General features: G+C 54.7%; 1 protein-coding gene and 3 long non-coding RNA genes across 5 annotated transcripts; 2 read left to right on the forward strand and 2 right to left on the reverse strand.

Moving 5' to 3' along the window:
• Positions 1–20,659: 20,659 nt before the first annotated feature.
• Positions 20,660–27,379, reverse strand: LOC140003280 (uncharacterized). Its single transcript, XR_011811636.1, has 3 exons — positions 26,710–27,379; positions 22,689–25,915; positions 20,660–22,272 (listed from the first exon to the last, which is right to left on the reverse strand). It is a non-coding gene; the product is annotated as an uncharacterized lncRNA (long non-coding RNA).
• A 153-nt stretch (positions 27,380–27,532) lies between these two features.
• MID2 (midline 2) lies at positions 27,533–84,881 on the forward strand. 2 transcript variants are annotated; one of them, XM_027465027.3, is made up of 10 exons: positions 27,533–27,679; positions 39,427–40,148; positions 68,186–68,281; positions 70,723–70,830; positions 75,438–75,586; positions 76,008–76,135; positions 76,658–76,801; positions 78,938–79,099; positions 83,522–83,729; positions 84,262–84,881. In XM_027465027.3, the coding sequence occupies exons 2-10, from the start codon at positions 39,483–39,485 to the stop codon at positions 84,662–84,664; spliced, it is 2,064 nt and encodes a 687-aa protein (XP_027320828.1). In that variant the 5' UTR covers positions 27,533–27,679; positions 39,427–39,482; the 3' UTR covers positions 84,665–84,881. The 2 variants fall into 2 exon arrangements, with proteins under 2 accessions (XP_027320828.1, XP_027320829.1); XM_027465028.3 differs by lacking the exon at positions 27,533–27,679 and adding an exon at positions 35,983–36,145.
• A 5,135-nt stretch (positions 84,882–90,016) lies between these two features.
• On the forward strand, positions 90,017–97,239 carry LOC106017443 (uncharacterized). Its single transcript, XR_011811635.1, has 2 exons — positions 90,017–94,093; positions 94,979–97,239. It is a non-coding gene; the product is annotated as an uncharacterized lncRNA (long non-coding RNA).
• A 12,106-nt stretch (positions 97,240–109,345) lies between these two features.
• Positions 109,346–110,894, reverse strand: LOC119717809 (uncharacterized). The gene is made up of 2 exons (XR_005268115.2): positions 110,389–110,894; positions 109,346–110,278 (listed from the first exon to the last, which is right to left on the reverse strand). It is a non-coding gene; the product is annotated as an uncharacterized lncRNA (long non-coding RNA).
• Between the last annotated feature and the right edge of the window lie 2,803 nt (positions 110,895–113,697).

The raw sequence follows: 113,697 nt of genomic DNA on the forward strand, positions 1-113,697 counted from the left end.
GCAAAACGGCTTCCGTGCCTTTGCGCGGGGGGACAGCAATGCGCCTTGGCCCCATGCCGGGCGTTTCGCACCCCCCTGTCCCCCTGTGGGGACTTCCCCAGATTGATGAACGCCCCTGAAACGCTGATGGAGAAGCAGGGATACAGAGTGTCACTAGCACGATGCTAATTATATTTTTTCCCTTGCAAAAATAAGCTGGGGCCGTGCTGCGGGGAGGGGGGGGGGCATGGAGAGGGTTCACAAGGCAGGAAAAAAGAAAAAAAAAAAAGGAAAAAAGTGGCATAAATTGTTTATGAATGAGATAAAATACTGGGTGGATACAGGCTTTATATAATTAAGATAAATTAGCCATTATGTAACTCACTCTTAACGACACCCATTGGGTCCGTCTGATGCGTGCAGCCGGGATGGGACCGCAGAGGCAGCGCAGAGGGGTGTAGGAAGGTGGGGAGCAACGGGGAGCTCACCCGTGGAGCAGGCTGGAGCTTCAGGAGCCATCAAGCGAGGCTGGATGCTTTTCCATCAAAGCCTCCTTATTCAGATTCGAGCTCCTCGTCCTTCTCCAGAAAATAGTGTGTCAGGGAAAAACACGGGCGCTCTCCTGGGAGGAATGTTAGGAGCGATGGCTTCAGCATCTGTGCCATACAGGGGGAGCCTGGCGGTGGTTTGGGCTTTGCCTGGAGCCCCCAGGCAGACTTCGAGGGGATTTCTGCCCCCAGCCCACAGCCCTTTGCTGGGTTTTGTCTCAGGGGCAAATCCCAGGGGGCAGAAGGAGCCTCCTGTGAGCTGGGGGAGCCGCCAGCTCTGAGAGCTGAGAGAGGGTGGCCAGGGGACAGCAGCTCGTGCCTTCCCATTACGCAGTGGCACACGCAGCCACGGCTGGGGACGTGGTGCCAGCTTCCAGCCCCGTGCCTCCGCCCCATCCCCTCCGGCTCAGCTGCAGCTCCTGCTTACAGCATAACTTTCAGACTTTTAATTAAATCTCCATGAAACAGCCATTCGAGATGCTTAATTTAAAGTGAGAGCTAATTAATTTTATGGGCCTTGGCCGCGTCTGCTTTATTTCTGAATTGATGCCCGGGATGGGATGGTCGGGAGCACAGCGTGCAGGGCGCCCGCCGGCTCCCAGAAGCTGCCCAGGCAGTTGTGGTGTCTGCACGCTGCCAGTCATCATCTGTGGGGCTGGGGGTCCCACCCCAAGGCTCGCTCCCACCCCTCTGTCGAGATGCTCAGCAGGGTGCGGGGACAGGGGTGATGCCGGATTGGGCTCCTGGTGCTGCTCCCACACCGGCTGGACCCACGGCCACCAGAAGCAGGAGCTGCTCCACCACGCTGTCCCCATTCCTCAGTTGTTTTTCCCCAAATTGACCTTTTCCCCCCACTTTGGAGCAGAATTAGGGCCAAAGCTTTGGTTTCCAGGGGTGGCACGAGACACCCATCCTCCAGCTGGGCTCCCCAAAGCTTGGCTGTGCCTCTCCAGCAGCAGCTGCCCAGCCCTGGGGTGATGCTGGTCCCACCTCAGGAGGACCACGGGGGGATGGAGCCGAGCCTGGTGGCCAGGGCTGGCCCTTGGTGGCGAGGAGCAACCCGAGGTGGGTTTGCTTTCAGGAGCCTGGTAGACCTGCAGGCTCCTGCTTTGCTGCTGACTGCAAAGGGCTCGGTATTAAACCGTGATTGAAAACATGAATCACCTCTCTAATTAAACAGAGCTGCTCCGTGCCAGGAAATCTCTCTCTTTGTCAGGATATTTGTTTTTAAAGGGGCATAAATCTCAGGCAAAGCTAAAGATTGGCTCCTGGACCCTTTATCGCAGCGCGGCGGTGATTTATCCTGTGCGCCCTGGCACCAGAAAGGGAATAAAATTAATAATAAATATATATTTATAAGCCGCAGTAAGTCTGAAAGTGCCCAAACACCCGCAAGAGCAGCTTTGTCGCTCTGTAAGCTGGGCGTGCTCCGGCTGAAAGAAAATCGTGCTGAGGTCCGGCAGGAGGAGGGGGACCGAGGCGCTGGGGGTGGCTGGCAGCGAGGTTTCCTTCATGGGGCCAGACCTTTCCTGCACCTCGTTTTTCCTCTGCATCACCAGGGAGGGCTGGGACTCGCACCATCCTCTTTGGTTTTTGTGCTCACGGAGCCTCGCTGGTATTTACAGAGATTTCCCGGAGATTTCACCTTGCATCCACCGGCGTTGGGTCAACATTGACAGAGCCTGGGAGAGAGCAGCGAGAATCCCCCGGCAAACAGCGCCGTGATTTCACCCGCCCTGAGCAGCCGCAAGCTTCCCAGCCCCACGAGGAAGGACCGTGGAGCAGATGGGGGCAGCAGGCACCAGGTCTGTGCAGGGCTCTTCCTCAAAGGTCTCCCCCACCAACTCTGGTTTAAAACCCAGCAGAGTGGCTGATTTTAAGCGAGGGATGCTGGAGCACCTCGCTCCCTCTTGGGAGCTTACCTGAGCTTCAATCCGCAGCCAGTGCTGCTGAGCTGCCAAAATACAGCCCTGCCAAGTGTCTCCTCCTGCTTTGAACAAGGGGTTTTCAAAGAAGATGGACTTCAAAACCTACTTGAGAAGTGAAAAGCGGCAGGCTGGAAAGGCTGGCAGAGGATGAGAATGTTGCTCGGAAGGTTTTTTAGGTGAACAAATGCTCTGGATTACTCTGGTTGTGTTTTCAAAGCAGCTTCTGCTCTGGTTGACTGTAACAGCCCTGGAGGTCTCTGTCCCTGCCCAGACTCCCCAGATGGTGGGAATCACTGAAGAAATCTTCAGCAGACATTTCTGATGGTTTTAACAGATGTTTGCTGTCTGGGATACCCAGTGCTGCGGTCCCCAAACCAGCTTTGGCGATGCTGGACCTGTGTGCCACCAGCTGGAGCCCCGTGTCCCCCCTGCTGAAACCAGGCAGCATCCTTCCTCCTGCACAGCATGGCACAGCACGGCACAGCACGGCACAGCACGGCTCTGCTGGAGGCTGAGCACCCCTCTTTTGGGTGCCCTTGCTCTCCAGACGGCGTGGAGGTGCCTGGACACCTGGCATTGACACTGGGCAGGACATCGCCGTGCCCTTCCCTCGGTGGCACACACCGGGGAGCACCTCGCTTACCCCGCTGGGATCTCAGCACCCTTCTGGGCAGGGTGAGAAGTCCTGCAGCAGGGCGTGTGGGTTTGAAATGCACGGGTGACTTTTTCCTGCGTGGACATACCTCTGTGGGGTCTGGCTCCAGAGGTGTCACACCTCAACCTGTCTCGGAGGTTAAAGAAGCAGGTCCTGGAGCTGGTGCTGGCCTGGTTCCTGATGGAGAGATGAGGATGTGAAGCTGAGCAGGAGCTCCTGGGTGCCCCGTTCCTGCCGTGCCACCGTGCTTGTGGTGCCCTGACTCCCCAAAGCAAGGGTGCCCAGCCGGGAAGGACGGATGGAAACGCGCACTGTGGTCCCCGCTGCCTCCTGGGGCTGCATGGCGCTGGGCTTTCCCTGCCCCAAACTCAGCCACCCCTTCCCACCTCTGCTCTCATTCATCTGGCACCACGTGAAGATGTTTTTGCAGGCCTGGATGGGGTTTGCACCAGCCAAAGCAGGGGCTGAGTGCTGAGGGTCCCCGCACTGAGTTTTGGGGCAGGAATCAGCGTGGAGCAAACCCACAGCCACGTTGTTGGGTGAGAGCAGAGACCCTGCACCCTGCCAGGAGGGGCAGATCGCAATTCTTGTCGCCCTCCCTCTTGCAAAATAGCATGGATTTGGACAAAATGGGCTGGGGAAAGGGTATGGATGGCTGGAACCCCCCCCTCCTTGGCTGCAGCCCTCTGCATCCACCTCTCCGAGCATCCCCTGGCAGCCAGAGCCAGCTCGTGACTCCTCGCAGGGCGGGGGAACCGAAGAAGTGCTGCAACTTTCAGATTAATTGCGAGTTCAATGACTGCGTGCATGAATATTTAATTACGCACATCTTTCATGAATATGCACGCTATGCAAATGGCAGAGGGAAGAAGCGGTGAGATGGGGCGTAGGCGTGGAGGCAGGGGGAGGACAGGCAGCGGGAGGCAGAGCTGGAACCGGCAGCCCAGATCCTTGGGGACCCGCTTGGCCCTGCAGTCTGGCACACTGGGACCACGGCTGGAAGGAGCTGTGGGCTGCTGGGGAGAAGCTGGAGCTGGCACGATGTATGTCTGGGGTCCTGCGTGCGCATCGGTGCAACCTGCAGGCACACGTCCCTGCCGTGGGCTTGCGCCGTGCACCGTGGGCATGTTCCTTTGTGCCAGGTGAGGAGACATCCCGGGCTTTCCTCTCACCCCAGAATATATTTCCCAGCACCAGCTTCAGGCCACGGCCTCTCAAAGCGCTCCAGCAGTGCCCCAGGGCACCAAGAACCAGCAGAAGCCCTCGGAGCCCAGCTCCCCAGCACCTGCCAGTTCAAGGTCTTGCTGCACGAGGTCCTTCCACACCCAGCCGTGTCCCAAACGGACCCAAAAGCCCCAAAGCACCAGCCCAGCTCAAACAACTCCCCCTGACAAAGCAGCAAATGGCCAAGACACCCTCCGGATTGGCCTTAGGACCTGGACTTCTGTGCTTTCTGGGTGAGGAGGCCAGGATGGTATCGGCGAGGCCATGGCTGGAGGACAGCACTGCACGCCTCGTCCAGCAAACTGGGGCCACGGTGCGAGGGCTGGCAGGGCGAGCCTTATCCCTAATTGCTGCTGGGATCGTTATCGTGATGAGTTTCGGTGGGGCCTGGCTGCCAGAGGCGCTCACTGGGGCGCTGCGTATCTGTGCGCATTCTTCTCATGACTCGTAATTACAGCATGAAACAGTTTCTTGTTTGTTTGTTTGTTTGTTTGAATTTTATTTCGGCATTAGGGAAAAGCCGTTGTGATGTGGGGGTAAGGCTGCTGCTCTCCTTCATGTGCCCCCCCCGCTGTGCCTCCATCCACCCCAAGCACCCGCAGCCCCCTGGCCATCAGCCGGTCCCCCCAGTTCCAACACCGCTCGGTTTGGGTGGATTTCCTCTCTTTGATGCCATTTCTTTCATTATTTTGTGACAACTCATCTCGTTTTTACATATATTTGGGATATTCTGAAGGGGGATATTTGGGATATTCTATGGGATGTCTGTGCACTTGATCTGTTGGCGTGCAGCCTCTGCAGCAGGGCAGCTAATTGCACCGCGGGGCCTGCTGCAGAGCACTGACACCTCCCAAAATGGGACCAACACCAGAGCAGAACATCTTTTCCTGCAGGTTTTAGACACGTTTGTTCAGGGATCATCATTTGTGCCCAGGAACACAAGCGTTACCTCTGCATCTCTCTGCCTGTCTCTCCTGACAGGGCGGCTGTCAGATCTGTGCAGGGTAGCTGACGTCTCCGGCTGTCATTTTCCACCTTAAATTTGCAGTTTCCTCTAATCCTAGCTAACTTCTCCGGATCGGCCCCATCATTATTACAGCCCGGGACTTTCCCCCAGAGGCGGTCTGATTTCCCTTGGTTATTTACTCTGCTGTCACCGTTTCCCTCCAGGCTTTCCGGAGGCGCACCGAGCCTGGACGCATCCATCCCAAATGAGGCCCTGAGCCCAGCTACGCCCACCAGCTCCCACTTGGGGCCATGTCAGCTCCTTCCAGTTTCCACTTCCCTGAAAAAGCTTTTTCCTTTTTATTTCTCATCCAGCCAAAGCCTGGAATCCTCGTGGAGGAGCCCCATGGTGTTACATTTCTGCTTTAAAGCCGCCTGTATGGATTCCTCTCCCCTCCCTTGGACATTGGTGAGACCAAGCCTGGGCAGCGGGCCCAGTTTGGGGCTCCCCAGTCCCAGAAAGCCCAAATTCTGTCCCCAGCCCTTGCCCACAGCTCTTTGCAAAGGGGCACAGCCTTGGTGCTTGCTCTCTGCAGAGCCCAGCCACCGCCCGGAGCCGTAAAATTAACGCAGCCGCCGCACGTTTGGATGTTGGAAGTGGGCAGCCATCCGTTCCCGGAGAAATGAGCAGCCTCCTGCAGCACGAGATAGCATTGACGGCCACCTAATCCCTCCTCGGACAGGGATTTATCGTCCACGAGCACCGAGCACGCCTCTGCCTGGCGAGGAAAGGAGCACAAGGAGAGGAGATTCCTCACAATCTGGTCTGAGGTTTGGCCATGCCGTGTCCCATGGCACGCCGGGAGTCTATAAAACTGCAATTATATACTGGGGCTGAGCTCCAGGAGGAGACCTCGTCAATACAGAGCCAAGCAGGTGAATACCATCAGCAATATTCGAACAGCACGGACAAGGACAGGCCCTTTTGTATGCCCTGGAGATCAAGCTAAGTCTGTCCTCCTTTCTTTGATGGGGATTATTTTTACCCAGGCAGTGGGAGAACCAGGGATTGTCCTGGGCACTGGGGTCTGGCCCCTGTCCCCCCCTGAGCCTGGGCAGCAGGGTGAGTGCTTGTGGGCCCAGCCACAAGGCAGAAGGGCCGAGCAAGGGCAGCTCCAATACTGGGCTTTTGGCCTCCTGAATGTGTTTATCCCATCCGAAGCCACCCCCGGGGGCATGGGAGGGGGCTGCTCTGCAGGCGCTGGGATGCTTGAGCTGCTTTCCCTTCCCCAGCCCCCTTTTGGAGGGGATTACTGGAACACATCAAAAGCACTCGCTTCCAGCCAGCAGCCTGATGTTCCCTTAGGCAAGCTTTATTCTGGCGTGAGGAGGAGGAGCAGGCAGCACCAGCCCCCTGGGTGTCAGCCGGAGAGATGCGGGGACACGAGCTCCTTGCCAGGACGCCAACCCTGCCGTGTCCAAGCCCATGGGGCCTGCATCTTCCACGGCTTTTCTGCAGACAACGTGCCACAGGGGCCTCACCAGCGATCCTCCGCTCTGAAAAATGCCTTTAATATCCCCGAACCAGCCGCTCGCCGAGTGCTTGGCCTCTGGGACCCCTTCTCCCCCCGGCGCCGTGTCACGCGCAGCGTTTCTGGAGAACAACGGGTATTGAGAAGGAAAGAAATGACATCCTTGCAGCTCCCCAAATAACAGGACTCGCTCTGGAAATGATAGGATTATTGCAGCTCCTCCGAGGTTTAAAAACCAGGCTCAAGGCACTGTCACCAAGGGCGGAAAGGGGACAAGTCTGATTTACCCATGGAGGGGATGCTCTGGCTTTGAAGCCGCAGCTCTCAGAGGTCACCTTCCCAGCAGGGCCCCCCCAGCGGGATGCCCAGCCCCAAATCCAGGTGGTTTGCTCGTTTTTCCAAACCAAGGGCTTGAAGTTTGCTTTGACATCAGAGCCTGTCCGCTTGGACACCGCGGAGAGGCAGGGAGGGAACCACGGAGCCATCTCGCCCGTGTCTGAGCGGAGGGGAAGCACCGGGGAGAAAACAGCAACACCGGCGGAGGGGAAATTCAGCTTCCAGACACTGCCTCCACTTTGCTGGCCTCCGGCATTCCTCCTGATTCGGGGGCCACCCCAAAAAAAATAGAATAAATTCAAGTGGGGTTATCCCGTCACCACCCCACCGCTCCCCATGGGCAGGATCTCCGTTCCCTGTGGCTCCCTCCCAGCTGGGGCATTTTTGGCAGCGGAGGAGCGTGTGGGTTGCAGCTCAGTGTCCGAGGGATGCTCTGTGTCTTGCAGTGTCCCCATGCCTGGTTTACAGGACAGCAAACCCCCGTGAAATGGGGGAACAGCAGAGGCGGAGCCGGGGTTGCTGCGCGTCGGCTTTGATGTCTGTTTATTTCCAAAGGAGCTGGATTCAAACAGAAAAGCAGGGCAGAGGAGAAGCTCTCTTTAATTAGAGACTTTTCTGACATCACTGGATCCGTGATTCGATCTTTCCGTGCTGGCTTCCTTTCAGACTCTGAGCCCTTTTCACTGAAGCCCGGTACATTTGCAGGTTTGGGAGCAGCACCACCGAGAGTGGAAGGAGAGGAGAGGAGAGGAGAGGAGAGGAGAGGAGAGGAGAGGAGAGGAGAGGAGAGGAGAGGAGAGGAGAGGAGAGGAGAGGAGAGGAGAGGAGAGGAGAGGAGAGGAGAGGAGAGGAGAGGAGAGGAGAGGAGAGGAGAGGAGAGGAGAGGAGAGGAGAGGAGAGGAGAGGAGAGGAGAGGAGAGGAGAGGAGAGGAGAGGAGAGGAGAGGAGAGGAGAGGAGAGGAGAGGAGAGGAGAGGAGAGGAGAGGAGAGGAATTAAAAACTCGACGCAATTAAAAGCCTGATCCTTTCCCAATCAGCAGCAGAGGGGGAACACAGGCTCGGTGTGCTCCAGAAAGCAGGCAGGTGGTGCCAGGTTGGGGACCCCTTTTCTTTGTGCACCCCAGCGATGCTGCACATCACGGAGGTGCGACCAGCCCTGTCCCGTGCTGCACCCATTTAGCGATGGGCAGGAATTCACATCTTGCAGGAGAAAGCAAAACAAAAACACACACAAAAACACAAAACAAAACACCTGCTTTTATTTTTTTATTTTTAGCCTGTAGAGAAAGAAACAACGGCAGTGCCAGAAAGGTATTTAATTATACCTCATGATTGCAAATTTTATATCCCCAAATTGGAACGCACTGTGTTTAATTCAATTAGACACCATAAAACTCCCGTTATCCCCTTCAGATGTTAATAAAGCCAAGAACTTCCAACTCGCTTTATTTGTAGCTCTCGCAACACCGAGCTGCTGTTATTTATATGTTTCTAAACATAACAGATTTTTATTACTTTTTGGCCATGTGCCCAGAATCGGTAAAATTTGGGGAAGAAAAAAAAAAAAAAAAAGAAAAGCTGGGAACTTCTCTTCCTGTTTTTCTCTGCCACTTTCACGGAGTGACTACATAAACTGTGAAAAAAAGTAATAATAAAAGTGGGGGGGGGTTAATTGCTGGAGAGGTCTTAATAAACGCCACCAGAGGTTGCTCCTGGCCGTTGGCACGCGGCGTGGTGCGAGACGTTCCCCCGCCCTGCCTCCTCGTGCACTTGTGTGTGAGAATTCTCTGCCCAATTATTCTTGGGCAGAAAATGAGGTCTGGTTAACGCTTGGTCTGCATTGACCAGCCCCAAATCGGGCTGCGTCCCCCGGGCTCGCCTGGAAGTGGCAGAAGCCTCGGGGCAGGGACACGGGACAGGCAGAAGGCCCCCGGCCCCAGCAGCACGTTCGGTGAAGCGCGATTGCAAAGTTTAACCAAACGAGATCGCCAAAGCGAAATGTTTCCCTCGCGCTGTCCGGAGGTGTTGGCGGGGCGGCCAGATCCCACAAGGAGTTTTTCCCAGAGCTGGGACGAGATCCTAGACGACCTCGGGGTGATCTTTGGAGTGACTCAGAAGAGGCCTGGCTAAGCTGCTGCTTCCCCAGGACGCAGCCCACGAAGCCCAGCTCCACACTCGCAGACATAATTATTTCAGACACTTTTTTGATGATGCTCCGACTCCAAACTGCTTCAGCTGTAGGATGAAAAACACCAGGCTATTAGTTCACAGCGCAAAGCAGAGCTGCTGGGAGACTTCGGGGCTGGAGGGAGATGTTAGGAGATAATTTTGTAATAAGTTTTTTTTTTTTTTTTAACTCCCCTGAGGCTTTTCGACTTATAAATTCGTGCACTTGCGTGGCGGCTGCATTGACCAGCTCTGTCACATCAGTAACGTGTCACGGAGCGTCCTGCGGAGCTTACTGAACACAAGGGCCCAGCCTGATCCCCAGCACACCTCCAGGGGCATCTTCCAAATAAAAGCTGCCTCGAGCGCACAGGGTGGGAACATCGGGGACAGCTGATTCAGGTCCAGAGTTTGCTTGGACTGAAAAGCTTTGGCACAGCTCAGTGGGGATCGCTGGGCACGTAAAGCAGAAGTCAGAAGATAGGAACCAAGACGAAGGGCAGGGCTGGTCCGGAGCCAGCAGCGGGACAGCCACATCTGGTGCTGGATCACACTGGGAGAAGTAAAAATAGGAGCATGGCAGCCGGCGTGTGGAGAGAGAAAATCCAGGTGGTGCCATCTCATGGGCAAAGCTTTCAGCAGGTGCCCTGAGCTTTTGCTAAAATTCACCCTCCTCTGAGCACAGCCCGGTGACCTCGGGGATAAAGGAGCTGGCTTCGGATGCATCCAGGAGGCAGCAGCGCTCCTCGGTAGGGCCGTGGGACTCGGAATGGGAGGCCTGGGATTCAGGTCAGGCATTACGAAAAGCTGCGTGAGGCAAGAGCAACGAAGCCCTGGAGCAAATGGCTGGCGGCCAGGACATTGCCACGCTGCAGGCCCTCGAGAACAGGTTGGAGGAGCACCTGTGCAGACAAAGGCGCCCTGGGGCATCGTCTGAAGACTCAGGTGCCCTCGGGTTCTCCAAGCATCAAGCGCTGCGACGTGCGGGCCATGTGGAGCAGGTCTCGTGCTTCCCAGGAGCATCAGCCATGCTGCAAGCATGCTGCGGACTCGCATGGAGGTTTTTGTGCCTCTTGCTTGTGGCTTTCGTGCCTCCTGCTCGTGGTCACCTGCGGCTGGCAGATGCTGTCCCTGTGCCCAGGAATCTGGGCTCACCAGATCGCCTGCAGGCAGCTCTCCGGGCCATGGGTGCGCCACGGCCACCTGGACGTGTCGAAGCCACCACGGAGCTGTACCCTGGCACCCATCCTGTCACTGCGTGGGCATCCTGGGGAAGGATGGGGGCTCTCCCCAAAATCCCCAGCATGGCTGCAGAGCCCAAAGCACGCTGCTCTGGGTGCCCCTCATTAAGGGGAAGAAGTTTCAAAGCACTGCTCCTCTACCCAAGGATGAAAGAGCCTCCCCTTACTCATCGCGCTCTCCCCAGCAATTAGCTGCTGAACCCACTTTAATGCTTTAATGAATTCTCCTCATTAAAGAGCAAACGCCTCGGTGCTGGGGGCCGGCAGGGTGAGAAGGCAATTAGAGCAAGCCAAATCCATGCCCACCCACACTCCTGGCTGAGAACTCGGGCTGCTCTTGGAAGTGCCTTATCACCACGAACTTCTTGCCCGTCGTTTCCTAACAAGGCACGTGAGCCCTAAAGCACCTCCCCGCTCGGCACGGCACAGCTCTCACGTCAGCCACGAAGCTCCTTGAGGGCAGGACATGTTGGGATCCCGATGTTTGGGGTGAGCAGCAGCACCTGGAGGGTGTCAGCCGGCGGCTCCACGTGAGATGAAGCTGTGCACCAAGGCAGTCGGCGATGGTGAGAAAAAGCTTCAGGTGGGAGACCCGGTGCCTGTAGGAGTGGGAGAGGTGCTCCTGGTCTCAATAGGAATGAGCAATTGAGACGAGCGTAGGAGTGTGCTGTGGAAAGTGAACAGCAGGCATCCGTGGCATCTTCACACCGGCCTTTGAAAGGAGAAAGTTTCCCTGAGCTGCCTTTGATTCTGGTGCAATAAGAGGATTAGCACCCGGCAAGCTGGTCCGGGCCAGTGACTCATGTGAGGAATTCAGACGGCAATTCTGTTTGCAAATTGCCAGCTTTGATTTGGAGCAATTTGGTCATTATTCTCAACAGTTCGAGGAAAGCATGTTCTCGCTATATCAGCACTTCTGCTGGTGGGCGTTTTGCAAACCCTTCGCCTTTGTGCTGGCCGCACGGCGGGGGCTCAGTCCGTCACACCTTGCAGGGTCTGCACCGCCCTTCCCATTGGTGACAGCCAAAGGAAAACCAGCAGCAGAGCTTTCCATCAGGGTTTGCTCGAACCCGTCGGATGCACGAAGGTGTCACCAAAAGGGCAAGGTGTGCGACAAGTGGCTGGGTGCCCCCAGTGACAAGCTGCCATGGCTTGAGGTGCCAAAACCTGCTTTTACAGATATTTTCACACCCCATGGAGGGAATCAGCTAGCAAGCAGGGAAAGCAGGGCACATCTACCCAGGAGCTGTTGTTTTCTTGCTCCTCGTTGGTAGCACAGCTGCTGTTGGTAGCAGCTGTCTTCACCTCCCAATGCTCACGGATGGGCAGCGCCAGGTCCCAGCACCTCTCCTGTTTTGCTGTGCAGAGATCTCACTACGAAAGGCGCTGAAACCGAGGCTGAGCCCGTCCCAGCAGCAACAGCAGCTCCCGAGCATCGGTGGCAAGGTGGCCAGAAGCAGCCATCTGCACCAGCAGGGCTCAGGCCCACGCCACCTGTCCCAGACATCTTCCCGGATGGTCCCTTCTGAAGACCAGCCGCTATTTATAGCTTGTGACACAGAAACGAGAACATTTGGGAACGCTTCTCCATGAAAGCGCAACCCAACATTTTCTTTTAATTTCTCCGTGCGAAACGCAAGCCAGCTCACCGCTCTATTTTTAGCCTCCCCATAACAAGCCGCATGAGCAGGCGAGAGGAACAGCATGTTGATGAGGAAGGTTATTGCACTCCAAACCTCCCCTCGCTTCTGCAAACAAGCTGTGCTGGGAGAGGCTTACCAGCAGCCAGCAGAGGGGCTAGGAAAGCTGTCGGTCCCCTCCTCGTGACAAACAACAAGTTCAGGGCTGCCAGAGAGGATGGGGACGGACTGGGACCTGTTGGTTCTGCAGCAGGGTGGCCTCGAGAAGACAGCCCCCCATGGCGAGCTGCTCGTGGGCGCCTTTGGCCTCTCTTTCGCCTTGCTCCTGCCTTCAGCTCGAAGGTTGGAGCCCAAGGACGCTGCACGAAACTCCCAACGTGAGAGTGAAGAGGAGCCTGCTTTGGGAAGCAAGCTCTCCATAGCCAGCGTTGGCAATCATCCTGGAAAGGGATGACAAAACCCCGAGCGTGTCTGGATGGCAGGGAAGGGCAGCGTCCCCTGCGACACGCTACAAAAGGAGGAATACGCTTGACCTAGATACATGAAATAACATGGTCCCTGGCAAAGTGCTGCAGCAAGAGGGAGAATTTCACATTCATTAGAAACCCAGCTCCCTCGCCGCCCCCAGACACAGACAGCCCAGAAATAAAGATGCGCGGGGACAAAACGGCTCCAGCACACGCCGGTTCCAGGTGGTGAAGCTCCACAGCGATGCAGCCACCACAGCCACAGGTGCCACCTGCCCTGTGCCACCAGGAGCCACCTCCCCTGACCCATCCTCCTGCCTCCTTGGTGCAGAGGCTCCCAGCTCACTGCCTCTTGTCCCCAGGCTTAGCAGACCATCATGGGGCCATCTCACACGGGGTGGCACCAGAAGGGCTGTTGCAAGGCTGGAAAGGCTGTGCCAATCCCCACTGCCACCAGGAGTGATGTTTCAGGGGTCCATCCTGGGTTTTCCCCCTGAACAAGCTTGCTCGGGGGTTTTCCTCAGGCTCTGGAGCTGGCAACGTGGACCCGGAGCACGGAGGTCTCTGATCCTCCTGCCACGTGCAGAACATGCCAAGGCTGGCGGAGCCCGTCTGGCAGGCGCTTGTAGGCAGGAGCAGCTCCCGCTTTGGTGCTCCAGGTTCTTATTAAAGCTTGGGCACTGCCTCGCATCCCCACCCAGGAGTGTGGGAAACGTAATTGCTCCCTGGGCAGCGAAGAGCGAGCACGCAGGGCGTGAAACACGGGCCAGGGAAAGGGGGGAAGCCAGGCCAACAGTAATTTGGGAAGTGCAAAGAATTCGTGAAAGTCTCCCCATCCCCACCCACAGCCCAAGGGCGTGTTACAACAGTGCTCTCCCAGGTTTCCTTCCACCACCAGGGATGACTGATCCCAACCACGCAGGCTCAGGGCGCCGGGGCTTTGGGGAGCTCTGCTCCGTGTCCTGGGGCAGAGAGGTCTGCAGAGCCTTGTCCTGGGAGATCCATCCTCTCGGCCACCACGAGGTGCTTTCCAACAGCGAGGTTTTCAGCAACGTGGAGGTGACGGAACCTTGTGTGGCGGCAGTTTGCCATGGTCATCAGCATCTCCAGGAGAAACCTGGGTGCGCACCAGCCCAGTGGGGACCTACGTCAGTCCTGTCACCCCTGTGGGAGGAAAGGGCTCAGGAAGGAGACTTTTGCGAGGGTCCAGTGTCCCTCAGAGCTGTGCACCATTGGAAAGCAGGGGAATGTCCCAGCCCAGCCCCTCCTGGACCTCTGGGGGGGCACCGTTTTGGTAAAGCCGTGCAGAGGCGCAGCTGAAGGCTGCTGACCGCAGACCCACAGCGTGTAACTGCAGCAGGCTGAGCTGGGATGCCCATCCCTCGAGGGCACCATCACATTAATCCAGAGTGAAAAGGTTGAGGGCTCGGTGGGTTTGGCATTTCCTGCTTTGATGGCTCCGTTTTTTGCTCTGTCCTCTCCTGGCCCTGTGGGAACCTTTTGAGGAGCTCAGTGCTGGCTGCGGGACCTGCTCCACGTCCCATCCCCTGCTGCACCGGCCAGGCAGTGCTGCTCAAAGGAAAGGCTTTGCTCGAGCAGAAATGCCACTTCCCCTGTCCCACACAGGGCAGAAACCCCCACACCTGGTGCTCACCTCTGGCATTAAGGGGCTTTATCACTGCCTGGTGCAGGGATGGCAGGTAAAAGGGGATTAGACACCTCTGAGAAGCGATGTTGGAAGCCTCTTCTAAGTCCTTGCCCCAAATGATTACCATCTGCATGTGTCCAGATTGCCAGCACTTGGTGGAAGAAGGAGCTGACAAGCTCGGATCCATCACCCAAGCCATGCTGACACTGCTCTCAGGGGCTGCCCTGCCATGGGGGGAGCACAAGGTTAGCCTGGGAGCAGCCCTGGACAGGAGTCACCATTCCTCCTCTGCAGCAACCTTCCCTCAAGCATTTTTCTCTCTTGAAGCAGGGTGGAAAGCTTCACGAGCTTTCCCCATCGCTGATTGCCCAGGAAGAGCTCAGCCTGAACCACCTACATTTGTCTGTCTGAAGCATTCCACGGTGCTTTGGAGCCATTTAGAACTTGTCATCATTTTTTTTTTCTTCTGAAATGAGTTGAAGTCAACCTTTTCCTGCAGACGGGCTTGGCCTTTTTTTTTTTTTTTTTTTCAAACTGGCGATTTTCCAGCAAGGAGATTTGAACCCAAAAGACCCAGGGGCCATGCAGAAAGCCTGCAGGAGCTCATCTTGCAGGAGCCGCATAGCCACGGGTGATCCCTGATGGGGAACGGGGAGATTTGGGGCAGGACACAAACGGAGCAGGGCCAGCCAGATGCTGCATGGGCTGCTCCAAGCCCAGGAGCCTGTAGCATGCGTGAGAAGCGAGGGGAAGCCTCAGCTGAGGCCACAGCAGGGATAATAAAATGAAATGAATCAACTCTCATCACCCAGCTGGTGGGGCAGCTGTGCTGGCTTGCCGTGCTTCTGCCTTCCTGATCAGCCTCTGCTCATCCCACCCAGCCCTCTCCCCTGCTTCAGAGGCTTTGCTGTGCAAGGCCAGGGCCAGCTGCATCTCCAGGGGCTGGTATGAGCCTGCTGAGCCCTCGGGCTGTTTTGTGCAACCGGGAGCATCAACTGAACGAAGGAGACCACGGCGTCCTGGAGGCTTCAGCACCCAGCACTGAAAGGAGCTGGCAAAGGGAGCGAGGAGATCCAGGTGTGTGTGGTGGAGGTGGAGGAACAGGGGCGAGCAGGGCGCCGGGCACAAGCACCTCCTGGGCTCCATCCTGCTGGGACACAGAGCAGAAGACCTCAGGAAGCTCTGTCCTCTCCTGGGGGATTGATTTACCAGGAAGAGCTGGGGGTCAGGGCCGAGGAAGAGAGTGGGGCTGATAAACCTGACAGATTGAAAACCTTTGGGCTTTCAACCTTTGGGTTTTCAGTCATCTCCCTGGCATCGAAATCGGTGAGCAGCAGCCGTGCAGACACGTGCCAGCCCTGCTCCTTGCCCCGTGCAGAGCCTGCAGCTCTGCTGGGGAGCGAGACCACCGCCGAGCCTCTGCTGCTGGCACAGGCTCCCAGAACGAGGAGCAGATGCTGGTGTCTCCCTTTCGTTCTCGCTCAGCTCCCTTCCTGCTCCTCCTCCTTCCCGTCTCTGCGGGGATGGTCCCTAGGTAGCAGCCCACTGGGGGGACGTGGGGCCAGACTCCAGGCACATGTCAGAGGGGGGTTGGACCCCCCAGATGCCTCCCCTCTGCACCGTGCCCCCAAATAAGGTTGCTTCTAACCCAAAAAGGCCGAGCAGCTCCCAAATCCCCAGCAGGACTCATACCAGCACCACTCAGCCAAATGGTGCCTGGTTAGGGACATAGGGCACAGGACGGGGACTGTCAGCAGCCAGAGACGAGGCGAGGTGATGAATCTGGTTTGCCTTGGGGCTTGGTTGCTGGCTGCAGTGGCAGGCAGGTTAATGATGCTGCTTCCAGGAGGCTCCATTGCAGCACCCTGGGACTGTGCTGGGAGCAGGGAGGGGGTTTGTGCCAGGCTGGGGACCCCTATCCTGCCTGGGAAACACCAGGCAGGTATGCCAGCAGCTCAGGAGAAATGAAACAACCCTCCTTGTGTTGTATTTTCCTCCTGAACCACGCCAGTCCTGGGGATCCAGAGGGGATTCAGCCCCACGCAGCCAGTCCTGCCGCCAGTGTGCCTTTTGCAGACAGCATCGCCCAGTGCTGCAGGTCCCCAAAGCCCTGCTTGCCCCCACCCTTCAGATTATGAGCATTAAGCAAAAATACTGTGTGATACAGAATGCTCTGGAAACGTTTTGGGGCTTTCGTATCTGAAAGGGAAGTAAACGAGGGCCGGAGTTAATGTTTGTAAGGTGTCTTTTGGGAATCCAAGCGCGGAGTGCGGGCGAGCACGTGTTGTAAAGGAGAAATATATCCAGCCGTTAACGAGGGGCTGGGGAAGTGCTGCTGCCTCGCACTTCCTTCCCCGTGGATGAGGAGTTTTACAAGGTACCTAAACATTATTGTGCTTGTTTTATAGCCGGGGAACTGAAGTGTTTGCAGGCGGTGTGATTTGCTGGAAGTCACCTAACAGCACCCAAATCTGCTGTAGATCATTGTGGGGGTTCTCCACGCGCTCATCTGCTCCTGCGCCCTTGGGTGCCCTGCGGTTTTAAGGGAAAAGGTGATACTGGGTGTCACCAGTGCCAGCAGACCTGTCTCCTTTCTGTCTCTGGAAGCAGAGCCCAGCCCCAAGCCTGTGCTACAGTTCCCAGCCGCTGTGCACATCTCTTGTCTCCTCCTGAGACCTCCCAGTCCCTGAAGAAATACGGCTCCAGCAGCACGCAGGCGTTTCCAAGAGCTTTCCTGGAGCCCTGGATGGAGAGAAGATGCAGTGCAGCTTTATGCAGTGATGCCCAGCGCCAATAAAACCAATAAGTGCTTCTATTTATCCTTCCTGGTACTGCAGACCTAACTGGGTTTGCACGAGGACAAGGAATAAAACTGGAGGGTGGTCAGGAGCAGCAGCTCCCTGCCCACTGCTCACACAGACGTGTCCCTCGTCCTCGCTGCCAAATTTTGCAGACCTCACAGCAGAAATTAAATCTTCCTGCCCTCGAGTTGCTCCTCAAAATCTCAGCCCAAGCAAAGGTTTATTCCCGGCGTTGCATCTTATTTTTTTTTCCCCTTCTATCTAGCCTGAAAAGGGCTTGGCATTTATCTGCGTGCAGGCACCTGATCGGACTGGACTGGCGCAGACCATCTGGGGACGGGCTCTGTGCAGACAAGAAGCTCCTCCAATTAATCCAAAACCTGATGATTTGCAGATCCAGAACAGTAAGGATAATTTTGTTAAGTTCGAGTGCCTGGTTCGGGAGGGGCGGTGCAGTATGGAGGATTTCACTCCAGGCACTCATGTCTACATGTCTAATGAATTCACCCACTGTGCGCACCCCTGGGACACCAGCTTCCCCTGCTCTGGATCTGTTTTTCCATCTCTGAAATGACTCTTCCCCTAATTAGGAAACCATAAATACAATTTGAAAAATCAAAATGAGACTCGGCTCCATGTATAAAGCAGGGAGGAACTGGTTGAGATAAGACTTAAAACTGAGGAGTGGGAAGGAGATCTGTGCAGGGATTCCAGCCTGGGAACACCTCAGCTCTTTCCCAAAGAGGGAAAAATCGATGGGGCAAAAGCATAAATGACACTGGTCGCTCAGAGCTGCTAATGGAGGGTTCCCTGAGGAGGCGAGCAAGCTGGCAGCCCTCCTGCTTCATTTCTTGACAGGTTTGTCTCCTTGATGGCACTGCCCGCTCAGACACCCAGCATTGGGACACCGAGGCGCTGGCAGCCACTCTGGAAGGGGACAGCGGGGCACGGACAGGACCTGACCCCTGCAGATGCTTCCTGGCTCTTCTGTCCTTCCTTCTCACCAGCTCTTCGCTGAGACGGGTAAACTATTTTATCTCGTTCGTGGTCAAAACTCAGCTGTGGTGGTGTTTCTGATGTGCAGTGCTCAAGGTGGTGGGGTCTTGGTATGCAGGAGTCGGGGTGAAGGCATCTGCCCCACTCCAGCTCGTGCCTTTCCCTTCCTGTGGATCTCCTGCACAGCCAGCACGGGGGCTGCACGATGGGCAGTGACGCCTCTCCAAATTGCAGTTGGGCTTATAGTTCATGGGTTTTGCTTAAAAGGCAACTGAAAACTGTGAAACTTGAAAAAAATCAGCCTGGAGCCTCCTGCGCCTTAGGGCACTGGTCTGGGGACAGACCTCGTGTCAGAGCATCCCAGAGGAGCAGCTCACGGCGCTACGGGTGCGCAGCTGAGCTCCAGAGGCACTCGCTGCACACACGAACAAATTAATTAGTGCTCACGGTCTGTCATTAATAGCCTGCCCGATCACGTTGCCCTCTGGCGTCTGGCCGTCTGGCTCGAGGTTCAAACCACTCCCAGCGCGCTCGGCTCCGGATGGTGTGTTTGAGCGCTGGAAGTAAGGAGCAAACCCTGTGTTGGCTAATTTGGGGCACTCCCCACCACGTCCAGGCAGCTGGAGGTGCGTGCGTGTGTGCATCCACTGTGGCTGGTTAGGATGTGCCTAAAATCAGAAATTTGGATAAAAAGCTGAAAGCAGGATGCTCCGGCACTCTGAAGCGCGGGTAGAAGAGCGATTCCCCCTCCAAGGTTGCGCCCGCTTGCAAATGGGGATTTTCAGTGAAAAACTGGAAGCTGCACCCTGCATCAGGGAGTGCTTCTAGCAGGCGCCAGCACGCCGGGCTGCCAGCCCCGCTGCAGTGTGCCAGGAAGCCACGGGCTGCACATAATTGGCATGGAAAGTGCTGATGATTATTAATGACTCCAGCTCGTGTTTCACCCTGAAGGAGCCCGAAGCCTTTTATGGATGGAGTGCTCAAGTGCTTTTCGGTGTTGGCCTCACTTTGCTCTCCTTTAAGTTGGTAACGAAGCTCCCACAGATGGTGGTGGGGCAGAGCTGGGCCGGCCTCACTGCTCTGGGTGCAGGCTCCTCTCCTGCGCAGAGATGCACGGGGCTGTGGTTTTATTTGGGATGCAGCAGGACCTGGCCATGGGGCCAGCAGATGACAACCAGGACCTGTGTCCCTCGGGTAGCTCGGGCAGCATGGGGAAGGACACCCCCTGCCCAAGTATTTCTGGGCACACAGGTGGTTACAATGAGCTCTCAGCAGTGGTTCTTCACTCTGTTTTCAAAAAGTGCCCTAAAGTGGAGGTTCTCGCTGCCAGCAGCTGGGCTTGCAGTGTTTTTGCAGCATTGCTCACGTGCTGGGTTTCCTTGGGGGCGTCCCACGGGTGCCCTCCAGCATGCTGCGAATTTTGGCCAGAGCATTTTAACTGCCCCAGGTGGCCAAATGGGCCAAGTCTCCTTGCCGAGCACCTACACGAGTGAAAGGAAGCAGAGAGGCAGAGCGATGGCTGTGGTGCCTCCTAGGCAGGCGGCTGCAGAGCATCCTGTGCCAGAGGGAAGGAGGATGTTGCTGCTGCAGGGCACTGAGCCCTGGCGGAGACACCGAAGTCACCTCCCACAGCGGGATGTGTGGGCTGCTCTGCATCACTCCCGGAGGTTCAGAAGTCCTTCGGGAGCACGAGTGCTCAGTTAAGGCAGAACAGAGCCACGGCCGCTTGTGGAGCCGCTGGGGGCTCCCAAAGCCCCGCATCTCCCCCGTGCGCAACCGGCTCCAGGTGTCGAGAGGGAAGGTGGTGCGTGTGGCTTCCAGGCAGCGAAACTCCCTGTGGGCTGCAGGGTGAGGCCGGTTTCTGGGTCTGGGATGTGCTGGAGCAAAGCCGAGCTCGCCCCACGCTGCAGCGGGCTATCCATCCCCCCCCCCCAAAACAACCTTTGGTCTGGGATGCGTGGGACGCCCGCCTCCCCACAGGGCGCAGAGAAGGAAGATAAGGCAGAGCTTCAAAGGCTGCGCTGGTTCTGCAGGTACAGGGGGAGAAAAAGTCCCTCTTCTGCCAGCACGTGCAAGAGACAAACTGCTCCTCTTGCAATTGCTGCCAAAAGGCCAGAACCAGCATCACGGCATCTTCCTCCCCCTGCACGTGGGGAGCATCACCTCGATCATCTCACGTACCTGGAAAACACAGAGCAAAGCTTTTGCGCCTTTTTAAAGGACACGTTGCAGAATTTCCCCGGAAAATACACTTGAAAATCCTAATTGTGAGCCTTGCGCTCCCCTGACCTACTCACCACCACATGGTAAACGCGCCAAATCATCTGGATCCCCAATAATTACAGCCTGGCGCTAAGAAGCGAGCACCAAACCCGTCATTATCTGCAGAAGTTATTGGACGAATATTAAAAAAACGCAAAACGCAACCAAAGGCAAGCGCACCGAACCCAGGGGGACGGCGGTGGTGGACGGGCTGCCCTCGGTCGGCCTCGCACGGGGGTGACTCAGGCGGCAGCGATGCTGCCGGAGCAGGCTGGGCGTGCGGGGAGCCCTGCGCCTCCAGCCGGGAGCAGGGAGGGACGGGGCTGGTTCCCAGCCCCACTGCTGCCACGGGGCAGGGAAGGGCTTGGCACCGCCCGATGCCACCCCAAGATAACAGGAGCATGGGGTAGGAGCCCAGGTGGAGCCGATCCCGGGGCAGGGAGCTGCAGGAAAGGGTTTGGGTGGTCCCTCTGCCCTGTCCCCGCTGTCCTCAGCACGGGGCTGAGGCTCAGACCCTCTGCAGCGGGGTCCTGCCTGCGGAGCTGAGCGAGCTCAAGGCACTGCAGCATCCGCAAGGGCCACATCCAGGTACAGGCTGCTGTGGGGAGCTGTTACACCGTGCGGCGAGGGAGCGTTTTCGCCAATAAGAAAATAAATTGAAAATAAAGATTTTTCTCCCTCCCTCTGTTCAGCCGCGTGCTTCCCGCACGGTAAATCTTGGCGGGCTGACGGGTATTAAGAAGCGCTCGTTCATTGACAAAGTGAAAAAAATATACCTGGAGCAGAAGGGCCCTGTAAAGGTCCTTGTAGAGCGTGATTTGTGGCTGTTTATTCTCAGCAGCGAAGCAGAATCCATTAAAATGGATGTGCCCGTTACGGAGCACGTAGCTTCTCCCAGCGAGGCGCAATTACGATAACGAGCTGCATGAGGGCGGGAGCAACTTTTCAGGTGGCGGGGCTCGTGAGCAGCAGAGCAGCTCCACAGCCCGCGAGGAACAACGGGGCCGCTTAGGGAAGGGTTCCTAAAAATCACGGGACTCTGGCAAGGGCCAGAGCGTGGTGCCAGCTGGAGAGTCGTGGCCCCAAAGAGCTGCACCCCGTTTAGCCTAGCAGGAGCCTCTCAGGAGAAGAAGGAGATAAACCACCCCAGCAGCAACGCTTCAGAGGTCTTCGGTGTGACGTTTTCACCTTTTATCTCCAGCCAAATGGAAAATATTTGGGTTTTGCCCTGTTGGCTGAAGGGACCATCAGCCCTTCCCTGGGCTCGGTTCTGCGTTGGGTCCTGCGGAGCTGGAAAAGATCCCGCAGGAGAGCGATCTGGCCGGCTTTCAACCCCCTGCTGACAGATCCCACACCATCCCTCGGTTAATTGTTTGAATAGTTAATCACCCTCGTAATGAGCAGTGTGCGCCGTGTTGCTCATCTGAATTTCTGGGTGAAACTTCCAGCTCCTGCCTCCTGCTAGACCTGTACTAGATTAAAGAATCTGTTCCCATCCCATTTCGGCTCCCCACGCAGGTTTTTGTGGGCTCTCAGCTCAGCTTCAGCTGGGATTTTGGAGCCTTGTGCCTGCTTTTGAGCCTCTCCGTGCAGTTACAGCTCTTGTCCAGGATGCTCTTTTGCTTTACCCTCACCGTGCCCGCAGCTCCTGTCTCTTCTTCAAGCTCCCATCTCTTCTTTTTCATCAGATCTTTTCTTTCAAGTGCCTGGAGAATGGGATGGCAGCGTTAAACACGAGGTGTGGGGTAGGGGCAAAGCATCCTAATCACAAACTCGGTTGTAGGAGCAATGGGTCCCCTGAGGTTTCCACAAAAGCACATCCTAACGAAGCTTCCTGAAATGTATGTGGAGCGTGTTGCTTGTCACATATGATCCAGAGGGTGAAGTATGCGCTCAAACAGTGCCTTAAAAAAAAAATACAGGCAGATGAAATCAGCTTTATAAGCACAGTGGTTATCATTAATTATTCCAGCTTGTTCATTACCTGTATCACCTATAAATGCAACAGCTCTAGAGTACCTGAGGAGTCTCTCGTACTGCAGGATGCGTGGAAAAGCAGCCACGGTGACTGGGGAACTCCCCAGATCCCCCAGAAGCGGGGTACGGCTCGCCCAGAGCTGCCACCTCACCATGGGGCTGTGCACGGGACTCGCTCCCATGCACAGCGTCACAGCCCTCCTCCTCCTCCTCCTCCTCCTCCTCCTCCTCCTCCTCCTCCAGGTATTCCTTCCCCATTAAGATTCAGCACCGCTTTAATTAAAAAGCCGGCACGCGGCCACCCAGTTCCCCAAGCACCCCGCACCAGTGCTCCCAGTCAGACCTGCTGGGTCAGGGCGTGCGTCGGACTGGGTGGTCCTGGGGGAGGCTGGATGGGGGCTGCCACCCCAGGAGAGCCGGGCAACACCTGGGGGATCCTCCTGCCAGGATCAGGCTTTCTGCTTGCGGCACCCCTGGGTGCGCAGAGGGGACCTCCACCTCGGCGCGCTCACCAGCTGCCATCCCTCTGGTGGTCTTCTCCCTGCTGGGAGAAGGTCAGCCCACCTCTAACAACGGTATCACCGTGCTCCCATAGCTCCTGGGGTGGGCAGCACCAGGGTAGCCCCGTGCAGACATGGCCCTGCCGAATCTCAGCCCTGGCTCCTTGGTTTTGGGGAAGGTGAGAGGTCTTTGAGGTCTGCTGTGTGCAGATGAGGGGGGAAACTTAGGTTTTTGAGCAGGCTGGGCTGAGGTTACTGGTTTTATTTTGATTATAAGCCTGACGTCGGTCTTGCTAAATGGATGTGCACTGTGTTTAATTCCTGGGTACGTTCTACCTGCTGATCCGTGAGGCTGAAACCAGTGGGAGATGCAAGTGAACCTGGAAGGGCTGCTCCCAGAGGGTGTAGGGTGAACTGGGAAGCGTGGGAATGTTTCCTGCAAGATTATAGGGTCAGGGTAGGTCTTGTGGGGCTGTGGTGGCTGCTGCGAGCCAGTTTCTCTTTTGGGAGGCGTAGCGATTACCCTGGAGCATCCTAAAAGACAGTTTCGTGTGCTGCAGGAACCGCACGGTGGAAGTTGAGGCTGTGCTTGGCGTGGAGCTGGGGAGCGCAGGTGCAGCACGTGCCCTTCCCTTCCCTTCCCTCGCTGCCTCTGCTGAGGCTTGTGCATGTCCCAGGGGGTCGACGCCAGGAACATCTCACGTGCCCTTGCTCTGGTTTTATTTCCTGCTGAATCCGTTGGCTTTGGCCCATGCGACATCTCCCTGGGCGCAAAGCTGGTGGTCTGCGGTGGGTGGATGGCACAGATTCGGCTCGGGCACCAACATTAACATCACATGTGGGGTGGATCTGCAGGTTCAGGGCAGAGGACTCATGTCCTTGGTGAGCACAGCCAGGAGGTTCACGAAGGACTGGCACGGAGGAGGTGAGGTTAAGCAGTGAAACCAGCTGTGGCTCAGGTGGCTCTGGCACCACGGAGAACCTCGCTCCAGGCGCTGTGTGGAGCCTGCTGGCTGGCTGCAGAGGGGCTCCCGGCCTGAGAACTGCTCATCTCCTGTTGTGGCTAATTACCAACCCTTAAATGCCCTGCAGCTGGCAGTCACTGGCATTTTTTCGCTGCCAGGATGCTGATGGAGAGCTCGTAGGACTCCTCCCTGCAGCTAGGAGCCCTTACAGCTGCTTTGCGCCACAGCAAGAGGGCTGTGCTCACCCAGCTCCCTCCTCCACCTCTTCGCTCGGTGTGAATGTTGGCTCAGGGCTTGGCTGACCACCGTTTTCAAAGACACGTTTCCAGTGCTGCAAGAATCACCTTGAAACAAAGCTTTCCACCCTACACGAAGTCCCCTCGTGCATGTGCATGGTGAGATGCTCTTTAACGACGTGCTCCTGGGCGTTTCCTTCCCTGGGACCCTTCGGCAGGGTTTCCATGCGATAATTCTCTTTGCTCTCCAAAAGGAGGGTTTCTCCAGCTGGGTTTTTCTTACGCCCCGGTGAAGTGTTGCACTCGAAATGGCTGCAGGGGTGAAAACCCAGCAGGGCAGGAGGCGAGGGAGCCCTGCAGGATTGGGGAGGGCAGCAGGGGGTGGTTGTGGTGACGTGCAAGCAGCAGGGGCCCTTTTGGGCACCCAGCTCCATATCTTGATGAGCCCCCATGTAGGTTCCACAAGCCATTTTCTAGGCTTAGAAACCAACTGCAAGGGGGAAAAAAACCCTGCCAAATCGCCACGTGAAGCCATTCTGTGCTCTGGGTGGGTAAGGAGCTGATGGCACAGGAGCAGCAGAGGCTCCTCCTGGAGCTGGGGGGTGGCAGTCGCCCTTGTGCCAGCCAGCACTGGGGTGGCTGCTGGGTTTGATGGTCATACTGGGAGCTCCTGGAAGCTAGAGTGGGGAAAACAGCCGAACCCATTCAGCCAGCTGAGTAGTTTCACCCTGGAGGCACTGTGGGGGAAGCGAAGGCGTGGTGAAACAAGAAATACAGACTGGGGAACTCGTGAACTCGCGCTTTGTTTTGGTGTGTGTGGGGGGGTCCCAGCTGCTGCAGTCCCCCTGGGGCCTTTAAAAACCTATTCCACCAGGAGGTGTTGCTTCAGGTTCCTCGGCAAGCACAGAGGGCAGCACGTGGGCTCTGCTGGCCACCCTGGCTGGGCTGCGTTGTGCAACGCACCCGCCCCGTCTGGGAATGGCGAAGGACTGGGGCTTCTTGCTGCAAGGGGAGGGTCCTGAGACACCCAGGAGCTTCAGAAACGAGGAGCAGCGCTTGCAGGTGTTGTTGCAGGGTTTCCAGCTCCAGCTGCACGTCTCCTCCCGTGCTGGCTCCCAGCGGACGGGTGTCTGACGTGCCTTGTCCCATCCTTTGGGGAGCGAGGGAGGGTGGCTGAATCGGGGGAGGAGGAGAAGGAAGCAGACCTGGGGACGAGTCCAGCCCTCTTGCTGGGAGAACAGCCTGGGGTCTCCCCTGCAACACCTCACCTTCCTCCTGCAGAGCCCTTCCTGGACAGGAGAGAGGAGGACTCTCCGCAGAGCTCCATGGGGCGGTGTGAGGACACAAACGCACCCCTCAAAAATTGGAGATGCTCAGAAGATGGCTTAAAACCCAGTGAGACGTTCCTTGCCTATCAAACCATGACTCCAAACTCTCTCCAGGTGAGAGCTTCCCCTCCTGGGCTCGCAGGAGAGGCAGAAGGATGGGGCTGCTCACCGGTTCGCCGTGCTCTCCAGCAGCGTTTCGCGTGCTGCGGGGACAGCTCAGCCCTGCTGCGGGTGCTTCTGCAGGAGGATGCTGAACAATGAAGCCTTAAAGAAGCACCCAACACCGTCACCAGTTCCTGAAGAGGCGTTGGGCAAGTGGATGTGGAGCCAGAAGAGCCTGTTCTGGGGCAAGCCGGTGAGGCCTGCGGTTTGCTCAGCATGGGAGAGAGCAGAAATTTGGATGAGGCTGTGAAATTCCAACGTTCAACATGAGGTGGTGCAAAGCATCCACTTCCCGTCCCCGAACCGGAGCCACAGCTCCCTGTGCAGTAGCAAGGAGGAGGAACCGAACGTCTCTGGATAAAGGAGGTGCTAGGGAAACCTAGAAAAAAATGAAGTCATCAAAATATAAAAAGAAAACGAGAAGAGATTAATCCAGGGGAATTCATCTATCCCTGCTCATCTCTACAGCCGCCTGCTTTTTGGAAGAGGGATTCTGAAGTTAAAATGATTATTTTTTTTTCCCCCCATGCTTTCCACTGTGAGAATAGATTTTAGGAGGAGAGTTCTGCTTTATAACTGTTAGTTATGCACTAGGCTCCCCGGGCATGCGACACAATTTAAGCACCTTCATTCCCCCTTTGTGATACATGGATGCTAACGCCTTGGGCAGTGCAGTCGTGATTCCCTTGGTCCCAGCAGCACGCAGGGTGCAAAAACCAAGCCAGCCCCTGATCGAAACGCATGGGTCCTCCTGGAAAGGGTGTTGAGTGCTCCTTCACCTCTCCAAAACACCTCTGTGGGCGGATGGAGATGCTCTCCCCACCCCTAATGAACATGACTCACTCTGGAGTGGTTAGCGCATTAACATAAAGAGCTCTACCCTCCCGCTGCCCTGCTTGCTCAATTAAAGTGTCATTTGAACCCCGTCCCTCCTGTGTTTTGAACACACGCACATGCCCAACAAGGCTGCGGTGGCGGCTGTTTGCCCAAGGTCACCTCTGACACCTCCAGCTTTCATCCAGGGGCCCGGCTGATCCCAGCGCGCATGGAGCTGGGAGCAGCGCCCTCGTCTCCTGGTGAGCTCTTAGGAAAACCGATCGGGGGCTTAAATAAATAAAAGGAGAAATAAATACTCCCGCTGCTGAGCTGTGGGCTGGCGGGGCCCACTGATACCTGCAGAGCAGCAGTGGAGCTTTCCTGTGGTCTCCAGCCATCTGCTGGTTGCTCGTGGCCTCATTTCTCCCGCAGCCTGATGTGCCTGTTCGGGGGTTGCACATCTGTGCCGTTGCCTTTTGCCGCTTCGGTGCGGGCACAGCTTAAATCTGGCCCTGGCTACCTGCTGGTGGCCCTCAGCTCAGGAAAGGGGGGTTTCATTTCTCCCCATCCCAGCAAAGGAGGGTCGGGCTGCGAGCCTGGCAGTGACCTCCCCGGGAATGCCCCAGCAGGTGGGTGCTGCGTGCTGAGGGCTGGCTGCATGGGCCCAGCCCGTGCGTGTGCCAGCAAAGGGTGGAGAATGGAGGATTCACGGCTAAATATGCGGCGAAATGGCTCTGACGCCCAAAGCTCCCTCCTAGCCCACTTGCAGGAGCACCAGGCTGCCTTTTCCCTCCGATTTATTTTAAAGAGGTGCTCTGGGCAGCCTTTGAACGCAGCCAACCCGTGCGGCACATCCCTGGGAACGCATCGCATCGCCGCGTCCCCCCTCCCTCCCTGCCCTTTGCACCCACACCCGCACCCCTCCCGCAGCAGCGCAGCCCCCCAGGAGCCCCCTGCAGCCCCCCAAGCCCCCCAGGAACCCCCCAAGCCCCTCCTGGAGCCCCCCAGCCCCCCGTCCAGCCCCTCCCCAACCCCCGCAGCCCCATCCCTGCGCGCAACAGAGCGCAGAGCGGGGTCCCCCCAGGGGTCCCCCCAGGGCTCCCAGCTGCCGGTAACGGGAGGAGGGGGCTCGGTGCCACCCGGAGCCGCCTCACCTGCGGCGGGGCGGGGAGGGGCAGCGGCGGCGGCCGGGGGAGGGCTCGGGAGCTCGGCGCCGCCTCCCCGCGCTCCGCTGCCGCCCGCCCGCCGCCGTCTCCCCCGCGCCGCCGCCGCCGCCGCCGCCTCCAAGATGCCCGGGCAGCGGCGGGGAGGCTGCCGCAGCCCGCTGGTAAGGCACAGCGGCACCGGGAGGGGGGCACCGGGGACGTGGGGGGGCTTGGCACACCGGGAGAGGGGTGCCGGGCTTTTGGGGAGGGGGCCCCGAGGTTCTGGGGGGGGCCCCCGGTGGCGGCTTCTCCTCCGTTCCGCGCCCCCCCGGGGCGGCTCCGTGCGCCCATCCCGGCGCTTTTCGGTTCCGTGTGTGTGTGGGGGGGTCGCTCTGGGTCCTACCACCCCCTCTCCCCCCCCACCCGGGCTTTTTTCCTTTCCTTTTCTCCGAGCCCGGGGGGGTTCCCGTGAAGTCCCCGGCAGCAGCCCGCTGCCTCTCGCCCCGCCGGGGCTCTGGAGAGGAGGGGGGGGGGGGAGAAAGTTGCAGTGGAAGTTACACGAGCTCGAGAGGCGGGGGGGTGCGTGGGCTCCGTCCCGAGTGGGGTCCCCCCCGGGGGTCGCCGAGGCTTCGGGGGTTTCCGCAGGGAGGGGAGCGTTGGGCTTTTTTATCCCCTTCTCCGCGGTGAATAGGGGGTGGGGGGAAACTGGCTGCAAAATTGGGGTGGAAAAAAATGTTTTCCTGGCAAACCGGCTGGGAAAAGGGGAAGGGGCGAGGAGGAGGAGGAGGAGGAGGGAGAAGGAAACGGCAGCGGCAGGAGCGGCTGCGGGGCTCCGGGCAGGTGGTGCCGGTGTCGCTCCGGAGCCCTGGGTGTTGCCGGCGCTCTCCGTGCGCTCCGAGCCGGGGCTGTGCCCTGCGGAGCCTCCTGCGGCAGCGGGGGGAAAGCAGCGCACGCACAGCGCGGCCGGAAAGTTGCGCTGCCTGTTTTGTAAACGTCGCTTTAAAAAAATAATAATAAAAAAAAGAAATTAGGCGTGCGATGGATTCCCTCCCTGGAAGGACGTGCTTGGGTGCGCTGCTGGCACGGGTACAGCTTGGGTGCCAGCAGCTTGCGTGGCGTTAGGCACACGTGTGGGGGTAGCCTGGGTTTGCAGGCAGGGTGGGAGCATCCTTGGGACCGCTGGAGATGTGTTAATGCCTCCTGGTTAATTTTAACGCAGGGTTGCCCTCCGTTTTGGGGAGGGAGAGGCGGGTTTCGAAGCCAGCGCTTGGGGTTTTATCCCGAATTTTGGAGTTGGATTCAGAGCGGCTCGCTGTGCAGCCAGAGGTTGGGGCTGCTGGATAGTTTGGAGAGAAGCATTTTGGGGGTTGTGGGGTTTTATTTTTTTGGAGCCTGTTACATCTCGAGTCGGCTCCCGTTGGTGAGATGTGCTGGGAAAAGGGGGAGGCTGAAGCGGGGACGCCGTAACCGGGACTTTGCGGGGTACCCACGGCCATTCCCCTCTGTGAGGCTGACGAGTGGTGTGGCTGTTCCCTGGGAGGGGGTTACCGCTCCCAGTAGCGTACCCACTGTCACTCACCTCCAGTTTAGGCTGGTGGCCCCCTTCTGGGGGCATTTCAGGAGGGTTTGTGGGTGCTTGGGCAGCAGGATTTGGGTGCCCCAGGGTCGGCACGGAGCTCGGCTTGCTCCCCGGCCCTTTACAGCATCCTCCTTGGCAGGAGCGAGCAGGCTGAGGATCTGGCCTCCTCCCCGCAGCTCCAGCAGGGCTTGAACCTGTGCTCGCCGGGTGCCCGGATCACGTTGGCTGCTTCTGGATTTTCTTCCCCCAGAAAACAAGCGCGTGCTGCTGCTTAATGAGAGCCTGCCTTCACCCTCGTCTTTTTTTTTTTTTTTTTGCCAATGAGCCTCTCTGATTAACGAGAGGACGCGGCGGGGAGGCCCGACGAGCAGCCTCCCTCTGCTACTGCCTCCAGCCCGGGCTGCCCAAAATGCCACGGCCCAGAGGTCAGCGGCGGGGACAAAGCCGTGCCTGTGCGCGGCCGAAAGCTGCCCCGTGCCCTGCGAGGGCGGTGAGGCTCTGGCACGGGGGGGGAGCATCTCGCCCTCAGATCCCACGCTGCCTTCCTGGTTTCTTGTGGTGTTTTTTTTTTTTTTTTTTACGTGCAGCTGCTTGCAAACATCGCGGTAACTCTTGCCACAGTGGGACGTGCCTCCTGGCCGGGATGGTGCCGGCACCGTTTTTGCGTCCTCGAAGGGGAGCTGGGGGCTGGTAGCAGGGGGACCCCAGCAGCTCCCTCGGCTCTTGTGGGCTCTGGCAGCTCCCCGCCGCTGCTGGGCAGCAGCATAAGAGCCTTTTGTGCCGCTGGATACGCTGCCCTTTCTCAGGAAATCGCCTATTGTGCAGGCTGGAGGCTCTGTCTGTCTGTCTGTCCCTCCCCGAGCAAGCAAACCCAGGGAGCCCAAAGGGCAAGGGACATCCCCCCGCCACCCCTTTCCCCCATTCCCCTCTCGCCTTTGAGTCCTCCTCATATCTGAGTCCCCTTCTGGGCAGGGATGCTCGTGGGGACCTCTGCTCACTGCAGCCTCATGGGTGCCCAGGGTGCGCGGAGTCCGTGTCCCCTGGTGTCCCCTGGTGTCCCAGCACCGGCTGCAGGGGACGTGGCGCAGGTGCCATCGCTGCCCTCCCGGCACGTGCAGCTTGGAAAAAGCCTGGCGTGCTCCGCAGATCCAGGGCTGCCTCCCTCGGACCCTCCAGGCCTGTTTTGGGGCTGCGTGGATGCGGGCGAGTCTCTTACACTGAAGTGGAAACGGCGTGCGGGGTCCGGAGGGTGGTTCCCGATGGAAGCCGTGTTTATTGTTGAAAACTGCGCCGGCTGGGATGCGGCCAAGCAGAGGAGCGTGCTCGGAGCCAGCTGCAAAGCAACCTGTCCTGGTGCGTGGACGTCTGCTCTTCCCCAGGCACGTCTCAGCAAATGCTGCCGCTGCTCTGGTTTTAGTTTTTTGTTTGCTTGCTTGCTTTGTGGTTTCTTTTTTATTTCTACATTTATTTAAATTTTGCTTTTGTTTACAGCTGTTGCAGTGTTGGGTGCTGCAAGCTCTCAGCTCTCAAAACTCTTTTTTTTTTTTTTCTTTCTTTTTTTTTTTTTTGTCTGTCTCCCTGGGCCCTCTGCTTGAGAGGAAAAGATAAAACCTAGCGGGCTGTGAAAAGCCAGGATGAGAAATAATCGGAAGCCTGCCACGTTGGTGCGAAGCAAGGCGAATCCAGAGGATGCTGTCTGCAGGCCTCGTAAGAAAGCACCCAGCAGGGTTGTTTGCCAGCGCCGCGCACGAGCAGCTCGCCGTGCACCAGGAGCAGCGAGGCTTTGCCGGCTTCCCGCGACGTGGGTTGGGTATTGTGAAATGAAAGGGTCCCTGTGCCTCTGCAGAACATCATTACTATTATTTATTACTGGAATTTGCGTCTAACCGGGAAATTAATTGCTAGGTCTGTTTGTTTGTGTCTCATTTTGCAGGCACGGGAGCTAGCCCGCTCTGGGGTAATGGCCTAGAAATTAAATTTCATTTTAATATGCAAACCCAATTTTGAGTTGATCGACCAAAGGGGGGAAAATTAACTTCAGACAGCAGGCAGAGATCTTCATGAAGCCGAGCTGGAGCGCAGCGTCGTAAATGTGAGCTGGCCCAAGGTCTGTGTGGGAGCAGAGAGGATGGATGCGTGCACACATCCCTGCGTGTGCGCAGGGTGCAGCTGGGCAGCACCCTTAGCGGTGTGTCAGAGGTGATGAGGAATAAACAAGCTTTTGGTTTTCCAAAAGGCCACGAAGCCACACGGTTAAGGGACGGCACGGATCCCACCCAGCTCCCAGACTCCGCTGGCACGGCCACGAGCTTCAGCGGTGCAGGAGTGGGAGCCAAAACCAATTGCGTTTGTTTAGCAAACTCACCCCGACGTCTCCTGGCTCGCGCTTTGCATCACGGTACGGCCGCGGCGTGCTGGGACCTGGCCTCGGCTCTCCCCGCCGATGCCTCTGCCTGCCTGCCCTGTTCCCGTTCCCCCTCCCAGGAACGTGCTCCGATCTGTGCTTGGAGGCTTTCCCTGGCTGCGGGCGGCTCCGATGCTCGCTGCACGGCGCCAGGAGCCTGTAGGCAGGAGGAACGGGCTGGGCCGTGTCTTGCAGGAGGGTGCTGAGCATCTCGGGGGCTTCTCGGGGCTGAGCATCCTCTTCCTCCGTGGTGGGCAGGTTGGCGATGCCCTCCAAGGTCTCCGCTGGCCCCATGAGCACACCTGAGCTTTCCCAGAGCCCCTGCCTCACCTTTCGAGCTTGCTTTCCTCCTGGGAAATCCGTTTCTTGATTAGCGTGGGCTATTCCTGCGCCTCCTGCCATCTCTCCGGGCATCGAGGAGAGCTGTGTGTGAAGTCTGCAAGGAGGCACCAAGTCCCCGAGTGTTTGCACGGGGAGCACAAAGTGCAAAGGATGCTGCAGCTTCTGCTGCTGGTAGCCCCGGCGCATGCCCCAGCTCCGTGTCTGGGATTTCCGTGTGCCAGCTGTGAAAAACCGCCTGTAATGTGAAACTGGAGGTAATTAGCGAGGAAAATAAGTTGCGCTGCTCTTTGACTTCATTACATGTTGGAGAAAGGGATCCCAGCTTCTGGTTGTCATCGGAGGTTGCTTTTTCGGGTGCTGGCTGCTGTGCCTTTTTGGCCCCGTGCCTCCGCGTGTGACACGTTTGCATTTTTCTGGCATGAAGTATGTAGTCTTTTTTTTTTTTTCTTTTTTTTTTTTCCTCCCATCCCTTTTATCTGATTGCTGAAGTCATTAGGCAGAGAATTGCATCTACAGAGAGCTGAAAGGGACGGCGGCGGGGACGTGCCAAGCCAACCCCAGCTGCCGTGGGGACGCGTGGAGGTGACGGGTGGGGTGCAGCCTGTGATGGGCTGGGGGCAGGCGGTCAGAGAGCTTTGCTGGGCCTTTCGCCGAAATCATCGTGCCCGTGCACCCCGCGGGCATCTGGAAATCTGGCTCGTGCACAGAGCGCTGCCACGGGGTAGGTGTAGCAGAAGGCTCCAAGGAGCTGTCAGGGTTTGAAAACAAGCCTCGATTTGCCCATCTCCGAAAAGATGGGGTGGGGACCGAGCGTCGTCCTCCCCACCAGAGTCTGGGAAGGACTGAAGCGACCTTCATCCGTCTGCATCCACCGTCTTCTGCTGGGGGCAGCCCCAAATGCTCGGGCTTCTGCGTCCCGTGTGAGCCAGCCCTTGGGTTCAGTTGCACCAGCCTGGGTGCCTCTTCCTGCCCACGGTGGGGTGGGAGGGTGTGAAAGCCCAAAATATCTCCTACCTGCATTGTTTCTGCATGGGGGATTACTGCTAATTATTCCCCATTGTCTGCAGTTCCTGCAGGAAGCCTTGTTTATCTTACCCGCTTAGCCAGGAATGCAACCCCAAGGAGCCCACGAGGATATATTTAAACTCGCACAACCCAGCACAATAGCCTTTGAATTTCCCGACTCCGTGGCATCCGTCGTGAGCGCGGCCTCGTTGCATCCGGGCGTCGCGTTTGGTGGTTTTTGGGGTTTGGATGCTGGACCGAGCAGCCCGGCCCCGGCCGGGGTTGGAGCGTGCAGCCGGTAATTAGCGGCGCACGAGGCCGTGGGGCGGGATGGCTGCAGGAGGCTTCGAGCAGTGGCTCTGGGAGCGTGTGCTGGGCACAAAATGGAGCTGAAGCGATGCTGCTTGGGGCTCACACGTCCCCAGGCATGTGTTGGGGGTCCTTGGGGATGCGCCACGGCCCTCAGCAGGCTGTGAGGGTGCTGGAAACCTCGATGCTGGCACTGCGCCTTGGTTGGGGTGGGCAAAAGCGCTTCTATGGGGGCTTCTTGTGAGCAGGACGGCCCCAATTCCCTTTCGTGGAATGGTGTTTGAGAGCTGCTGGCTCCTGTTGAGCTAAAGCGGAGCAAATTGGACAGCACGAAGGCAGGGAACTGGGAGGAGAAGCTCCGTCGGGCAGAGCGCAGGACAGCTCGAGGGGGCTGCGCGTGCCTGCTCTGTGGCTGGCACTGCTCCAAAGCAAAGTGGGGAAAATGCCCGCTGCGACGGAATAACCGACCTGATAAATGCTCCTCGAAATGCGATCTGTCTTAATTACGCCTCAGCGTTAAGGTTCCTCCGGTAGCAGCCTCGATGTTTGCAGGGCACGAGGGTCCCCGGGGAGCTCCGGTGTGGGCTGGCTCCTCGCCACGCGCTCTTTGCTTGGAGCAGATGCGTTGCGTGGTGGCAAACATCGCCTTCCTTCTTCAGAGCCTGCTCTTCTGGGCCACCCAGGAGCCCCAAGGCTCTGCTGAGCTCCTCTGCCTTGCTTCTGGTCTACTGGGGGCTTTCACAGCACCGCGTCGGCCGGGTGTGTGCCTGCAGCAGCTCTTTGCAGGGCTGGATGTGCCCTCTGCACCCTGGATGTCTCCATGCAGTGTCCATCCTGGGGATAAAAACCATAAAAACCATGGCTTGCTCTTTTTTTTTTTTTTTTTTATATAAACCACGGCATTTGCAGCCGTGCCCTCCCCTTGTCCTTGTGGAGCCAGAGCCCTCTGGCTGCCTGCGGGGACGTGGCTGGGCTGGAGCTGCATTGCAGGCTGCCTGGTGAAGAGGGAAGGGATGCAGCAGCGCTGGAGGGGGACACCAGCTCACCCCGAGCTGGGCGCTGCAGCGAGGAGCTGGCCCTGCATCCCCCGGGGCTGGAAGAACCGGGGCTGGCTGCCGTGAAACTCCTCGGATGGGCGTCCACGCGGGTGTACTTCTCGCAGCCAGGGTACTGTGTTTCCACCAGGGTGAGCTTTAATTAAAACGATGAGTGAGCAAGCGGGGTTTAGCTTCCAGAGCGGCTGGAAGCGCTGGGCTGTGAAGGGGAATGGCATCGGGTGAGGGCTGGGAGGAGAGCAAACAGCTTCGGGATGGGTGATGGACGGAGGGAACGTGGTGAGATCTCGGGCAGGGGGGCCTGGGGCAGGGGAGAGATGCCCTGCGCCAGCCAGGCTGTGGGGGAACCATCACCTGTGTGTCTGCTGGGGCTGGGAAGCAAACTGCAAAAAGCCCAGCCTGGCCCTGCATGCTGCAAACTCCAAGCCCCAGTTTTTTTGGGAGCCAGGGGTGCTGTGCGTGCCTGGGGGCTGTCACCTAGGGGCAGGGCTGGTGGCAGGGCACGGTGCCTCGCACGCACCTCTTAGCCGGGCAGGGTTTGTAGGAGATGGGTAAAATCCTCCCTGTGCGCAGAAGGGTGCAAGCAGAGGAGAAAGGGATAAGCAGGGATGAGCTCTGGGGTTTGCTGCTCCGAGGTCCCAAAGGTGACCAAGGTCTCTGCCCTTTGCGCCGTGGGGTTGCCCATGGCGAGCCCTCCCCGTGTCCCCTGTCCCAGCAGGAGGATGGCTTCTGCGCTCCCCTCCGGCTGGCTGCAGGTGGAGCGAGCTCGCCCCATCACCGTGGGGCCGATTGATGTGTGCACAGCTGCAGAAACGTCGCTGGGTGTGTAAAATAATGGGAAACACCGAGGATGAGGTAACAGGAAGGATGGCGGGGTGTGCTGTGGGGAGGACGGGGGGGAGCCTGGTGCAGGGAGGGCTTCTTCGTGCCTGGGGGAGCCACAGAAATCCTTGGAGGTGAGCGGTGTGGAGGCTCGTGGAGCTGCCTGATGAACGGAGGCGTGTTATGGGGTAGGAAAGAGGGGAAAAGAGGGAAAACCCCAAAGGGAGCAGCCTGGGGAGGATGGGAGCGATGCACAGCGGGACGTGCCCGACCCGTGATGCTAACGGGGCTGGGCCTTCATCTCTGCCACCAAGTCTAATGTGGAGTTGCAAATTGGGAAAGCCCCCGTTTTTAGGATGGGGGTGCAAAGGAAAACAACCCCGAGGAGTGGGGGAGGCAGCTGAAGGCGACAGAGCTTGTCCCAGCCCCGGCCTCAGCGGGGAGAAGCTCGGGAGGAGGAAGATGCTGGGAGCGGATCCGTTTCATCAGCCGGGATGACGGAGGCAGAGATGGAGACAAAACTCCCCAGGGGGATGAAAGCAGCGTGCAAGCGGAGAAATTAAAGAGCAACAAATCACCGGCACCCGGTGGGCTGCAGCCAGCTCGCTGGGAGGAACTCGACAATGAAGCGGCTGAACTGCCAGCAGAAAGTAAGCTCTGGTTAGAAGCAAGTGCTGCTCGGGAGCGCAGCCTCTTCTGCTCCGTCTTTAATTTCGGGAGGCACAAGGACAACTGTGGGAATTACAGCCCAGTGAGCTTTATCCCAGCACCGAGTAAATTGGCTGAGAAAATAATTAAAGCTCATGTGGAAATGCCTGTGCTTCGGCATGACGGATTAAGGACAACAAAGCGTGACTTTTACACAGGAAATTCGGTTGTTTTTTCCTTTCCTTTTTTTTTTTTTATTTTTTTCTCCCTTCCTTCAGCATTGCAATAAAGCGGTTGGGAGACGAACCGAGAGCTATTGAGGAAGCAGCTGAGGCAGGAGCCGTGGGAGGAAGGGCCGGATCCTGCCCGGTGCTGGCAGATGGGCTGCGAGGAGGACCCGGCGGCGAGGTGCGCGCCGCTTGAGCTGCAAATTTCGTGGCGAACGAAATTTCCCAAGGCTGCAAGCCAAGCACGTAAAAATTAGGTAACGCTAGGTGCAAATTGCCTGGATGAGCCTGATTGCCTCCCCCTCTCCTCTCTCTCTCTCTCTGCTTTGAGTATCTTCGTTAGGAAGCTGTCACTAATTACACGGTGATTGGCTGTTGTTACTGGCAGGAGTCCTGGTTCTCCGGGGGCAGAGCTGTCCCAGGGCAAATTTTGGGGAGCGCATGGGAAAGGCTGAGCGAAGGGGCTCCCCCTGCCCCCCGTCTGCATCCACCGCCCCCCAAATTGGATGCGGCCCCGGGGCTGGACAGGGATTTTTATCCTTCCTGAGGCTGAACCGTGGTCCAATTCCCAGCTCGTTTTCCCGAGGACAACAAAAAGCGCAAAGACAACTGCTGCCCAGATTTTATATCCTGCTGTCACGGAGCCAATTAAGGAAAGGGTTGCCATATTTTTTATTTATTTATTTATTTATTTTTTTGCAGAAGGGTGGAACAGCGGAGCGGATTTTTTTAAGGCTTGCTCTTGGAAGCAGCTGAGCAATCCTGGCTGAAGTTTTCCTTGGGGGGGGGGGAGAAGGAAAAAAATAATGCTTGGTATGGAAAATACCAGCCTGAGGAGCCTGTGCTTCCCCAGACTGTGAGCACTGGAAAGCAGGTCTGGAGAGGAAGGGCGGTTTGGTTTTGGTACCCATAGCCCAGGGACAGCACGGCGTGGATGTGCGAGAGCTGTCTTACACCGGGGATCAAGGGAAAAGCATGGGCAGAAGGAGCAGAGGGGACTCAGGGCTGTCCAAACACGGTCGGAGGAACACATCCTTGTGTTGCTAACAGAGCACCTGTGAGCTTCACGTGGGACTTGGGCTCGACCCCGAGGCTGTAAATGTGATGCCTCGTGAGAGGCGATGGGGGCACCTCTGCGTCAGGCGCTCCTGGATGCCGTTTGCTGATACCCCGCGTGTCCGCAGGGCTCGTGGCACCGGGACACGGGTTTGAGGGGCTGCCACGGGCTGGGACGGGCACGTGGGGACGTGTGACACGGTGACGTGAGCCGGCAGGACACTGCCAGCCCAGCCTTGTCACCCCATGGGAGAAACGCGTGGTGCCCGCCTTGTCCTCAGGGGCCGGCTGACCCTCGGGCACGCATGACGTGGGGCTGTTTGTAAACCGTGTTGACTTCCACGGGTCTTTAACATTTATTTCGGGAGTTAATTACTGTAAACAAAGCAGCTTTAAATCTAATCAGCTATTCCTTGTGCCACGTTGGTCCCGGACATCAAAGTGAACATCAAAGTGAGAGGCATGAAAGGCTCCGAAGGCAGCGCCGCCCGGCTCGCCCAGGTGCATCTCCCCAAGAGCTCCCCGCTCTGTGTCACACAGCCCTGGTTGTGGGGCTCCTTCCACTTATCGCAGATCTGAAGAATGTCGTCCTGTTGAGGAAAACAAGATTACCATAAGAATAGCCACCAGGAACAAAGCAAAGAGCTGTTTCAACTCGTTTTTGTTTGTTTGGATGGATTTTTGGGAGCTCATCGGTGAGGATGCTGTGCTCAGCCTGGAGTGTCCCAGCAAAACAAGGGACAAACCCCGACTCCAAGGTGTTTTGTAACATCCTGATGTGGGTGAGCACGCATTTGGGCAGGTCTTGCTAAGGTTGTGAGCTCTTGGAGCAGCCCGGGACGGGCAGAGTTGTTGGGGAGCAATGCAGCAGCACCTGGTGCAGCAAGGTGGGAGATGCCGTGGACCTTGGTGAGCTGTGGCGGGGCTGTAGCTTGAATTTGGGATCTTTGAGCTCTTAGAGGTGTGCAGAAGGAAGGAGAGCTCTGAAGAAGCCAGGGTGGCTGGGTTAAGGGAGGCTGAGAGCGTGCGTTTTCTCCTGGGTGGTTTCTTGCTGGCTTCTTGTTTTAATTGAAAATCAAAAGCTTGTGGCTGGAGAGACATCCCGACATCCCGCAGGCAATCTCCCTCAGAGGTGTCCCACTCGCCAGAGGCACCCTCGCCGCGAATTTTGGCCAGAAATCCCCTGGCTGGCCTGCCCTTTCCGTGCATCCTCGGCTGCAGTTTGCATTTTCCGCTGCGGAGCATCCCCCAGCACCCGCAGCGCCCGCTCCCCCCGCCGCTTCCCACCTAATTAAGCGCTGCCTCTCGTTTGCAGAAGACGTTTCCGGGCTGGTGTCAACCCGGAGCGCTCGCATGCTAATTTCGAGCAGCGAGCGGGCTCCTCCAGCGCGTTCCTGCACCGCGGGGAAGCAGCGGGGCCGGATAATTGATTGCAGTTTCACCAGAGGCACGGGCCGCTCGCCTCTAACGCGGAGCAGACCCGGAGGAAGCCCACCGCCGTGCCCCTCCTTGCTAATTAGTCTTCGCTACCGCGTGCGGCTGCGGCGGAGCTGGGGGGGGAAAGCGTGTGGTTTCTCCTGGTAGCTGTCAGGCTGTCGTTCCCTTCCACGTGCAAGCTTGCATTTCGGGGAGGGGTGCGCGGCGCGCTGCTGCGGGCTCGCTCCCTCCCGCGTGGAGAGGCAGCTGCGGGAGGGACTCGGTGCTTTGTGAAACCAGAGCTGCTCGTTGTCCTGGCTATTGGTGCTTGAAAGGAGCCCGTTTCAAGCCTTGAGCTCGTTTTCCCCAGCTGGAGCTGATTTGGGCATCCCTGGTTTGCAGTAGGGGACAGCTGAGGGCTGGGTGCGTACAGCCTGTAATTTGGCTGCTCTTCTTTCCTCTCTCCTAAAAAACAGGCGGCCAGGGGAAAGCTGGGAGCAGGACGGTGCGCTAGGCCTCCTGACCCGCTTTACTCAGAGTTTCCTGGACATGATTCACCTCTTCCCCTTCCCCAAAAAGAGCAGGGACGGTGCAGACACAGAGGGGTTGTTTGGAACCTTGGTTTTGCCCTCGCAGAGCCCTTAGATGTGGGAAACCAGCACGGCCTCCAGTTCCTCTCTTTGGCAACGCTTGCTAGAAGCAGCATGAAATCGTGTGGTTTCTCCCATGTTTTCTCTCGGCCTTGCTGTCCCAGTCGTCTTCCCAGGCTGGGGTGGGAGGTGGCAGAGAGGAGCTTGCTGCTGCCCCTCCATCCCCTCCCAGCACAGCTTTTGTCCTGAAGAGTTCCCAGATGCCACTTGGGGTCTGGACGTGGTGGTGGGACAGAGGAGCCCAGTCAGGCTGTAGGAGCCACATCAGGGTGCAAAGAGCCACGGGGTGCAAGGAGCTGGGTGTTTCCGACCTCCCCATGTGCCTGTTCCCAAAGGGAAGGAGCTGCCCGGCTTTGCTGCCCCAGCCCACGTAGCTGCTGTCTCACACCCTGCCTCTCTGCTCTCCTCCCCGCCAGGTCACCGACCGGCTTCCTGAGATTCTGACGCTGGATCGGGATCGTTTTAACTAAAGATGGAAACACTGGAGTCCGAATTGACCTGCCCAATCTGCCTGGAGTTATTCGAAGACCCTCTCCTGCTGCCCTGCGCCCACAGCCTCTGCTTCAGCTGCGCCCACCGCATCCTGGTGTCCAGCTGCTCCTCCAGCGAGTCCATCGAGCCCATCACCGCCTTCCAGTGCCCCACCTGCCGCTATGTCATCTCCCTCAACCACCGGGGCCTGGAGGGCCTCAAGAGGAATGTGACGCTGCAGAACATCATCGACCGCTTCCAGAAGGCGTCGCTGAGCGGCCCCAACTCCCCCAGCGAGAGCCGCCGCGAGAGGACGTACCGCAACAGCCCTACCATGTCCGTGGCCGGCGAGAGGATCGCCTGCCAGTTCTGCGAGCAGGACCCGCCGCGGGACGCCGTCAAGACGTGCATCACCTGCGAGGTGTCCTACTGCGACCGCTGCCTGCGGGCCACCCACCCCAACAAGAAGCCCTTCACCAGCCACCGCCTGGTGGAGCCCGTGCCCGACGCGCACTTCCGAGGACTCACCTGCCTGGAGCACGAGAACGAGAAGGTGAACATGTACTGTGTGGCTGACGACCAGCTCATCTGTGCCTTATGTAAACTGGTGGGCCGCCACCGGGACCACCAAGTGGCATCCCTCAGCGATCGCTTTGAGAAGCTCAAGGTAAGCACCAAGGGCGTCTCCGAGCCTGGGCGCACCAGGGAGCTTCGTGGCGGAGAACCGGTGCTGGCTGCACGTCTTTTAAGCCAAGCAGGGCTGGAGGATGGGGTCCATGCGCTCATCCAGGCCCTTGGGCATTTCCTTGGGCTCCTTTCAGCGTGCTCAAGGCCTGGGGACTGCAGTGCATGGGGAGCCTCCTGCTGTTCATGGGCATCCCCTGCCTGCAAACTGGTGCTGCAGGAAGCGCTGTGGGCACCGCCTGTGTCCTCCTTGGTACAGCTTCCCCAGTCCTCTGCACTGCTCTGGGACGCAGGGATGGAGCTTCCCTCTCCCCCCCATGCGCCCTAACCTCTTCCTCCATCCTGTGGGACCTCTGGATTTTGGCCGGTGCCACCTCCAGCAGGGTGTCCTGGCCGTGCCACCGTGGTTCTCCATGGTGGGAGCCTCTGCTCCGCCACTGTCAGCATTTTCCGTCCTCGTATCCCTCGAGCTGTAGAAATGAGCAATTGTTTTCCAGCCCCCTTACCTCCAGCCTATGCCACGTATCGATCCAGAGTGAATTCTTGCTCTGCTGCTCCTCAGGTTGGAGAGAGCAAACTTCCAGGGAGCCCTCTGGGGTGCTTTGAAGCTTAATTTTTATGCAGTGGCTGTGCTCGCGCCGAATAACATGTGAACCCTTGTGGATGATGTTTGACCTATATAAAGTTAGAAATCCCTCTCTGTCCCCTGTGCATTCTGCATGAGTCTGCAAAATGGTTTTAATTCCTTTTTTTTTTTTTTTTAATAATAATAAAAAAAAACACAGAGCTGGTCCAGTTAGAGGTCACGCTGGCGAGGCTGTAACTGTGGCTGCAGTCACGTTCCCGTTGCAGCCCTTCTCATGTCTTTCCACCTTCTTCCTTGGTCCTTTCTCCCTGAATTTTCTGGGCTTGTTCTGACCCAAAAGTGCTTTCCTTAGCTCTTTGTCTTGTTAATGCTTTTAGACAAAATCGATTTCTCTGCTCTTGTGTTTTCCGAGGGCAGGAGAAATAGTTCTATCACTAGCAAAAATTGAGAAGACTTCTCGTGTGCAGGCTGGATTGCTTTAAAAAGGAAAGAAAAAAGATTTCTCTCCAGGCATCAGCCTTCCTAGATGTCGAGCTTACCCCGAGCTGTTTCCCAGCTGGTTTTCCACCTGCCCTTTGCTCGCAGCTCCCAAACCCAATGCGACTCCCCAGCAGTGCGGCGTGGTGCTTGCTGCTGTGCCCGTCCTGTCCTCGTGCTGTGCCTCTCCGGAGCTTCCCCCACTCGAAATTCAGTGCCAGCAGAGCGCTCCTCGGGTCAGAACATTCTTTTTCCATGAGGAAACGTCTCAATTAGCGAGTTGGAAACCCTAGAAAGAAAGGCCCATGTATGTTTGCATGCAGTAAGACTTGGGGACAGGAATTAAACCCGTTTAATATTTCCCCCCCAAGTCAGCTAGCCAGGCAAGCTCATCTGAAGACAAAACCCCCAACAAGAAATTGCTTCTTCAACCAGCCAAGCTTTTGCAGGTTGCCAAAAAGCCAAGCTTTTGCAGGTTGCCAAGACGCTTTTTTTTTTTTTTTTCTTTTCTTTTTCATTTAAATAACAGCCTTAAGTGGTTTTGGACAAGGAGGGAAGCTCTCCTCTGCTGTGAGCACTCCTCCGGTGCTGCTCGTCCTGCTCAGCTCACCCTTTGGGCACGGCCATGGTGCTGGTGGGAGCAGCAGCTGCCTCGTTCCCTGACGTTGAGGAGCTGTTTTTTGGGCAAGATGCTTTGTTGTCCTCCTTCCCCCCTGCAGTCAGCCTCCCTCTTCCTCTTGCGTGCCCTTTAGTGGGTGGGGATTGCCCTAGGTGAGGACTGGTGGCCCACTGGGGATGGATGCGGGGTGTGAGCACCCCCCTGCTCCGGATGAGCACCCGGTGCAGGATGACTCCAGGATAACACTTCCCCAGCAGAAAGTTTCCCTCTTGGATGCAATGCTGTGAGGAGCCGGTCTGTTTCTTGAGATGTGAGGCATCAAGCAAAGAAATGAATTTTTGAGATGCAAAGCTGCATCTCTGCCTGCTGAGCCGAGCTAAGAGGGATGAGCGCTTTGCTGCTTGTGAGAATGCAAAATTAGCTGCATAGCCCTGTCCGAGCTGCATCCTTGGCTGTGTTCTTAAATCTCTTAACATAATAAGCTGCAAAACATGGAAAATCAAACCACATTGACCAGTGCTTCCACATGTCTTTAAAAGCACTGACACACTGGGGATGGTTAATTTTGTAACTAAATGATGCGCCGTGGAAACTTCTTTTGCCTCTTTTTGCGTCTGTTGCTATTTAATTTCTGCAGGGATCTGGTTTGCAAGGCACAACTACTACATGGTTATCAGTCCGGCGTGCCTGGCTTGGCAGAGCTGTGCTATTTTTTTGGATGCCTTTTCTCCTGATGCTGTACCCCTGGTGCAGGAGCAGCAGGAGATCAATAGCAAGCATGCCGGCAAGCTTGAAAATCAGAGTCAATATTTGCAGCTGTATTTTGGCCTCGTCTTTGTACATCCTCGGTCTATCCATTTGGCCATGGTTGAGTCCGTTGCTCTTTCTGGAAATATTGGGAATCCTTGCTGGCTGCTCTCTGCTCACCCGACCCTGACGCTTTGTCCCCTCCTTGCTCTCGTGAGCACTGAAGCCAGGCTGCTCTCGAGCATCCGTGGAGCGCTTGGGCATCGAACAGCAAGCGATTGCTCTTGTTTTCTGGCTTCGATCACATTGCTCGGGCTAGCTGGAAACACCTTTCCGATTAAAAAAATAAATAAATGGGAAATTGGAGCAAATTATTCTGTCAAAAGGACTGCTTTCCACAAGAAAGCTTTGGTTGGGGATTTTTTTTTTCCTTGTTTAGAAGAGCTAACTGCCTGAAAACTGTACTTTTTTGTTGTTAAATCCTGAAGTGTTTCAGCTCTGAGCGCTATCTGGGAGAGCAGGGACCTGTGCTGCTGTCGGGGTTGTTGGTTGATGCGTATTCAGGAAGGGGTGGGATGCTGAAAGTAAAGATGCCCATCGCCTCGTCTCGCTGGCTGAAAAATCAGCGTTAAAAAATCAAATTAAAAACGGGTGTAGATTAAGCGCAAAGCAACCGGCTTGACCTAGATAAAGCAAACGCCTAGGACAGCAGCACGTTATCAGCTGAGTTAAAAAAATAAAAAGAAAGGAAAAAAAAGTTCTCCAATTATAAATTGAGATGCCTTGAAGCCCATAATTGCAGTCATCTCCGCGGAGCGCTGCCCTGTCCCGTGTGCTGGCTGCCACCCAGCCGGGGCCGGGAGCTGGGGTCACATCGGTGCAGCGAGAGAGGTCGCAGTGAAAAAAGATTTGGCTTGTGAGCTCCGGACAGCTCTGCGGCAGAAAGAGTTTCAGGAAAAGGATTTTGCCGTAAATGATTCGCTGCTTTGCTTCTCCATCTGATCTGTTCCCTTTGCGGGAACCGGCTGAGGGCTGTTGCTGAGGTTTGCATTGACTGACACACTGGGAACAGCAAAAAAAAAATTATTTAAATATATATATATATATATTTTTTTTTATTTTTTTTGTAACATTTTCATATCTGCTCTCTGCTAGAGGAGAAAAATCCCATCTCCTGTTATGCTTCAGATATAGATGCGCTGCCTCCAGTGAGTTAGTGTCAGTGTGATGAGGTTTAAAAAATAAAAAAAAAAAAAAACAACCCCCTGTGCTAGACAAATTGTATGCAGAAAGCTGATGGTTATTGCAGGGCTCTTGGGAGAGCAGTAGGGTAGCAGGAACGAGGGGCAGAAAGCTTCCTTGGTGCTGCAGTGTAGGACTTCTTCGCCTGGGGACCAGGGAACGTGTTCCCACTTGCGCTGGGTGAGTCACCAAGATCGCTGCTTAATTTATAATTTACTGTACTGCCATGGGGCTAAACTGAATTTTATACATATATATAGAGTTGGCTTTTATTTTTTTTTTCATTTTCCCACATGGAGAAAGGAGCTGGCTGGGAGCGAGGGTTAACGTTGTGATTGTTGCGACTCCTACACAGAAGGTGGGGGGCTGCCAGCAGCAGACAAAGGGAAACCCAAACCCCTGGCTGTGTGGCAGCAATCAGCTCTTTCCCCCGAAGCAGATCTTATTTGGGTCTGCTTCTGCTCAAGACCTGCTTGGGGAAGGAGATGCCAAGCCTTGCTTCCTGGCTGGGGTGATGCGGGTGGATGAGGCTCCCGAGCAAATCATCATCACCTTCCCGATCCATCCATCCCAGGCTGCCAGCACGGTTTTGCTTGGATTTGCCCAAAACACCCACTTGATGCGTGCTGCAGGCACACACTTACCTGTGGAGCGTGGATCATATGGAAATACAAAATTTTCCTGGCTTCTTTACACTGCGGTGGGAAAGGGATCAATACACGCTCCGGTGTCTGATGTAGCTCCCAATTTAAATTTTCCATCAGTGCAGAGAACGCAAGCGTTGGTCGCTGTTTTGTTACTGCTCCTTTGTTGGTTGCCAGGACCTTGAATCAGCCCCAAGTCCTGGGCTCCTCGGTTTTCTTTCCCAGCCATCAGCTTTTTGGGCAGAGCTTGGATTTTTTTAGTTAATTTAAGTAAGCAATTGCAGGTCCTGAGATAGCAGACCTGGAAAACTGCGTTGGTGAGATTAATCTCCTGCTTTTCCCGGGAAAAACCAGCAAACAAAGCAAACGTTGCTTTCAGAAAGTGGTTGGGTGCTTTTTTTTTTTTTTTTTTTTTTTGGCAGAAGCCGTTGCGCTGGTGAATTAGAAAGGAGAAATTTATGAGCGCGTTAAATTGTGGCCGCTCTGCTTTGTTAGGTATTAAATTCCCGCTTAAATTCCTGCCTCGTGGTGATCGACTCCTCGATGGCAAATAGTTCGGTGGGAATCGTTGGTGGGAAAGGAGCACGCTTCACCTTCAGCTGGATGATATTTTCACTTGGCAGAATGTGGGTTTTATGGCTCTGTGGGAATGTCTTCTCGCTCGAACCCCCAAAACCCAACCCCACAGATTTTTGGCGTCCATACATAAAGAACAGAACTAAGTCTCTGGGTCTCCCTTTCCTTGAGACCAGGGAACCTTTCCCTGGGCCACGGGAGGAGAAGAGGAGCAGCCAAACATCAGGTGAGCGGTGTTGTGGTGGCCCAGGGCCAGTGGGTGTGGAGGTGGCTTCTGGGGGTGTCACCCCATGGGCTGTCCCCCCCCAGGGCTTCACTCCTGGTGCTGCTTTGTGCAGCTCCATCATGTTGCTCTGGGCCTGGAATAATGTGGTCAAACCAGAAAAAAAAAAAAAAAAAGAAAAGAAAAAAAATAAAGGGAAGAAAAAATGGGTCTTAGGCACGTGCAAAGTCCAGCCTTGGCTTTCGCTGCTGGCTTCTCCTGCAGCTGGGGTGGTGGCGTGGTGCCCATCAAGCAGGCTTATGCGAGAGATGACAGGTTTAGCAGTTGAATTTTCTATTTCTGGACGGGGGAATAATCTCTAATACATAATACTTTTTTTCCCAGCTGAAACAAGTCCGTGCCAGTCCTTGAGCTACGGCCCTGTAGTTTTCCAAGACAATTGACGTTCCCATCAGCCCTAATCTTTGTTGCACGCATTCCTTGTCATGTGATTTAACAGATATATTTTCTTCTCTGTCAACAGATTTGTTAACAATACAGAGGCTTTCATGCCATATTTTCTGTAACGTCTCTTTGGAGGCTTCGGATTTGTGTTTTGCAGTTCCTAAATTTCCGTTCAGCCCTGCTTCTTCTCTCCCTACCCTGCCGCTGGCTCTCTGAAATAGGAACTGTTTCAGGGAAGACTCACGAGCTCGCAGGCGTTTTCCTCCCTGGAACAGGCACTTTTGTTTCCTGAAACAATTGCAAGCTGTTATCTTTTCTAGGCTTCTGCCTGATGATGGCTGTAAGGGCGTGGAGCTGAACTTCCGCTGCTTCAGTTCTGCATCAATAGGATTTCTCTGAAAAATGAAAAATTGGGGTGTAATCCCACCTCCCAGAGAAGGTGTTTACCGGTGTGGGGTTGCCTCGGGTTTCTGGGAGCTGGTTTTGCTCCTGGCAGCTCTGAGCCTTGCCCAAAGGCAGGACAGTGTCTGAGGCCGTTTATTCTCAGCTATTTTGCAGTGCCCCTGCTGCCAGCAAACTCGCTCTGCCTCTACCCTTTTTTCCTCTTTTTTTCAGAGATTTTACTCCAGCTTCTCCACTCTTCGCTTCGTGCTTTAATCTCACGTACTGGAGCTCACGCTGGCAATGCCCCGTGGTCAGTCACATTCCCATGCCTTCCCCCAAGCCCTGGCCAGCGTTTTTGGCAGCCTCACGCTGCGCCTCACATCCCCCAGGGTCCCTGCATCCTCCCTGCTGCACTCTCATCCCTACGGCCTCAAATCTGTCACGGGGGGTGATCCCTCTTTCTGATACTCCTGCCCCGAGCGGATGCCGCTTAATATTCAGGATGTGTGGCGTTACGGGGTTATAATGAATATTCAGGGCATGAATTAGCATGGCTCGGTTAATTACGCGCAGCGTGCGACAGGGAAGGGCTGCGCTCAGCTATTTGCAGCGCGTACGCCTGCTTGGAAAACGCGTCCCGGGAACACTCGGTGTCTTTAAGTAATTTGGAGGATTGGTTGTGTGCGCTGGGGCGAGCGGCGTATGAATTTCTTAGCAGGCTCGAAGTCATGCTCTGAGATGCTGAATATGCTATTATTATCACATTAAACCCTTAAGTAGGCTTACAGGTGTTATTAAGTAATTTCACCGTGATGGCTGACATGCTTTAAAAAAATATATCTAATTTGAATACCCAATCAGTGCGTGTTTAACGTGCCCTTTTGTAGAAATGAACGTACAGCAGCAGAGTGCGTGCTGATAGAAATCCTTCTGTGTTGGGGCTGGAAAAGGATCTTGGGACCACGAGAGCATGAGGCAGGAGATCTTCAGGGTTCCTGCCCTCTTCTTCCACAACGGGTCCCTGGAGGGCACTGGTTCCTGCTTTGCACTTCCTGGCCCACCTTGCTTTGGTCTTTACAAGCAGGTATGTCCGCAACGAGGAAAGCAAAATCTCTCCAGCTGGCTTCCAGACGCACGAGTCCTTGCAGGTCTCTTGTTCTGCTGAGCTCCCCGTGGGTCAGTCCAAATGTCCGTAGCGTTTGGAGAGCCCCATCCGTACAGGATGTGCTCAGGTGTGACGAGCAGAGAGGTTTCCCATCAGCTCTGTCTCTAAGGGACGCGTTGGGTGTCTCTTCTGCTCCTACCTGTTGAATTCCTTTTATTCGGGGTGGGTTTCAGCCCAAAAAACACCCCTGGAGAGATATCTAGTGCTGCCACCCGTGTCCCCCCAGCCTGCAGGACCCGGGGCTCCTGCAGTGAGGTGACACGAGCCGCGAGGCTGGCGCACGCTCCTGTCCCGCAGGTGGCCACGGGACTCTCAGAGCATTAAATGACTTTTCCACCTGGGAAAGCTGTCGGATGAATGGTCTGCATCCCAAGTGCAGCCCTTCCCGAGCGCAGCTGGAGGAGGGCGACGTGCGCGAGCAGTGCTGGCAGCCCATCTCCCTCGGATGGAGCCTCCAGGAGCTTTTTCAGTGCTTCAGGCTGAAAAGCGCCTGGCCGGGCCTCCCATCCGTCCTCCACGTGCCAGCACCCCTCCCTTCGGGGGCAGAGAAGGCAGTGCTCAAAGGAAGCCTGGATTTTCTGACGCAGCTTGCTTGCTTCGGTAGCCAGCTGGCCATGGGACAAGGCTACGCGACCGTCCCGCATGGTGTCGGTGCGGCGCACGGTGCTCCGTGGCTTCTGCAGCAAATCTGCTCCTCAGGGGCCCAGATCTGGCACTACAGTTTCAAAAATCGGCCTGATATGCGGCCTGCTGGAGCCCCCTCCGCTCATAGGGGCATCGCTGATTTACAGGATAAGCTCAGGAAATAATGCGCAAAAAGGCGTGTGTCGTGCAGGATGTGCCAAAGCAATAAATCCGGATTCCTTCCGTGCTCCTCTAAAGGGGCTTTTGGGAACCAAACATCTGGTGTCAGAAGAGGTCCAAGAGAAAACGTGCACGGGTTGTCCTTCTATGTGTGCTCTTTGGGCTTTTTTTTTTATATACATATACATAAAATGGTGATGGTTTGGAAATAAAGGTCAGGGGGTGAAAGAGATGCTTCCTCTGCAGCTCCGCATCCTGGCGATCGCCTGACGTTTGTGGTGGCGTGAGCTGTAAAAATCCAGACTAGAATTTAAAAGCCTTGAAAAATGCCCCTTTGTTGGCCTCCCAAGGAATGAATTATGTCCTGCCCAAAGCTCTCCCGGCCCTGTGAAGGAGACGTTTTCATGAGCATTGTTTCAGGGCAGCAGGGCAAAGGGAGTCTGCAGCAAGGGGTTTAACGAGGAAAGCTCTTCCTATCGTGTGTTTGTAAAGGCTTATCTCAAAATAACTTACCCTAAGTACCTCCATACTGCTGAAAGCGCTGTTCTTCCCGGATAACTGGTGTGTGGAACCATTTGTATTAACGTTGGATGTGGGCTTGTGGGTTTATTGGGTGTGAAGGTTTAAAGGGGGACCTTCTCGTCAGCATCCGTGGGCATAGAACAGGGTGAGGAGCCTGCGAAGCCGCGAGCCCTGTAGCAGTGTGCCGGGAGTGCGAGCATTTTATGAGACTAATAACTCACTTAAAGCCCTCGGTTTTCTTTTAAGCCACACCTTGCTGCTGAAAAAAAAAAAATCTCTTTTAGCAGAAACTTCATATCCTTGGCTCCTCCGTGGGAAGCCAAGCGTGCTGGAAAACTGAGAGGTGCTCGGGTGTCGAGAGGTGCTCTGGACCTTATTAGATCATCCCAGCGCCATCCATCCCTTCACACGTGAAGCCCACAGGTCTCAGCTGAAGCTCTGTCGTGGAAAAAAAAATATATAAAATCATAAAAGCCACTTGACCCATTTGCTGAGCATCTGCCCTGCGTGGGCTGGAGGAGCAGGGTTTCCGTGCGTGTGGGGCTGTTCTTCTGGCCGGTGCCTCCCCACTGCCTGCAGCCTACCTGAAAAGCAGCTGTGCAAGATGTGAGCAAGAGCCATCTGAGCAGCTTAAATTGGTTCTCACCAAGCAGCGGCTGGCTCAGCTTTTTCCCCTTGCCGCGCTTTGATCTGACAAGCGTTCGCTGAGGAAATTAGCTGGAAGGGCTTTGCTGCCGTGAAAGACGGGCGGTTTGGAGCGTGAAGCATGAGCTGTGAATCGCTGTGCTGCTCTGTCTCCTGTCACGGCTTCTCTGCTCCCTACGTGGGGGTCTGCGTCGCCCCTGGAGCGAGCAGAGCCGCTGCTGACACCAGGATGGGTGCTGGGGTCCTTCCCCAGCAGGGGTTGGGCACGGGGAGGTGACATCTGGTACCGCAGCCTGAAGAAGGCATCCCTTCCTTCCCGTTGCCTTGAGGAGACTCTTGAGGACGGGGGAAGAACTTTTAACCTTTGCCAAGGTTAGCTGTGTGAATTTCTTACGGTCACAGGTGGTGTGGGTGCTGTCCTAGGCCCCCGATCCTGGCAATGTGCAAGCTGGGTGCTGCTTTCTCCTGCAGTCCCCCCAAAACAACTTCTGGTGGTTCAGCCTCCCGCTCCTCGCTTGCAAATTCTTCATTGCTCTGCCTCAGTTTCCCAGCTTTAAAGCCGTGCTGCGTTAGATTGGCGTTTGAAAGACAGGAAGCAGCGGAGAGATGCTGCTGCTGAAGGGCAGCGTGGTCTCCTGAGCTCGGAGCTCAGCTGTGCGGGGAAGAGCTATTGATTTTCCTTTACCTTGCTTTCAAATGGAGTTGTCAGCTTTACGACTAAACATTATGTGCTGTTAATGATTTGCTGTCTCAACTTTTTGTCTTAAAGTCTTGGCTCTTCACCTTTCTGGAGGTGAAGCACGGAAGCGCCAGCATGCCAGAGGCCCGCTGGAGAGCTGGAGGCTTCCCACCTCCTTGGGTCATTCACTGTCAGCTCCAAGAAAGCAAGGAAAAAGTAGCAAAGATGGTCTTATTTTGTTCATTGGGCGTGGAGACCTCTGGGCCTGCTTTCCATCGCGTTGTTCCAACGTAGCAGCTGTACCTGGGGGTCCTCCCCATGTATCCAAGTGCACGTGTGGGAATTTGTCAAAACGCATCAAATTCCCCGTGCTGTTGGCCCATGGTTCCTAATAGACTCAAAGGGGAGTAAATCAGTGTCTTGACTTCCAAGGTCATCCGAGATGCCTCCATCTGCAGCGGCAGGGATGGCACGAGTGCCTTGGGGTGCTTCTTCCCCCTCTTCTGGGTTGGAGCAGTGGGGCCACCACGGTGCCCTGGCGTTGTGGGGACGTGGTGCGGGCACCAGCAAGTCCCCACGGTGCTGCTCCAAGATTTCTTGGGTAGGATGCTGTCCCCATCACGCCGGGGAAATCACATCCCATTGACCCCAACCCAGCCAGAAGCAGCCCCAAGGGATGCCCAAACTTTGCACAGCCACTTGGAACAAAATACTGTTCCCTTTTAGGACTGGGAGGAAGGTGCAGAAGGCAGGTCCAACCCCAAGGACTCCATCTCAGTGGGTCAAGGTTGGGGGGACCCCTCTGTGCCCGCAATGCTGCCCAGCCCTCGTGTTGTGAAGCCCAAGCATCCGACTATTCACCAGGACGCATCTTTAGGGGTGGCCAGGAGAGCTCAAACCCATCCGGATGGTCCCTGGCTTAAAAACGAGTCTTTCTGCTTCATCATACGCCCCTCAGCTCTCAAAGCTGTGATTTATTTTTTTTTTAATTTGACATTGTTCCTTGTCAGTCCCAGCAGGAAATATGTTTGGGACCAGTTGGAAAACAGAGGGGGAAAAAAATTACCAGAAGGTTTTTCAATTCTTTGATCTTTTTTTTTTTTTCTTTTTTTTTTTCTTCTTCCCTCCACAGAAAGCACAGTGAGAGAATGAATATTCTCCTGCAATCTGTTTGCTGCTCTCTGGGTAGCAGAGGATGACACCAGCTGTGCTGGCAGAAATCTTAAAAAAAAGAAAAATCCCAAATTCACATTAGCAATTAAACACATCGCTTATTGAACTCTGGAGTTTAATCATAATTTTTTTTTCCCCATTTTTATTTTGTTTCCATTTCATTTCGTCTCTGAATTCTGGTCTGAGGACATGTGAGCTGAGGGTTTTGCATCAGGCAGATGCTGAGTTATTCCCTATTCCAGTCAGGCTTAATTAATGCAGTGCACACGTGTGTTTGTGCCGCTGTGGCCACGGGAGCCTATAGGGATGGTAGATTGTTACCAGTGGTGCCAGGCCCCTACAGGGGTGTTTTAGGCAGAGTTGAGACCTGCGCTGTGCACCGCAGCCCTCGTGGGCTGCAGCTCAGCATCTCCTGGAGATGTCACCTGCAAAGAGGATGAGGAGGGGCGAGGAGCAGAGAAATGGGGCCGTGGTTTGCTGATGCAAAGCTTGTGGTTGGACGTGGCTGTGCTTGGTCTCTCCTCTCGTTCCTGGCGTGGGATGGCTTCTCCTGAAGCTGCTGCCTGCGGGCTCCATCCCTGCTGCGAACCACAAAGCATCGTGCTGCTGCGGCACTGGGTGATGCAGAGCGCTCGGTGCAGCGGTGCGTGGTGAGGGAAGTGCCAAGCAGGATGTCTGTAGGGCAGCTCTCGCTGCCTGCACCGATCAGGAGGTGTTCCCAGATTCGGTTTTCCTTTGGGTTATTGCCAGGCATCCAGCTCTGCCTCTCCTTCCCACTACAATTGCTCCAGAACCAGTCCCGATGCGCTTCTCAGCTCAAGGAGCTGGTCTTAAAGTGCTTCACAGCCTGCTGTACCCTCCTGTCCCACCACCTCCCGCTTTGCATCCATCATTCCCATGTTTTATCCATGCCAGCAGCTTCTCCTGTGAGTCCTGGCGCTCCTTCAGCCCGCTGGTAACAGGCAGCCCCTGGTGGGGTGTTGCAGTCAAGCGCATCATTGCAATAAATCATCTCATAAATTATCAACACAACCAGCTCCAACATCACTCGGTGGCGTCCCCAGAAAGGAAGCTGTGTGGTTTTAATGCAGCAGCGTGGACAAGGCAGGTTTTGTGTTTGACCACAGCAGTGGGACAGGAGGGCACGGAGCTGTGGGGATGGAGCCTGCTGCTTCCACACCCACCAGGGCTTTCCCAGTGGGACAACATGCTGGGTTTTGTCATGTCAGCCTTCAGGGACTTTGTAGCATAAGGAAATATCCCAGCCAAAGTTGTGTGGGCATGGTCTAGGTCTGTATTTTTCTCATTTTGTAGGTAGAAGGCACGGTGGTGGCTGGTGCGCAGGAGATGCCAGCAGGGGCTCATGGTGCACCTCTGGCCAAGCAGCCACGGGGGCTGCAGGAGGAGCAGAGGGGTGGGAGAAGGCTCTGTGCTGGGTGTAGCTGTGTGCTAAAAAGCTGGCAGGCATCCCTTCTGATAGAGGATTTGGGGCGTGTGCTGGAGGAACTGAACATCTATCCCGGCTGGGGGACTCGTTCTGCAGAGACCTCTTGGACACGCAGCATTTTCTGGGCACTCGTGGAAGAATTAGCATCATTAGCCTGAGTTCATTGTCATTTGTCGTGGACCCTATAAAACAGAACCTGGCGCTGCTTTCCCTGAGTTTTGCTCCATGTCACATCGGGATACAGCTGCTTTGTGCAGGGCATCCCCTCTCCGAGTAGTGTTTCCATAACAGGAGGGCAGTGCATGGTGCTTGGAGGGGGGGCAACGCTATTCCCGATAGAAATTGTCCTCTTCCTTCTAAAAAGGGACATGAAGGGATGGAGATCCCCCGAGGCTGCCATGTGGCCTTGCACATCCCTGCATCAGGAGGTCTGCTCATGCACAGCCCATCCTCAGGCGAGGGGCTTGGCCTGACAGCACCCACAGGTGTGAGTGATAGTGATGCTTTTTTATTTTATTTTATTTTATTTTATTTTATTTTATTTTATTTTATTTTATTTTATTTTATTTTATTTTATTTTATATTTTAGGAGGAGGAAAGGGGAAGAAGTGCAGAGAACAGAGAGCAGTAAAAGTGACAGCTTTTTAAATAATTTAAATCCGAGCCGTGCCGAAGCAGGGAGTTTATCTCACGAGTTATCTGCAGCCGAGCTTTGTTTAACCCTGGGTAATCCTTCCTGGGCAAGCACAAGAATGCCCTGCACCGATCATATCTGCCGGGGAGAGTTATTCAGCGCTCAATAGCTGCTTTTTAAAACATTGTAAAACATTTCTATTGAAAAATAAAAATAAAAATAAAATGCTAATTGCTCTGGTTTCAAAGCCCGTGACAAGGCCTCTTACGGAAGATATATGTTTGTAGACATGCTTGCCAACACATAGATTAGCGGTGTCAGAGGGAACAAAAAGTTCCCGTTAGCAAAGATTAGCTTTTAAAGAAAAATGAGGGGTCTGGGGGAAAAAAACAGAGGAGAGGGAAAAAAAAAAAAAAAAAAAAAACTTGAGAAAGGTTTTCTGAGTAACCCTCTTTGTGGAGGTCTCTGCCAGGAAGATCAATGTGGTTGTTTTGTTATTGTGCCTCGACAGTGCTGCGTTTTGAAAGAAGCCTTTTGAACTGCTTGTGAATGTGCAGGAAAGAAGCTGCTGGAGAGGGGGCAGGGAGCACGCTGGCCCTGCCAGCATTTTGGTGGAAAACCGCCCGCTGCTGCCAGCGACGGCGCTTGGGGGGACGCGGCGGGGACTCCGGCTGCTGCAGAGGGAGCTGCTGTGGTTGGCAGGACGTGGGACACCTCTCGCTCCTCCCATGTGCCAGGTCCCCCCACGCCGTGCCAGGTCCCCCCACGCCGTTCCTGTACTCCCCATGCCCTTGGTGCCTTGGGAGTGATGAGCCCAGGAGGTGAGGAGCCGGGATGCTTGGCACAGCTCTGTGCTGCTCTGGTCCCCAGCATCTTCCCAGGTGCTGCCACCTGGGGTTAGAGAGCTTGTGGCTGGCACGAGGGCACGGTGTGGGGGCACGCTGGGGGCCAGCGGTGCCGGCATCACGAGAGCTTTGGGGAGCCCAGCCTGGGGAGGAGCGGTGCCACGAGAGCTGAGTCGGTTACGGCGTCAAGGGGCCGGCGGGTGCAGGGTGCGACAGGTGGCTGAATCCACGCTGAAAGCTCGTAAAAAGGCACCAGCAGCAAGCGCCGAGCACCGCGGCCTCTGTTTGCTTTGTGAAGCACTCAGCGTTTTGCAGCGGGCCTCGTGACTGACTCGGGCTCTGACTCACGGGCTCCAAAACCCAGGCTTGGCAGCCGGCGCGTCCGCACGCTGTCTGTCTGTCTGTCCGGCCGCAGGACAGGGAGGCAGCTTTCTGCGTGCCCCTCCCAGAGGTGTTTGTCCCAGCCCGGAGGAGCACGGGGGGCTTCAGGCCAGGAGGAAGGAAGCTGCTGGTGCAAGGGGGCTTTGGCGCTGCGCCGCCCCCAGCCGTGTGCCGGCTGGGTGTTGGTTTTGCAAAGGAAACGTTTTCCTGATAGCAGCTATCTGCAGCTTGCTAGAGATAAAGAAAAATGTTATCTGCAGGGAAAAACCTGCAGAAACGCCTGCTGGAGGGAGAGCAGCGTGCCTGGCTTGCAGCTAAGGCAGGCGGAGTTTGCAGAGCGCGGTGACGCTGCTGCCCTCGGCAGAGCGCAGCACTCTCCCCGTCGAGCTGCAAGCTGCATTCCGCCAAGCACAGCTACGTGTCAGCTCAGCAAAAACAAAGGAAGGTGCTATCACTCGCTACGAGCTCATTTCCACCCAGGCCTGGCTTTCTTTGAAATGATAGGAGCCAGGCAGCGCTGGAAAAACATTGCTCTTGACGCCACCGCTCACCGGGCAGTAAAAAAGTTCACCGTGGAGCTGGCACGTCCTGCAGCCTGGACGGGATTTGCCCTGTCCTCCACGATGCCCTGAAAGCCAGCTACAACATCTCAAATGGAAATCTAGGGAACGATGTGATAGGCAATGGGGGGCTCCCTCTCCAGGCAGGGTGCCTGGTGCGCCACGCTCCATCCCCACGTTTCGGGATAGCTGCGGTATTTTGACGGCTGCAGCCCCGGGAATCTCAGGGCTGCCTGGCAATTTCAGCTGGCTTTTAGGCACGCGGTTTGGGGACCTCCAAAGGCTCGAAAGGCAGGAAGCAGATAAGAAAACCGCCGGGTTTCTGTAAACCTCGTGGTTTGGGGGATACTCGCCTGATGTTTATGAAGCGCAGGGGCTGGTGGCGAAGCAGATGCGGGGTCCGTCACCCCATTGGGGCGCAGCAGAGCCTGCGAAAGGTTTTTGCTTGCTAAGATGAATGCAGCCCAGCAGCAGGCCCAAGCCCAGGCATTTGGTCTGTGTTTATTCCAGATTCTCACCTGCTACTCAATTAATTCTTTGCTGTGTTGCACAGCTTCAGCAGCTTTATTTGAAGTGTCGCACAGCATGCGGGAGGCGTTTGCCTCTTGTACAAAAGCATTTGCCTTTTCAGCGTGCATCCCACCCGCAGCAGCCTGTGCTGCTGGGCAAGATGCTTTTTGGTTTGGATTGCTGTTGTCTTTTTTTGTTCCCGTGTTTTAGCAAAAAGATTTGAGCGTATCAGAGGAGAGGGCTGGAGGAAGACAGAGGTTATCACAGCCCTCTGCCTTGCAAAGAAAGGGCGATGAAACTTGAATGTCCTGGGGAAATAACTGAGAATTTGGGGCTTTCTCCCACTTTGGAGAGGTAGAGTGTATTTTTCGTTTTCACAATATCAGAAATGTCTGGGTCATTTTTATTTATTTTATTTTTTTTTTTTATGAAGAAGGCAACGAGGACTGGTGGGAGCTTGGCACTTGGCTGGGTGAAGCCTGAGCCAAGCGCAAAGCAGCTGAAGTGGGTTTTGGCACACACAGCTCCCCTTGCGCTGGCTCCTCAGCTCCGCTGGTCCCTCCCCTCCACAGCTTCCAGATGTTGTAACTTTCCGAAAGGCCTTTCTTTGCTTTTTGGCTTTACCCAGGCTGCCTAAACACGCTGCCTTGGGACGCTGCAGGGCATCTGCCAGTGCCATGTCCCCGTCCGAGGCTGGGCTCTTTGCCTGGGGCAGGAAGACCTGTTCAGACCTCTGCTCCCGTGCCCGTTGCTGCAAGATTTCGGCACTTGTGCAACCGAGCCCTGCTGGATCAGCAGCCTGTGCACAAGCTCCGTGCATCCCCAGCAAAGCCTGCACCCTCATCCCATGCGTTGCAGGGGGAAAAGGGGGGTCCCCAGCAGCACGTAGCCTGCTGCTGGTAGCTTTGGGGGGGTTTAGGCATTTTGCTGGCTTTTCCAGCAGAAAAATAGCAGTGAAGGGAAAAGGCAGAGGGAAGGCACGGGGCTTTCTGCTGCTCCGGTCTGCACAAGGAGTTAAAGAAGTCGGTGAGTTTACCCCGAGGCTGAGTTTGTGCTGGTGCGCGTCTATCTCAACATCTCCCTCTCCGGTTGTAACAGTCTCGCTGCGGCTTAGCATAAGCAAGAGATCAGCCAAAATAAGCCCCATCCCGAGCAGCCGGTTGGCGCGGTGTGTCTGCTTCCAAGAGAAACCTGAGGGTTTGCCTCCTCCTTCACGCTTTGGCGGCGCTCACGGATTGCCCTGCCAGCACAGCTTTGGGGATGACGTGGATGTGAGCGGGATAAAAGCCGGCGCTCGGCTTTCCCATGGCCCTGGCCTCTCCCCCAGCAGCCAGGTGCTGGGACAGGGGTGCTGGAGCATCCCCAAAAGCTGCGCAGCTGAACCTCTCCTTCCAGAGCTGGAGAGGGAGAAAATCCAGGGCGAATTCCCCGTAAAACGTGGAACGGCCCCACTGAGCGTGGCCGTCACAAACGTGCCCCCGGAGGCTTTTGCGTGCTGGGGATGTGGAAAGGTTTCTCTGGGCAGCACAGGAACAGGAATTTGGGTTCAAGTTACCCCTCCATCGTTGCAGCAGTGCTCCTCGTGCCCTGCACTGCCCTGGGTGGGATGGAGCTGGCCCTCGTGACTACCGAAGCAGCCTAGCAGAAGGAGCCAAGCGCAGACAAATGGTCAAGTCTCCCCAAGGGCGCACTGTGGTTAATCCTTCCCATTTGTCGCCCCTGCACAGTGGGTTTCTAAAGCAGCCCCAGGGGCTTTGCAAACCAAATTTTGCAGCAAACAAAACGTTGGTGCAGCGGAGCCGGGTTCAGTGCAGGGCTGAAACAGCAGAAAAACCCTGCGTAGAGAGCTGGAGCAGTGAACATGCTTCCCTGTAACCGCTTCAACACGTCTCGCTATTTGTCTCCAGGTTATTAAAAGGGAAAGCAGTTGGCTCCATTTCCTTCCAACAAACCGTTCAGCGGAGCGATTTAAATCTAAAGCAAACACAACGGCGAGGGCTGAGCAGGGACAGAGCCTCCAAGAACATCCCGGCCTCCCCCAGGGTCTTGAAGCACGCTCGTGATCGGGGGGTGCTTGGCATCGCTGGGTGCAGCCTGGGGTGGGGCTGGGGAGGGCTCCTGCCCTGCTGGACGTCACGGTGAGAGGGGAGGATGGTGCACGGGGAGGATGGTGCACAAGGAGGACACGCAGTGTGTGGGCTTGAGGGGTGCCCAGGGGGAGCTGCGGCCAGCCCGAGTGGGAAGGAGCCTTGGGGAGGGATGAAGGAAGCCCCCAGAAATTTTTTTTTTTTATGGCCCTGGTGCCCGAGTGCTGACAAACAGTGGCAAGGCTTGGGGATGCCTTTCAAAGATTGATACTGATGTTTTGTGACAATTAATCTTGCTATTTATATCAGTATAATTAGCTATGTTATTAATATTATCAAGGCGCCACAGTGCTAATTATATGTCTGCTTAACATGTGCTATCAGTGCTGTTTAAAACCCAATGTAATTCTGTTTGACATTATCCCCACCATTAGCGTTATTTGTTGTGTGCTGCGGAAGATAATTTGATGCTTCTAATCGCTGCGATACCAATTATGGAAGCTGTCCCCACTTGCCAAAGCTTTTGAGAACGATGCCACCAAGTGGTGCAGCTGTCCTAGGGATGCGGGGTGCCCTGTCCATCGGGGGCTTCTTTGGAAGGACAGGGACTCTTGGAAAATCTCTGCCCCCCCAAAAATAATGTAAGTAGGTCTTTGCTCTGGGCTCTGTAGGAGCTTCCCCGGGCTTTTGTTTCCCTATTTTTCCCCCATCAAGAGCTGAAATATTTCACATTTGAGGTGAAATTCCTGTGGGGAACCCAACTTTAAGGAAACCTCTCCATCTTTTACCCTGAAGTCCTGTCTGCCAGCTCTGCAGGGGTTCTCCTCCTCTCCCACCAAGCTCAGGATTTGGCATTTGATGGCCCATCCTCCAAGTGCTGTTTGTTTTTTCAGGGGCCAGGCAGCTGCCCTTGCCTTCTCCTTGCCCCGTGCGTGTCTCCTGTGGCTGCAAAGAGGAGCCAAGAGGTCCCCTGGGGAAGCCTTGCGTCTTTTCTCCCCTTCAGCTGGCCTTTGCCATGGCCTCGTGCCGGGTGCCACAGCATCTTCCTGCAGGACCCTGGCATCCTCCAGCTCCTGGCGGAGGTTGGAAACTGGGCTAAACCTGTAAATTCGGGGGCAGAAAGGGAGCCACGTACGGTGGGTGGAGGAAACAGCTCGTCAGCGCGCAGGAGTTAGCGCAACGGGGAATTCAAAGCCAGCTGCTGGAGCGTTTGATCGTCTCGTTTGATCCTCGGAGCTGGGAGCTGGGCTTTTTGGGGGCACGCTGAGAGAGGGAAGGCACCGATTAGCAGGCTCTGTTTCATTATTCATTTGCAGCCGTCTCGGTGCCCCCCGCTCCAGCGTGAGGTGCCGAAGGAGGGAGCAGGCAGGGGGGTGGACTGGTATGGGAAAGGGGGGAAGGAGCAACTTGGGTTATCGCGCTATGAAGCGGCGATGAAGGCGATAAAAGTCTCAAGTGCAAGGAAGAGGAGAGGCCAAATAAATGCACAGCACAGGAAAACCCTCCCTGGAGCTGGGGAGGCGGTGGGGATGCTGGAAAACGCCCCGTGGTGCATCCCACCACCAACCCTAATGATTCGAGGTGATTTTGCCACTGCATTGCCATGGCTGTTTCCACCGAGGAGCAGTGGTTCTGCCCTTTTGCTGCCAAATTTTTGGGGTGGTGGCAGCCCTGTCTGCACAGCCCCGCGGCGAGCAGCCACGTCTCCATCTCATGGAACAAATGAGCTTGAGGACGAGCCGTTTGGAGACAAGTTTTATCGCCAATTAATATTTCAGGTTAAAAGCGTGTTCCGCAGTATTTTCGCTTGGTGAAGCTAAACTGTGGGACGTGGCCATAACACAAGTCAAGCTCCCCCTGAATTGATTTCTTCCCCACCATTTGTCATCGACCTCTGGTGCTGTATCTTTCTGATCTCGGCAGAATTCAATACATTTTCTGCAATAATTTGAAATGCGGGAGCTTTAGCTTCACTTTCAAGGTAATTTTGTATTTGTAATTCAAAACCTATCTCCCCGTTGTTTAGGCGTGAATTCTAGTCCTAATTCATTTTCTGCATTTCATATTCCATTTTTGAAAAGCTGAATCTCAACGTTGCTATGCAGACCAGGCAGCTAGGAGAAAAGGATCTTAGAGGTACCTTCCTTGAATTTTTTCATTACTTTTTGCTGGAATTTCATCTCTTGGTTTCTACAACAGAAGGTTGATTCTTCATTAAGTGCAAATACAGATTTGAATAAATCTTCTGCCAAATTGCAAATTTACTTTTTGCAGGCTCGGATTTAGTGTTTCATCTCTTTAAATGGTATCATTAATTCGGAAAATTAAAAGATTTCAAACAATTTCCAAACCCAAGCCATGCACTGAGCCTTGCGAATGGCCCACAGGGTGATTTTGTAGCTTCCTAGGGTGCATCATCCGTCACCTCAGCTGTCAGACCGTCCTCAAAATGCAGGCAAGAGCCAATATAGTCTGCTAGGATTTTATGTACTTAGTACAACTTCTACCGAGGAAGGAATCGCAGGCGCCGTGCTATTAATCATTCAATCGTGCAAATGAAATAGGTATGCTAATATATTCCTCTATAACTGCATTCTCCAATTTCAAGAGGGTAAATGCAAGCCAGCATTTGACTAATGAAGCTCTCTTGGTTGGGAATCACACTGGGATCTTCAGGAGGTGGGGGGTGAAGGGTGTCTTTAATCAGAGCAGCTCAGGAAATTACCAGCGGAGCAGCTGGCCCTTTTGGAAGATCCCAAATGGTTAATGGAAACCAAAAGGCTTCAGCCTCTGCCAGGAGAACCTGGCCCAGGGGATTCCTAACTCACATCGGGAGTTCCTCGGTCTTCTGTTACAATTCCCACGCCCTCCGTCACGGTTGTGCTTTCCATCACGGTTATGTTTTGGGTTTCCATTTGGTTCGGTACAAGTTGGAGCTTCCCAGGAGCAGCCAGGTGCTCAGCCTGGGCCTTTTGTGCCGGCCTGCCCATGTCCCCTGCCCTCTGAAGCCATTGGGACCCCCCCTCACTTACTCTGTAGGCCTTTGTAGGCCTCCTGTGGCTCCTCCTTAGATTTTCGCCACCCCTTGTTCTTCCTCATGGTCCAAGTTCATTTTAGTGTTTCATGTTCAAAGATATTTATGGTCTTATATTTTTATTTTTATTTTTATTTTTATTTTTATTTTTATTTTTATTTTTATTTTTATTCTTTTGCTTAAGAGACCTTAACAACAAAAATTATTGTTGATTCCCTTTTACTTAGCTTGTCCTCTTCTGTCTTTAATAACCGAGCTCAAACGTTACCAGTGGTGTTCAGTGCCCTGCTGTTCTGAATGTTCCCTGTGTGCCTCGGATCACTGTTTGTCACATTTTTTTTCCTGGAAACCCCATCAGTGCATGAGATCCTCATGTACCCTTGGGAATATTCTTAAGGGCTCTTCATAGCCATACCATTATCTGCAGCAGGAGTAGTTAATATAATTGCACTATTGTTAGGGAACCCACGAGGACTTAGATTTGCTGGAGCTGGTTTCCACCCACCTGCCCTTACTTTTCGAGCAGGGCAACTTTTATGTCATCCTTTGTCTTTGCCTACCATGCATTTATCCACCTCCTTCACAGGATGCATCTTCCATTCCACCGGTCATTTCTTCCAGGAGGTTATGCATATTTATGGGAAGGTTGTTAAGCCACGTTATGGCTGTGATTTGTTGTCCTTTGGCATTTCTGCTTTCCAAGGGTTGTGTGTAACTTCTGTCTCGCCTTGACCTGGGTATCGGGGGTGTTTCTCCCTCTGGCTCGCGGGATGCTGCTGGTGTAGCTCTCTGGGGACAGGACCGTGTAAGCCTTGCACCCCACTGAGGTCTTCTCCAGTTATTTTCTCTGAAATAACTCTGCAAATGTCAGGTGCTGGGGCTGTGCCTCTCTAATCAGCTGGCACAGGGCATTTTGACTCAGGCCATCAGTGTCAGCAGCACAAGCAACCTTCTGGACAGATAAGGATGCACTTTGAAACTGCCTTGATTTTTCCCAATTTTGGATCAGTTGGGGTGGGTTTGCTCTGCCCAGCTGGGAGCTGCGTGCGCTGGAGATGTTGTACCCAAGGCAATCCATTGGATGTCCTTCCTCACTGGTGGAGAGGGGTGCTTCTGAAGCATAGTTTGCTTAGCCCCTTTGTGATGTCTCAGGATGTCATTGGGAGATTTGTCTTTTGTTAACACCTTCTGCTTCTCACCGTTAGGAGTTTGGGAAGCCCAAGCACGGAGGGCTTTCATTGCCGAGCCTACTTGTGATTCCTGCCGCCACAACCCAACGGGATGATAAACAATGCTAACCCCAGAGAAAACTCACAGGCAGCTTCCAAAAGGTTTCCAAGTCCTCTGTGCTCGCCCAGGCCTGATGACACCTCCCCGAGATGTGTGTAGGCTTGGCCAGAGGCTCTCAGGCTGCTCCTGAGGATGCGCAGTGGAGACGAGGTGCCCAGTGGGAACCAGTCCTGCAGCCGCATCCTGCCTGTTGATCTGGCAAGATGCTGAGGTATCGGGTCATTCGGATGAATCGGAGAGGCAGAGACACAAAAAGGCACCTAGAATTACAGCTGAAGGAGCTGGGAGATCCACGTGAGGGCTCGGAGATGGGGGAGGTTGCTCCCCCTTGGGCCCTGTGTCTGCTGGTTGTGCTTAGCACAGAGCATCAGGGAACAGCCCCCTGCACCTCCTGCTACTGGGTTTGAAGAAAGCGAGGTGGAATTGCTCATTAGAGGAACATTTCTGGGAAAAAAAGGCATTGCTTGGAGCAGTGGAAATCTTTTCCTTCCGCTCTGTCATTTTAAAGGAGTAAATAAAAGTAGTAGAAGGTAAACAAATAAGCTCAGGTCTCACCATAGCTTGGGAATTTTTACATCAAATGTAGCAAATTTAATAAGATGTCTGAAAACCACATCCTTTTAGGTTGAAAAGCACACAGCCTGAACAGGGGAGTGAAATCTTTTGGAGTATTTAAGTAGGACAGCTCAAACAGCCAGATAATGGTTAGATGGCTTCAGGAATAAAAACCGACTTGTCACAGTCGGGATGAATTTAATAAAATATTTAAACAATTTTCAACAGTGCTGCAGTGGTACAGAAAACCACGATAATATCCAAGAGCAGAAGAATGGCTTTGAAAAGATTAAAGGATGTAAACACTGAAGGACCCAAATAAGCCATGTGCGTTTCTGCAGTGTTGTTGGAGAAGCGTTCGTCAGGTGAGCCCCGTTAGTCCCCTTGTTTTTGGCTGTTTTTGGCTGGAAGGTGAGGGAAGCAGGGCACTGGGATGAAGATCGGGGTTGTGGTCCAACCTTGAACCCAGCCTAGCTGAGGGCCTCACTGAGGATGAGGGGAAAGCCCTTGGAGATGCCTTGTCCTCCAGGCTCATCTCTGCGGTTGTTTTTTGGGGAGGGAAGCTGCAGGGATGGGGGGGCTGCAAGGCTGCTGTGGGTGCTAGGACCACTCTGGCTGCCCCGGGGTTGAAAGTCTCGCTGTGTTTTGGCTACACGGGTGGGTTTCCAGCCAGAGCCAGCCCCATACAGATGCTGCAGAGATGCTCCTCCTGATGCGCCCAGAGGGACCTGGGTGACCAGCACGTGCGTTACCATCTCCTGCTGGAGACCGTTTCTTCACACCACTTGATCCCAGGCAGCTTGAAGAGGTCTGGCCACCCCATAACAGAGAGGAAAATCAGCAGGCTCCTTCTTGGCCTTTTGCTCATTTTACTCAGGAAAACAGGTCCACGCAGCTCGCCAGGGGACAGCTCGTTCTTTGGGCCCCGTGCTTGTGGGGACGAGCTCCAGCAGCCAGAGGTTATCCATCCCCGCCGGTCCAACGCAGCCGTTCCTCATCTCTCCAAGAGGATGACTCGAGCCAAGGGCTTGCAGGTGTGAGGGCTCTTACGGGATCTTTGCCTGCAGGAATGATTTCGGAAGCAGAGTCCCTGTTTCTGTTAAGTACCGCAGGGACAGAGAGAGCAAACAGGGGAAATGTAAGTCCTAGAGACGCACGCGAAGCAGCCAGACAGCAAAACCTGCCAAGAGGATGCTTCAGACCGAGTCTGCAACTAATCAGCAGTTTTGGAGGAATGACAACATGAAACTATTTCGTGAGATATTTTTTTCTGCCCCTTGGAACCGTACAGACAGCTTTGATTTACAGAACTAGCAAGCTCTCCCCTACCCTGCTCCTCAGGTTGCCTTTCTGCAGGAGCAGAACCATTTTGGCATGTTCTGGGGGTAAAGGAGTGAAAGAGAGAGCTTTGGGGAGGAGGCCAGCGTGGCCCCTGCTTCGCACCCAAGTGGTGAGCTTTGGTTTGTGGAAAGCTGGCAGGGAGGCAGAGCTGACCTGGTCCCCAGCACACGACAAAGCCTCTGCAGGTCAGGGGACACGTCCAGGAGGTGCTCCAGGATTTGCGAACCCTTGCGGCTCAACATCCCAGGACATCTCATCCTTCAGGTCCCTTTTCCAGAAGCTGCCATCTGGGGCAAGCGCTGGCTGCTGCTGCCAGTCCCCAGTGGGTTTGCCAGAAGGATGAGATGTGCTTTCAGAGGCACGCTGCCTTTCCAGAAAGCATCATGGAAAAAAACGTTGGGTATTCTCAAATCCCTTGGAAGAGAGGAGGCTTCCCGGCGGCGGTGTAGGGCAGAGGCTACAGCACAAGGCTCTCACTGGCAAGGTCCGGGGCTGCCGTGCTGCTGGGCAGGCTTCAGAAGTGCAAATGAAGCCGCTTGCGCAGCGCTGGCAGCCTGAGGAACCTGGGCTTGCGCGGATACGAGGCGTCCTTTCATTTCAAGTGCCTCCCTGTGCCGGCTGCGGGGTTTTCAGGCTGCCCCAGACACGTCTGTGTGAATCGAACACGATTGCTCTGATTCTCCTTGCGAGCGCTGGCTGCGCGGTTTCCATTCCCCCTCCTGACCTGCCAAAAACCAGAGCTCATGTGAAGCCGCGGGAGGAGAGGAATTTCCTGAGCAGGGTAAACAAGCCCATTCTCATTACCACGTCTCCACTGCTGCGGAGTCCTCTCCGCTCTTTATTAAGGAGAGGACTAATCACTGCTGTGTCCCGAGCGGCCTTGGCTGGTGGTAGGGCAGTGGGGAGGGAGAGGTGCCTGGAGAGGAGCCCAGCAGGAGACGGGGTCGGGCAGGAGCACCCCGGGGCTGCCTGGCACCGTGCGTCCCATGGCACGGTGCGTGCAGCTGCGGTGCCACAGGGACCTGGGGTGCGCACCCTGGGGAGGTGGCCACGGGGCCAGCAGCACGGCCAGCAAGGCAGGAGAAGGGCCAGCACCGTGTAATCGGGTGAGTTAGAGCAGTGCTGGTGAGCTCAGGCTGAAAGGAGATGCTTGAAAAGCACCGAGCCTCCAATCCGATATCTGCTAATTAGGCAACAACATACAGCTGCATTTTTTTTTTTTTGCATTCAGTTAGCCCTGTTTACTTGAGCTTTTTTTTTCCTTGTCTTTTTCTCTCCTAAATATCAATTCCCAAGCAGGCGTTGAATGAGGATATGCTAATGCAGGCTGCTTTGAAAGCCTCCGTGGAGGACACGTGTTTGGGATCTGTCCTCCCCTGGCTCTTCCCTCCCTGCTCAGCCCGGCAAAGCTTCACCTCTGCGCTCCGGGCTGAGACTTTCCTCTGCTTTATCTCCTTGCAAAGTGGGAGCGAGGCCGCTGCAATGCTGGATTTGCAGCAGCGAGAGCAGGGCCCAGCCCCAGGTCTTGCTCTAGCGTGCGTGGGGTGAAAGGGGTGGGCTGAGGACACCTGGCTGGGGACAGGGGACCCGGCTTGATGGGACACTCGAGCCTTCTCCAGCCTCTCTTCAGCACAATTAGAAACGCCGACAGAACAAATTGCTTCATTTTCTAGGTCAGCACTGCTGTTTAAGGTGATAGCAGGCACTGAAAGCTGGCATTTTATTGCAGCTTTTACTGAGGACGTTTTGCTGCGAAGCGACTTAAAATGCATTAGTGTCACAGCGCGGGAGCTGCGCCGGAGCCGCTCGGCAGGCTCAGTCATGTCTTTCTGTCACTTGTCCTTTTGTCTGCTGAAATTCTCTTAGCGTAGAAAGGCAGCTGGCTGGCTTATCATATTTTCCCCCAATTTTTTTATTTTTTTTTTCCTGGGAGCTGGTTACAAGCATCGCATCAAAGAGCTGTGTTGCTACCAGCACTGGAGTCAGCCAGGAGCAGGCAGCCCTGGCTCAGTGCTACCACGGGGAGGGAGATGGGGCAGGAGCATCCGTCCCCATGCCCTGGACCTGCCACGGCCCCAGAGCCGTGCCAGCTCCTGGAGGAAGCGTTTCCCATCTGCTCTGGCTTCTGTGGATGCGTGCACTGCTGCACACCCATGTGTTTCGTGTTTGTGGCGCCTGGAGGGAGGGTGCAGGGACGTCCATCCTCCATCGAAAACAATTACAAATGAACAAGGGCAACAACAGCAACGTCCAAATAAATCACCGAGTAAACACTCTCCAGTTTTGGCGGCCTTTGCATGAGGATAAATTTGGAAACCCAGCCCTGCAGCAAGGCAGGTCCAAGTGACGTCCTCCCAAGCCTTGTTGCCGAGCTCGTTTGGGGGTGAGCCCCCTCCCACTGCCCGTGTTAATTGGGCTGGCTGCAAGCGCTCTGCAGTCTGGGCCCCCCAGTAGGAGCCCCCATACTTTGCACTCCACAGCCTTCATCCAGACCCTCCTTTCCCTCGCCCAGAGCTTTGCACCAGCAGAGCAGAGCTTCGTGCTCTCTCGGTGCTGCAGGAAGAGGTTTGCTTCTCACCGCGCTTGTGGCCAGCAGGGGCTGGGAAACGCTACCCGGTGCCTATCCAAGTGGCGCAAGGACGTGGTGGTGTTCCCCTTTTATCTCCTTTTCTCGCTTCTCCCCATTGTAGGGAAATCAAATATTCTGCATTTCAGGCCAGAAGGTGGATGTTTGAGGAAATTGTGAGTGTTCTATAACGCGATTTAACAAAACCCCTATCGTTGCTGGAATTTATATGCACCTGCGAAATAACCAGCTGGTACAATCAAAGCTCCTTGCACGTTTTCCTTCTTTTCAGCGCAGCGAACAGAAGGAAATGGTCTCACCTCTGTGTTCAGGTGCTGCAGGAGGGCTTGCAGCAGCAGCAGGAGCCAGATGTGCCTCTTGAAGGAAGCCCTGCAAAGGCAGGGAGCAGCAAGAGGGGTGCTCGGATGCTCCCCATTCACACCATCACTGACACCACTCAAACACTGCTTGCAGCATCCCTGCACCACCGGCGTGCACTTAATGAACAGATAAGCGCTGTGTGTTCGTGTACGGGGGAGGAGTGGCACTGTCCCTGGCAAACTTGGGATGCTGCAAATGCGTTTGGGGCTCGTGTGCTTCAAAGCGCACTCCTCGAGCTCGTTTCTGCCTCCCCCTCTTGCCCTCCGCCAGCAGCCCAGGAACATGAAAGCAAATCGGCCGCGATTTCAAAGCTGCGACTTCAGTGCAGCTGAGTTGGTGATGAGGAAGATAATTAGCAAGTTGAACGTTCGGCGCTGTAGTGAGATGCTGTTTAATAATATTGAGCTGTAAGGAAAGGCGGTGGCAGGAGCGGTTAGCAGCTGGCTTTTTCATTATCCATACAGCATTGTTGTGCAAAGCACTTCCAGCTTAACGAAGGCACCCAGGGCTTCGCTGCGTTTTTCCAGCCTGGTTCTGTGCTCTGCTTTACCAGCCATTGGCTAGCAATTTGCAGGCTTGCGAGCGAGCTTCGAGTATTTTAGGAGCCAGTGGTTTTCAGGAATGAATGCTTTGCCTGTGCTTTATGACTATGATTCAAGTTCTCTTGGCTAGCTAGACCCCAAATTATCCGTGCGTGCAGATGTTTATGGGTCTGCTGGAGCCTTGATGAAAGCCTTGGGCCGCGCTTTCTAGCCGAGTATGAATAAAACACCGCAGGGATCCTCTCTCGGCCCTGGAGTTTAAAATATTAATAGGCTATCAGTTTCACGACAAGCGGTGCAACAGGTAGCGAGTGCTTTGCTCTAAAACATTTTCTCTTAGCGAAACCAGGGATTTTAATGGCGATGCAGTGTCGCTTAAATTATTGATACCCAAAAAATGCCCGTCCACTGTGTGTCCACAGATATCAAGCTCTGGTTTTCAGCGCTCTGCTGGCTCGTGTTCTCCTCCCTGGAGGCAGCACAGCCCCAGGGGCACAGCCAGAAGCAGCCTGGCCGGGGAGCTGGGGCGGGAGACCCCAGCCTGCTCCCAGCCCTTCGTCTCCGGCACCAACAGAGGATGCTGAGGGGAGAGCAGGGATGGAGAATAGCAGCTATTCATTCCCAGCAGGCAGACTTCCTGGCTGGAAATCGCAGCAGAATAGCTCTTTATACCCTCACAAAAAGGCAGGACGTGCTGGCAAGGGGAGGCCAAACTCTGTCGGGTCTGGGCAGCGCTTGGCAGCAAGACCTTGGCCCAAAGTTATCCAAGTTTTTGCTCCCTCGGGCAGCACGTTGGGTGACAAACGGTCTGGTTTGGTGGTTGCAGTCCTCTGGCTTTGTTCATCTTATGTTGTGTTGTTTTTTTTTGTTTTTTTTTTTTTCTTTCTCTCTCTCCTCCTGGTTGTCTGGCCTCGCAGCAAACCCTGGAGACGAATCTCACCAACTTGGTGAAACGCAACAGCGAACTGGAAAACCAGATGGCCAAGCTGATACAGATCTGCCAGCAAGTGGAGGTTGGTGAGAGGGGCCAGGGGAGAGGGCAGGAATGGGGAGGGGGCCCCGGGGAGCTCCCGGTTCGGCTGACGGGGTGCACGGGACTGCTCCCATCTCCGTTCCCAAGCAGCCCATCCGCCTGCCCCTCTCTGCTGTCTCATCGAGCCTCAGCCTTGTCTGCAGCAGCCAGCCTTCCTCCCTGCATTCCTCCTCCCAAACACGCACAGGTTGCCTCCCTGCTTCCTTCCTGCTGTCTTCCTTTGTGCTGGCGGTGTGCAATCAGGCATCATCCTGTGTTTGCATTTCCCAGGGAAGCGCTTTTGGCCCGGCGCTGCCCTTGGCCACGGCTGTGATGCGCTCCCGTGAGCGGCACTCAAGGGGAAGAAGGCAGCTCACACCTTGCTGTTGTTTCCAAGTGCGCGTAGCCGTTCATAGCAAATTAATTTGCAGCTTTGTTTGCTGAAGTGATACACGGAGAGCGGCTGCTGCAATTAGTTTCTTCTTAACAGGCTATTGATTTTTCGGTGCTAAATTGAGCGGCGGTTCCTTGAACCAGAACCTTGCCGGGAGGAAAAGACACTGGGCTGCTGCAGGGATCACTGGCGTGGCTTCAGGGCAGCTTTGCCAGGGCTTGAGCAAACACGATGGTTATTTATAGAATCCCAGAATCATGAAGGTTGGAAAAAGCCCTCCAAGATCATCTGGGCCAACCAGCCCCCTACCACCATCACCCACTGAACCCTGTCCCCAAGCACCACGTCCAACCTCTCCTTGAACACCCCCAGGGACGGTGACCCCGCCACCTCCCTGGGCAACCCGTCCCAATCCCTGACTGCTCTTTTTGAGCAGAAATGTCTCCTCATTTCCATCCTGAACCTCCCCAGCACAACTTGAGGCCATTCCCTCCGGTCCCATCACCGGTTATCTGCGAGAAGTTAGATCCAGATCCTAGGTATCTGTTAGATCCAAGTTACCTGCGAGCAGGTAGACCCCCCCCACTCAATTTGCAGCTTCTCCTGCATGATCCTGGAGCTGCCTCATCACCCAAGCAGCTGGCAGGGATGCAGGGATGCAGAGATTAGGGCATGGGGAGATGCACAGATGCAAGGACGCAGGGATGCTGCATGCACCAAGTGGGATAATTTCCCCGTAGCACAGCATGCAGGAGAAAAGGCGTCTACACAGGGAGCTGCATTTTGTTCCTTACCACCTACCCCTCAGAGACTTGGGGCTCTGCCTTTCCCGCAGGCAGCAGCAGCGTTTTGTTCTGAGAGTGCCAGCAGCGCCACAAACAGCCACAGATCAGCTCAGTGCATGGGTAGGAAGGAGCTGGGACAGGCTCCGAGTTTCAGGGCATTTGCATCTTCGAGAGACTTGTGTCTGAATCCGTCCACAGCGTCCAAATGGACAGGCCTCTGATGTTAAAAGCAGTTTGGCATTTCGTGTAGATTCTGGAAGTTTCAGACCTCCCGGCTGTCGTTTTTCCACACTGTTTAGGAGTTTTCAGCTTTGTCAGTCGTTCTGCCTAAAATAACAGTCCAAATACATTTCTCAGCCTCACTAAATATGCGGTCCTGGCCTTCAGAGGCAGCTTTAGAGGGAGAGCACGCCAAAGTGTGAAGCAGAAAATATCTTTGCCCTTCCGCGCTTGCCGCAGGCAGGGGGCTGCGTCGGAGCTATTTGTGGGCACCGCGGGGCTGTGCCAGGCCCCAGGCTTAGCACAAGTCCCCCGTTGGTGCTCAGGAGGCTGTGCTGCCGGGTTCTGGCTCTCCAAAGGGAGGCCAGGGCCACGCGGGGAGGACGGTGGGTCCGTGTGGGTCCGAAATCCTGGCCCTGATTTTGCGCTCCTGGGAAATCCAGGGGATGTCGGTCTCTGGCTGCACCGATGCCTTCCCCTCTGCCAGCACGGATTGCAGCAGGCTGCGAATCCTGGGCTTGATTTCCACCCCCTGCCACTACCTTGCAGCAGATTTGGAAGATTATCCACTGTTTTTCTCAGCGGAGTTATCTTTGCAGACCATCAGCTGTCTCCCACTTTGGCGTTGCATAATCTGCTGGCCAGGTTTAAAAAAAGATCTTGTATCAAATGTGTTTAGCTCGGGGTTGGCTTCAGACTGCTCTGCTGTTTCAGATCTTTTTGAGAGTACAGAATGAAGGAAACCTATTTATGTCCTTCAGGACACTGTTTAATTCGAGTGACAGGGCTGAAATCCTCGTCTGTGGAGTGTATTCCCAGTTCCCCGTCCATCCCCCAAAAGGATGCCGGTCTTTCTCTCGCTCCCGGGTCATGGGCTGACAGACACAGCTGCAAGACGGGGGGCTGGAGGTTGGGGGTGAGCAGAGGGGCTCGGGGGCTCGCCTCCCAATTTCTGCCCCAGCTGAGGAGGGCTGCAGCAGGGCAGGGCCACCGGGGGTGCTGCGCCTGGGTGCAGACACGTGCGCCTCCGCTCCTCCCGCCCAGGTGAACACGGCCATGCACGAGGCCAAGCTGATGGAGGAGTGCGACGAGCTGATGGAGATCATCCGCCAGCGCAAGCAGGTCATCGCTGTCAAGATCAAGGAGACGAAGGTAAGTTGTGCCGCCCGGTTCCCCATGCCCCTTGCTGTCACCTCTCCCCAGGGCTGTCCCCGCGAGGACGAGCGTGCGCTTGGAGGAGCGTGGCCGGAGGAGGGTAGGCGCAGCCGTGGGCGCAATAAATGAGCGCAGGTGCTTGTATCAGCCCAGACGGCCTCCTCGGGGCTTTTCTTACACCGTGCTGCTAATATAATAATGTGGAGTTAATACTGAAGGGCCATCCAAGCTCTGCTCTGCGTTGTGGCCCTAGGCGAGTTTCCCTTCCTCACGGAGGCTCCCGCTCTGTGCATCCCCTGCAGCACCGAGGGGTAAGCCAGGGAGCTCGTCCTGCTGGGAGCACCAGCACCCCAAATACAGGGTTTTTCTGCAGACAACGGTTTGGGAGCAGGTCACGCCATGTGCATATGTGCGAGAGCCAGCCAGCGTCACTCTGGGACACCACGGACCCCCTTCTGCAGGAGCGGAAGCTTTAAAATGTGCACTTTTATCCCAGGCACTTCAGGAAACATATTTTATGTAACGGTGCCTTCTGCTGGTCCATCTGTCTGTCTGCCTCTCACTTCCCACCCTCTCCCCCTAACGTCTTTTGACCACGCTGTCCAGTTTCAGCCGTACTTGGCAGAGAGCTGGGACTCTTGGAGCTGGTTTTTCCTGCAGATTTGGCTTCTGGGAAGAGCAGAGAGGCCCTGACTCGTGCCCCAAAGCAGTCTGTAAATTCAAACGAGCAACCTGGAGCCCGTATAGCTCCAAGCACTGCTCCTGTAGGAAAGGGACAAGGGGAGAGGGAGGACACTGGTGGCACTGTGGGGGAGTGGGCGGGTGGGGAGGATCAGGACACCCCGGGCATCCCTGGGATGTTTAAATCCCAGCTTTTGGGGAGCCCCTCAATGATGCTGCTCAGGAGCAAGGACGGGAGGGCAGCGAGCGGTGCTCAGGGAATGGGTTTGGGAGAGACACCTGTGGGATGTGGCAGCATCCACACGGTGCTGTGCACCATCCGTGGGCTCCGTGTCAGTGGTGAAGGCAAATCCACAGAGCAGCCCCTGCCAGCTTCTTAGCTGTGGTCCTCAGACGCCTGCAAGACTGCCAGCATCTCTGTTCCGAGCTGCTCAGGAGCAAGGCGAGATGCAAGACATCTGGAGAACGGTCGAGCAGAGGGGTTTTCTCCATGGCTTTCAGCAGCGTAACACCTACGAGCAGCGGTTTCCAAGCAGCCTTTCTGAGAAACCCCAGCTGCAAACACTGGAGAATTAAAAAAGACAGAAAAAAAAGCAAAAAAAAAAAAAAGCAGAAAGGGGGAAGCGCTGGAGACTGCGGCTGCTTTGATGCGCACAGACAGCAGAGCAAGAAGCACTGCGCTCCTGCTGAATTCCCATTTGGTTTCCACTTCTGGGCTGCTTTTGGTGATGGACAGCACGACGTACAGTGTGGGTCGCTGCTTGCTCTGCCGATGAGCCCCTCTCTCTGCCGTTTAGAGACGAAAAAGCCCTCAGTGTGCAGGGCAGGCAGAGCATTGCAGTGCTCCCCTGTTTGGCAGGGCACAGCATGTGGTCCCAGGGGGGATTGGCTGCTCCGGCCCTGGGTAGCTGAGTGCTGGAGCTCCTCCACCTGCAGAAGGCAAGAAGAAACGTGCGAGGAGCAGAGCAGTGGCCTGAGGTTTGTGTCGTGTCACACGTGGGAGGGGAGGCAGCCTGCAGGAGGAGGCATCCCCGGGAGCAGGCTGGTGATGCTGGGGGTCAGGCACCACCACACAGCACCCCATGGTGAACGGGGCACTGAGGCGGTGGAGATGCATGGGCGAGGCTCATGAAGCTGTGAAAATCCTCAGGGATTAGTGCTGCAGGCTCTGCTCGCTGCTGGGATGTGGTTGGAAGGAGCTGGTAGCCAGGCACACCATCACAGCAAGGGCAGGGGCTCTCCTCGCTGTGCTTGCCGTGTCCTCTCTTGAACCATTTCTTCCCATTTCTCTCCCTTATTCTCCCTTTGATTTTTTTTATATTTTTTCTGACGAAGCTGTTCTTAAAACGAGCCATCCATCAGCCCATTAAGCCCCAGCAGGAGCCTCCCTTCCTTGTGCAAATAGCCATTTGGAGCTGTGCCGCCTGCTGCTAGCCGAGACGAGCGCTTCTCCCCGCTTCTCCCCGCAACGTGCCGCCAGCGAGGCACGGCTCACTGGGACCTGCTGCTCCCTGCCCTCCCCACAGCCCCCAGCACACCGCTGGGGCATCAGCTCCCCCAGCCTTGGTGTGTTTGGGGCGCAGGGCTCCTGTTATTCACCCTTGGAGAGGTCACATAGAATGGAGACTGAGCGCTCTGGGGGTACACACGGGTCCCCTTGGCCTGAGCGCATCCCTTCAGCCGTCACAGCCCGGTGAGGCGACTGCTTAGCTGCAGCCCAACTCCTTGTGCCGTTCATTCCTGCATTTCCAGGCATGGTGCTTTCATTGTCGGGTCTTTGCCCTTGTCTGACCCCCGTGTTTCCTTTTCCTGCCTCCCCTCTCACCCTGTCAGCCTCCTGCTCGCACCGCACCTTGCCCAACGGCTGTGGGGCGAGCCGTGCCAGCGTTTAGATGCTGGCTTGATTCATCTGTGCTTTATCCAACGAGGCAGCTGACTCCTCCGCTCGCTGCAGGGCTCCCCCATCCCGGTGAGATGCTGGTGGGATGGGGCACATCCCCACGGGGATGCTCTCCTGGGGGTGTGGAGCAGGGTGGCTCGGTGCAGCAGCCTTCCTCTCGCTCCCGCGGGCATTACGCATGGCCCTGAGCCCTGCGGGATGGGAAGGTGCTGCCTCCTGGCTCCAAGCAGCTCCCTGCAAGACAGGAGGCCTCTCGCCTCAGAAGACCCCCCCCAAGGTGCTGGGTGTGCCACCTGAGCTGGCTTTAAACGCAGCCTGGGGCACAGGGATGTGGCAGGAGAAGCGAGGTTTGGCAGGAAGAGCACAGCCGGGTGCGCAGCCGGTCCTCTCTTGCAGTGGGCACGTCCCAGGGGATGCCTAAGCCTGGGTGCCATCACAGAGCTTGTGGCACTAGCTGGAGGACGCCCCAGTGTCCTCACTTCATGGTAATTCACCCCAAAGTCCCTTCTCTGGCAGCTGGGTACGTGCCACGCTGTCCCCGTGGAGCTCCATCGGCCATACCTCAGGCTGCAACGGGAGCCTTTGGGTGCAAAGTTGGAGCTTTTCCTCAGCTGGAGTGGCTCAGAGCTCATCTGCTGGCTTTTCACCCTACTCCTGTCTATTCCGAGGTCCTGGGGCAGCGCTGGGGCTGGGAGGTGACAGAAGGACACGCCACGAGGGGAGCGGGGCCGCGGTGTCAGCCGGGGGATTAGCAGGCTGCTTAATTGTGAGCACGATGACAGCGCTGGCACCGGGGACAGCAGCTCCAGCAGCTCCTGTCAGCAGCCAGGGCTCACGCTCGGCTTCTTGACGGATTGCTTTGAGTCACAGGCATGGTGGGCACGGGCTGACAGCGTGCCGGGGGGGGCAAGGGGCAAGGAGCCGGCAGCTTGGGGAGCCGCTGTCGTGGCAGCGTGGTGAGGGCTGCAAAGCGCCCCGATCTCTAAAAAAAATAAAAATTTAAAAAAATAAAGGAAAAGAGAAAGGAAAGGAGGAACTGATCTCAGGATGAGACCCGTGTGGGTGAGCAGCTGCTCCCTGGGAGGTGGAGGGGATTGCTGGGGGGGGGGCACGGGGAGCTTGGGGATGGGGATGGAGCTCGGGGATGGGGCTGGGGATGGAGCTCTGCTGATGCACTCTGGCAGGACAAGTCCAGCACCGTGCTCGGCTGCAAGGGTCTGCTAAATAAGCAAGGGGAAACGGTGTCTCTCCAGTTGGTGCCGTTCTGGAGGACTGTTGGTTTTACTTTAATGCACGGTTTCTTTTGGGAAAGTCTCAGCTCTGCTGGTGGTGCAGTTCCCCGCGTGCTGATCCACCTCCTTTCCCCTGGAAGAAGGGGGTTAAATCTTGTGATTATTTTACTGTTGGAGCTGTGTGCACTAGTTCATCAGACCCTCCAGAAATGTGGCCTTGGCAATCCACGAGCAGTGCCAGGGATGACCTGGGTTTGGTGCCTGGCATTGTTCCTTCAGCTTGGTCCTTGCTGAGCGGAGGATTTACGAGTTCCTAAGGGCCTTTCACCTGAGCTTTTCCCCCACATTTCTCCTAAGAAATGATGTTTCTTCTGGTTTCTTTGCTCCCCTGAGCACTTTGCAAGGAAGAAAGGGGTGCCACCAAGCCCGTTGTTATCGCTTTATGGCTTGTTCAGTGGTGTCTTAAGTCACCAGTAAGTACCCTCCAAGGAGCCCCACGGGAAGGGGGCTGAAGGATTGGAGGGTCCCTGAGTGGGTCGCAGGACTTGCGGGATGCTTGTGGGGATGGAGCCGAGCCCACTGTGCTTTATTTTGGGGTACAAGCTGGTGCCTGGCTCAGTTTTCCAGCTCCTGTTCCCCCGTTCCACGGACACCCTTCCTGTCCTTTCCCCTCTTACTGCAGCCCCTCACCCCCAAAAAGCAGCGGGACCCTGCTGGAGGTGGCCCCGGCCACCAGGCAGCTCGCAGCCCCCCTCTCTGAGCACCTTCGCCTCCCCCTGCTCATTCTGCAGGTGATGAAGCTGAGGAAGCTGGCCCAGCAGGTCGCCAACTGCCGGCAGTGCCTCGAGCGCTCGACGGTCCTCATCAACCAGGCGGAGCACATCCTGAAGGAGAACGACCACGCGCGGTTCCTGCAGACGGCCAGGAACGTGGCCGAGAGGTGGGCTCGCCGGGTGGCACCCGGGGTGAACCCCTGCCCCGTTGGCGAGCTGTCCCCTGAGCGCAGAGCCAGTGGTGCCCCCTCACACCCCGCTGCATGCTGCCCTCGTATAAATTCAGGGCAGGAGGCGCACGGCAGGTCCTGGTGGTGCTGAGCAGGGAGCTGACGTTTCTCCCTGGTGGGGAGGAGTGGTGGAAAAACCAACGGGGTGGGAACCAGCCCAGGGCGCCGGGACCCCCAGGGACGGAGCCCCCCGACCTCATTGCCTCGTCCCTGCCACCCTTGGGGTTCCCCAGTGCCAGGCGGTGGCACCGCGGGCTGCCCGCGCCCTGCCCGTCGCCCACCTCGCCCCTGCCGGGAGCCGGGAGCCGGGAGCGGAGCGCACCCTGATGCGGATGGATGGGCTCTTCTTTTCTTTCAGGGTCGCCATGGCAACTGCATCCTCTCAAGTTCTGATACCAGATATCAATTTTAATGACGCCTTTGAAAACTTCGCCTTGGATTTTTCCAGAGAGAAGAAGCTGTTGGAGGGGCTGGATTATCTCACCGGTGAGTGCACGGCTGCGCTCCCACCGCCTGCACCCCGCTGATCCCCCCGGTCCCTGCTTCCTGCACCCCACCGAGGGCTGGGGGGATGTTTTAGGGCACATTTGTCACCGGTAAGTGGTTGGCCCCAGCAGAATAAAGGCCACCACGCTGTCCCCAGGGCAGCGACCTGTCCCCATCCTCCTGTTTGCAGGGTGCCTCCGCTCCCCTGCAGCCGTGCAGCAAGGTTTTTGCGCGTAAGGCGGGGGGGGGCTGGGGACACCCCGGGTGAATTAGCTGATTGCGGTATTGTGCCAGGGGCTGGCAAGGCAGGGGGAGGGCTGCAAGCTGCGGAGAAGCAAGGACATCATTACTCAGTGACGTGTAAAACGAGACGGTTGTGCGCATCGAGAGGCTGCTGCTCCCTGCGTGAGCCCGCCTGTCTGTGGGAGCAAAAAAAAGAAAAAAAAAAACAAAAAAGTCGTACGCATTTTAACCCGAGAAGACACCAACTTACTGAAACGCACCACCTGTGGTCTCCCGCAGCGCCCAACCCGCCATCTGTCCGCGAGGAGCTCTGCACGGCCTCCCACGACACCATCACGGTGCACTGGATCTCGGAGGACGAGTTCAGCGTCAGCTCCTACGAGCTGCAGTACACCATCTTCACCGGCCAGGCCAACTTCATCAGTAAGTCGCCGCTTGCTGAGCAAAACCCCCTGGCTCGGGTGGGCGCTGCTGGGTGCAGCCGAAAGCTGACATGCATCTGGCAGGGCACATTTAGGAGCACACAGCTGGGAGCGCACAGCTGGCAGCTGTGCTGGAGTTTTGCCCAAATATCAGCCAGGCAGAAGCTGACGGCTGGAAGGCAGAGCACACCCGAAATCACCAGGGGGGGGGATATCTAGGTAGTTTATTCCCCTCCGACACCTGAAATGATCAAAGCAGGCTTAGACTCCCAGCTTCTCAGCGCCACTGATTGTCGTTAGGGAGCGGTGGTGAATTGCAGGTGAGAGGAGCCAGGGCTTGAAGCTGTGACCCACAACGAGCCCCCCAGGCCAGGCGTCACATCTGCAGTCTCCTTTTAGTCTTCCTCATTTCTCATTGTCAGGAAGGCTTATTAAAAAAAAAAAAAAAGAGAGAACATAAAAAAGGGAGTTGTTTGGGTTTCTATGGAGGTACAATTAATTGGGGAAGAGCAGCTCGGTCAGAAAGCCAAGGACGATTTGCCAGTGTCAGGAGCAGGGATTTATTCCTCTGGGTGCCCAGGAGCCCTCCATGGCAGTCCTGATATCAGAAATGCGCACATTTGCACAATTTCTTGCAATTTCTTGTAACACTGCCTTTTCCCTAAAATTCGAAGGGAGGTTGCACGAGCACTTTAATGGAAGAAGGAAAATCTATCTTCCAGTTTTCCTGTCCTCAGTGCTGTAGGGAATGGGGTGTCCCCCTGCCCTGTCCCCCTGCCTTTCCCTGGGGGCGAGGAGCTGGGCAGCAGGGGCGGCTCCGGGGGAAAGCCCAAGGGGGCAGACGTCAGGAGCAGCTTCCTAGGCTCCTCCGCTAGCTCTTGGTAGAAGGAGGAAAGAAAACATCAGTTAACACCTCCGAGGAGCAGATGAATAATATATTGTCACTTGCAATAACGTGGTCGGGGCCGGGTGATGAAAGCGCCTGAGTCCTGGCTGAACTCCTGCAAGGAGAAACGCCAAAAATAGTGCGCTGGGCTCACCTAGCAGGAGCACCAGGAGGCTTCCCAGGGAAGGAAATACCTTTTTGCAGAGCACACAGTTGGCCTGTGGAAACCCTCCCCTTTACGCTTGCCTTTAAAGCCAAGGGCTCGGCAGGAGTCAGGCATTTTTCGGATGACGAAAGCTGCAATAAAAAGGATATTTTTTTTTAAGCTTTGGCAAGGAGAGAAGCCCTCAGTCTGCAGGGACAACCCCTCCTTGATAGTTTTGAGAAGGAAACCTGCCTTGGAGGCCAAATCACTCCCAGCTTGTCATCTCTCAGCCGCCCTGGCCGTTCCAGTGAAGGACCCAGAGGTGGCCCTTGTCTGCAGGGAGGTAACTCCCTGGCCATGCAGGAAAGCAGCTCAGTGTGCAGGATGCTGCCAGTATCATAGCTGGTTTATTTGCTACTTCATATAGCATCGCTCTGCTCCCCTAGGCAGCTTAAACATTTGTTTCAGACCAAATCCAAGCTGACAATGACTGCAACCTGCCCTTGTCCTCCCAGTGAGCAAGCCACGGGGGGTAAATAATCACCCGAGCAGCATCCCCTTGCGGGCATGGTCCCGCTGTCCCCGTGTGAGCCTATAAAGAGGGTGTGTGGAGCATCTCCCGGGCTCCTGGCACACCGCTGTGCATGCACTCCCCAGCGATGGGAGGCTGAAAACCCTCCTCTGTCAGCCTTCATTCCCAGCCCACTCCTCATGAATTGTCTCACACTTCGCCCCCAGACCTGCTGGATCCAAGAAGCCCCCAGCTACTCCGCCTGAGCTGCCTCGTTTTAACTCTGGTTTGCTGAAAGCGATGCTCCCGCATTGCAATATCTGCCCCAGCGCAGATATTTTAGCGCAGGTTTTGCCCCCAAAGCCCTCAGCATCCTCTTCCCCCTGCAGGTTGCCCTCGCCCCAGCCGTGCTGGTGGCAGTAGCAGCACCACCAGGTGCTTTTCTCCTTGCCCCGTGCCATCCCACCCTCGATACAGCACAACCTGCAGCAGAGCCTCCAGATCTCCGGGTTCCCAACTCCTTTCCATTTCCAGAGCCCTTTGGCTCCGAGTCCCTTCCCTGCCAATAAACCTTCTCCCCTCTCCCCCACCGCAGGTCTCTACAACTCCATGGACAGCTGGATGATCGTCCCCAACATCAAGCAGAACCACTACACCGTCCACGGGCTCCAGAGTGGCACCCGCTACATCTTCCTCGTCAAGGCCATCAACCAGGCAGGCAGCAGGAACAGCGAACCTGCCCGCCTCAAAACCAACAGTACGTGCCCCGGGGGCTCCTCGCCTTGGGTGGGAGGCAGAGGAGATGCTCCAGAGCACAGGGCTGTGAAGCAGCACCCGGTGCTGCTATCACATCTGCCTCGAGCAGGCTTTCGGAGTGATTTATTGCCTCCGCCTCCTCGTTTTCTTTGCGAAACCCATGCGCCTTTAAACAAAATGAAATGAAGTGCAGTCGGTGCGCCGGTGGGGATGGAGGGGAGTTGCCGGGATGCAGGCTCCAATCCAGTTCTGCCTTGTTTATTAAAATTGCATCCCTCCTGCGGTTGCTGTTTTTAAGAGCCTGCCCGTGCTTTGAAAGGTGCTCGCTCTGGAAATAAGAAATCGGGGACTTGACAAGCCGAGAGCGATTATGTGACACAGCAGTGCGGAGGGGAGTGAAGGCGCTTTGCTTCAGCAGCTCCCCGGGGACAGGGCTTGCTCCTGTGTTTTTTTCAGCGCGTGTCAGTCATCGGAGACACGGGCTCACCGCTGAGTGCTCCGCTCCGCAGCTGAACTCGATTTAGTAGATTAAATAAGTGCCCAATCGGGTTTTGAACTCCCCTTGTCGCTTGGATGTGTCTGCAGCAGCTTCCTGCATTTATAAAATCTAGAGCAGGCATCTCCTGGAGCGCTACACAAATTATCCTGTATTATCGTGGCTTTGAGGAGCTCCTTCCTCGGGAGCGAGCGGCCGCGGGAGCGATCCCAGGTGATGGAGGCTCCATCCTCTCCGCTCTCCTGGGGCTGCTGGTGGCCAGCCCCATCGCTCACCTCGTCTTTCAGCTCCCTCTCTTGCTGTCTGTTCTCGTGCACTCAGAAGCGTGAACTTTTGATGTTTTCGGAGCAGCGACTCGTGGTTTTGGCAGCAGGGATGAGCTGTGCATGCGAAGAGGGCTCGTTGGCCAAGCTGGGGCAAATTTATGAGCGATGCCCAGGAGCTTGACCTCAAGGGGGCTGTGCCTGGTGCCCTCCATGCACCTGGGTGGAGGGGACCAGAGAGGGGCAGAGCCTGTCTGGGATGGAGAGATGCAAGGAAAGGGGACTGCAGGGATCTGGGCAGGGAGCTGCCCCATCTCATGGCCGTTTTGCCCTGCCTGATGTCCGTGGGGCAGGGCGCACCAAGGAGGGGGTGCAAAGAGTGTGATTAGTGACTGCCACAGTGCCAACAAGCATGGGAGTGGAGGTGTACTGCCCATGAAAAGCGTGGAGGGAAAGGTCTGAATTTCTGCCTGAGTCATGTGTATTTATACGGTCTTCTTTCCGTGGCCAGCCCTGGTGTACGAGACTCCTCGGGGGTGTTTGCTGCCCATTCCTCTCGCCCGCATTTGTCTTCATGGGGCGACGCGTTTCGCTTCTTTTCAAGCGGGCAATTAGGAGACAGCACACACTTTCCAGCTGCCGTAACCTTCGTGGAAGTGTCAGCAGCTTGACGAGGAGAAAGGCCAATTAGCATATTTCGCAGCCTTCTTTCTGCTCCTGAAGTGGTGCCCGGAGAGATGCCTTCACCGCCAGAGGGTCAGTGTCAGGACACGCATTGATTTCTGCAGCATCAGCACAGGCACTAAATCTGTGTTCCCAAACTGCCCGAGCAGAAGAGCTGGGGGAAATAATTTTGGTCTAGTGACAGAAAGAAACCTTCCTTTGCTGAGGCTGGGCTTGGGGAGGTCTTGTTTATTAGCAAGTGTCCAAAAGTGGTTGAAACTGGCAGGATACAGGGAGGGTACAAGTGATGGTAGTAAATAAAGTGCACGGAAAGTTCTTTTCATGGTCCTTGCCTTGACCGTTGTGGACTGGTCTTATCCTCACTCATGTCTCCTGCCCTTAGCAGCAGGAATGTGTTAGTGCTGATGGTTTTTAACAAGCAGGGTGAGACGCATGATCCCAAAGCAAGCTGCTCGGTACGGAGTCTGTTGGGAGATCCGTAGCTTTGGATGGACTTACTGCTTTCCCTTGCCTTGGCAATTCAGCATCGTGGCTGAATTCAGCATTGTCTCTGGCTTCTGGGCATCGCGGGGCAGTTGTTCCTGCAGCATTTAGCCAGCCACAGCTCACGTAACTCAACCCACAGCCCATGCCGGCTGTCCCTCTGTGTGGCTTTTGCACCATGCACGGTCAGCCGGACCTGCTGGGCTTCACCAGCATTTATTCCTTCCAAGAAGCATCGAGAAAAGAAAATCTGACAGTGCTGCTGGCCCTTTTCTTGCCCAAGGCCAGCCAGAATTTCCTCCTCTCGCTGCTCTCTGTCTGCAGATTATCCTCGAGCCCTTGGGCCAGGATGTGCCAGCACCAGCAGGCAACAAGGGCTGGACCCAGTTGTTCACGCTGACCTTAGAGAGGGGTCGGCTTCACCAAAAGGATGAGGGGAAGAGATGTACCCGGTGGAGCCGGGTATTTTTATACCTCCCTTCCTCTGGGCTTGTCTCTTCGCATTACTGCTGGGAAAAGGCAGATCTCAAAATATTCAGATAGCTAGAGGAGAGGGTCACTGCCAACCTCCAGCTTTACTTTCTGGCCTCTCCACTCATTTATCTTGCAAATGGGGCTCCAAGGAAAACAAACACGAGCTGCCGGCGTAGTCAGGGAGCAACGCAGAGGAGCTCCATTACAGAAAGCTGCCTTGGCTCACGCTGCCGTCTGCTCACAGCATTTCCTAAGACCTGGTTTTGAAACAGCCTTGATGGTAGCATTGGCTGTGGTGTTCCACCTCACGAGCATCGTTTAGCATAGCTGAAAACGCAGGAGGGGTGGCTGGCTGTGCGCCACGGTGTCTGCCTTCCCTCTGCAGGTAACAAAGCCGTGGTTCGGGTTGGTTGTGGTTGTTGAAGGTGTTCTGCTGCAGCTGCCCCGTTCGCTTTGATTTGTGCTAAACCAGATGAATCCCTCTAGAAATCCTACCCAGGCTCTGTACGCTATTTATATGCTGATGTGACAGGGCCAGGTCCCTGCTGTCGCACGTTGCATTTGCAAATCGGAGAGGACAGGATTTGAAAAGCACCAGAATTAAGTCGCCCGTGCAGCCGAATGTCGTGCCTGCCATCCCTGCGCTAGGCAGCACGTGTGGTCACGCATCTGCTCGTGGCAAACCAAAATGTGGAGGTGCCCTAGCCCCTCCCTACCCGTCAGCAAGTTGCTGGAGGTTTCAGCAGCACCAGGAGCTCCTCCACCTCCGGAGTGCAGCCGGCGCCTGCGGAAGGGTTTTATCAAAGCGAGCAGGGCGGTGAGTGCGTGTCAGCTTGGCTTCTGTGGGCTGCCAACACTACAAGGGAGCTGGAGCTGTGTTTCAGTCCAGCCTTCAAGATCTGCAGGATCCATCAGACTTCTTTGTGTTGGTGGAGCAGGAAGCCCCGGGCTGTGCGCTCCTCAGCTGGCCCTGTGCTCTCCCGTTGCTTCCAGACCCAGCTAAACACAGGCTGGACCCAGCGCCTTTGATTTGTTTCCACCACCTCGTGCACAGCCCAGGCTGTCTTCTCCAAGCATCCCGGACCTTGTTTGGCAGCGGAGATGTGCCGAGAAACCTCGGGCATGTTTCCTGTAAAATCTAATAGCAGCCTGCGTGCCGCTGGGAGCGAGCTGTGTTGTCTGTTGATGGGGATTTGGGGATATGCTCGACGCTGCAGTGCTTCTTCTGTGATTCAGTATTGTTAAACCAGCACTTCAGGGTCCACTCTCCCTTCACTGCGCTCGTATAACTCGCATTACTGCTAATAGAGTATGGATCTGTGGAGGGATTCGGGCAGGCTGCGCGCCTTGCCCAGACTTGGTTCGCGGTGCTTGATGGCTTCTTCAGTGCCATTTCCATTAGCGGGTAACATCCCCCTCGCTCCTCCGCAACGTTTTACACCATTAACAGAGGGCAAAAGGGAATTGTTGTGATGAGGGAATAAAGCACTTGAGCGGTGCAATGTGCACTAGAGAGGTCTGCAGCATTCCCCAGGGCCAGGATGGCACATCCCAGGCGGATGCATTGCCTTATTTCTCCACGTTTCTGAGGTTCGCACCCTTCCCCTCTGTCTGGTCTGGGAATAAGCCCGTGGTGCAGATGCTTCTCCTGGCCCTGCTCTCCTCTGCCTCGCAGGTGGTGCTGGCACCCTGGGTGGTGGCTTCCTTGCAGGAGCCACTTGTCTGTGGCTGGGGACACTGCTGCAGGCACCAGGGGCATGGGAGCATCACGGGGGCAGGTGGCTTATGGAGCAGGCTGTGACAATAGCCGTGCCAAGGCACAAGGATGCACCTCAGCATCCTGCTGGGCATCCATGAGTACAGACCATGCACAGACCATGAGCAGTGTCTCTGGCTATTCCGATAGCACCCGTGGCTCATGGAAAATGTCCAAAGAGCCCGGGGCAGATGTTTCCTGCCACATTCTGCCTGCACAACGAGGGTAACAGACACAAATCCTGATGCATGTGTCCTCTTCTAACAGGTCAGCCTTTTAAGCTGGACCCCAAGATGGCTCACAAGAAGTTGAAGATCTCCAACGACGGGCTGCAGATGGAGAAGGACGAGAGCTCCTTGAAGAAGAGCCACACGCCCGAGAGGTTCAGCGGGACAGGGTGCTATGGCGCGGCAGGCAATGTCTTCATCGACAGCGGCTGCCACTACTGGGAGGTGGTGGTGGGATCCTCGACCTGGTAGGCAGCCCCTTTCTCTTCCCTCCTGCTCCTGGAGGTCCCTTGGATGCCCCCAGAGATGGCACGGGATGTGCTAGGGTTAAAGGCCAGGGTTGTTCGTGATTAGAAAGGTGGCTGCTGCTGTCATCACTGGACCTTAAATCCAGGTGGCTGTGGGTTTCAAGGAGCAGCTCTCTCCAGCTGAAGGCCAGCATCACTCTGAGGGCATTAGGGCCCCAGCAGCAGGTGCAGAACAGCGCTGGTAGGAGCTGATTGAGGGACTTGGAGCCAGCTCGGGGACCCGTGTCTTGGGGAGGCTCACAGCCAGGGTGCTCACATCAAAGGTGGAGCAGGACCTGCGTGCGGCAGGCAGCGTGCCTCCCACTGCCCCATGGCAATGTGGTGTCCCTGTGGTGCTCTGCTCAATCCGTGCTGGAGCACCCACAGCGAGGCTCGCTTGGAACAGGGCTTTTCAGGCATTTGCTCGCAGGAAACTGGGGTTGGGCTTAATGCCACGCTGAGGTCGCTAAGCAAAGCTTCTCCCCTCTTCCAGGTACGCCATCGGCGTGGCTTACAAGTCAGCCCCCAAGAACGAGTGGATTGGGAAGAACTCCTCCTCCTGGGTCTTCTCCCGCTGCAACAACAACTTCGTGGTGAGGCACAACAACAAGGAGATGCTGGTGGAGGTCCACCCACAGATGAAGCGCCTCGGCGTCCTCCTGGATTACGACAATAATGCTCTCTCCTTCTACGACCCGGCCAACTCCCTCCACCTCCACACCTTCGAAGTCTCCTTCATCCTGCCCGTGTGCCCAACGTTCACCATCTGGAACAAATCCTTGATGATCCTCTCGGGTCTGCCCGCCCCGGACTTCATAGATTACCCAGAGCAGCAGGAGTGTAACTGCAGGCCCCAGGAGTCCCCGTACGTATCAGGGATGAAAGCCTGTCACTAGGATGCTCAGCCCTGCCCCATGCCCCGTGGTGGCACTGGTGATGCTGGTGGGTGTTGGTGGTGGGTGCCAGGAGCCTGCCAAGCTGGAGAGCCGCCGTGCAGCCGGAACGCTCCGAGGAGAGAGGACCTGCCTGCCTGCCCGCCCACAGCTCATCTCATTTTTAAGGGGAAAGAGAAAGAACCCCTGACCACGTCTGAAAATAAACTCCTGTCGGCAAGCTCAGCGCAGCCACGCACAAGGCTCGCGCAGCATCTTTGTGGGGTGCGCCAGGCTCTCCCCAGGCAGATCATCACGCGGATGGTTCTGTCTCCCCTCGGGGGCTGGAAAGGCTGGGGTGGGGTTTGGGGTGACCTCCTCGGGTGCTGCGGTGAGCAGGGGGACGACTCGCGTGTCTCCGCACGGCGCAGGTTGGGGCAGGAAGGGGTTGGCTTTTTGGAGACGTGCAGAGCCAGGTGGGAGCTGGGCATCGTTTGCTGGTGAGAGCTTTCTATTTGGCCAACATTTGGCAGCTTCCTTGATAAAGTAGGTACCCGCGTGGGATAGGTACCTGCGTGGGGTAGGTACCTGTGTGGGGTGGGTAACTTGCACTTGGAGAGGCCCCCGCGGGGGAAGCAGGGCAATGGGTACGTGGTGCATTTCTGCTGCTCCCTGTGCTTGGCTGGGGCTGCAGTCCCATGCTGGGGGGTGCAACCCCCACCCCTCTGCCCCACCGTTTTGGGAGGTCCCAGTTCACCAGGATGCAGGGAGACCCCCACCGAGCACTCGCTCAGGAGCTGGTCGAGGTGCACGTTGCCCCCAGCACAGCTCCTCCATTAGCTTTGCATCGGGTGTCCCTGAGACACTGGCACTGAGCAGAGGCACTCTGTGCTTTGTGACCCCAAATCTCAATTTAGGACCCCAAAATCTCAGCTCTCAGTTTGTTCTCCACCATGGTGGTGTGAGCACGGGGCTGTCCTGTTTGCTTTGAGGCAAGAGGCTTAATTTGGGGCCCCAGCAAGCTCCTGAGCTGCCACCAGTGCTCCCAGTAACCGCAAGCACCAAGTCCCCCGCAGACGGGGCCAGCAAGGACATCAGGCAGCACAGTGGCACGGAATGTGCTGATGCTCGAGCTTTGGTCCATGGTATTTGAAAATCCCTTTTTCTCCTCTGGATGGGGTCCAGCCTTGGTGGCATCACAGATGGACCAGGAGGCTGAGACCTCCCAGCTCCGCCAGCCTTTTCCTTGCTTTTTATTATTATTACTATTATTATTATTATTATTATTGCAATGGGGAGAGACCCCCCTGGACCTTGCTGACAGGAAACTACCTCAAAGCCCAGCCTTGGAGGGGTGGGTGGCCGGTTCAGACGGGGTGACAGCACTTAGAGGCTCTTCCCACAGCAAGGAGCAGGCACGGGGGCTGTGGGAAGGGGTCCCCACCAAGGAGCCATCCTGGGGGACTCGTGTCATTGAGGGCATCCAGGCAGAGCGGGTACACAGAGCCCATTCCTCAGCACAGCATCCCTCTGCTTAACCGGGGTGACATTTTCAGCGACCGGTTGCCCAATGCTGTGGGGAGAGAAGAGGAAAAGGGACTGCCACTTGCACTGCTAAGTCAAGTTTTGCCTCCAGTCTGGGCTGCTTTCCCATTGCTCATGGGCTGGTGGTGCTTGGCAGGGGCTTGTGGCACACGGAGCATCCCTCCTGAGCAGGCAGAGCAGTTTTATTTGCTTTTGGCCCCAGCATTTGAAGGCACGGGGTGGGGATCGAGCAGGGATTGAGCTGCCATTCTCTGCAGCTAAGCACACAAACGCAGTTCATTTTAAGAGGCTAAGTTGCCATTTTCGGTTGGATGTCTTTTTCCAAAGCCACACGGAGCTCTCAGTAAAGTCTTTTCCCCTTGTGCTGACCTCAGCCAGGGCTGCTCGCACTGCGTCACCCTCCAGCAAACGCCCAAGCACTGGAGATGGATTTTAGCTTTTGCAATCCAGGTGCCAAGCTTTCCGCCGGCACCGGCACCGCTTTGACCGGCTTCTTGCTAGCGGACTCAGCACATCCAGTAAAGCACACGAGCCGTTAATGTGACATTTGCACCTGATGAAATTGCACTAATTGTGGCAGGACCCCCGCACACCTTTGCGCGTGTCTTGTCCCACGGGGAGCCCCTCACCCCAAAAGCGCAGGCCTGGAGGGGGGTGGGAGTGACGTCCGGGCATCCCCACCATCCTCTCCTGGGGGTGGAAGACCAGAACCTGCCCCAGCACTGCCAGGGGGGTGGGAGCAGCAGCCCCTTCCCTGCCCCTCCGCGCCATGCTCCCCTGCTGCCCCGCAGCCTTTGCCCCCAGCCCACGAGCGAGCCGTCCCTTTGGCCAAACCCGTCCGGCGCACGATGACACGACAGCAGTTGCAGCCAAACCGAGCCCCTGGGGCTGTGCAGCCCGCTGTTATGAATGAGCACATTTCCCACGGCCCAGCAGAGGGGCAGGAGGTGGGCAGCGGGGTCCCCGTGGAGCTGGGGGTGCTGCTGACCCCGCTTCTCCTGGCGACCCCGCTGGGCAGCCCTGGGACGTGGTGAGACCTTGGCTAGCGTGCTGCCCGCCTGACTCTTCTTTTCCACGTGTAACATACTCATTTCTGGGGGAGGGTTGCTTTTCCTTTTTATGTTTTCTTCCCTTTTTTTTTTTTTTTTTTCGGTTTTTCTTTTTGGCAACTCTTTTGTTAATGTGTATATATATATATAAATATAATATAATATATATCCGTTACTGACTGTGTCTGTGTGTGGCAGAGATTGCGTGCCGCGTGACACCCGCGGTCCACAAAATGCTCCTTCTGGCCATCGCCAAACCTCTGAGAAAATGCAGACTGCAGACCTCGGGGTCACTGAGTCGGGGCATAGCAAGAAATCAGTCACGCAGAAGAAAGAGCCTCAGCTTATAGCCCAGGATGGGGATGAGAAGCCTTCCCGTTTGGCAAAGCCCCCGAGGTCACAACAAGCTCCACAGGGCAGCTCAGCAGGAGGTGGCGGGAGGGTTTGCTGCCACCAAGGCTGTGTGTCCCATGCGTGTCCATCCCTGCGTGCCAACCAGATGCTGGGGGGACTTTGTTTCTGCTGCCCAGGAGATGTGGGAGGGCAGGGATGGAGCTTTCTGCTGCCCGTGCCTCTGTGGCAGGAGGACCATGCCAGCCCTCTGGAGCCCCCCAGTCCCAGCACAGCCCTCCAGAGTGCTGAGACCAAGGTGAGCAGAGCACTTTGCAGAGACATCGCTGGACGTGGCCGCAGAAACGTCCCCTCGCTGCCAGGAAGGTGTCAGCAGAGAGTGGGGAGCCCCAGAGCTGCCCCGCCGCAGGGACGTGAAGACATAAAAACCCATGGGAGACAGAGCCTGCTTTTGTTGAGCAGAAGTGCCTAAAATATTTACGAAGTGGAAAACATATGGTGCAAACCAACACTGTAAAATTAAATATTTCTTACTTTATTCCTTTGCTCTAGGCTTTTTCCCATTAAACATTAAATGCCAACACATGGAAACCGGCCTCAGGATTGAGTAGCTGCTTTCATTGCGGGACAAACCTGTGGTATTTGCAGTACCTCAGACTGCTGCTTTTGCTGCGTGGAGCTGACAAACATGGCTGTAAAAAGCCACTGGTGGGGCCTGTTGCTGGCTCTCCTGCTCCTTCCATGCAGTACCACCCGCCCGAAGACCCCACTGGTCCAGAGCCCCCCAACAAGCTCCCCACAGCCCCAAGGACTCACAGCCTGCAGTGCTTCTGACCCTTGCTTTTGGAGCAAACCCTGCAAAGCCCTCCCATACAACGGCAAGTATGCTAATGAGGGTGCTGATTGCATGACCCTTGTCTTTGGCTGGTGATGACTGTTCAGTGCAGAAGCTGGGGGCGGCAGCACGTGCCTGAAACACCAGGAGAAGACCTCAGTTGACACCAGGGACACATAGCACAGGACAGGGAAAACCAGGGATCCTCCTGTGCATGACTGTGATCCAAAATAGCCCGGACACGCTGCCACCCCTGATGCCTGGGCCCAGCTGGAGAAGCTGCTCTCCAAACGATGCCCAAATGATGGTCAGCATCTACTCAGCTTCCAGTCCTGGAAGCTGCTGTGTGTGACCTCCTGGGCAGCAAGAGTCGGATCCTGCAGGGGATCCTAACATCGTCACCAGGTAGCTAGGCCTTGACATCGGCTCGGGCCTGCACTGGGAGATGGACGCTGATGGCTGTGGGCTGGAGGTGGTGGGGGGCTCTCCTCGAGTGCTCCTGGCTTTCCTGGCCCCCTCAGAGGGGTGCCAAGGTGCTGGGACTCAACGTGGGAGCTGTGCAGCCCTCTGAGGCAGATCTGAGGGCTGGGAAGCCGATGGTCCTGGCTGGACCCGCAGCTTTGGTAACCAGGCTAAAAGTTCACGGAGATGCACTCAGGCTTGAAAGCGAGGAGATGCTGAAGCAAGAGGATGGCTCAGCACACCAGATACCTGCCTCAGCCCATCCTTTGTGGATTCTAACCATCTGGTCAGGCCCTGGACTCGCAGACTTTTGGCCTTCCAGCGAGGGATGAAGATGCTGCTGGAGATGCCATCCCCGCTGTGCTCAGATCACAAATGTCTTTCTGTGGTCCCCTAACCACACGCCTGCTGCAGGCAGGATTTCCAAGCAGAGGCTAAATAGGAAATGAGCCTAATGCTGCTTTCATTAGCAGCACTGAGAACTTGGCTACCGACATCAGCAAGACGGGAGATAAGCCTCAGCTCTTGAAAAATGCAACCCTTTCTTCACATTTAATGACTACTCCGTCTTTCAAGTTCAAGCAAATACTTTTCAGCCACCCGGGAGGTACCAGTTAAGTGAAATCACGTTTTGAAGCATCTTCAACCCCTCCTTCTCACACTGGTAATCCAAACGGATGGCGAACACAGGTTAGCAAAGCTGGAGCCAGGAGCTGGGGTAGGGGCAGTGACCAGAGCGCCCAGCAGACATCACTGCAGGCTCAGGGAGATGTGGGCAGCTTCTTTGGTGGCCAGAGGGCCCGCATCAAATGTCTGAAGCAAGATGATGAAAGCTGGAGATCGGCCACTGAAGCCTGGGAGCTTGATCCCGCTGAAACAGCTGGAGTTTTGGAGCCCTTGGGTTCACACCAGGGATTTGGCATGTACCACATTCATTGGAGCCTTTTAGCAATCCCCGCACCACCCTCTCAAAAAAAAAATAAATGAAAAAATACGTAAAAATTAAAGGCAAGGACAAGGACAATAAATGAGTGAAAAATGGGAGCAGGTTCTCCTTTAATGTCAAAATCCCCCTTCCAAACCCTACCAAATCATAAACAACGTGACTTTTTCTCCTTTTTTTTTTTTTTTCTACTTGGCCCTAACACAGGTCCTAAGAAGAGTGCAGAAGATGAGAGGCAACCCTGTCACTGTTGACCAGACCCTGCAGTAGAAGAGGCAGCAGCCCTACACGAACCCAACGAGTAGCAAGGGCATGAACAGAACAAGAGGTGGTTGCTCCTGAAGCCTGCACGAGGGGACGCAGCTCCTGCCCACAAATCAGGGGCAAATCACACTGCAAACACCACTGGCAGCTGGCTGAGGGGCAGCAGCTGCTCTGCACATCTCAATCAGCAGAGCCCTTCCCACCCTCGGCTCTCCCACACCGTGCAGAAAGCATAGCTCATCCTTTCCACGCGGGCTTTTGGTGAGCAGCTCACAAATATTCATTTCTCCCCGCAGCCCCCACGAGATGCAGCAGTATTATCTCCGCTCTGCAGAGGGCTGGCACCTTAAGCACAGCAAGATTAATACAGCTGCTTTCAAGAGTGTCCGCGAAGCAGGGGGCTGTTTCTCGGGGCTGTTAACACTTTCAGAGGATGGCGTTTAATGTTTGCTGCTGGGATTGACTGAGCGTGTGGAAATGCCATTTTCGGAGGCTTGTGATCTGTTGAACTGGGACTGAGGATTTTTTTTTAGAGAGGCAGTGAAGGTTAGTGCACTCGGTGAATTGCACAAGCAGCTTTTGGATGCTCCATGGTTGTTTCCCGGTTGAAGATCATCGATTAGTGTTACGCTGGTGCTAGCAGGTGGGATTTGCCCTGGCATTTTTCTTACACACAGAAGGCCAGGCACCACTCCTGGCTCTGCTCATTTTTCCACCCAAAACTGCAGCCCAAATGTGCTCTACGCAGCCACATCTGTGTGTTAGATGGACCCCCAGGACCACCAGAAAGTTTTTCTTCTTTGGCTTGCACCCAGCTCTCAGGGCAACTCAACAACAGCATCGCCACAGGACCTGGTTTGCCTCCTTCATCAGGCACAACAACCGAAAAATGTTGGAAGGGAGGAATTCTCCAAGGAAAAAGGTATAATTTAGGGGCTTTAGTGCAGGAGGCACTAAACCCAGATGCCTGAAGAGCTGCTGGGACATGGAAGCTTTGGAAAGGGATGGTCTCAGGGGTGCTGTGCATCACACCCTCCCCATCCTTCCCCTCAGAGCAAACAACGGGAGCCTCCATCCCTCCAGAAATTGCTTCGCGTTGCCTGAATTTACTGTGTTAATCAGGGAAACTGGATGAATGCACCCAGCCCCAGTGTGGGGATGCTTCCTCCAGCCCCCCCAGAAAGCTGGGCATGGCCCAGTGTTCCCCATCCACATTTCCTAGAAGCCAGAGGAGGCTTTATCCTATAACCGAGCGTAATTTCTGGCTGTCTTTATTGTCATGAAGCAGATGGTGCTCGGCAGAGCAACAAGGACCTTTTTCCTCCTCCTTGCTTGATTTGGAGCCCTTCTCCATTAACCTCTGGTTTCTAGGAAACAATATCTCTCGTGGATGGGCACCTGCGAAAGTCAATTTAAAACCATCACTGACGTGGCAAGTTGCTTCTTAGAAAGAAAAAGACTTTGCTGAGAAGATGAAATTGGCTTTGCTGCTGCTTTCCAGGAATCTGCTTTTAAACACACAAGGCTTCAGTGTCACACGCACAGCAATTCAAACTAGAAATTGCTTCCTCGAGCCAGCCAGGAGGGGAAGATTGGCCTGCAGTTGTAGGGTGGGCTGAAGGGAAGGTTAATACTGTTTTGGGAGCCTTGTGTGTTTTGTTTGTTTGGTTTGGTTTATTTTCTTCTGCTTTGATTTGTTTTGTTACTGCTATTTGCTTTGGAGTTCGTGAAATAGGAGATACAGAAAAGCTCCCTTGCCAGTGCTCAACATCCCCCTGCCTGGGAAGCTGCAAAGCAAAGAGACAGGACAAATTATTATTTTTATATACTAAGTGACATCAAGAGACTGCCTCATCTGTAGCTGTTCACCAACAACAATGGCTTGCGCTGAGATTAGATAATCCTGTCCAGGAGTACAAAGCTACAGTCCCTCCATCCATGAATGAACATTAACCAGTGAATTATCTCCTGGTTGGGGAAAACAATCAAAGAAAGAAAAACAGAAAATATCATTTTATAAAAGGACAGAACGGAAAATTGCACAGTGGAGCAGCTAGCTGATAGGCTGCGTGGGGTAAATGATTTACAGGGGCTGAACCAGCTCCAAATTAGTCCTCCTTAGCAGAACTCTGAGATCTTAAATATTCATCTGAAGTGCCAGCCCCTAAAATTGCCAGTTCTTGATCTTTAACCACATCAAAAGACATCCCTGTGTCTTCAGGTGTGCTGAAATGGGGCTTACAACGAGTGGCACCTGATGTCTGTTGGCGCCTGGGGCAGTGGGCACAGGGAGGGCCACCAGGACACGCAGCCCCTGGTGTCCTGGGCTTGAGAAGATCCCAAGCACCAGCCGAGCCACCCTGGTCCCATCAGTGCTCCTCTCCTGGGAACACCGGGCCAGGACTGGCTGCAGCATCCTCCTGGGCACAGCAGGAGCAGCACCAAGACTAAAAACCAGAAACGAGCCCAGTTCTCCATGGCAACGAGGAGGAATTGGGTCAGCTGGAGGAGGCGAGCGTGCCCAGGAGCTTTAAAAGCAGACACCCAGCCAGAAAGGCAGAGCCGGTCCTGGGGACAGGGCTGGGAGCAAGGGACACGGCCAGGATTTCTCCATGTCAGCGTGGGGACTCTTGGTGGCTCTCTGGTGGCACAGAGCTGTGGGTCACCAGGTGCGGCTGTGCCACGTGTGTGCACCTGAAGCCAGCTCCTTGTGCTCTTTGCTTTGCAACTTCCGTGCAGTTTTAACAACCGAAGTAAGCATTTTACAGCAAATTAAGCAATTATACTTTGAAAGCTATGCAAAAATTACCTGTGAGATTCCCGCAAGGCCTGCCAGGGCCAGGAACTCACCAGCACTGCAGGGAGGTGTCAGCACTTTGGGGGGATTCAGTGCTTTAGATGACACTTGGGCTCTGATGTGACCCAAAATGTGTCCGTCACTTGTTGCATCTTTGCCCTTCAACTGTCATTAAAAGGCCTCGGTTCTACTCCCAGCTGTCTCAGCGTGTGACCTGGAGCTGAATAACTCCTCCTGAGCGGTACCTTCGTCTGTAAAATGTGTTTCTTAATGCAGCTCTACCTGGTAATGAGTTACACACAGCACCTGGAGAACCGAGGGGAAATGCTGCTGGTGACAGAGTTACAGTGCTATTTGGGCTCGGCAGCACACAGTGACTGCACAAATGCGATTTAGGGGTGGTTTCAGCAACAAAAGACTTCTAGACAAGGATATTCAGCTGTTCAAGCTGAATATGCTGCAGGGTTGAGCACAGCTCAGAGCAGACCGAAGCCTTTTTGGAGGACCCAAGCCTTTCCAGCTGAGGCTTCACCATCTCCTGGATGCCCTGCCCTCCCAAGCCAGGTGGGAGGGGAGGGTTTTGTGGGCATCCCGGCCTGAAATCCCCCTTCTCAAGCAGAGCTTTGCCATGGCACACCACCAATGATGTTGGGTTGCATTGCGTTTGACCCCAAGAGATGCCCAGTCAAGCCATGGACCAGAGCAATCAGAACCAAAGGTAGTGAAGGAATTTGTAATTAAATTGCCATTAGATAGGTAACAGATTGTCTGACAGCTGACAGTGAGTGAAAATGCTCTACTCTGTCATGTTTTATCAGCATGAAAACCATTTGCAAGTGCTCTAATTACATTCCTAATTGCCAATGTGATTAGGGACCTGCAGCTGTTCATTAAACGTGTGTCACCCTCAGCCAGCAATCTGCAGGAGAGAATATTTAATTAATCAAATAGGCACTGGATGAAAGCAAGAGATGGACAGACCTGGAAGGTGAGTGAGAAGTGGAGGAGCCTTGCACTAACAGCTCCTTGCCCAGGGGGCAGAAAAATCCAGCCCATGGGCTTGGTGCTGAGCTTCCTCCAGGAGGTGGGGTCCAGAAAGGCTGCGAGGTGGCAGAGGGGTGAGACCATCCAAAGTGACTTGGCCCAGGCGCACTGATTCGTTCCTGCACTCCTTCTCCAGGCAGGGAGCAGAAGTCTTCTGGAGAAGGTTCGTCTGCCTCTAATGTTGCCGGTGGCAGAGAGGTGTGTGATATAACCACACAGACAGGCGCTCGCTGTGCCTCGTTGCTGCTGCCGGCAGGAGCTGCCCTGGGGATGAGGCAGTGGAGGATGAGCAGCTCTGCACGCTGTCACGGGGATTTGGATGCAAAAACTGCAAGCGTGAACGGAGCCCTCGGCGTGGCACAAGGAAGCTTTTCCCTGCCTTGCTGGGCTGCTGTTACCACACAAAAAATAACAGCAGTGGGGAACCTTCAGACCATTAAATGTGGCCGTAGACACAGTGGTGGGGCTCCTGATTTAGGACACTTCTTCCCGGGGTGCCTCCGTGCCTTGGCATCGCTGGTGCGAGGGGTTGAGCAGCTCCATCCGCACCCTCACTGCATCCTCCCTGCAAGGGACACTTTCTGCTGGCTCCCCAAAAGGCAGGAGGGGAGCGTGGGCTCCTCCAAGTACAGGCAAGAGCACTGGGGGGACCACGAAGGAAAATGTCCTTTCTTATTTTATCTAGGGTTTCCATCCCAGAGCATTTCTTTTCCCTTCCCATTTCAGGCAGCGCTTGAGAAGGTGGCTGAGAGGCCAGGGCTCGGAGGAGGACCCCGTTTTAAAGGCATCTCTTTGCTTAGCACCCCACTACATCCAGCTGCCTCTGCTCCCCTGAGAAGCAGGATGGAGAGAAGCAAAAGCACCAGAGTGCATCCAGATCAGCTCATTTCTTCAGATTTAACATGGCCTGGTGCTCTTGCCTTAAAATATTCTGGATCACAACAGGGAGAGTCTTAGGAGGCTTCACCTTAATCCCTGTTTAATTTCCACTTAAGAAAATGTCACTGTGGGTGTTTAATAAGAATTAATTCCTTTTTTTTTTTAATAGTTACTTTCAATTAAACAGCCCCAGTGTTTCCTGGCTCTCCAAACCACCCTGAAGCGCGCTGAATCCTGCTTCCCGTCCACTCACCCCAGCTCTGCTCGGCGTCACAGCTCCAGTTTCTGCGGCAGAGCTCTCGCAGTGCTGCACAGGTCACCCCAGAGCCTGACAGATGTGGAGGAGCCGGGGCTCCTGTCCAGGCCCTGCCGTGCTTCTGCAGAGCCAATTATTCCTCCTTTCATCCTGGTGCACTGTCTTTTTATTTCCCTACGAGCAGCGCTTTGCCCTTGTCATTACTGCATTTTCTCTTATTGATTTCAGACCATTTTTTCAGCATGTGGAGATTATGCCAAACACCAGACCTGCTCCTCCCACTGCAATCCCTCAGCACCTCCCCACCGCTGTCCTCTGCCCTCTCCTGACCACCACCAGCCCGCAGCCACCACTACCCACAGCAAGCCCCCAAGGGCTACTGGTCTCCAGCAGCCTTCCCAAGGGTGTAGGACCACCATTTGCCCACTTCCCAAGGCTTTCTCTAGCAACACCCAGCAGACCTTGCCCTGAGCTGGAGGCTGAAGTGGAGATGCCCAAAAGTCCCTTGAGAGATCATCTAACCAACCCCCCAGCCACGCGAACAGAGGAGATGAGGAGGCTGCAGGAGCGGCTCCCAGGATGTGGCTGGCTCCCCGTTTTCTCCAGGCTAGCGGCAGCGGGGTGATTAGCAGGCTGAGTGGCAGCAGCAGCGTGTTCCGCTGGCAGGAGGGGAAGATAAGACAGCAGCCCCATCACAACGAAACACGTTTTTATAACCGCTGGTGAAAATTGATCCAATAAGTCTCCCTCCCATAGCCTCAGCTGACAACGTCACCTCCTGTAACAAAGACCTCTTTCATCTGCTGGCTGCCCGGGCACTGAGTGTGCTCTCCCATTAATGAATCATCAGCCTGTCAGGGAAGTTTGACTACTCTGATTTCCGAAAGTGATGGACGTGGCAGAGCTCTGCACACTCAGCACCCTTCCTCTCCATTCCCCCATGTCAGGGGTATGTGGGTGCCAAAATGTGCATCTCTGTTGCTGGGGGAATTTGCACTCTGACTCCAGAGCTGAGGGCCTTATCCACAAGAGTTGTTATCCTTCCTCACCCCTTGGCACGCTCGTGTCCCGCCAGCAGGACGTGTTGCTGGCCCATACTTGTGAGATGCCCACAGCCAAGAGGCAGAACCCAGAAGGGGTGAGGAACCTGCTGAGTTTTAGCCCAGCGCCAGGTCTGATATGCCACAAGTTTGTCTCCCAGGCAGCGGATTACACATGAGCTTTTATCTTCCTGAGGATCTGGCAGAAATTGCCTGCAAAACCTACATGACCCATCCAAAAAGCTCCTGCCCTTCAGGGCAGCAGATGCAGGGAGAAGTGGTGCTTGGTGTTTATTTCTTCAGTTCATCGTGATGTTTCCTAGGAAAGGAAGCCTTTGCTCTGTGATCCTGTGCTCCTGAACCTGAGATCCCAACCTCCTCTTTGCTGCAGTCCCCTTGTCCTGGCCGCCACGTGCCTCCTTCCACCGCATCTCGCTCTAAATATTCCTTCTCCTTGCATCTTCAGCACTAAGCCGTGCAGAGCTTTGTCACGCTCCAAATGAAGGGCGAAGCATAAAAATAAGTTGTGTGTTATTTACGCTCCTCCGAACTGCGTGTGAATGGGAGTGCTGCAATTTTAAATGCCTTTAAAATCAGTGAAAGATTTAGATTTCTCTGTCGGTGACATTCGCAAGTTGATGTTGCTAAACACTGGCGTACAGCTCATTTGCAGCCACTAACAAGCACATCATAGGAGTCTGAAGCACTAAGAGTGTTGCTAATCTCCCATTATTTATAATGCTTGGTCTCTGGATATCACCAAGCCAGGAGCTGTTAGCCTGCAGCTGGAGCATGCATCAACCGAGCAGCAGATCCACAGCCTCATTTGCTGCACACATGTTGTGGGAAGCGGCGCTCGTCCCCAGACCCTCCAGCACCGATAGCTCAGGGTGTAAATCCTTTTGGTGAGTGGGGAGGGTGCAAGGTGGGCTGGTGTGTCAACACGTGCTGGGGAGGAGAGGAGATTTCTCCTTTAGACGAGGGGCCGGGGGCTCTTCAGGTCTGGTTCCTCGCGTGGCAGAAGCAGGGCAGCTCCACCAAGTCCACCCCCTGCTCTCTCCTGCCTGCCAAAACCCAGCTTCTAGTAACGAGGGTTTCACCACCAAGGCTGGCTGGAGTCAGACAATGACTTCATCACAACTGGATGAACGTGAAAAGCAGCCTTAAATCTCCGCTTTGCTTCAGTCCCAGTCTTCTGCGGGGTTGGGACCCAATTAGGGCTCAGTGCCGCGGACATCTGACCACCGGCAGCCAAACCAAAATGACTGTCTGCTTTCACATTAGAGTGACTGAAGAGCTGTGAAGCCGTGATTACTTCCTCTAATTAATGGCCAGAGTTTAAGCAGGGCTAGGTTTTACCCAGCAATTCAAAAATGAGAGACTCCACAACCACCCTGAGCGCATGAGAGAGTCATTCCCCCATAAAAAGCTTTAAATGAAGATCTTTGAGCTACTACTTACACGGGAGGCAATGAATTACTTGCTGTGTTTAAGACAGACCCATTATTTATTGAACTCGGAGAATTAAGCCTTTCTAGCCTGTTGGAGATGAACCCAAGCAGACGTGATTTAGGAGCCAGGCGCTACTGGCAGCGGTTAGCATGGCACGCAGCAAGGCTGGCGGCTGTGCCACTGCCTGGGTAATTTACAACTCTTTGTTGCTGGGGCGTAATACATTATTAATCAGTCATATTTTAGGAGATCCAAATTTATATTGGCTTTAATTAGGCCGGTCTCTTTTTAATCTCCAAGTGTGCACGGGGCTAATGGCAAAAGGGGATGTAACGCAGAGGGGTGGATTCTGGGACACCATTATCTTCGCCTTTCCCAGATTGATCTGAAGGTCTGCAGGTTGCCATTAAGATTCATATCCATGATGACAACGCCATGCAGCATCCCTCGTACCTCCCGAGTCATCAGCGAGATCTCTTTGGAGCTACTTTGAAAAGGTAAAACCGAGGCTATTAGAGGAAAGACCTTGAACTGAATACGTCGGAGGCAGAAGCGGCGCGCTTGGTATGCGGCATGGATGCAGGAGCGTGAACATCCCCGTGCAGCAAAATGAATCCTGAAAGGGAATGAGGCACTTGGAATAAGCGATCAGCCATCATTTCCATCGCAAGGGGGAGGTTCACCCTCACCCACAGTGGTGCTGGCACGGATGGGTGTGCAGAGACGGGCGTTTGGGGGAGGGCAGAGACCTGCATGGAGAGCCAAGAGCACGCCAAGGGCCTGTGCACCCAGAGATGTGGCTCCTTGCAGAGCAGCAGCCTTCTTCGATGGCTTCTTACCTCGCTGGTCTGCTCTGGCAGGCCTGCAAGACCTCCTCTCTTCTCACATTAACTTTGCCTTTGGCACCAGTAAGACATGCCCTTCGATGAACGCCGGCACTTCCAAATGCCAGCTCCAGCAGCTGTTTTTTTCTGCCATGAAATAGGACCAAATGCCCCTGTTCTCAGCCAAGGATAACCACAGCTGGTCCCTGTAGTTTATTGCTGACCCACACTGTGGCACAGGGAGCTACTCTGCCCAATAAAATAAAATAAAATAAAATAAAATAAAATAAAATAAAATAAAATAAAATAGGAGAAGAAAAAAAAAAAAGAGTTTTTTTCAGCAAGTTCCTGATGTGCTTCAGAGCCAAGTCCTCCTAAAATATTTGAGGCAAAGGCAGAGGGTGGGAACAAGCAACACAGAGCAGGGGACCCCCTGAGAAAGCCCGTGGGAGCCCCAGGGACAGTGAGAGGGGCTTGCAGGAGGGGTGAGGAAAGGGTGCTCGAAGGCAGAGAGAGTTCAGAGTGCATCTGAGACACGTACAGCAGGTGGCTGAGAATCGAAATGAAATTATGCAGAAGAAAACAGATGATGGTAAAATAGTTCAGCAGAGCATCAGGATGGTAAATCCAGCAGGGCTGTACAAGTTGGAGGCAGTCGGGAAGCTTCCATATTGCGTTATTATCTCCTTCCCCATTTAAAAACCCAATATGAGGTTTAAGCAGCATGCCATGCTGGCTTCCTGGGAAGAAATGCACTTTAAATAGATGCAAAGCATCAGTGTTGCTCGCATTAAGAAAAGCTGGCTCCCATGTCTCAATCATCATAAAATGCAGGACTTACATCCCCCCAAATGCATTCCTCATTCCTGCTCCCCCCACGGCACAAAACAGGACCAGCAAATGTGTAGGGTGAGCAGGAGAAGCCCCCGCTGAGCCCCGGGGGCTCGGGCTGCTCCATCAACAGCAGCCTCGCTGAAGTGCTCCAGGAAAGCCAGAGCTTGCCCATGAATGATTCATCACCCCGCCTGACTCGGGAGGTCAGCTTGGGTGATGATAAAAGTCTGTTGAGATTAATGACTTGAAGAATTAGCTGGGAAGGAGACAACATCCCCGCTCAGATTCCTCAGCCCTGTGCTGTCCAACACCTCCCCGACGCTGGTAATTGCAGATGTGCCATGTGTTCACACCGCCGCTGTGTAACCCCTTATTTTGGATGCATTTGCTTTGCACAAAGATTTTGTCTGTACCTGTGACACATCAATACTAGCACAGGTGCTTTCTAGCACTGCCAGCCTTAGGGCACTTCAGTATCTTAAGCCAGGTGCCTTCTGCACTTCCCAGGCTGCTGACGAGTGGAGAGAGCTGTGTCCTGAGCCCATGAACACCTCCAAAAAAAGAGAAAGCAAAAGCCTTGTTACAAAACCAGATGAAAAGAAAAAAAAAGAAAAAAAGAAAAAAAAAAAAAAAAAAACAAAGAAAAAAAAAACTCAAATCAGTGTTCTCTTTCTTTTTTTTTCCTCTCTGAATGGACATATGTATATATACAGAGAGAGAGAGAACTTCAAACAATTTTGCCGTGATTTCAACTGATCTCCTAACCCATTTCCAAGCACTTTTTCAAATGAAAAGACACTGCGGCTCCTCCTCCTCCGAACACCAAGCCGCAGATTTTGTATCAGCCGTTTCAAACCATTTATCCACTCAGCAGCTTTTCAGCCGGAGGACTCAATGAAGCCGCACATGCTTCACCAGGCACCTGTAATTTTAAATTAAAAGACAGGGGGAAAGCTTCATCCCCCTTCTGGGACCAGCAATCCCCGCAGCACCTCCCACCTGCAGCACTGGGGGCTCCACGTCCAAGCTGTCCCAGCCCAAAAGCTTTCCCCTGCTGCAGTTCACCACCCAGCCAAGCCTCTCAGCTAAACATTTGTTTTAATAGAAGGTTATTACTCGGGTGATTATTTCATCCTTTAAAAAAAAAAAAAGGAAGGATTTTTTTTTATTTACTTCCAGGACGTGGGAGCTTGTGTTGTGTGAGGGCTTGTCTTGGGAACAGCTGTCCCCTCCGCTGCACGCTCCCCACAAATGCAATGAATAAAAATGGCACAGAGAGAGCGAACAAATCAGGGAACTATTATTGGGTGATTTCGTTGCACTAGCAAGCATGACTTGGACGGATTTTAAACCACTCCGGCTTCTTCCAATGACATTGCACTGGGGCATTGTATTTAAACCAAAAAAGCACAGATCAGGAAGCTCTGTCTCTGCCCAGGAAAAAATAAGAGACATTTTTTCCATATGAGCCATAGCTGTAACTTTCTGTATTAAAATAGCCAGATACTCACAGAGCTCTGGGAGCACTCAGATAATGTTTGCAGCTTTTATGGCAAAGGGTTTTGTCTAGGGCTAATTTTTTTTCTCGTATTCCTGTGCTTATGCAGCAGTGGCCATAGCTTGCATGCGTCCCTGGGCTTGCAAATGCAAAGAGCACACAGTGCTCGGAGGCTCCTGGAGCTAAGGGCTGCCTCTGGTCAGGGTGCTGGCACTTTGGGCACGTGTGCTGAGCTCCAGGGTCTGTTTCTCGGCTGGATGCCAGATGGGAGCTCTGGTCGAAGGAGGTGTGGGGCTGGAGTGGAGTTTCCTTCCCCCGAGGAAACACCAGGAGGAAGGCTACCCATCGCAGAGGGTGCCTGGCAGGAGCAGCAGAGGAGGGCTGCAACGCCCTGCCAGGGCGAGGGGAGCTCAGCCCGAGCGAGCCCAGCCTGGCAGCACAGCAATTAGACGGCGGCTGTGCTGAGTAATGGCTCCATTACTGATCTATTATGGAAAATGATGGAATAATATTGAGCCGAGAGAAAAGCAGCCACCGCGACACCGAAGGGTGCAAAGTAGCTCAAAATTATCTGATACAAAAAAAAAAAAAAAAAAAAAAAAAAAGACAAAAAAAGGAGACAAAAAAGGACAAAAAGCTGCTAACCACAAGAAGTCCCAAAGCATCCAGGCATCCAGGATGCTGGTGCCAGCAGTAAGGTGGCTCCAGACACACTGCTGGAGGCTGGGTCGAGTCCTGCATGGCCAAAACGAGGTCAGGTTTGCCTGCACATCCTGGTGCCGATGGCATCCAGCCCTGCGCTGAGTCCTCCTGGGCAGCCTGACAGAGCCCTGCTGGCCTGATGGGCCACGCAGCAGACCCCTGGGGATCTGCTCAGGAACAGGCTGTGTATTTTTGCTGGTTTAGGCAAGAAGGTTAAGAGGAAGCAGAGAGGGAGCAGTCTCACCACGGAGGGCTTTGCATCCTTCTCAGGCCAGTTGCCCCACAGGCGATTCTCCCAGCTGAACCAGTTCAGCCTCTGCTGTCAAAAGCCTGGGCTGTGTGATCTCCAGTCTGCAAGCTCAGTTTAGTCTCTGAAGTAGCTGGGCCTCTTGGGATTGGGCTTTAAGGTGGCAACGTGATCTCGAAGCTGCATGCAACTTCAATTTTGGCCTTGCTCTGAGCAGACTTCACCACTGAGTGACTCCACCACATGCCTGGGGTGGGTGGTCCCAGCCTGAGGAGTCCTCCCTGCTGAGACAGGTTACCTACCCATCCAGAAAGGAATGGCTTCCAAGTTGAGGTCTTTGGATTTATTTTTTTGTTTTGTTTTTTAACAGTAACACACCAGTATTACTCCTAGACGAAGCATACGGTTTGTGTCCAGACCCTCCTGCTAAATGAGCTGCATTTTCCCTATTTAGTTTTTACTGTTTAGTTTGCATTTTTTTAGCACCAATTTGAAATTAAGTAAAATAAGAGATAATGAATGGTGTTTGGTTTTTATTTTTTAATCATCAGGAATGAAAAAAAAAAAAAAAAAGAAAAAAAAACAAGCTGCCCACCTTGGTGGATAGCCATTTCACCACTCTTTTGTCAATGCCAGAATCCTCTGGCCAGTTCTGAGTTGTGTCCAGAAATGCATTTAGCAAATTCATGTAGACTCCTGTCTGAAGACCTGGAATCTCAGGCCAAGCCCCTAGACAAGCGTGCTGGCTGTGATGGGGATCTTTCCCTGCCTGGCTGTTGCCTCAGCCCCACCGGTGTGGCAGGACAGAGGCAACCACGGGGGCTGGGGAGAGACCCAACAGGGATCTCGTGGCCAAGCACTGGGCTTTTGCACAGCGCCCCATGGAAATGCCCCCCTCCAGCTTCCCAGGTGATGACCAGTTGCTTTTCGGGAACAGGCAAACCTCTCCATGGCCAGTGCATGCTGTGCACTGCTGTGTTTGAAATGCCCATGGCATGGTCTTAGGGGCTGCTCACCCCAAAACAGTGGCTGTTCGGGAGAAAGGCAGCAATAGAGATCCCCTGCCTCCACAAAGGAGCTCTGGTGAGCTCCTCTTTTGGGCCACTTGGTGGGCACAGACAGGCAATCAGACACTGGGTTTATTCAGAGCAGGACCCCGATTTGTCAAGTGTCATCTGCTTTGGGTCAAAAAAACTGAGGGTCAGTGCTGCCGGAGGTGCAGTGGAAGTCCAGGGGGAGGTGGGAGAGACCCAGAGGTGCGGTGGGTTGTCCAGGGCAATTCAATAAAAGAGGGTGGCTCTCACACAGTCCCAGAGAGCCACAAACCTGCTGGGATGAGGGCTGGAGAAAGGCCTGCAGTGGTCTATCCGCCCTAAAACGGGACCCTACCAAGATCCTCCATTTGGTTCGTGGAGAAGGGAGCACTTGAGGGGCCATGGAAACATAGCACAAACATAAATAGGGCATATTAAATGCACAAAGGAAGGGAAAGTTGCTAATTACCCACAAACAACAAGCTATAACCACGTAGCTCACTTAATTAGAAGATAAATTAATCACAACATAGAAGGCGCACTTTAATTATCACCAGACACTGCGCTGAGCGATAATGAGCATCACCAGAGCCGGCAAGCGCTGTGATCGCTCCACGCTCCTTCCAGCACGTTCACACACCCTCCGAGCAAGGGACAGGTCTGCTGAAAGCAGCTGCCGGCCTGGGGACAGCGTGAGGCCCCTCATTTTGGGAAGGGAGGCACGGATGCATGCAGCACCTCTCCGGACCCAGTGGACCCTCTTTTCCTCCCCTGTCTGAGCTACAGCTTGTGCTACCCTTCCACATGGCCGAGACTTTGGCCCAAGGTTCTCTGCTCTTATCCATGCTGATCATTTCCATCCGTGATCATTTTCCATATCCACGATCATTTTCCTCAGCATTGCTCTCCAGGTCACCATCAACACCTCCTCCATCAGACTTGTTTTCGTCTCCAGGGCCTGGCGCTCTCTTATCTCCCACTGATACATCACTACCACGCCCCCTTCCTCTGCCACCATCGTCCCCTCGGGTTATAACATCTCAGGAGCCTTTGCAGCAGCCTCTTTCCTCAGGACCTGGTGCCACAGCTGGTTCCCCGCATGGAGAAGCCTGGGAGCCTCATCTGCGAACATCGCCAGCATCAGGGAGCACCAGCTGCCACCAGCACGCCACCGTGAGGGTGTTTCTTCTCTTTCCATTTGCCAAAATCCACTGGGGAGCAGGCAGAGCCTTAGTTAAGCGGGAGGGCTGTGACACTTCTGCCTTTGCCGGGCAGAGGTTAATTAGATAATTACTCACATGTTGCCAGTTTGTCAGGCATGAACGTGGCAATTGCCGACTGGGAAAGCCTCATTTCCCTGATAACTCCATTTCAGCTGCATTGCCTGCTAGGTTTTTACCAACACACGTGCACACAGGCCTGCAAACAGATGACGGCCTTCCACGAGCCAGAATTATCACTGTTTTAATTTGGGGGTAACGTTTTGCAACGTGTCAGCTTAGCTATACGATGCTCTGATGCAGCTAGGGCCATGCACGTGCCCTTGCAGTGATGCTTGCTGGTGGTGGTGTGCAGACAGGATTCTCACTTTGGTGCAATCTACGAGGTCTCTCTGCAAGTGCATGCGTCAGCACATTAACGCCTTATGTTTCAGAGCGTGCCATGTGCTGTATTTACCAGCAGGGTAAAGCCTTGCCACCATCTCCCAGGTCAACAGCAATGTCTTATCACACTTCTCCTAGAACGAGTGCATCCGTGATATGTAGCAAGGCAGCGCCGTGCAAAATCACCCAGAATAATACACTCAGCAGGTTATGCCGTGATGGATCGTCTCAGAGTTAGCCCAGAAGGGCAAGGCATGCAAATAACATTGTTAATGTAGTGCTTGTGTTGGGATTGCCAAGTGGCAAATTGCACTGGGAGTCAGGGAGCTGGTGCCAGCGGGCAGCGTGCTCTCCCTACAGCCTGACAGCAGCACTGGGGAATCCGGTGCTGTTCCTGCACCTCCTGGTCTCCCATCCCTCCTCCTGCAAGGTACGGGGATTATTTGTCAGTCGGCATGGTCGATTCCCTTCTGCTGCATCCCTCACAACCAGTGGTGATGAGCAGAGTGAGAGATGCTAAAAATACCCACATTATGTAACGGCACTGCAGAAACGGCCTCATTCCCCGCAGCCAGCTCAGCCCCGGTGAAGACACCCAAAGCCACCCCCGCCCTGGGAAGCTCGTCTGTTACAGCTCATTAGCAAAAAGTTTAGACTGTGCAGGCTGAAAGGAACAGTCGCGCCTGATGACGTTCAGAAACCAGCAAGTTGCTGAGGACAGGGCGGGTTCTGTGGTCTCCAGAAAGGTTTTGAAGGAAGTTCACAGGGAGCTGGACTCTCCAGAATACTCAAATTCTCATCAGACCCACTCCTGGGGCCAAGGAACAAACAGTGATGACAACAAAATGTGAACCCGAAGGACATCAAGTGGTTGATTTTTCACCTCCCTGTGGTCCTGGCAGCAAAAGTTATGCATAAGGAAGAATAATGTTGTCTGGGGACTTGATGGATGCTTGCTGGCCATGACCCACAGCATGTTTATACTGCATCAATCTGCAATATAAACATGATGCGTTTATATTTTTATTATATTTAGATGTGTTTATAATCAAGTCTGCAATTTCTGCTGGTCCCCAGCAGAACTCAAGTAGTTGCTTCCTTCCACATGATGCTTCAGATGCCTTCTGGGCCTGGGTCAAATCTAAGAGAAAAGCTGGGGCACAGTGTGCTGGGGCTCTTTGTTTTAAGTCTCCTGGATGCCTTGGCACACAGTCAAGTTAAGCTGATCAGCAAAGTGATTCCAAGAAGAAATTTCCTCTGGAGCCACCTGGCAGGGCTTGTGCTCACCCAAGACCCTGGCATTGCCCTCATTCCTCCTCTGCTTTTTCTGCGGCACATCACAGATGTGACGTTTGGTCTCTGCTGAAAGATCAGGGCTCATTAAAAGGTGAGTGGGTTTTTTTGTTTTGGGGTTTTTTGTTCATTTATGCAGTGCTTTGGTGCACAGAACTGAGATTTCGAGGAGTTTTCTGGCTTGGATAGTTCTTGTGAATGCCTTCGAGAGCTGGCACTGGCCTTTACAAACCGATACCTGCCTCCACCCACTGCACACACTGCAGGCTGTAGCTCCGAAATGGAGCAGAGAAGCCCAGGACAGAGCTAGCAGCTGCCTGTTCAGCTTGGAAACTGCTGATTTTCAGACTGGCCGGGCAGGCAGATGGAAGAGCAACCAGGTTTGGAGACCTGTGATGGCCAATGCTGGGTACAGCACAAAGCCATCCCACGGCCACACCGGGAGAGATTCACTGAGACCACGCAGCAGCCTCAAGGGAGAGGAAACTCAGCAAGGACTGAAAGCCACAATAATTAATGCCAAGAGAATCAGGGTGCTTCACATTCAGATGTGGAGAATCTCTAAGTGTCCAAGCTAGAAGTGGAGCTTTCAGGGGGACGTTCCCTGCAGCTGGGCAGAGGTGGACTTTCTGCTCAGCTCCCAGCACTCACGAAGCGTGCAGGAACCTAATGAACCCGGATGGAATTAGTTAAAAAAAATTAGCAGGGCAGGGGACAGATGGCGTGACTGGCTGAGCACAGCTGGGTAACAACATCTCGTGCTGTCTCTTCCATTTGAACAGCGATATGAAAAGTCAGCATAAGGAATCCGCTGTGGCCACAAGGACATTGGGGAAGCAGCGTCCTTGGGGCATATAGGCATCTAGGGTCCAAAAACTTTTAAGAGCCTTGCTGAACTTCCTGGCCTATTTGACAAGGGGTATTTGTCCTGTAATCAGGCTGTCAGACTGACCCTGGGGAGTGCTGCGTGTAACTGGGGGTTCTGGCAGAACCCAGGAGCTGGGATGCGGACACAAGCTCCAGGTCTGAGCAGCACAGGCAGGAGACTTTGCACAACCATGGCTCCTGTCTCCTGGGGCAGGACGTGTTCTCAGTTCAGAGGAGGCTGCTGAAGCCCCAAACCCACATATCCTGCATCTGTGCTCCCCCTAGTCCACCAGCCTCTTCTGAACAAGAATAACAACCTCAGTTATGGACTAACTCCAGCTCACTTGAGCCTGTGTGTGTTGGGTGTCTTGCCTGACGGTCTGGGCAGATGGGGCAATCCATGGCCTTGTTTCAGGACCTTATTTCTCTATAGGCTGGCAGGACAATCTGTACTAAGAGAGCAGACACTACGTGACCTGAAAGCACAACCAGCCTGCAGGGCAGAATATTCATGCTTGAACTGCATCCCCTTATAAAACAAGGAGCAAATATAGGTATTAAACCTGACTTCACAGAACAAAGCCTAAGCTGAACACTGAGTACATCTGGCATCCCCAGGATGAAAAACGTGACTACAAAACACTGTTCAGCACTGTGTGTTAGATCCACTCTCAAAATGTGTCTCTTTGACATCACTACTGTGTTGTGTGTCAAGTCTTGAATGAACCAGCATCCTAAATTAAATTCAGTGGGTTTCCAGAGGCTACCTGACTTCAACAGAAACACGGGGTAGCAAAATACAGGTGTTCGGTGCGATTGCAGAAGCCTCAGGATACATTTCCAAGGGATCTATAGGTGATGCAAAGGCAGCTGGGACACTTCAGGTCACATCAAACAATATTCAAGCTGTGTGTTCAGGCACCTAGTTCCTTCCCTGCTTATCTGAAGTGGGCAATGGGCTCTGCAGGGATCATCTTTCTAAGATGCACATTTCCAGGCATCGTTGCATGGTCAAGGCAAACTTTAATATATTGAGATATGACTGGGAACATCCCAGCTCCACAGCATTTTCCATGAAGCTTTGCACGTTCCCCAATTACCCCACCATGACTCAAACTGTGTGCTTCGTTAACCTTTCAGAGATGGGATTCACGCAGGCGTGCACAAGCCAGCACAGTGCTGCACAGAGTGGTGCACATCAGCAACAGCTTTCAACATGCCACGTCTGAGGTATCTGTGACGCTGTGAGTAGGTACAAAAATTTCGAAGTCAAATTGAAAGACTCTCCCCAGGAGACCGAATCACCTCGTCAGCTGGCACCCAGCCCCAGCACGGTGGGTGGGTGTCCCCGGGACACATTTTGCAGAAATGACCACTTTTTAAAGTGATTTGTGCTGCGTGCTAATGAGCTTTCCCTCTTCCCTCGAGCCTTGGAGATGAGCAGCTCACTCAGCCAGTAGGCAGGAGACCGGCCGGCTGCAGCTCCCACGGAGGGGACACAATTATTATTGAAAACCCTGACAGCACGGGCAGCAGTCGGTGACAGCTAGCCTCTCACAAATTTCTTGACACATCCATTTCCAGCATTTCCCCTCTCTGCTACAAGAGGGTCTCGCATCCTCCGCAGTGAGACCCAGCTGACCCCCTCTCCCCACGTCCTTTGACAGCGTGCACGCACCAGAGCTCTCCGCAGCACTTATTTTTTGCTCTGGCATTAAACCAAGAAAACACATAAAACATATCCTGGATTTCTCCAAAAATGTCGCAATTTTCTTATTGAGCTGAAGCGGGGTTTTTGTTTGTTTAATTTCATTTAGAGAAAAAATATTTTTTATTTTACTCTGAAAGAAATAAAATATAAACCACCTTTCAGAACATTAATATGAAAAGAAAAGTGGGATTCTTTTCTTTAAAAAGTCTCAAAATCAAACATTTCAGCTTTTCCCTAAACAGTTTCGCTTCTAAATTTACCTTGGATATTTGAATAATTTTACTCAATCTGAAACGCCGTTTTTCAAGGAATAAGCCATTTTCTAGCAGCATGTCACCAAGCTCCTTTTATGAGCAAGAGAATTCAGTCCTTGCCAGGGCCTGTGCAAACAGTTCCTGCCCTCATAAAATTACAGTCAAAATCAATTATGGTTGCAACCTGTTCAGCCCTTCCCATAGTTTTATTTTCTGTCTGACAGGGTAAAATCCTACTCATGCAGTATTTTGCAATAATTTTCTCTCTAAAAACCATTTGCCACTGACATTGAGATACCCGATTTCCAGATCCATTTCCCTCCCACCAGCTTTTCTCCTTTCATTTCTTTCTTCTTTATTTTTTTTTTCTTGGCTACTATGCAATTTTTTTGTGCTGCAAAAAAAAATAAAAATAAAAAAGAAATCTCTTTAACCACTTTGCCTTCTTCCAAATATTTTCTAACTCCTGAGCATTGTTGACTGCAGCCTTTCCCTCTCTGCTCTTACAGATGAAGGAATGTCAGTGGGTTTCTGTCCATCCTCCAGGATTTCTCCTTTGGGCCAGCTCCTTTTGAGCCATTTCGGCTGCACTCAGCCATCCACAGCTTCTGATTCTCGGAGATATTTACGCACACCATGGGGAGTGAGTCTGCTCCCTTTATTTGCTCCATAAAGAGCTCCCATCCGCACTGACGACTTTTCCATAAAACCCTGCCCACTTTATTTCCAGCCCCTTCATGAACCTGCCCAACCCCTCGCTGCAGAGGGTGCGCCCCTGTCCCTGCCAGCACCATTTGATGCATCCTCGCTCTCCCCAACCCAGCTGCCTGCTTGCTCAGGGAAGGGACCCCAGCAGATGGAGACCCCAAGTGTGTTAGGATCCCCTCGACTATTTTTTCCTGCTCGCCTAGACATGAAGTTTCGCTGGGGGAGCTCACTCCTAAGCCAAATCTTTTTTTAGGTCAGTGATGCTAATGACGGCACTTTTATTTCCAAGCCTTTTTGCTAGGCGCAGGCACTTTCCCTTTTCTCTCCAGCCATTTTTAAGGAAGTTAATGAGTAGCAGAAGCCCTTGCTGGTTGGTTTTGTTTTTTCTTTTTTTTTTTTTTTTTCTTACTATCATGTATAATAAATGTGCTTTTGATTAAATTTTTACATGTTGCTTAATGCATCAAACAGGCATATGATATTCCGCTGGCAACACAACACAAACCCCTCCTCAGTGCAACATTCATTTCCCAAACTGTTTCTGAAGCAAGTGTCACTTCCACATTAAGAAAAGACGATTGTGACAGTTTCCTGGGGGATGCTAAGACAACATCTGCTGTAAGGTTTTCAATCAACATGCCTTAATTTTCACAACTCCAGTGCAAACATATTTATAGTAAATAACCCATCTCGGATGGAGTGAAACCAGGTAACCTTTTCAATCTGTGCAAACATACATTTGTTTCTGGCAGAAACTTGGATGCTATTCGTTCTTAGCACTGCATAACTAAGTAAAACTGAGGATCTGCTTGAACCAGCTTCATCCAAACTCAAGTCTCATTCAAGTGCATCTCAGCGTTGGCCAGGAGACAGAGTTCTGGGGAGCGTGGGCATCTTTCCAAGAGGCCACACGCATTCTGTGGAGCCCATGGGGTACTCGTGGCCACCAGCCTGAGGCAGAGGGACCCCTCTATGCTCAGCCTGGGGACACAAAAACGTCCTGTGCTGCCGCCCTTGCTCCAGGCTCACCCACTCCTGGGCCACCTCATGGCTTCTTCTTCAGCAGCTGCTGCCTCCTTGCCACAATCTCCCCAAGGAACAGGGGATGCCAGGGATGAAGATAGGTCCCCGCAGGCTCCTGCTGCCTGCAGAAACCAAGGGGCAGAGGAGGTGTTGCCATAAGCCCACGGGGCCACAGGATGCTTTTGGCTGTGAGTCCCTACCACAAAGGTCAGAGCCCAGCACCAACTCTCACCCCTATGCAGCCTCCCCAGATGCCAACCGAAGAAGACACCAGCCTGGGCAACCAGCCTCACCACCAGGCCAGTGCTCACAGTTCCTTCCAAATCCCCAAAAAATGGTACTGTTGTTCTGGTGAACTCGTCACTGCCTGAGCATGGCAATTACAAGGCATCAGGTGAAGAGAATCAGGAAGAAACGCAATATTTTTTAAGAGGGTATCAGCTGTTTTTTGAGGTATCCAGATTTCAAGGATTTTCTCCTCCTCTGTGCAAGATAGAAGTCTTCTGGTTGTGACTGCCAGAGGGATTTCTTGGGCTCTGTAAGCAGCTGGTGAGTGCAGTTGAGGCTCCTTGGGAGTAAAAAAAAAAACTGTGGGGCTGTTGCAGCAAACCTGGCAGGGATGTCAGCTGGAGGAAGGCACTTTATAGTGCCCCTCACACACATAGGAGGTTGAAAGCCACCTGCTACAACCACCTGGAAAGGAGTTAACTGCCTCTGGTTTTCATCGAGGAAACACCTGAAAGCTGAGAACAAAAAAAAAAAAATGTTTGAAGTGGCTCTTCAAAAAAAAACTCTTTTTTGATGCAGAACACCTACCTTTTCATGTGACAAAAGAGATGGGAAAGAAGTAGAGGAAGAAAGACGATGCGTCGTTGGAGTTTTACTGCAGACAGCACCCACTGCTTTCCTGGCTGTTTCTGCAGAGCAGGTGCAGGCTTCTCCCCGGAGGCCACGCACCCTGAAGGGTTTATCACCCTTCCCCAAGTAGGAGTTATCCCTGTCCCAGCAACCCCAACCCGTGAGGTACCTCTGAGACATAGCAGTGTTTTATGGATTAAAGTCGGGTAGCCGAAAGAAACAAAGCCACAGAGGTTACTGCAAGCGCTTTCATTGCAAACGGGAGGAATTTCCATCGACGAAATCACTTGCCCGTCTTTTATTTCGTTTATTTATTTATTTATTTATTTTATTACAGAACTTTGTGATTAATCTGGATAATTCCCCTTGGCAATAAACACAAAGGCAGTAAATTACACGTCGTTAACTAGCCGCGGCGCGCTGCTCTGTGTCGATGGGGTGCAGCCCACCCTGCGCAGCAGGCGCAGCGCCAAGCCACGGGATGGGGGCTTGTGGAGGAAGGGGGGTGCTCAGCGGTGCGACGTGCCCTAACACCCGCTGCAGGCAGATGCCTGGATCAGAAGCCTGTACGCGGGATTTCTGGGAGCCCTGCAAAGCAGAGCATTGCCTCATCGATGCCGAAGCAGCCCTAAGCAGCTCTGGGGCTGCACCAGCTAACCTGGAACCGACCCATGCAGCGTGCGTGTGCAGGCAGGCCCGCTGGAGAGGGCAGCTTGGGAAAAGAGTGGGAAGGAAGAAAAGAGCCCACAGACTGGCATGTGTGCCCAAAGGCTCCTTCCCACCCAACCTGACCTCACTGCCTGAATCCATTCCCTGGCACTCGGTCTTTGCTGAGTTTCACCCCATTATTCCTGCTGGTACCATGTCATATGGCATTAAACCTCCTGCCTTGTCTCAGAGCAGCACTTGAGGTCCTAGGAAGAAGCTCCCTGCCACCTTTCACCCTTCACTGGCTGAGCTGTGTGCAGGCAATACTAATCCCAATTTCTCCCCGAGGTTGCACCAGCCCCAGCCCAGGTGTCCTCCAGGTGCAGGGGACATCTCCCTCCTGCTCCATCCGCACGTCCCGTGACGCACCAGCCGGCTGCCTGGGAAGTTCGATGCGTTTGCACTCAACCTTGGACTGAATCACCAACACACAGAGAGCTTTGCATGCGTCTCATTTAGCAGATGCTTCTTCTCCTGTCTGCCAGCACTGGTTTTCTGCCAAAAGACAGACTCTTCTTCGTCTGGGAGGAAAAACTGATCTGAAGGCAGCTTAAGAGGGAGCAGCTCTTGCTCTGCCATCCACGGGCCTGGCCCTTTTTTATTTTCTTGTGGAGATCCCGCTGCCAGAGCAGGGTTAGCTCCTTCACCTGATTTCATGGATTGGCCTGCATCGCTCCGGATGCGGGGGGGTGAGAGGTGATGTCCCACATCCTCCTCCAGGTCTGACACCCTGGAGGATGACCCCCCAGTTCCACACGGTGCTTGCGGGCAGCAGGGCCTGGTGGAGGCACCTGGGAGTCCCATGGATGGACTGAAATAGCAAAATCCAAAGATGGACTGAAATAGCAGTTCTCGGGACTGTGTGGTGAGGCATCAGTGCTTCAGCAGCCGTGCCCAGTGCCCTCAGTGCCCTCCTGCCCTGGCTGGGCCTTGCAGCTCCCCACAGCCCTGCTCTTCGCCAGCAGCTTTTCTCCCAGCCACACAGCGCCGCAAAGCCTGGAGGTTCCCAGCACTGGAGGGGAAGCAATCTGATCCGAGTCACATTTCAAAACAGTTTTTATTTCCCTAGAGAGGCTGCAGCGGTAGTTCTGAAGGGAGAACAGTTAATGCTCCATTTAGCTCCACAAGACCTCGTTTGCCACCACTTATCCAGCAAGGGGGAAGCAAGCAAAGAGAAATCCTTGCACATGGACTTTGAGCTCTGTTGAATTCCTGGGGGCACGAAGCAAAGGCCTCTTTCTGCAGTAGTGCTTGGGCAGTGGAGACACAAACCAGTGGTCCGTCAGGCAGATGCAGTGAAATCCTGCTCCGGGCCTCTCCAAAGATGGGCTCAGGTGCTGCAATCCTCCAGAAAGACCATGGCTAATTGGCACCCTCCCTTGGGCCTTCTTCTGTGGTTGCTTTCTGCAGGGAACTTGGAGAGCTGTACCCAGCTCGAGTGTTACTGTGCATGGCTCTGTGCTGATCTGATCTGATGGGGAATGGCCTTTTTTTTCTAACCCCAAACCCTTAAATATATAATGTTGCTGTGCTATGCTGTGGCCTGTGCTTGCTGCCTGCTCCTTCTCCCACTCTCCTAATATATGTGCTCCCGAAACTGGTTTGGGGACAGGTCTTTTCTATGATCGAGGAGTCAAACATTCACTGTGAGAGGATTTTCTGCCTCAGAACCTCGCCTCCTAAATCTCAGGTGTTCGGGTGACGTTTCTGCCCGTTGTGTTTTGTTTGCTGGTTTGGGCATCTTCGCACACCATCTGTCCTCTTGCTGAGACCACAGGAAGATAAACGCCCATATGACAAGCACTCCCTTAGTGCCATCTTCCTGTTGCTGGGTGAAGGCTCTCTGCTAACAAGTTTCATGTGCTGTGGTCTTGACGCAAGCCGCAGGCTCTGCAGTGCCTGCTGGTTCAGCTGTCAGTCCTGTCCTCAGTTATCACCACGGTTCACTCTCCTAATCCCTTTCCTCGTGCTGCTT

The sequence above is a fragment of the Anas platyrhynchos genome, chromosome 10 (genome assembly GCF_047663525.1).
Source record: "Anas platyrhynchos isolate ZD024472 breed Pekin duck chromosome 10, IASCAAS_PekinDuck_T2T, whole genome shotgun sequence".
NCBI classification, from domain to species: Eukaryota; Metazoa; Chordata; class Aves; order Anseriformes; family Anatidae; genus Anas; species Anas platyrhynchos.

Coding starts and splice junctions, on each gene's coding strand:
- MID2 (XM_027465027.3), top strand. CDS start 39,483: ATGGAAACACTGGAGTCCGAATTGACCTGCCCAATCTGCCTGGAGTTA. Junction 40,149..68,185: donor ATCGCTTTGAGAAGCTCAAG/GTAAGCACCAAG, acceptor CTGGCCTCGCAG/CAAACCCTGGAGACGAATCT. Junction 79,100..83,521: donor TGCCCGCCTCAAAACCAACA/GTACGTGCCCCG, acceptor CTCTTCTAACAG/GTCAGCCTTTTAAGCTGGAC.